This window comes from Lygodium microphyllum, chromosome 26 (genome assembly GCF_053477565.2).
Source record: "Lygodium microphyllum isolate KBCC chromosome 26, Lygodium_microphyllum_v1.1.10, whole genome shotgun sequence".
NCBI classification, from domain to species: Eukaryota; Viridiplantae; Streptophyta; class Polypodiopsida; order Schizaeales; family Lygodiaceae; genus Lygodium; species Lygodium microphyllum.
In genome coordinates this window covers 44,570,591-44,714,769 of record NC_141160.1, presented here as the reverse complement: position 1 = coordinate 44,714,769, position 144,179 = coordinate 44,570,591, and the positions used below count along the sequence as shown (strand labels likewise).

Genomic DNA, 144,179 nt, shown 5'->3' with positions numbered 1-144,179 from the left:
ACTCCTTTGCTTGTATATGCCATATGTTTTCTCATTATTTTTATTTCTCTACTTTGCTCTAATGATCATTGCATGCTCGGCTTTCATAGATTGAGCATCAAATTTTATATGAATTGAATTATCATTGCTATGAAGGTGAAACAAATTATCCAACAAATTTTGTTCAAAGGAGTGGACTCAATTTTTTACTTTTAAATGAATGAATGAAAACGACACAAGCAAGACTAACAAGCATTGATATATGGCATGTGGGGTTAAAACTAAATCAAAATGTTGTAAATTGTCAGTAGTCATTAGACAAGCTAATCTATCATGATCATTCAAATGAGACACTTTCTCTACAAAAATAAGATTCACAAACAATTAATTATTGAATGGACACTAATAGGTGACACGTTTGGTAGCCTAAATTGCTTTGATGCCAAACATCAATGGTGCTCAATGTGGTACCATTACAAAAATAGTCAAATAATATAAGTATTGTGAAATGGTCCATTTAGCCAAAAAATGATATGATCAGCACCAAACAGTCCAACACTTATATTCACTACACATGGTAACTTAATTGATGGCATGCTAAGTACCAAAAGGAAACTTAGCCCCAATAACCAAGCCACTCACTTCTACTATTAGGTGGAAAAAGGACCTATAGATGACATTCCCAATTGCAATTAGTCAAATTGAATAACAAACATTTCATTGTCATATTCTAACTAGTGAGAAACGTTAAATTTTCTTTCTGTAAAACAAAACAACACTGTTTTTGTATCTATTTTTAAGCATGTTAAAAAAGCAGTTTTTAGTTGATAAGAAGCCTAACTAAGCATTATTACACAAAACTTGTAGGGCATAATGATTTTCCTACCACATATCAAGCATGCTAAAAGCATTAAGAGGGCCGTAAAAGACCCTAGCAAGTACACTATGTTTCCAAGAGGTATTTGTGTTATTAGGTTCTCCAAGTTGCTACTTAATCCATCGCCTTATAAATTGGGCTTGTGGGATGGAGACTAGGTTAGCCTCTTAGTGGAAAGCACGATGATGTGATTGAAATCCTACGTGAGAGATGATTAAGAAGATGGCATGTCAAATTATCAAGATTTAATTCTCGATAGAATTGTAACTCTTTAAATTTTGTACTTGGTCAGTCTTATAAGAACAATAATCTAATTCTAAGAGCTTACTTATAAGCTCCACTCCAAGGTCTAAAGTATTCACTTCAACAATGGAAAGTCACATCTTAAGTAGAAGAAAACTAGAAAAGCTTTAATACTAATAAGAAAGGAATGTGTACTTGGAAGAATATGATAGTACAAAGACAATCATGCCTAAAAGATTAGAGATTGTTGGTGACATGGAGATAATTCAAATCAGTAAGAAACATTGGCTTCAAATTTGTGTATCAATGTCATATCAAATCCCATCTCAAGTTGAGAGAGCATCTTGGTTCCTTTTGACAACGAATATTCTTCCTAAGGGATTACTATCAATAAAGCTAGCCTTTTTTTGTAGCGAGACAAAAAGTTGCATTGGTATGTAAAATAAGAATGGTATTCCATGGAAGGTAATCAAACTCATGAGTCATGGAGAGCTTTATGAGCTTCATTTGGACAAATTATGTAAATCCTTTGGTGCCCATAATGTGCTCCAAGGAGTCTCAAAAGTTCCGCCGCTCACAAAACCCGAGGTTTGACGTAAAGTGACTTGCAAAAAATTCAAAAAAAACTTTAAAATATGAATAGCCAGGTTTTAAACCTTGAACCTTTAAAAAGTTTTTAAACTTTGAACATTTAAAAAGCTTGAGTTTTAAAAATAACAAATACACTTAATTTGAGTTAAAAACACCTCCAAAATTTTAAGTTAGAGGCTTTCAATTGTGCTACCAAAAATGATTAGCCGACCAAACAGCTGGTCACCAAAAAACACACGAGCTGTGTATGAATGAATCATGAGGAGATGAGTACGATAACTAGGGTGACTGATCACCGTCGATCGCGGGTGGAGACTGTCCGATCGTAGCTGTTTAGCGGGCGGGGCCGCAACAGGGGCTGAATTGGCAGTAGTCGGGCTCCTCGGCGCGGTAGCTGCGGAGCCTCTGAACGGAGGCGGAGTCCCGGGGCACCTGGGCGGGGTCCTCGTAGATGACGCCATCCAACATGCAGCAGGGCGAGCATATATAGTCGATGTGCACCTCCATATCCATCAGTACCTGATCATGTTCGGCAGCGGCAGCGTCATTACCTGCAGCAGCAACCATTCATTGTAATATCATCGGCCGCAGATATAAGATGTTTGTATCGCACGCATTGGCCAGGTATAATAGTGTTGCGGCGGGCACAGAGAGAGAGAGAGAGAGAGAGAGAGAGAGAGAGAGAGAGAGAGAGAGAGAAAGCGCAACGCAACAATTTCTATGCAGAAACACAAAGCAGTATATGATCAGTATCTTACACATTCGCGTAGCATGCCATATATTCACGTAGAGCACAGAGAGAGAGAGAGAGAGAGAGAGAGAGAGAGAGAGAGCACGCAACGCAACAATTACTATGAAGAAACGCAAAGCAGTATATGATCAGATTCTTACACATTCCCGTAGCATGCCATATATTCACGTATAAGCGCACAGAGAGAGAGAGAGAGAGAGAGAGAGAATATTAACGCGTCATACCTGTAGACGTACTGAAGCTATCATCCTGCCGGGCTGAGACATCCGCCAGATTGCAGATGAAGCAGCTAGTTAAGACCATAATAACAAGGCTCATCCTTAATGCCCATCCTTCCCTACATGACAGAGAGTTCGCCATCTTCCAATGATCAGAGATTCTGTGAGTGAGAGAGATATAGAGAGACAGAGAGACTCTGTGAGAGAGAGAGAGGCAGAGACAGAGACAGAGATGAATGTCAGGAAGGGGAACCTGTTATATAGGTCGACAACGCTACGTATATATAGGCACGTTAGAAGGTGTCCGACCTACGTGCTTCCAAGTACATAAAAATTTTGCATATGAAATGCCAATAAGTTTCAAAGCTAATGTACCCCGCCCCTTTCTAATGCCACATAAAGATTAGATTATAGTATCGTATCTTCACCTCAAATTAAGTTGACATGCCCATCCAGGCTTAGATAATTTGATTATTTGTGTTTTCGATGCAATTTCTTGTTTTCAAATACTTTGGGAGGGTCTCATTTATTTTGCCTTGCTTGAAAATAATATTGGAATAGAACATGCATGTCTTGAAAAGCATGAGTAGTCTAAAAAGCAATTACAATGAAATGAAGGTAACAAATTCAATTCATGGATGTTAAAAAAACAAGCAATTTCATTGAAGCTTATTGCATATTTCACTTATGTTCCGGAAACCATGAATGTACTTAAAATTCAATCTTTTTAAAGTCGTTGATAATCTAGATGTTCAAGAAAATCTATTTACTTATTTGAAGTCGAGAAGTATGCAATACATCTCACTAAATGCTCGTGCAATTTGTTATATATAGCTTGCAATAGTTGCATTCTTTTTTAGGATCATGTCCTACTCCAAGATCCTATCCTTATCTATCTTATCAATTATGGCCTATATGTTGACATCAAATTTATCCTCGTTGTTAATGGTTGATTGGTTTGAATGTCCTTTTTTTGTTATTTTTGTTGGGATAAAGATTGGCCACCCATCTTACTCCCTAACCCTAACTATATACATACACACTTATTCATTAGTCTTTAAGTGATAGGGCAATAAGGTGCTACTCACAAGAGAGCTATTAAGAAACCAAGAACGAAGCATCTTCTCTCTCTCTCTCTCTCTCTCTCTCTCTCTCTCTCTCTCTCTCTCTCTCTCTCTCTCTCTCTCTCTCTCTCTCTCTCTCTCTCTCTCTCTCTCTCTCTCTCTCTCTCTCTGTGTGCAACTCCATCAATTGATATTAGAGCAATTGGAAGTCTCCAGCCAACATTGCCAACAAAAATCTTCACAATCTTTGTTTTTTTAAGATTCGGCGTATGTAAAAGGGTCAAAAAATTCTTGGAATTAGGCCATTAGGGCTTCATTTGCTCCATTTTTTAATTTGAGGCTATTTTTAGGCCTATTTTGTAAGTGCATGTGTCAAACATGCCATTTTATCTTTTTGTGCAATTGTGCACATAGTCAAAACCTATAGATTAGGTCACAAGTTACAGCGTCCACTATGTATAGATATTGCATATGGGTTGCATAATTAAGATAACATGCTACAAGTTACTAGATACAAGAGATATCATATTGCAAAATGATTTATAGAGTTTACATATTTCAAAATTGAAGTTTTGGGTTTACTATCAATTGGTTGTTGTTGTATGCAACAACTATTTATTGGAGGAGAGATTATAATGTACGTACTACTATAGTATATCACTTGCGTATACTATTAGCTATGACATATAGTATCATATGCCTCATTGCTCATCATCAATAGTCATTTAACTTATTCTCAATTTTGGTTATACTAAGCAGTGCTACAAAAACTTAGTTTTAGCTTACTAGTTTCATCATTCTCTATGGACAAGACCTCTATCACATCATGAAATGTAATGGCGCAAATTTTAGTTTGTGGAAAGAGCAAAGCCAAGATGTCCTCATATAGAAGCAATTGAGGCTCATTAGAGATAGATATACAAAACCTTATGACTAGATGAGGGAAAAATCAATTTATTTTACTATTGTGAATAAAATTGAATGAAACCATTATGCACAACTTATGGAAAAGGTTGTGTGATACATATAAGAAGGAGACTACCTCAGTAATGAAGAGATTGTTTGAGTTGTGGATGAAGAAGGGTACTAGTATCGCCTCCCATCTCAATGAATTCAACATAATATTTAGTCCAATACATGCGTAGAAATCAAATTTTGAAAATGAAGTTAAGGCAATCCTTCTTCTATATTCCTAACTTGGCCTACATTATGGGATACCCTTAAGATAGCCATCTGTAATTAAACTCTAGATGGTGAGCTAAAGTTCCATGATATTGTGGGCAATTTATTGGCTAAAAATATATGCAAAAAAACCATAGGCCAAGGCAAAAATGATCAAGCATTTCATTGGCAATTTAGGAAAAAAGGGGCAAACAATAAACCAAGACCATGGGCAGTCATATAGCAAATCCAAGTCCAAGAAATATATTAAATGCTTCCATTGTGGTAAAACAAGCTATATCAAAAAGATTAACTATTATAAATGGACATAATAGCAAAAGAGGAGCAAAAGGACAAGAAAAAGAATGAAAAGGTAAAGTGAAGATTAAGAAAGTGAATGTAGTAACTACATATAAAGATCATGGTAAAGTATTGTCAACTTCTAGTCGTCTTGCATGTGTATTGGTTGCATCAAATCAGGGTATTTGGGACATGCAAATCACATTCTTGGTATGTGCATTATTAGGGATAAGACAAAGAAATTGCCTCATAATCCCAAAAGGATTATATTAGCAAAGTGTGCAACATTTCAATATGGAGAGGGGGAAGGCAGTTAGACTCCATTGTCTCCATATGTGAAACTAAGTGTTGACGATTGTCCCAAATCTAATGAGGAGAGGGCTGAAAGGGCCAAGGTTCTATATTCATCATATATGGTTAGTCTCATGTATGCTATGATTGCCACTCAGTTGGACATTACTTTTAAAATGGCAGGAGTGAGTTAGCATATATCAAATCCCAATAAGAAGCATTGGGAAGCAATGAAAGGCAACTTGAGGCACTTGAATGATATAAGGGATATATATATATATATATATATATATATATAGGGAGGAGAAAATTTAGTATACTTGGGTACATAGCTATAGACTATGCAGGGAATGTTGATAACAAAAAGTCAACCATAGGATATGTCTTTACCTTGTATGACGATGCAATCTCATGGATGTCTCGTATGGAAAATATGTAGCATTATCTATCACTAACATAGAGTATGTACCAACCACAAAGGCATGCAAAGAAGCTATATGGCTTACTCGTCTAGTGAGATATTTAGGCCTTGGAGAAGACATGCCATTGTTACACATTGATATCCAAAGTGTCATTATATTGGAAAAAAATCCTATGTTTCATGCGAAGACCAAGCACATAGAAGTGAACTATCACTTCATTCATCAAAAGTGCTTAAGGATTGTTGAAATATCAGAGTGAGAGCAAGAGAGTGTGCACAAGGGGAAGAGAGAGAGCTCAAGTACAAGAAGAAGATCTTGCGTAATGAATTGTTCACAAGTACAGCTGGTACACTCTCCTCTAAATTGAGACTGACCTCTAGGCTATTTAAATAGCCTCTAGATAACTAACGTTAGGGTTTTCCCTTCCTCTCCAGTTCATTCACACCTAGCTACCCTTATCCACCCTTGCATACATAGGGTTCACATGCCTATGTCTCAACACTCCCCCTCAAGGCTAGAGCGGCATTGGACTACAAGACATGTTAATGCCCCCCTTAAACAAAATGGGATACCTTTATAAATTAGGCTACAAGAGTGCTTATAAGTAGAGGATTTATAGTCTTTAGAAAATTCGATCATCCCATGTTTTGAAGACAAAGTTGCCCTCCAATTCTTTTGGTACTTCAAGGGGTGGTAGGACATTTACTGGTAATATGCCCTGTCTTCTTACATTTGTTGCACTTTATTTTGTCATGATATTTTTTCCAATAGTTACTGATAAAATGTCCCTTCTTTTTGCAAAAGGAGCATCTGGTGGAGACAATATGAACCAAGAGTTCCTCACGGACTATTGAAGTAGATCCTTGACTTCTTTTTTCCTTGTCTAAATAAGATTGGATGGTGCTTTCCAAGGTTGGATTAGAGATATTGGTAAGAGTCATTACAAGGGTTGGGAATACCTTCTTTACAACTTTCAAGAGAATTGCATTGGCATCTTCATCATGAATTAGATGTTGAACTGAGGATAGTTGTGCCATGAGCCCCTTCATGTGAGTAATGAACTTACCTAGGTCTTCTCCTTGCTTACACTCCAGACTAAAAATTTTGACCTTAAGGAAAATTTTAGAGTTCTTTCCTATAACACCATAAAGCTTTTCAAGCGCATCCCATTTCTCCTTGGAAGTGGAGAGCTGGTCAATGTGATGGATTAGGGATTCATCTAGATGAAGCATGATTATGGCTTGGGCTCTTACATCATCTTCTAAATCAAGAGGGTTGATGGATCAATAACCTTGGTCACTTTGATGAAGGGCTAGTAGCTCCATTCCATCATTTTATATTTCACTAGTACCTGCCATGGATAAAAGTCTTTTCCATCAAACTTACGGATCTGAGGTCTAACATCAGCATAAGCCATGTCCATGATAGGAAGTTCTTATCGATTGTTGTAGGCCATGGCAGTGTCTAGTCCTTTACACAATGGCTAGTAAGTGCGGAAGCAAAAAGTGATTATTAATACATAGCAAGCCTAAATTTAATGTGTTATAAGATTATATTTTGCAATGGTCAATGTGTTTATACTAGATTTAACAAATATCTAGCAAGCCAATGATTAGAAGGTTAATCAATAGTGTTTAGAAACACTAATGTCAAGCTTAGTGAGATGCTTGAGTGAAGATCGGTTGAAAGTTGGCTTCCTAGTAAGCTCATTGATGTCCCTCGAGTGTTGGAGCTACTCCTAGATGTACAACATGCTTTAGAGAATATGCTTCAATTATTAGAATCAGTGTTAATGATTCCTTGAGTGAAAAAAATGAAAATAGGAGAGCCTAAAGCTTCCTGGCTATGGCTGCTAGGAAACCCACATCTAGGGTTTTTCTTTATGGAGAAGCATGAATGAATTTTTCCAAACCCTTTTAGGTTAGGATAGCTCCCTTATGGAGCTACAAAATCCCCATGAAGCCCTCCCACGTTTTGCCTTCTATAGTGTGTACAGAAGACTACGGACCATCATGCTATTAGGAATGTTGCCTTTTCTGTGTTTGCTGCAATGCCGGTCTTATGCCTCCAATGTCTAGGTTTGACTTAACGTCCTAATGCGTCTTGAGCTAGAAGTTTCTAGAATAAATTAAGAGCTAATATGGCCTCCTTTGCTCACACCAGCTCCTCCAATGGAGGTATGTTGGCTAGCTATGGAGGTTGAAAGACTAAGATATGGGAAAATGAAGCTTTTCTTTGTGCACTTAGGTTGAGTTGAGGTTTAGGGAACCTGAAGGGATTAGAGATGTCTTTGATACCATGTTGAAATATCAAAGTGAGAGTAAGAGAGTGTGCACAAGAGGGAGAGAGAGGGCTCAAGTACAAGAAGAAGACCTTGCTTAATGAGTTGTTCACAACTACAGCTGGTACACTCTCCTCTACATTGAGAGTGACCTCTAGGCTATTTAAATAGCCTCTAGATGGCTAGGGTTAGGGTTTTCCCTTGCTCTCCAGTTCATTCACACCTAGCTATCCTTATTGCGTACATAGGGTTCACATACATATGCCTTAACAAGGACAAGTGTGTTGGGCTTCTCAAATCTCATACTGATGATAACCCTACAAACTTTCTTACTAAGAGCCTACTCTTTGAAAAGTCTACATATTACAAGATTTGATGGGCATTGGGTAGGGGTGTCTCACATGTATTTACCTTTGAGTTCTTCTATTATTTTGTCTTCCTTAAACACATATTGGCCTCTAAATGGGAGGTTTGTTGGATGAAGTTTGATGTGGCTAACCGACCATCTTATTAGCTAACCCTAACTATACTGTATAGACTCGTTCATTATACTTTGAGTGATAAGGCAATAAGGTGCTACTCACAAGAGAGCTATTGAGGCACCAAGAAAGAAGTACTCTCTCTCTCTCTCTCTCTCTCTCTCTCTCTCTCTCTCTCTCTCTCTCTCTCTCTCTCTCTCTCTCTCTCTCTCTCTCTCTCTCTCTCTCTCTCTCTCTCTCTCTCTCTCTCTCTCTCTCTCATCTTTTTCCATTCTCTGCACTCTAAGTAAACCCATTATTTTTTACAAGCTTTCCTTTATGTTGCTAGACTCTGTTTTCAACATTCATCGTGTGGACTATGTATATCTTACATTCTACTTTCATGTTATATTATAGATTAAGTGCTTGCTTGGTTTTGTTTCTCTACATTGTCTCCTTTGAAGTGGCTCATGAGTGTTGCTTGTAGCTAGCACTATGGATAATGTGGCTACACTTGTGGTAGCATTTGTACTGGGTGAGACTGATACTATGATACTAGTAGAAGTTTGTTTTCTTGTTTTGCTTGTCACTCTTCTACAAAGAACAATAGTATTGTTAAATATAATGTTTTTTTATGTTTAAACATATTCAAGATTAACAAATAAGCATGTTTGATCATTTACATATTACATACGTAGTGGCATTAAATGGATTGGTTTGGCTACTATAGATTTGTTTGTAAATGTTTGTATTGAGTAAGTATGTGACCCTTTCAATTCTTATGATTGGCCTACCATGACTCTGAGTGTAGTGGCTTTCTTCCACATTATTTAATAGTGTACTATTGGGTTCATATTTTGTCACTTTTACTAAGGCCTCGAGCAAGGTATTGAACCTGTAATATAGAATCTCAATTGTACACATGGCAATTAGATTTGTTTTGGTGGCTAGTAATGTCTGAACTGTGATTTTCATAGAAGATTATCAAGTGTATCTTCATACTTTAGTTTGAATCAGCTGAGTATCACTTTTAGGATTCATGTAGATGACATGAGTTTGTGTTAGCCATATTGGATTATAAACAAATTGAGTTTTTGAAGTTTACAACAATGTCTGTACAGTTTGCAATTCTATTATGTTCTCCAAATGGATTATTTTTTGATATATAGTTCAACATGTGCATCAAATTTAAGAGGTCATCATAGTTTATGAAGACATTAATGTATGACAATTTTGTATGTTTGTACAAGGTTACTCATACAAACATACAACATTGTGGTTTATGATGACATTAATGTATGACAATGTTGTATGTTTGTGTGAGGTTACTCGATCTAGACTTGGTTGTTCCTGTGATTTTGAATAATACATCTTCAACATCTTCGTGCAAAGTTTAATGTGGTTATTTGAATTTATAATGTTGTAAATTTATAGATATTAGTTGAAAATTTTGTTGTGCATACGACATTCAGAGTCATTTTTGGATTTCCATGTACTATTTACTTGTAAAAAGGAGATAAAAAATCATATCAATATGTTATCAAGAATTTTTGTACAAAAGTAATCTTTGAAACAAGAAAATTGATTTCTTTTTCTTGGAGATGCATGACACTACAAGGGACATAGTTTCATGATAGTGGATGGGTTTTGTAGGGCACATTGATTGATTGGGGAAGATGTCCACATCCTTAGGAAGCAGGTCCCCTCTATATCCTTAAGTTTCTTTTTCATCTACTACTATAGATGACAGAACCTTGCATTTATATCATTACTCAGTATGGTTGGAGCAAAAGGTAAAATGTATGTGTGACCATTGTTGATGATGCATATATCGGGCATGTAGAATCACAATGAACCATATGTATGGAGAATGGAATTTCCAAAAATGACAAGTAATGTCTTGTTTAATGAAGGGTTAAACAGACTCCCACTTGAATTGAGGAGACATGTTTGTAGTAACTTGGAGGTTTTGCTTGTTGACCATAGTAGAAGGAGGCCAAGCATTTATGAGAGGAGATGGAGGTACCAGAGTCAACAAATATTGGTGACTTTGAGGATGATGAACCCTCGGGGAGTCCACCTTATAGAACATGTAAGATATCATGTGAATTCATTATATTTAGTAAAATTTACAAAATTATATTTACAAAAGGGATTTTTTAATTACAATTTTTAAAAAATCCATAAGTTTAATAAAGTAAAAGGGATCATTTTAAGGCCTTATAGCATTTAAAGAAAGGTTATTTGTTAATATCATTTGAATGTACCTTATATAGATGATTTCTTATAGGTGGACTCCCCGAAGATGAACTTCTATTATTGGCTCATGAGATTTTAGAGGAGGATGTATTGGACAATAATGTGGTTCATAACTTCTTTTCTCATGAGAGAAATGAAAGAGGTGATGTCATGAAGCCATGAACGTACATGTACTTTTGCACGATCTCCATTATATGAAGGATACCCTTACTCGATTTTGCATGCATCACTTGAGTTGCTAAACCTTCAAATAATTTATGGATAGAGCAATTTGAGTTTGAATGCACTACTCAAGTAAGAACTTTTCTTTTAGTATTTAAAGGTAAATGGTTTAGGGTGAAAATGTATGAACATGTGATCCAACCTCATAGGATCAAACAAGGAGATATGTGACTTCTCTTAGAGGGTTAGACAACGCTCACATCCATGCATGCATCAATTATTATTACCTCTTTATAGGTTAAACCAATATTTTTTTAAGAGTGTCCAATCTATGGAGAGACAAGATATAGAGTAGATGTGAAAAATGTGTAGATGCTCACAAGGCTTTGTAGCATTTTCCCATCATTCCCCACATACAACATATGTTCAAGTGTAAATCTATTTTGCAAAGCTCATGAATGACATTCATCTCATGGATCCCTTGATGGTAACTGAAGAATTGCTATTGACATACCAGCACGGAAGTATATAAAGGACGTGGCATTGATCTCATGGATCCACAGATGGTAACTAAATAATTTCTACTGACATACCGACATGGAAGTATATAGAGGACATGCAGCCAATCTTCAAGGAATATCCTAGAAACTTGAGGCTTGATTTGAGAATGGATGAGGAATGGATGGTGTAAATCCATTTGGGATTAAGAGTACATCTTATAATGTATGGCTAGTAGTGTTGGTGACCTATAATATTCCACCCCAATGGCAATAAAGAAAGGGCACATTATGTTGTATATTTTAATTCCTATAAAGCATAAAGTCAAGAATATGGATGTGTATCTAGAGACCTTGACTAAATAATTACAAATGCTTTGGAGAGATATTGAGGTGAGATGACATGTCGACCTCCATCATCACAAGACTTTATATTGATATGTGTCTTGATATGGATGATGCACAATTTTCCTAAATATGGTGGATCTTCAAGTATGGAACTCAATAACCAATTTTCATATATGTATATTGATGTGAATTTTTGGGTTTGGCGTTAATTCCTATGAGCATATGGTTTAGGTCTCTCTACTTTGGCTACTACGCATGTCCCATTTATGGTTCTTCATTGGTTTCTTCATGACCAACTAATATACAGAAGATGATTTATGAGAATCATCATAAGTTTCTCCCTATTGATCATCCTAAGCCTAAGGTACCTTTAAATGGGATTCCATCACAATCATGGTCCATTTGCAACTGGAATGATTTATTGAATTACATAGAACATCCATCTCCACATGGCATGAGACCTAATACTATTGGTTTTAACAACCCAAAACTTTTAAGGCATGTGAAATGTGCATTGTGTACTTCTTGGATCAAATACTCTCTATATTCTTTCAAATACCTTATTGGACCCCCCTAAAGATCAATCACCTTCTAAATCTTATGCATATATTCAAGAATAGGGGATCTAGCACACGGGATCACTTGATTGGGGCATGAGATTTTGAGCATGAAAAAGAGAAACTATGTAGTGTCATTAGGCAAAGGATGCTTGTCCCATAAGAACAAACAAATGGAAATACCATTCTACCACATGCACTATGGAAAATTGATAAATAAGGAGAAAAAGATTGTGAAACAGGCCATAACAAAGTTACGCACACCCACAAGTTGCATGTGTTCTTTAAAGGAGCCCTCCATAAGGACCAAATGAAGAGATGTGGAGCAGTCATTTAGCTTAAACTCTCACAATTGTCATAAGATGCTACAACTAAAAGTCTAGAATTACACACATAACTTATAACTATTGTTCCTTTCAACAAAGTGATTACATGCATATCACGTTAGTCGTTTATACTTCCAACCATCTCGCATTGCACTTCAAAGAAAGTACAAGAGACTACTTAAAAACCTACATACATATGACCTTAGTAGTTTATACTTCCTACAACAATCTCGCATTGTGCTTCAAAGGAAGTACAAGAGACTATTTAAAAGATGGGGAGCTTGGGGGGGGTACTATGAGTACATACCAATAAAAATGTTGGTGCACACAAAATGAGAACCATGTTTCACTTACTTGTGCTAATAAATTATTTATGTATCTTTCTTCATAGATATATTAGCTCAAAGGAAATTGATCCCAAAACACTATAAAGGATTTTGATCCCACAACACTTCAAAATGGTCAAGTGATGGTGATTGGGGCAATGTGTTTCATGGAGGAGACTTTCCCACCAACTACACTCACAAGCCAACTACATATCATAGTAGATTTGGTGGATGAGATGGCTATATGTGGCATATTCATGCTCGATGGAGGTTTCTTCTTGAGCACTTTATGAAGACCTTTAAAGGATTTTGTGAGGCAAAATGCAGAGCCTAAAGGTAAAGGTTGGTTCATGCTTGATAGATGGTTTTTCTTAAGCACTTTATGAAGACCTTGAAGTATTTTGTGAGGAAAAATGCAAAGCCTAAGGGTATCATGGCTAAAGGTTAGTTGGTGTAGGAACCACTTGAGTAAATCTCTAAATTTCTTGTCCAAGTGGATTTCTTTCTCCCATGGTTATGGATTAATGAACAAGACTCAAGGATGACATCCATTATGCCTCAAGGAAGAGGGTGTAGCAAGCTAATGGATATAGAGATGCATTAAAAAATGAACACGTTTGTGTGCTCAATAGTGATGTGATGAGTTGATGGTGGCAATGTATGAGGATGTAAAGGCAAAAAAGAGATAGGGAGAGTAGGATCTTTGTACATGCAATGGGCATAGTGTCTCATATGATATGGATTTAAAATCATTGCCAAAGGACCTTAATATGGGTTGGTTGCATGGGGAGATGCAAAAGAAGAAAGAGATAATGTTGTGGTTATCACAATGACTTAATGGAAATATGCTAGAGGATGCTTGTCAAAAGTAAGTATGTGTAATGTTTCATTTATATAATATTTGTCTTGAGGATGTCTGCCAAAGCTAATTATATCCAATATTTTCCTTATATAATAAGTGTTAATCTAGCAACATCATGGTATATGTATAATTAATCACTCTTGTTTTGATAAACTACACAATGTTCAATGCTATGTGGTGTGAGGGAAAGCATTTTCTGACTCAAAGGATTGACGAAGAAAAAGGCCCAAAATACTAGAGCCCATTGCTAGCTTTGAGAAAGTCAATGGAAACATGGATTATTAGTTTGGTATGATCCAAGATGTATACAAGCTCAATTGTCGAACTTTCTTTGTATATATTATTGATGTTAAGTGGTTTAAGGATGCGGCAAAAACAAAACCTAATGCCCAATCAAGCATCATGCCAATGGATTTATAACCATCAATTCTACAAAGCTATGTCAAGGGAAATATGGGACATTGGTGTTACCACAACAATGTGAGTAGGTGAATGTTCTCCTCATGTTCTCTAGATACAGAGATTTCATATGAACATACATGAGAACTATCCTTGATTTTGTTCATTTTATCAAATCTAATCATAATATGCTTCTAATTTTACTTCAACATGTTGTCTTTCAGTCAATGATGGAGAATAATAGATGGTGGGTGACATGTGATCTCAATCTCCCTACACTTTTAGATGGATGTATCATACTTTTACATCTATTAAGCATATAAAGTATGCTCCTCATACTAGAGATGAAAATGACCATGAATCAAGAGAGATAAAGGATGATCATCATGTAGGAGACATAAATCATAATAATGCCATCATACATAAAGATGATCATGCAGTCATGATTGATAATAACGATGATGAGCATAGCTACAATACTAGTAGCAAGATTAATTTTTTGTAGATCTAGATGTTGAAATGGACCTTGAAGTAAATAGTTTAGTAAGGATTGATTTCATTACATATGAGTTTGAATATCTATCTTGATAAACATTGTACTTTTGTATTTATTTTGCAATTCCATGACTTTTACATATCTTGTGTCTTTCATGTCTAAATTCTTCAATGGAAATATACACATGTAAAGTAATCCCATTAAGAAATATGATATTTAATTGACTTTACATAAAATATACTTACAAGTTTAATGGCATATTATTTATGGATTTTGATATTTGAAGTTGTTTTGTTGTTTTTATTTTCTCAATTTAAGAAATGCAACAGGAAAAAGAGTTTTGAGAAACTCAGTGCTCTTTTTAGCAATAGCTACAGCGTAAATATATGTGTGTAATTTAACCATGCAAAGCCACGGACCCAGTTATATCCATGTTTAACTAACCACTACACATATAACAAGTTTTTTTAATTGATACATTAACATGCATGTAAATATGTATCATGTCTCCATATCTCTACTCCGATTTTGCTATAATGAAGGTGAAGAACTCATTCATCTTGATAGAATGATAAGAAGGTGATAAGTTTCTTTGTGTTACAACCCTTTTGACTTCTTTCTAGTTTACAAGCGCTTTGGTGGTAGCATAGACTTAACATTGCTACTTCCATCACAAGCATGCCTCGCCTACCAATCATAGCTTTGCAATCATGGCATTATTAGTTGCATTTGTTTCTACTACATCAAAATAATATTTAGGGGTCTTGATCCAAACTTCAATATCAATCTTGACATTGGATCCTTTTTTTGTAAACTCAAACAGCTTGATTTGCTTCAAGAGAAATTTCTTTTCTTTGAGCTTAACATTTACGCTTGCAAAGGTGCCTAACAACTAAGATCACATTATTTAGAGCAAGTCCTATGTGATTTATATACTTTTTATCTTTGATTTTATCCTTAAAATCATTAGGTAAATACATTTTCGGGACATTTCATATCTAAAGTGTGAAAACAAACAGGTTCTTCAATGTTATAACAAAGTTTTAATGTGTACCTACGGGATGAGTTATTCAGTGATTTATGTGGCCTATCAAGACACTACAAGATATAGGCCTTATACCGACATTAAAAGCGACGAAAATGTAAATAACAAAATTTGCCCCCGTCATCACAAAAAGCGTCATTATTGGCGATGCCATAGAACAATCGGTATCGTAATAATGACGCAAGTAACAATGCGTGCATGTAAATTTGCGACGCTAATAGCGACGGTAAGGGGAAAAAAAATTGTGTCAAGGCAGAATATAGCACTGTGTGCTTTATTTGGGCCATACGAAATAGTTTTTGCACTATGTACAATGCTCGTGTAAACAAAAACAAAGTGTACTGAAATCATAACACTGATACATGAAATAAATACATGATTGCATAATGAAAGCAACTAATACAATCATGACAAGATATCACTACTACATAGAAAATGTCTACATAGATCAAGCGACCAAAAAAGAAGGGTGTATGAGCTCCAGGGATCCAAGGGCGAGCTACATATCCTCGCCATCTGAAAGCTCGTCCCGCCGCAAAGGAGCATCGAACGGATTCTGCAAAAAAAGAAACAACTACACATCAATCCACCATACAATAATGCATTCTAATAAACATGGTAACTACGGACAAGAAAAATGAGTGACTTACAGGGCCGTCGCGTCTATACAATCGGTTGATCAATTCAGTGAGATCGTGCCTCTCTGCATATCGAGTCTCAAGGCCGATCGGATCGCGATTTGTAATGGAGTGCTGCAAAGAAAACAAAATACTAACTGTTAGAAACATGATTGTCAGTACAAAGGATATTGCAAAAAAATAAGCAAGCAAAACAAAAGAAAAACTTACAAAGTCCTTCAGATATGTCTTGTGGCCGCCACTCCCAAGATGATGGACCACTCCGGCCTCTAGTCGTGCCCTCGCCGCCTCACGCTACTGACTCCAATGTCCTAGAGAATCTATAGTCTCCTCCCTCAGTCGGCACCAGTCGTCCGCATCTAGCCACTTGGGCTTTACAGCCCCACTCTTGAGTGCCTTGCGTGTATCCGATCGTTTGTGTGACATATATGCACACATGCAGTCCATCATCTAGCCCGTAGAAAATCTATCTGATATGGCTGGAACAGGAAACTCCTCATGCAAGGATGCTACTATGTAGTCCTTGCTCCCCTCCAGTATGTTTTTCCAATGATCTAAGACGTTGTGCCAAAAAACTTGTTGGCACAACTCTCTCATGCGAGCCATCACCCTCCTCCCCTCATCATTCATGATGATGGCTCCTGACCTATCATCGACAAGATAGGCATATCCCTCTGGGATATGCCTAAGATGGGTCCTCTCCCACCTATGTCCACGCTCCTGGGCATATCCAGGAGACCCCTGTACATCCAATATACCGACCGAGGCAGTATCTATCGGAGTAGCACCCATAGGGGTGCCACCTGCAGACGGCTGAGCAAAAGCCAGAGTAACTGGAGTAGACGTCCCCACAGGTATGACAAATACTGGAGGTGACACAACTCCAGCAAAACGACGAGACAGAGACACTGCGTCCATGCCTCCACAGCATCCACCTAAGCCACACTCCCCGGAACTGCCACGAGAGCGAGGAGCCGCATCTGTATCCCATGCTGACCGCGGGCTCACTGCCTCCATATCTCTACAGCATCCCCCTGACCCTGAAGCATTCCCTCCGTCTGGCCCAAGTCTGGAGTGTCGACCTCGTCTGCTCAAAGTCGAAGCATCTGATCGCGTCAAAGTAGATCTAGTAGAGCGGCCTGACGATGTCCGAGACAGCTTCTGGTCCACCACGTCTCTGAAACTCGCCATCTGATCTGGAGACATGCGCATGAAGATATCTTGCAACTCCTCATCGCTCATTCCTCGACTCATCCTGAAAATGTCACCTGCACAGACAAAAAAGATGTTAGCATAATCAATTTAAATCATACAAAGCATGGTAATATAAATCCTTAAAAAATGATCTCCTTTAAAATGCATATCTAATGTATCCTTATAAGTGATTAGTCAACGAATTGAGTAAGTGGATGCTCCAAGTATGAAGTATCCTATGGTCCCATGTCAATCTCCTGACACAACTCCGCATGCACTGGAAGGTCGATAGACATGTCACCACAAAAGAATGAGTCCACCTCGTTCTCAAAGAATTCTTGGACTCCTATATTTCCATCATTGTTAGCCAATGATGGCTCCTCTACATGCTCCAAGCTTTCGGTGGCCTCCACCCCTTGCAATATCAACCCCTCTATTTGCATATTGTCCTCATCTATGCTTGAAACATCGCTTTGATCATATACTTTCGCACTTCGGGGAGCTGAAGGTATAACATACTACCATTGAGGTTGTCGGGGGTTTGGATAGAAGATTACATATTCACAAACACGTACAAGAGAGATTAAACTATTGTGGCATGTACCATGTCGTAATACAATTAAGAAACAAATGAGTTCATGCATATGTTCACAATGGGCCGATAACACAAAGGTGTTGCGCAAATCTGTCCATTTTTTTTCGGAATCTATTTCGAGAAATCCAGATGGACCTCGTCGAGCTATTGCTCCAGCTCCTTCAAGTACCACTTTGAACCACTGCACATCGAATAGTATCATGGAGAAGCTATGGTAATCCACCGTAACAATACTTTGCAAGTTTCCAAAATACTACATCTCATCTATAAGTGTATTTGGATATGTTGCTTGTCGTCGGCTCTCCTACTCGAACCTTGCCATGATACCACAGTCCATTGTGGAGTGCATTTTGTCAATACGCTCCACGCAAAAATGTCATCCATACGACCATGCTGCACTATATATTTTGTACTGTACATTGAAACACTCAAATTAGTTATCGCATATAAAATATAGATACGACAAATCCTAAACACATCATCACCTTTGGACTACATCCCCTCAAGAATTCCCACTCCTCCATTGAGACATCCGCCCCTTCGTGAGACGCTGTGGTCAAAGCTGCATGCAACCATCGCGTTGACATAAACCACGGCATCTCCTCCATGCCCTCAGGATATCGAATCGGTCGATGGCGCGTACTATGTTGAAATTCAGATCGCGCTTCCTCTCGATCTTGCCTAGCAATCTAGTATTTGGCTAGCCACGTCTCCATAAAGGCATGGTGTAGTATACAAAAGCGATTCACCTTCTCCTCCATTGCAGCATCCATTCTTTTTTCTACCCTATTTCCAACCACCACATCTCCGGTCAGTCTACCATCGTCCTTCAGTGACCATAGCATTTTGTTGTCTAGATCCACTATTGGTAGCCATTGTGAAATATGCACTAGCGCCTCAGACACCAACCAACCTTCAGTCATGCTACCTTCTGGATGAGCTCATTGTTTCATAAAGCCTTTCAGGGTTTTCATGAAGCGCTCCAAGAAGAACATCCATCGCGTATGGATAGGTCCAGCAATCTCCACTTCATCTACAAGATGCACAAGAAGGTGGATTTGTATCGTGAGCATGCTGGTAGACAGGTATTTCTCAAAGAGACAAACTGTCTCCACTGCTCCCCGCCTCACGGATTCAATAGAGGACGTCTTAATCTCATTCTATGAGATCCATTGCACCAAATTCGACAACCTGTAAATGGCCCCGCGTATTTCTGGAGTAAGGCATCTTGCTATCGCGATCGGTAGTACAAATTGCCACAAATGAGAAAGTATTATGAACAATGGCTACACTCCAAATAGCAAAATGCACACGCCAATTACAATCCATTCGTAGTACAAACCTAACATATCTTATGCTAGTCATGGGATTTTAGCCCTAATAATTGGTCATCTTTAGAAAATGCAGACCTGAGAGAACGCATCATACCCGTCAGAGTGCGGATAGACTTGACTACTTGCTTCACAATGCACTCTTCTTTAGTGGACAAAACCCAAGGAGCGCGAGGTAGCTGCACGCGACCATCAGCACTCGACTGCGGCCAAAGCGCCTCCATCTTGCCTATCTCCTTCAAATCCATTCGTGCCCCTATAGTGTCTCTCTTTCCTGTGATGTGGTCGCATAGCAAGCTGCCCACATTCTTGAAAATATGCATGGGATCCAACAAGTGGTTGATCTATAAGTGGGTCCAATGTAGCAACTTGTAGAAAACTGAGAACCGTCGCATTTCGTTTGGATGTGACTCCGCGTGGACCATTTTTAGCTCGTACCAGCTTGTGACATTTATAAGTATTGGAGGTCGTCCAAGAAAACCTTCTCTGAGTTCATGACCCTCTGGCAAGAAAGCGGCGTGTCCTTGATATACTATCTTCTTCATGGTTTGTGACCTTCGGGAGTCTAACTGTAGCCCTACACAATGGACATGCATGATAACCTGAGGTAACCAAACCCATTCCAACACCTCTATCCAATGAATACAAACTTGAACAAGATAAAATATAGATATTACCAACGAGAACGGAAGCCTATTTACCTGAGCACTCTCCGAATCCCGGAAAGTCATGCATCGTCCACATGAGAATGGCTAGAATATTGGCGGACCATTGACCATCGCGCTTGCTCATATCTTGCACGGTGACCCCCTCCTCCCACAAAATCTTAAGCTCATCGACTAATGGACGAAGATACACGTCCATATTTTTGACTTTCTAGGGGCCAAGGATGAGTAAGCTAAGGGTGAGATGTCCTTTCTTCGTAGAGAGCCATGGAGGGATATTGTAGTTGACAAGGACTATAGGCCACACACTGTAAGAAGTTGAGAGCAGCCCGAATGGGTTCACGCCATCCATTGCAAGACCGAGCCGAAGATTCCTTGGCTCTCGAGCAAAGCCTAGGAAGGTAGAGTCAATGTGGCTCCATGCGCGTGAATCCGTTGATATTCGTTGAACTCCATCTATGGACCTATTCTACGCATGCCACGTTGTCAAGCTTGCCATGCCGGACGTATAAAACATGTGGTTTATGCGGGGGATAAGCAAAAAGTATCTAAGAACTTTTTGAGGGATGGTTTGCCCTTGCAAGTCCTGTCGATACCTATGAGCACGCACCACACTTTGGACATGTCTCCATAGTCTCGTATTCTCCTTGAAACAGTATGTAATCATTGATACATGCATGGATGCTATTGTAGTCCATGCCAAGCTTTCGTAAAACGTGTCGTGCATCATCACAAGACTCGGACATGGTATTTGCATGTGGTAATATATGATATTTTAATAACCTGAAAAAAATCGTAAAACACCTTTAAAAAGCACAAATATTTTTAATAATAGTGTCGAAAAGAAATCAACGAAGCGTATCTACAAGGTACCTGAACAACTCGATCACACTCGCATCGGTCCACCCGTATTTTGCTTGCACATTTAGGAGTGCAAGCAGTGTTTTCAGGCGAGATACTCGGCACCCATCATATAATGGTATGGATGCTTCCTCTCTAATCGGATCAGAAGTCTCGACATCCATGGGAATCAATGCATCGATCATTACCTCCATCTCAAGCTCTAAGATTGTAGGTAGGTCTGCAAGACTGCCTGTCTCCTCTAGTATTGATGGTATAGATTGGGTAGTGCCTTCCAAGTGGCAGATTGGCTCATGCATCCATCCATCACACGCCCATGAACTCTTCTAATTGGCCGCAAAGGGTGCACTCCTCCTTGGGACAAGACGTCACCTCCCTGGATAGAAAATTTGCCAGTCACACCCAATCTTCTTGTATATGGTATTCAATTAGCTTGCAAGTACAATGCATGATTGATATTAACTTTTCTTACCATTTGCTGAAAATATGCAATCGCATAATCAATGATCTCAGATTGAAACTCGCCGAAGCGTCGTATGTGTTCTATAGACAATCGACATTTTCGTCTAATTGCCAGCTTGCATTGAGAGCAAGGACATGGGACACGCTGATTAAGATACACCTCGCGATCTTGAACAACAAGACCTTCATCGTTTTCCATTTTGTCTACGTTACGATTTGTTATCATTATTTTTTTCTTTCTTAAATTATTTTGAGAAGGGATTTCTTCTCTTATAACTCAGCAAAAATTAGCGTATGTAAAGTCTCCACCCACCCACCCACAGATGAACATATATATGTCGGAGTGTTTCCCGTCTCGTGGTGTTACACCGGACCTCGCCACCACTCTCTCTTTGTTTTTATCCATTCATTATCTCCTCTCCTTCCATCTCTCTCTCTTTTTCTCTTTCTTTATTATGATGTATGTTTATTCCCTCTCTCTCGTTCCTTCTTCATTTTTCTCTTCCTCCCTCTCTCTCATTTTCTTTAACGATCACGACTACAACTACGATGAAGACCACGATCATGACCACAACTACGACCACGACCACAATCACGACTACGATTGTGACAACCATGACCACGACCATGACCATGACCACGATCACAATGACCACGACCACGACCACGACAACCACAACCACGACCACGACTATAACTACAACCACGACCACAACTACGACTACGACTATGACTACGACCATGACCACGACCATGACCATGATCATGACCACGACCACTTATATAGAGAGGAAGAGAGAGACAAGAGTTAGGGAGAGAGTAAAGTTAGAGAAGAAGAGGAGAGAAGTGAGAGAGGTAGAAACAGAAAGAGAGAGAGAGAGAGAGAAAAGAGATAGGGGGAGAGAGGACTTAGGGAGAGTATAGAAAGAGAGAAAGAGGGAAGATTGAGGGAGAGAGAAGGGTTGAGAAGAGAGAGGAGAAAGAGAGAGAGATCCAACTAGAGCATTTAACACCCATAGCCAACACACCGTGGAGAACACAAGCACAAATTGACATTGACTTATGGCAAGAAAATCCACCACAAAACAATAGTTATAATACTCGAGGTAGGATTTCAAAGTCTTACTAATTTCAAAGTCTTACTAATTTCAATCGGTCATGGATGCTATACTATGGGTAGGTTGCACTCACTAAGAATAGAATTGTCTTTTCTACCAATGCCCCTTTACCATTTACAACTCACCCACCTTCTCTCCACACTATTGCACACTACAATCTCTATGAGTGCATGAGATTGGGATCTCCAGAGATACCAAAGCATGATCTCTAGCTTGATGGTTGCATATATACTACTATTACTCATGGAAGAAACCTTAAAATAGTTATTATGCTCAAATATATGCTTGTTAGAGCAGAAATTTGTTCCTAAGACTATTCTAAGGATGAAAGAGGGTTAATGATAAAAGAGTATCCTTTCGTGCAAGTGATATTATATTATATTTTTTAATTAAAATTGATAGTTGAAGATGAGTTTCCTAAGAGAACTTGTGGTGATGAACATAAGGGACAATCTAGAAGTTATGTAGAAAAGAACCTTTACTACCTAGGCTACTCATCACCTAATGTATTACCAGGACTAGTAACTTTAAATAATGTAAGATAAATAAAGTACAATGATATACTTGGGATGGAATTGTTTATCTTTAGTACTAGTTATTATTATACTTAACATAACAAGGGTAAGTTATTGTGGATCGCATCTTCTTTTGCGAAGCATATGAATGATGCTATTTTAGTTTTTTGTATTTGTCTTTTTAAGAAGAGATTGATTTTTATGGAATATCCAAAGTTATTTTTGGATTTAAGTTATAAAAAATGAATGTTTTTCTAACTGATAGGCTGATTGCCTTTGTTGTATACTTCTACAAAAGTTCTTGTGCCCTCATAGGTGGATATTTGGTTACACACTAAACCTCCCCCAAGGTTAGTGGGTAGATCCCTTCACCAAGGGGATAGTTTGAGCATGGTGGAGGCTAGGACAAGCCCCATATATGAGAGGTCTCTTTGTAGGAAGGACATTATGCTAGGAGGTGCAAGTGTGCTAGGGTTCTAGCCATATGTCCCTTAGGTTTGTTGAGGATCGGCCTAACCCCTATGAGCCTAGGATGAGCTTATTGTAAGGTCTTATTTCCTTTTCTCTCTTTCTCTCCCTTTCTCATTTCCTCTCCCTCCCTCACCCTCATCCTCTCTTTCTCTCTTTCCCTATTAGGATTAATGATTTTTCTCTCTTTTTCTCTCTCCTCTCCCTCTCTCATTTCTTTTTCTCTCTTCCTCTCCCTCTCTCATTTCCTCTCCCTTCTCCCTCTCTTTCTCTCTTTCCCTATTATGTTTAATATCTTTTCTCTCTTTTTCTCTCTCCTCTCCTTCTCTCATTTTTTTATCTCTCCTCTCCCTCTCTCGTTTCCTTTTGCTCTCTTCCTCTCCCTCTCTCATTTCTTCTCCCTCCCTCACTCTCTCCCTCTCTTTCTCTCTTCCCCTATTATGTTTAATGTTTTTTCTCTCTTTTCCTCTCCCTCCCTCTCTCTTTCTCTCTCCCTCCCTCTCTCCCTCTCTTTCTCTCTTTCAATGTTTCCCTCCCTCTCCCTCTCCCTCTCCCTCTCCCTCTCTCATTTCCCTATTATGTTTAATGTCTCCCTCCCTCTCCCTCTCTCATTTCCTCTCCCTCCCCCTCTTCCTCTCTTTCTCTCTCATTTCCTCTCCCTCCCTCTCCCTCTCTTTCTCTCTCATTTCCTCTCCCTCTCTCAATACACACGGATTATACCAAAAACAAGTAAAAGAGAGAGAGAAAACTCCATCTCCCTCTCTCATTTTCTCTCCCTCCCCCTCTCCGTCTCCCTCTGTTTCTCTCTCCCTCCCTCTCCTTCTCCCTCCCTCTCCCTCTCATTTCCTCTCCCTCTCTCGATACAAACAAATTATACCAAAAACAAGTAAAAGAGAGAGAGAAAACATAAAAGCAAAGGAGGAATGGACAATGCACTCGTCGTAAAGACTCGAAGAAGGGTTTGGCAGCTCCTCTTCGCGACAGCGGCTCCTCCTCACCTTCCGTACACTAGATCCTCCTCTTCTTCGTGAACAGCAACACCAGCGGTGGCGGTGGCGGTGAGAAGCCTTCTTTCTCTCTTTCTCTCCCTCTCAACAAGATGGTCGCTCTCCCTCTCGCTCTCTCTTTCGTGAATGCACGAAAAATTACGCGCTCGGGTTTTAGCCCATGTTTTTTTGCTCTGGGTACCGTCGTTATTTGTCATCGCTAACACATGTCGCTATAGCCTCATATCCTTGTAGTGAGAGTAACTTAGTGAATGATACAACATAAACTGCCAGTTCATGTAATGAATATGTAAGTAACCTAAATTAAATTATTAGAGACCATTACCAATATGCTAAGACTTATTTTGAGTGATACAAGTCTTTCAAGCCAAAAAATATGAAAATGTGATATATTTACAAAAAATAGCATTTTTTGCTATTCTGAAGGGATTTTTACAAGTCCACCCATGCTATCTTATCGATTAGGTTTATTCACTTTGATTTGAGTACCTTGATGACCCTATTCCAAGTTCATTAATGAAACTTATGGTCAAAAAATTTGCATATATGCACAAAAAAAATACAAGAAAAGTAAATAGCAAGAGTTTGAATGGCAAAAAGCATAAAAAGCAACAGCGAAAAGCAAGCTTGAATTGTTATTAATGGTTACAAATGGAGATCTAGGCCATTGTTACAATCTTGGACAAATAAACAAGTGATTTAATCTTATGATTAACAAGGCTAAAGTGAAAGAGAAGTGATTCTATCTCTTTACATGTACCTCTAGCATAGAAAGGCTTGCCCATAAGAGGTTATTTTTTAGGTGAACTTTGCTACCTATGATTTCTTAAGTCTATCCCACTTGGAAAGTTCCACCCTATTCTCACAAGGATCACCATAAAAATAAGGTCCCTAAATAATATTAAAGTCACCTAACAATTTATCTAGCATTATTCCACATGCAACTATTTGTGCAATTTAACCTAAACCAAAGTGGACCTATGTCACACTTGATTCAAAGAAAGTGAGAAAGAAGGGAGAGCTAGTGCATCAACCCCTTTGCCTATAAAGCAAAGTCTCATCCTAGCCCCCTAAAATGACACAAGATGGACCTTAAAATAATCTTCCTATGATAGTAGCATTTTGGCCATTCCTACTTGCTGCTAATCTATCTTTTTGAGAAAAACATCTAGGCATACTGACACCACCCAACCATAGGGCGAATCTACAACCCTTCTACTTCCCTTTCATGGCAGTCGCTTAGTTATCTAATTATCTACGACATTTATTTTAACACATAAAAACAATTAGGGCTTCATCAACCTAAGTCAAAATGAAATTTCCTGGCAACTGTAATATTTACAAATTTCTTTCGCATTCTTCACATGAAACTCCCCTTGTAGGAGGTCATAATTTGAAATTATGGAAAAAAAATTAATTATTCCCTCCTTCCCCGAGCCGACTGTCGTGCTGGGGGAGAGGGAGGGAAAGCAAGATGAATAAGCATCCCTACTGGATGCCATGGAGGGGGCAAGGGCATGCAGGATGCCACGTCGGGGCATGAAGGTCCCCTCCCTCAGCTATAAATGCCATGGGAGGAGTCGTAGGGTAGGGGGAGACTACTGTCGAGAGAGAGGCCGATACACTGATGCAGGCCAACACACTGATGCTGCCGTAGTGGGGAAGGGAAGCTGTGAGATAGAGGAGGACCCATCACGCTGCACCAAGAGTGGAGGGAGGAGCCATAAACGCCACTGAGAGGGAGCTGAAACCAATGTCGCAAGCCGTGAAGCAGTGGAGGCTGTGAACTTGGACGCGATGCCACCATTTTTTCTTCCACGTGGGCTCTCCATGTTGATAATAGCCTTCTGGAAGCTTCTTGAAGCTTCCAAGGGAGCTTCCTAAGCCCCCTTTCATATTGCACCCCCCCCCCCCCCCACACAAAATCTTCATTGTGGGCTTCCTCCTAACCCTTATTCATGTGGGCTTGATAAACCCCCGCCCCCCCGGAATCCAAAGGCCCTATTGTGGTCCTCATACTCCCCTTTCCCCCCCTTCTTTTGTCCACCGTGGGCATTTTTAAAACCTTCCCCTTCCTCGTAATTAAACCCCATTCCCGTGGGTTTCTCCCCTCCCCCACGAAAATCCCTCTAGAAGGCCTTTTACGCCCTTGCCCTTCTTTTCAATCCCTCAAAAATCCATTTAGTACCCCTTTTTTTGTGGAATCCTATCAGAGTCCTTTAAAAAGACTCATTAAGCCCTTTTTTCCCTTGGATTTCCTACAATCTCCCAATTAGCCCGAGTGCTAAACCCCTTCCCTTCCCGTGTAGAGTTTTGGCATGTGAAGGAGACCGCCAACATCATAAATCCGCATCCAAGACGAAAAGGCCGCATTCGCGATAGCTCCTAAGAAAGCACAAGGCGCAACCACAGGAGGATCATCTCCTAACATCCATGTGGACATTTCACCACAAGTCTAGGTTTTTCTTCCTAATTTCGATTTACGTCGTTATAATTCAATCGTGCATGGATCATTTTTGGAGATAGGCTGCATTTTTCGTTTTAAATACTTTGACTAATTTAAAAGAGATAGCTCACAATGGAAGAATTCGGTCATTAGTATTTTTCAATAAAACGAACAAAATAAAGCAAGCATAAGATTTCTATGCATGTCTAGCAAGTGGGTTTTATGCATTAATTAGATTAATTAATGCCCATCTTTACAAAACAGAATTATGATAGTACACTTCGGCATGGAAGGAATAAACCGCATATCACATTATTGAACATATTTTCTTTGAAATGATTCATTATAGAAAGTTGCTAGCAACCGTAGGAAATTGCTAGGGCTGCATGAAGAGGATTTAACTCTAGGCAAGTGGCCTAAAAACTCAAAAATCAACGAAACGTTGTGTAAGTTCTGCATACGACAAATTCATTTGGAAATGAAAGTAGAAAAAGGCTGCATGTTTTAGTATGAATCTTGTTTGCATGTTATAGGATGATCAATTAAAATCAGGCTACAACTTAACCTATGCTTTGACCTTAAACCGAAAAGTTAGGGTTTGTAAATCAACTTACATGTAGACAATGAATCATGTGGTTACGGAAATGGTAGCGTAATTATCTTCAAGAATAGACAGGTTTAATTGGTTTAAACCTAAACACCTAAAACCACAAGGTACTCGTTTAGGAAGGGTTAATTCAATGCAACATATCCCAAGGAGCTACCTAGGATTAGCACGTTGAGGACATTTACCTAGTCGCTCGTATTGCCAAAGCTGAAACTCCTAGACCCTAAAGACTTGCCCACATTCACAGAATGTAGGGACAATAGGACATACTTGCGAGAAAAGATCTAGGGTTTTTACCTTAAGGATCTCTCGCTAAAAAGATGAAACTCGGAACCCTAGGTCTGACAATGTCGGCCTAATGCAATCAAAAACGGATTGTTATATCTAATCATGATACCGTGATTAGAAGACACCGTTGATGGATAGAATAGTCCCATAGTTTGATGCGACACTTGTGTAATAAATTGCAGAGTCGCATGATCTTGTGATTTGATCACAAGGGAATGGCAAATTCCTCGGGATGAGATTGGTAGATTCTTACCAAGTTTATCTTGCAAGAGGATGAATAATTGTCCTGATATAGTACCTTTCTTGGGTAAAGATAATTGCTTGGAAGCAAAAGACCAATCAATAAATTGGAATAACATATGAACTTAAGGTATCGATTAAGTCGGGTTAATAGGGTACGGCCCTAACCCAGGATATAGGGTTAACAAATAAACCCTTGGGATCTTGCCAAGACGCAATTGATCCCGGATCCAGTGCTGGATGCATTCGGAAAGAAGGATTCACTCCTTAGCAGTTGGCCAAAAATAACGACCAATGGTAATGATTGTGCTTGTAACAGTTTTAAGAGCACTATTTTGCTTTGTTTGCTCAAAGAATTAAAGAATAAATGGATATCTAATGCTTCAGGTTGAATGCCTGAAGGGAGAGGCAGCTTCAGTTACCCCCGACTGCCTGCTTGACCCTAACTAAGGGGGTTGTAAACCGCGCCAGGAAGGTAGACCGAACCCGCCGCAAGAGATCTCTCCATTGAGTGCTACTTGGAGCAGGAGGATGCTTGGGTGCCAAAGGGGGCTCTAGCCGTAAATCCCTCGCCTTCCAGGCCCTGCACAAGAGGCCAACGTGACTCAGGATTGGATCTCGAGGCCCACATACTAGTCTACGGGTGGAATCTTGGATTAGTAATCCCTGTGGATTGCTGGATAGCCTTCGGGCGGATTATGGATAAGCCTACGGGCTGGACTTTATGTATTTCAAAGATAAATATGATAACCTAATAAAAAGGTACTTGTTTGACATTGCTTTTCTATGTCAAGTGCTATGATTACATGAAGGAATTAGTGCCTAACAGGCTAGTTAAGGAAGTTGATTATACATGTCCAACTAAATGTGTTAGGTATTTAAATAACTAAAACAACTTGAGGAAAGTGCGGTGGATGTGGCCATGGGTCCGTCCTACAGATGGGTGGTCCCGGTTGGCCGTGAACTTTTCTCAAATCACGTCGGACAACAAGAAGATCGTTTCAAAGGATGCGAACAACAGGGGTGTTGACCTAGAATCTAAGTTATAATAATCCTGATTTACGCTGTTTTAGGGGAACGGAATGGGACTATGCCTTATGGCAGAGAGGTCAAGCCTTGCATCGCTCTCGTTTTCCATTCTCATTGAACCAAGTGCAACGTAAATCTACTTCGAACCTGGTGTTTCTCTGTAAAGTAGTTCGCTCGGGCTCGACGCTAGTTCCTGTTTAGGAAATGGCCAAGAGGAAAAACCCTGATTCAGGTCGGTCCTAAGTGGGAACGGTCAGAATACTTCCGTTACGTGGCAAACACAGAAAGTCCTAGATCGCAAACCCCATAACATTCCATGAGAGTGCCGGGTGGAGCTTTCTAGACATCCTTTCCGATGGACTGCCAAGACGTGTCCTAAAGACAACATGCGATGGACAAGTTATAGTTGGTATCAGAGCGAACCAACAAAGGATTTGTTTTTATGAAATCTTAATAAGATAAAGTAAAGCAAATGTTGCTATTCCAAATATTTCCTTACTTTCGATGCTGTCTTGTAGAATTACGAAGCATGGAACAGGTTTTTAGTGTTCTGAGTCATGTTTATGACTGCGATGCATTCCCCAAACTATCAACAAAGGGTTGGGATGATGAACATCCTAGAGCATATCTATAATCCATCACCTTTGTACATGGAATGAAGATGGATGGGTGCCTCATGAATCTACTATATAGCTACCCACCGGTTTGCATACCTACAAACCAACCTAAAGAGGATCAAGTGGTTGGAAGACCTGAAAGTCTTGAAGTTGTTCATTTTTGTGGAGGCTCACATAAATTCAACTTTACATATTCGAGGTTGGAGGGTTGAGCTGAAGTCATATGTATATGAGGAAGTGACCCGTGTAATCCCCGCCGCAGGATTAAAGTGTTGGGGCGCTATGAGAAGAATGGGTTCCAAAGGAAAGGATACCCTGATCTTCCAATGACTTACTTATTCCTGAAGATCCATGACCCGAAACCATACTATTATCCAGTTTCCGTAGATAAATGTAATACAATATTATTCTCCCCAAACTAAATGTAAATAGTTGGCTTATCATCGCAAGAAATGTTGTATTCCGAAAAGGCTATGCCCATATAAATACAATAAGACTTCTTTTTATCAATGTCTGTTTTGTTCAGGAGAATTGATAATAAGTTAAGTGGCTAGATTGCTTGGTTAATAGCTGAAATGGAGATAAAATATAAATCGTAATGATTAACGAGAAATAACGTTAAGAAACCTTTATCTAGGCACAACCCCAGATACAAATTCCCAGTTTGCCTCCTACATCAAGTACTGCTGTAATCCAGGAGAAGAAGTTTCTTCTCAAGTAGATTAAGGCACCCGAATTTGATGGGAGAGGCAAGTCCGTCCAAGCAGATGCTGAAATTTGGATTGAATCCATGGAGGATTACTTTGAAGCAATCGGTATTGCACCCGCCAACCAAGCTATGCTCACCAAGCTGAAGCTCACCGACGAAGCCAGGCTTTGGTGAAAGCAATGGTGCAGAGATCAAGGGATCACAAAAGGATCCGTTACTTGGGAGAAGTTGAAGAAAGCCGTGCAGGAAAGATACTTACCACCTGCATATCGCACGCAGAAAATGAATGAGTTCTAAGAGCTAAAACAGCTAGGGCTCACTCTTGACGCATACTACTCTAAATTCGTCTCTCTTCTGAAGTATGCGCCATAGATGAACATGACACAGCAGGTGTCAAAATTTTGTGCTGGTTTAAATCCACCAGTGAATACCCATCTCGAATCTATGCGCCCATCAGATCTTCAGGATGTACTCATTCGAGCTACCCCTATAATTCAAGAGGTGCAGGCTAGACCAAGAGGTAACAAAACTTGGTCTTATAATGACCCGAACAGAGGAGCATTCAGGCCTCAAATGAAGAGAGTTGAAGGACAAAATCATGGACAAAGAAAGAAAGCAAGGACTAATAATGTCAACAACTTTGTTTCTACTCAAAGCAATGGCCGAAACCTTCATTGTTTCCACTACAACGAGCCCGGTCATTTCAAAAGGCAATGTCCCAAGCTTGGAGAAGGACATCGCCAAGCACCTTTCCAAGGAACTAGCCATAGTCATGGAGCTGCTACCCGAGGCAGAGAAAGAACCGCCTGTGTTGCCAACAGGGGGATATGCGAAAAAGAAGAAGATCCGACCATGGAAGCAGAGTTTGAAAGGGTGACAGTCCATGCCGCTCTTCACAAGAAAGGGCCAAATCGCCAGTTCTCGATGATTCAAACACCATCAGACTATCAAGGTAAAGGCTTCAAGATCTTGATTGATTGTGGCAGCACACATTCCTTTATCTCACCAGCTTGTGCAAAAAGATTAGGCATAGCCACAGTACATGAACCTATCTTGCTTGTGGAATTGGCAAATGGTCGTGAGGTTACTTATACCAGGCAAACTACTAAGGTGGAATTCTTTCTAGGAGGAAAGACGACTTCGGTCAAATTTAGAGTCATGAATTTAGGTATCCATGAGTGTCTACTTGGAATGGATTGGCTTAAACCTAATGACGCCTACATTCATTGTGGAAAGGGCCAAATTTCCTTTCGAAACTCTGAAGGAGATTTAGTCACAACTCAAGGTGAGGTTGGAGTGCCAAAAATTCAGTTGGCCAAAGCATCTCGGATTATAAAGGGAGTCAGAAAAGGACTACCTGTTTACTTGATTAAGCTCAACAAGTTAGATCACAAGCAAGAGTCTAGTGAAGGACCTTCATGGCTAAAGGAATACACAGACATATATCCTGAAGAGTTGACAGAACTCCCGCCTCAAAGAGAAACGGATCATGAGATCAAGCTAGTGCCAGGAGCTATGCCAATTGCAAAGAGACCTTATAGAATGTCCATACCGGAAGCAATTGAGTTGAAGGAACAACTCAAACAACTGTTAGATCAGGGCTACATCTGTCCTAGCAGTTCACCATGGGAAGCTCTAGTACTATTCCAGAAAAAGAAAGATGGAACGCTTCGACTATGTATTGATTACCGTGGGTTGAATCAATCAACTGTCAAGAACAAGTACCCTATTCCTAGAATAGATGAGCTTCTTGATCATCTTCAGGGTGCGAAGATCTTCTCCAAGATTGATCTCAGGTCTGGTTACTATCAGATAAGAATCAAGGACGAAGATATCCCAAAGACAGCCTTCAACACAAGATATGGGCACTTTGAGTTCCTAGTTATGTCATTTGGGCTTACGAATGCGCCTGCCACCTTCAACAGGTTAATGCAGGATATCTTTAGGCCATATCTTGACGTCTTCGTGCTCGTCTTCTTCTATGACACTTTAGTCTATTCCAAACAGGAGGAAGATCATGAGACCCAACTTCGGATTTCATTGTCCTTGTGACAATGAGGTCACATAAGTTGTACGCTAAGATGAAGAAATGCGCATTCTTCAAGTGTCAAACTGAATATCTGGGATTCATCATATCAACGAAAGGAATCTCAATGGACCCAGCCAAAGTCAGAGATGTGCTGGAATGGCCAATACCAACAACTGTCAAAGAAATATGCAGTTTTCTTGGATTGACAGGATGGTATAGGATCTTCATCAAAAACTATGCTTTAATTGCAGCACCTCTGATGGACTTACTAAAGAAGCAAACATCCATTGTATGGTCAACTCCCGAACAAACTAGCTTCGAGACAAATTGAAGCAAAGTTTGGTATCAGCACCTATCCTAAAGCTTCTAGACCTCAGTAAAGGAGTTCAAGGTAGTAACTGATGCTAGCACACTCGCCTTAGGATGTGTGCTCATGCAGAAAGGTCATCCTGTAGCATACTCTTCAAGGAAACTAAAGAGTCATGAGAAGAATTATGCTACGCATGATCTAGAATTGTTAGCTGTCATCCATGCTCTAAAGCTTTGGAGACACTACCTGTTGGGTAACAAGTTTACTCTAGTGATGACTGATCATAAGAGTCTCAAGTGGATCTTTACCCAGAACGAGCTCAACATGAGGCAACGTCGGTGGATTGAAGGGCTGGAGGAATATGACTTTGAAATCAAGTACCGACCAGGAAAAGAGAATGTAGTTGTCGATGCACTCAGTCGCAAGGCATTCCTTAATTCTCTAATCTTGCAAAATCCATCAACAGCTAGATCTCTAGCCACAAAGGTATCCATGCCAAACAACCCAATACTTGAGTTAGCTAGAGAGGAAGCATGCCATGATCCAGCCTATCAAACGATGCTAAGGGAGATCTCTATCAAGGATCAGGACCAAAAGCTGCAGGCTAAGTATCATGAATTCTCTATCAATTGTGGACTTGTCTACTATAGAATGAGGCTATGTATACCGGCAAGCCAGTCACTTAAGCAGAAGATATTATGGGAAGCTCATGATTCCCCTTTCTCGGGACATCCTAGCTATGCCAAGACTCTCAATGCAGTTAGGAAGAGCTACTATTGGGAGAGGCTTAAAGGTGATATTCTCAAATATGTCACTGAGTGTTTGTCTTGTCAACGTATCAAAGCCAAACATGTCAAGATGCCAGGTAAGTTACAACCACTTGACATTCCCCAAATGAAATGAGAATTCATCAGTATGGACTTTATGGTTGGCCTACCCCAAATTCAAGGAGGATACAACTCCATCATGGTTGTGGTTGATATACTTACTAAGGTTGCACACCTTATTCTAGTAAAGAAAAACTATAAAGCCTCAGACATTGCAAGATTGTTTATCAAGGAGATATTCAAGCTACATGGGCGACCTAGAAGAATCATTAGTGATGGTGATTCTCTTTTCACATCACACTTCTGGAGAGCTATATTTAAAGCCATTGGGACTCAACTCTGTTTTAGCACTGCCTACCATCCCCAAACGGATGGCCAAATAGAGCGAGTCAATCAAGTCATCGAGGATATGCTTAGGACATACTGCTATCATGAGCCAAAAAGGTGGATTTAATACTTGAATTTGCCTACAATGCTTCTTACCAACAGAGCATTCAGATGACCCCTTTTCAAGCATTGTATGGTCATGACTTTCGAAGTCCCCTAAACTTCTCAGATCCAACCTTGAGGGTCGAAGCTTCAAGGCAGATGTTGGAAGAGATGGATGACCAAATAAAGTCAATAAGACAGGACATCCAAGCCACCAAGGATAGACAGAAGGCACACGCGGATTTGAAGTGTCAAGATAGAATCTTCGAGGAAGGAGATATGGTCTTCATTCGCGTACGTCCAAAGAAGAGTTCTCTATCCTTAGGAGATTGCAAAAAGCTAAGTCCAAGGTATTGTGGACCATACAAGGGACCTAATGCTTATAGACTGCAACTCCCTAAGAACCTAAAGGTTCATAATGTATTCCATATCAGCCTATTGAAAAAGTATGTACCTAATCCTAACCATGTACTTGATGACCAACAAGTTGTAATGCCTAATCAAGGAGTCCTTGAACTAAGGCCTGACAAGATCTTAGATGTTAGGGAGAGACAACTGAGATCCAGAACCTTCAGAGAATGCCTCGTCCAGTGGAAAGATTATCCCAAGGAGGATGCCACTTGAATAGATGAAAGCACTCTCAACCATCAATATCCCCAGTTTATCTCAAGATGAGGATATCTCGATTCCTCCAAGGGGGAGAGAATGTAATATTTCCAAATTCCTTTCGCGTTCTTCACATGAAACTACCCTTGTAGGAGGTCATAATTTGAAATTATGGAAATTTTTTTAATTATTCCCTCCTTCCCCCAGCCGACTGTCATGCTGGGGGAGAGGGAGGGAAAGCAGGATGAATAAGCATCCCTGTTGGATGCCATGGAGGGGGCAAGGGCATGCATGATGCCATGTCAGGGCATGAAGGTCCCCTCCCTCAGCTATAAATGCCATGGGAGGAGCCATAGGGTAGGGGGAGACTGCCGTCGAGAGAGAGGCCGACACACTAATGCAGGCCGACACACTAATGCTGCCGTAGTGGGGAAGGGAGGCTGTGAGATAGAGGAGGACCCGTCACGTTGCGCCAAGAGTGGAGGGAGGAGCCATAAACACCGTCGAGAGGGAGCTGAAAGCAGCGCCACGCGCCGTGAAGGAGGGGAGGCTGTGATCTTGGACGCGATGCCACCATTTTTTCTTCCACATGGGCTCTCCACGTTGACAGTAGCTTTCCACATGGGCTCTCCACGTTGACAGTAGCCTTCTGGAAGCTTCTTGAAGCTTCCAAGGGAGCTTCCTAAGCCCCCTTTCATATTGCACCCCCCCCCCCACACAAAATCTTCATTGTGGGCTTCCTCCTAACCCTTATTCATGTGGGCTTGATAAACCCCCGCCCCCCCGGAATCCAAAGGCCCTATTGTGGTCCTCATACTCCCCTTTCCCCCCCTTCTTTTGTCCACCGTGGGCATTTTTAAAACCTTCCCCTTCCCCGTAATTAAACCCCATTCCCGTGGGTTTCTCCCCTCCCCCACGAAAATCCCTCTAGAAGGCCTTTTACGCCCTTGCCCTTCTTTTCAATCCCTCAAAAATCCATTTAGTACCCCTTTTTTTGTGGAATCCTATCAGAGTCCTTTAAAAAGACTCATTAAGCCCTTTTTTCCCTTGGATTTCCTACAATCTCCCAATTAGCCCGAGTGCTAAACCCCTTCCCTTCCCGTGTAGAGTTTTGGCATGTGAAGGAGACCGCCAACATCATAAATCCGCATCCAAGACGAAAAGGCCGCATTCGCGATAGCTCCTAAGAAAGCACAAGGCGCAACCACAGGAGGATCATCTCCTAACATCCATGTGGACATTTCACCACAAGTCCAGGTTTTTCTTCCTAATTTCGATTTACGCGTTATAATTCAATCGTGCATGGATCATTTTTGGAGATAGGATGCATTTTTTATTTTAAATACTTTGACAATGGAAGAATTCAGTCATTAGTATTTTTCAATAAAAAGAACAAAATAAAGCAAGAATAGGATTTCTATTGATGTCTAGCAAGTGGGTTTTATGCATTAATTAGATTAATTAATGCGCACCTTTACAAAATGGAATTATAATAGTACACTTCAGCATGGAAGGAATAAACCGCATATCACATTATTGAACATATTTTCTTTGAAATGATTCATTATAGAAAGTTGTTAGCAATCGTAGGAAATTGCTAGGGCTCACAATGGAAGAATTAAGTCATTAGTATTTTTCAATAAAAAGAACAAAATAAAGCAAGCATAGGATTTCTATTGATGTCTAGCAAGTGGGTTTTATGCATTAATTAGATTAATTAATGCGCACCTTTACAAAATGGAATTATAATAGTACACTTCAGCATGGAAGGAATAAACCGCATATCACATTATTGAACATATTTTCTTTGAAATGATTCATTATAGAAAGTTGTTAGCAATCGTAGGAAATTGCTAGGCCTGCATGAAGAGGATTTAACTCTAGGCAAGTGGCCTAAAAACTCAAAAATCAACAAAACGTTATGTAAGTTCTGCATACGACAAATTCATTCGGAAATGAAAGTAAAAAAAGGCTGCATGTTTTAGCATGAATCTTGTTTGCATGTTATAGGATGATCAATTGGAATTAGGCTATAACTTAACCTATGCTTTGACCTTAAACCGAAAAGTTAGGGTTTGTAAATCAACTTACATGTGGACAATGAATCATGTGGTTACGAAAATGGTAGCGTAATTATCTTCAAGAATAGACAGGTTCAATTGGTTTAAACCTAAACACCTAAAACCGCGAGGTACTCGTTTAGGAAGGGTTAATTCAATGCAACATATCCCAAAGAGCTAACTAGGGTTAGTACGTTGAGGACATTTACCTAGTCGCTCGTATTGCCAAAGCTGAAACTCCTATACCCTAAAGACTTGCCCACATTCACAGAATGTAGGGACAATAGGACATACTTGCAAGAAAAGATCTAGGGTTTTTACCCTAAGGATCTCTCGCTAAAAAGATGAAACTCGGAACCCTAGGTCCGACAATGTCGGCCCAATGCAATCAGAAATGGATTGTTATATCTAATCATGATACCGTGATTAGAAGACACCGTTGATGGATAGAATAGTCCCATAGTTTGATGCGACACTTGTGCAACAAATTGCAGAGTCGCATAATCTTGTGATTTGATCACAAGGGAATGGCCAATTCTTCGGGATGAGATTGGCAGATTCTTACGTAAGTTTATCTTGTAAGAGGATGAATAATTGTCTTGATATAGTATCTTTCTTGGGTAAAGATAATTGCTTGGAAGCAAAAGACCAATCAATAAATTGGAATAACATATGAACTTAAGGTATTGATTAAGTCGGGTTAATAGGGTACGGCCCTAACCCAAGATATAGGGTTAACAAATAAACCCTTGGGATCTTGCCAAGTCGCAATTGATCCCGGATCGAGTGCTAGATGCATTCGGAAAGAAGGATTCGCTCCTTAGCATTTGGCCAAAAATAACGACCAATGGTAATGATTGTGCTTGTAACAGTTTTAAGAGCACTATTTTGCTTTGTTTGCTCAAAGAATTAAAGGATAAATGGATATCTAATGCTTCAAGTTGAAGGCCTGAAGGGAGAGGCAGCTTCAGTTACCCTCGAGTGCCTGCCTGACCCTAACCAAGGGGGTTGTTAACCGCACCGGGAAGGTAGACCAAACCCGCCGCGAGAGGTCTCTCCGTTGAGCGCTACTTAGAGCAGGAGGACGCTTGGGTGCCAAAGGGGGCTCTGGCCATAAATCCCTTGCCTTCCGAGCCCTACAAAAGAGGCCAATGTGACTCGGGATTGGATCTCGAGACCTGCATACTAGTCTATGGGCGGAATCTTGGATTAGTAATCCCTATGGATTGCTCGATAGCCTTCGAGCGGATTATGGATAAGCCTATGGGCTGGACTTTATATATTTCAAAGATAAATATGATAACCTATTGAAAAGGTACTTGTTTGACATTGCTTTTCTATGTCAAGTGCTATGATTATGTGAAGGAACCAATGACTAACGGGCTTATTAAGGAAGCTGGTTGATACATGTCCAACTAAATGTATTAGGTATTTAAATAACTAAAAAAACCTGAGGAAAGTGTGTGGATGTGGCCATGGGTCCATCCTACGGATGGGTGGTCCCGGTTGGTCGAGAACTTTTCTCAAATCACATCAGACAGCAAGAAGATCATTTCAAAGGATGCGAACAACAGGGGCGTTGACCTAGAATCTAAGTTATAATAATCCTGATTTACGCTATTTTAGGGGAATGGAATGGGACTATGCCTTATGGCAGAGAGGTCGAGCCTTGCATCCCTCTCGTTTCCCATTCTCCTTGAACCAAGTGCAACATGAATCCCCTTCGAACCTGGTGTTTCTACATAAAGTAGTTCGCTCGGGTTCGATGCTAGTTGCCATTTAGGAAATGACCAATAGGAAAAACCCTGATTCAGGTCGGTCCTAAGTGGGAACAATCAGAATACTTCCGCTATATGTCAGACGTGGAAAGTCCTAGATCGCAAACCCCGTAACATTCCATAGGAGTGCCGGGCAGAGCTTTCTAGACATCCTTTCCGATGGATTGCCAAGACGTGTCCTAAAGACAACAGGCGGTGGACACGGTACAGCAACTAACACTTAGAGCAAGAGGTCCCCATAATGGAAGGTTCCCTCTTATGGCAATATGAGAACCAATAGGGCTATTTTCATGGGTCTAATCCTTGCATCCAATTCTAGTATAGAAAAGAGATCCATTGTGAGCCCAATGAGAAACATGGATCTTGAGCATGGTTTAGCTATGGAGGATAGAATACATAGACATGAACCATGATGACATAGACAAGAGACAATGACTATTACTCAAGTGAATTAGGTTCCAAAATTAAGTGCTTGGACTCATAAACACAATCTTGAGTAGGACATGACAAGGACACAAATTGAAAATACAAAGTACAATAGCATTTTATTGAAATAAGAACCAAGTACATGCTTATATAGCCTTTGGGTTATTCCACTCTCCTCACTGTGCTTATGGGATACAAAGCATCTCTTTCTAGAGTATACATCATTTATCATAACTTTCAATACCCCCCCTCAAATGATGAGTTCCTACACTTGTTGGCTTTTGCCCCCCTACATGATGACATGGCTCGGGAAATTAGCTCATAAGGAGCCTAGTCAAGTTAAAGCCTGAAACTTTACATATTTGGCAAGGGTTTTTTTTTCAAAGAAAATCCAATAAGCGAAACGGATTCCACTATAGGAAAACACAAGATCCATTATGGGAAAGATACGATGAAAATTTCTTCAAAACAATCTATCAAATTTGTTGTTGATAGTGGAAGCATATTCTTCATTCATGAACTAATTTTGATTGTTACCATTATGTATCTATTATGCTCTTTTTTTGTGGAAACATTCACTGGTCATGTGCCCAGTCTTACCACAATAATGACATGTGACTTTATCCTTGTTGTTGGTGTTGAATCCTTGCCCACGTCCCTTTGCTCCATAAGTTCCCTTGTTGTACAAGAGATTGTCCTTTGAGATAATTTCTTTTGCATCCTTGCTTTTAAGGTTACTTTCTCTATCAAGGAGAGAATACTCAATGTCTTTGAGTGAGAGATTAGGAACATTACTTAGGGTAGACACAAGGTTCTCATATGGTTCTTGATTTGCACTTGCTAGTAGCATAGCTATGGCTTCATCCTCATCTATGTCCTTCTTTAAAGTTGCAAGTTGAGTTTTTAGGCTCTTAAACTTGTTATGTGCATGGTCATAGAAAAACTATCATTTACATCTAGCTTATAGAACTGCATGAGTAATTTTACTTTTGACTTTTTAGCTTGACTTCCAAAAATTCTATCGCTCATCCCATGCCTTTTTTTGCATCTTTGATGTCGGAGATATGGTATAATAAATCATCAGATAGTCCCCAGGAAATGATGCCTAGAGCCTTGTTGTTCTTCTTTTTCCACTCTTTTGTCTTGAGCTGGACTTCTTCAACAAACCCATCTTCATCATCTTCCTTCTTACCATCTGCATCTCTTGTATCATCCTCAAATAGATCCCAAAGGCCTTTCCTCATGAGATAGTACATTGTCTTTTCTTTCAAGGTGTGGAAGCCTTCAACATTAAATTTGGCTATTTGCTCAAGTTCAGACATTTTGAAGAAGGTCTTGCCACGATTATACTCGGGTGGTGTCTATTTGCTCAAGTTTAGACATTTTGAAGAAGATCTTGCCGCAAGTATACTCGAGCAATGTCTATCCTTTTACAATGAGATTGAGGCTTATAAGGGATTTAATAAATTGGGAATTCCATATTAAAAACCTTCATGTTTGTCATTGCAAGAATTGAAGTAAAACCAGCAAATGAATTGTTCTTGGATGTGTCAAGAAGCACTAGATAAGTATCAAGATATACTATCTTGATGTCAGGCTACTTGATGACGCATGATCTTCACGTAGGTTGCTTGATCTTTAGGTGGGTCTCTTCAAATCTTCTTCTTGAATTTTGGACCCACTAACTGATTAGATATGAATGATGGGAACTCCAATTGGCTGAGAGAGGTGAGAAAGTGAAGAGTTTTTTGAGCTTGAAGCTCAAGGCTATGGTGGACTAGGGTTTTAGAAATAGGCGACTGGTTTTTCGTCTACTCTAGCTTGTACGATAGATCATTCAATGAAATATTAGATGACAAGTGATCCTATAGGGTGGGTTTTAAAAGCCCTATGGTCACAGGTTGAATCACACCTCGTGTCAGGAGCTGGGAGCGTACGACTAGCACAAATCTAGACAATGACAATGAATTTATGCAATGTTGGAGTTATAAATCACCAATTTCAAACTGCAATGTGACATAGAGGAGTGTCCTAAGGTGAGAAACAAATCTCAAGAAGAAAGCTTGAAGAGATTTGGCTTATATGAAGAGATATGAGAGCTCCAAGAAGGATAGGTATAGGCTGTCTATGGCTACATGAAGAATGAAAGAGTGGAGTTGGAGTGAGAAATGAGCTCATGAGCTAACAATGAGCTAACCAAAGATGAAGAGGAGTTGAAGGAAGAGTTTGATGAGCTTGGCCATGCTCATTGGCTCTTATACCAAGTTGAGAAACACAGAACTTGAGCATGGTTTAGCTATGTAGGATAGAATACATAGACATGAACCATGATGACATAGACAAGAGACAACGAATGTGACTCAAGTGAATTAGGTTCCAAGATTAAGTGCTTGGACTCATAAACACAACCTTGAGTAGGACATGTGACAAGGACACATATTGGAAGTAAAAAGTACAATAACATTTTATTGAAATAAGAACCAAGTACAAGCTTATATAGCCTTTGGATTGTTCCACTCTCCTCACTGTGATTATGGGATATAGAGCATCTATTCCTAGAGCATACATCATTTGTCATATCATTCAACAAAAGCAAAGTCTCATCCTAGCCCCCTAAAATGACACAAGTCGGATTTTAAAATAATTTTCTTATGATAGTAGCGTTTTGGCCCTTCCTACTTGTTGCTAATCTATCTTTTTGAGAAGAACATCTAGGCTCACTAAGACCAACCAACCATAGGGCAAATCTCCTTTTACTTTCCTTTTATGATGGTTGCTTAGTTTTCTAATTATCTATGACATTTAGTTTAACATATAAAAACAATTACGACTTCATCAGCCTAAGTCAAAATAAAATTTTATAGTGTATTGGCTAACACTTAGAGCAAGAGGTCCCCATCGTGGAAGGTTCCCTCTTATGCTATTGTCGTGGGTGTAATCCTCATGTCCAACTCTATGACAAAAAACAAATCCATTGTGAGTTCAATGTGGTAGACATTGGAAAGCTAGCATGTAGATAAGTGCAAGGTGGATGATATGAAGAGGGTGGGCTTGCTTTGTTTTTATGGCTCCAATGAGAGCAAGTATGTAACCAACTGTAAGTACCTTTTTTTAATAAATATTATTTAAAAGGATTGGTTGCCTCATTTCATGTTTGTGCTTAACAAAGAAGTGTAATGAATCATATTTAAAGTATTAAGTAAAAAAGTTGATTTGATATGTGTCATTGTGTTAGTAGCATGCATATTTAAAAACTAAATATGCCCTAGAGTATATGAGTGGAAAGCAAGACAAAGCTACTCATACATAATTCTACAAATAGTAATTCCGTGGTTTTTTTCTACTCTTCCTACATACTCATTAGGTGTTAGTTTTATGAATTAAATCCATATATTAAGAAAAGAAAAAAGTACACACAATAATATAGATTGAGATAATTAAATATACATGAGAGAAATGACCAAAAGTGGCTTGTATTACTAGAAATATGTAAAATATGTCTACATAATTTTGAATCCACCTATTATGGCTTGTGATTCCTAACATTATATTATATACATCAAAGTTCATACGTTCTTTGAAGAGCTATATCACCACTACCCCCTTCTTCTTCTTCTTCTTCATTATTCTCCTCATCCTCATCACTATCACTCTCCTCATCATTGTGCTCTCTACTCACTGCATTATCCTCTACTCTGCTTCCTCCCTCTCTAATCACCTTATTGCATTGTTACCCCTAGAGATGCAGAAAATTCAAGCTTTGAATAACTAAGAATTTTCAATACATTTGACAAAAGAAACAACTTAACAAATTCTTTGTATCATGATTTCACACCATTGCTACATTGTGATGATGCCTTGCTACCACAAGTGTGCCCATGTATCAAATCTATTATGAGAATGCTTATAAGTCATCTTGCAGCTACTAGGTAATCGACCAACAATCTAAACTAGAAAATGAAATACCACAAGTATTAACTACAATCAATGCCAAATAGTCACATGTAAAAATTAGAAAAGAAAATGGTGTACTTACAAAATCTCCCTCCCATGTATCTATGTCTCTTGACCCAAAATGTGACAAACCAAATCGTTCTATTTAGGTTTTCTTCACTATTTACACACATGTGACACTAGGGCTATAAACATGGGTCACCTTGCATCATTTACTCATTCCTTCATTAATAAAATGTTGGCTATCACATATGAAAAAACACATTTTTAAACATTTTGCTTCATAGACACACGTGTTGTAAATGTGCATTCACAAAGCAAAAAGCTTTTTATACTATAATTGCAATTGAAGTGGTATCATAGTGCTAAACAAGACATTGTTGCAAGTAAAATATTTTAACTATAAATAATGTCAATCATACATTCTTATGCAAAGTCTTTTGCTTATGTTTTCTTATTTTTTAACTTGTGCTTGTGTTTGCTTATGCAACTTCTTCTTCTTCAAGCATACACTAAAATATGCTTTGTCCTCTATTACTTTTTTCTCCATTTACCTTGAACATTACAAAGTACCTTGTAAATGCTTTTTTGGAAATGCATATTTCTTTGTTTACTACTATGTTATAGATGCTCTTGATTTCATCATTTTAGAATTCCAACTAGGAATAGATGATGGCAAAGATGTCGGCTTACTTTTGGCGCACCTCCATCCCCCTTGAGGAGGTGCTTGACTATATGTCATCTAGATCATAGAGTGCCATAGATCCTGAAAGGTCTACATCTCAATCTTTTGGATCACAACCATCCATAGAGACTATGTGTTCTTGTCCTTGACCATCTTGGTTGAGATAGATACACAACCTAAGTTATCTACTTGATGATCTACATCATAAATGGCATCACAAAGTCATGTGGCATATCCTCGTATCATACAAATGCCTATGGTAGGTCCATCTACTAATCAAGGATGTTAAAGGATCAAGGAGAGTGGAGCAGGTGGAGGATTCTTAAGGATAGAAGGGAGTTCGAGCATACGTTCAGAGCGAGTAGATCAAGGTAAGTTATGGTGAAATAAATGAGAAGGGTGGCCTCAGGATGGATGGGCATGGAAGGGATATATATTCTTATCTTCATGGTGTTGTGCATGCCACATACAAATATTTTTTCTTATTTTTCAAGCAACAAAAACCAAGCTTGTTGGTAGAAACAATAAATGCTATGCATAAGAGATTCCCAAATCCATATGACAAAAGGTTTACCAGTAGATGGGCTAGAAGTAGGTTGCCAACCATTATGGCAATAAGAAGATGTTATTGACGCATATATGTGTACCAACAATCAAATGATAGAGCAAAGGCTCCCTCCAATGGGACAACATGGTACTACTCATAGGGGAGAGTGGAGAGAAGCAAAGAGGCAAGCAATGGAAGGGTTTGCTAGTCATCAACACAAAGAGGCATGTTGCATCCCAATGGGACAATACGGGTCCTCACATTTTGGACCAAAAGGATGAGCTTAATGGGAAGTAGATTTTATAAGTATAAACAACACGCTTCATTAAGCTTGTGCATTTCTAAAATTCCTTGTAGATTCTAATGCATGTCTTTATTATCAAGTAGATGGATATTGTGGGCCCGCTTCCAACAAGCAGATGGATATTGTGCATTGCTACTAGTTCTAGAACTATTGTAGGTTTCAGAACTCTTTAACCTTACTAAAAAACAATAGCTCCTAGTTTTTTTAAAAAAACTATATTGTACGTGTTTATTACCGTGTTAAATAATGGATGAAAATTGTAGTAAAACCACATTTATTTATATGTAAAAGTTAAAATTAAAAATTACAAATATAGCATAGTTGCTCAAGTAAATTACTCATGAATATATGTGTGCATCACATGGGTTCAAAATAAGGTATTTTTAAAATAATATTTTTATACATTTTTAACATAAAAAAGGGTGTAATATCAAGGGGTTATTTACATATTGAATAGGAAAATGTTGTCTTTTATTTAGGAAAATTTCACAAATAAGGATAAAATTCACAAATAAGGATATTTATAAATAAGCCTTGAATCCATGTGATATAGAGGATATACATATAGTAACTTCCCTAAGCATAGTTGTAAATGTGAAAAAAGCGCACTTGTTATTGTGTAAATACAAGTGTATTTCAATGTGGGTCTTTTGCTGTGTATTTAAGCATGATTTTAGATGTGCCTAAAAGTTGTTATTGTGTAAATACAAGTGTATTTCAATGTGGGTCTTTTGCTGTGTATTTAAGCATGATTTTAGATGTGCCTGAAATTTCTTATTTTAATATAAAAATGCATCAATTAGGCCATTTGTATGCCTTATCCCTTGTCGTGCTTACTCTAGCTAGGGTTAAGCTTGGAAGGCTATTATTCTTGATTCATAAAACTTCAAAAATATACCCCATTTATGGATACTACTCAATCGGTAGCCAAGTTCTGCCATAGATTGAAACCCCCCATTGGATACTTGATTAGAAACACTATGATCTACAAATCTTTAGGACACCTCCTTAGCGCCTAGTCTAAATAGTGGGCAATGTCTTAAAGATAATCATCTCTCAATATACTCAAAGGAAGACTTGTGATGATCCAAAGGACCATGTAAAGAAGTGCCACGAATATGAAGAGTTAAAGCACATCCTAATGAGATGCCCCGCTCATCAATATTTCCATTGCAATGAGCTAGGGCATATCCAACCCTTAAGTTTACACCGAGATGAGGACACCTCAATTCCTCTAAGGGGAAGAGGATGTGATATCTTAAAAAAAACTATGTGAATGGGGGGCTTGTAAGGGGGGGGTTTAATATAAATATTATTTTAAATCTTAATACCTCAAGACTATAAGCATTTTTTTTCTTTTACAATTGCCATTTTGAAAAAACCAAACAATGTCAAGGATCACAAATCATTATGCCTTGAGCCACAAATCTCATCTATGACTACTACTTCTTTTTTCAACTAATCATAAAGCAATAGGTAATAATGGAAGAGGAAAAGGAACAAGGTAACCATTGAATAACAAAGCTTCATGAATCATTGGTGAAGAGAAGAAAATAAATAAAGAGCACATCTTGTATATCTATTAAAGAAGAAGAGAGAGAGGAAAGAGCAAGGGCTCTTCACACATGTAGACTGAGAAAACTAAATTTTCTCCTCCCCTGTAATCTTCATTTTTTTCTTTTGTTTTGCACTTTGAAACAATGTATTTGAAATGAGTTTATATTCTGTGTTCACAGCCAGTAGAAGGTGTGGGAGCTTTTGCTCAACCGCCAAGACCCACGAACCGCTTATTGCTTCAAGCCTTCCAAGCGAGCTCTCATGGCCATCTCTCACCTAGCCGACGCCCCGTCGATCCTCTTGGGGTGTAGTGAGCTTACCTTGATGCCGAAATGAGTTGTCTCCTCCCTCACACAAGTTGGTAGCTCCACGATCCTAGATGCTAGCTCAAGTATCCTCAAGCCTCCTCCATCTCCAAGCTCCATCCACCATAGCCGCATGTGAGACAAGAGAAGAGAAGAGAAGAGAGAAGAAGAGAGAAGAGGAGATGGTGAAGAGCTTCACCCTCTTGATCCCTCGCTCCCACACACTCACTCACTCCCTCACACTCTTACACTCCCTCCCTCAAGACCACACACATAAGCAAGATGGAAAGAAGAAGAGAAGAAGAGAGGACTCTTGTTAGCCAGGGCCCCCAAGAATGAGCTTCCATTCAATTTTCGAACTTTATATATACAAACCCTAAAACCCCATGGGCACCCATCCCTTTTTACATAACTGGCCATTGTGGCAAGGTCCCTTTTTCTAATTCTCTCTTCTTGCTTCATGCCCTAAGCCTATACCCATCTATTCTTTTACAAGTGGCACAAGAGGGAGCCTAGCGCTCTTTTACAAGAGTTTTTAGAGTTTTTGAGGCGCTTTTCCTTTAAAATTGATCTTTTTGTCTCAATTTAGCTTTAGAGACCACCTTTACACCTTTGCTCTTTTTCCATTCTTTTTTTGCTTTTTCCTTCATTTTTTCGCCATTTCTATTTGAGGTTAACATTATCCCCCTCTAAGGTGGGTGCCAATCCCATGGCACATCGAGCTGTTTGTTGGGGAAGGGTAGGCGTTTGGCAAGTTGTTGGTCGGGCAATGGTAGGGCCACATGTGGGCTGGGCTACCTTGGAAGCATGGGCAATGATGTCACGTGGATGATGGGGCCTCCAAAGTTGATAGTTTGGCACATCTTGTAGTCTCTGAAAGGAGAAAGTGCAGTGCTCTATGTAACATGAGTGTCTGCTTTATTGTGTGGTGCCTTGTACTCGTGCTGGTGGAATGAGGAGCTGAGTCTAACCACAGGTAGGCATGAGTGATGTCCCACACTTGAGGACCCCATTCGTGTGATAGGGAGGTGCGGTGAGTGTAGCATAGGGTGATAGGTCTAACCATAGGCGAGTGTTACCTCCCTAGGTGTGTCCTACCCTTGAGGTGCCCTAAGCATGAAGTGGGGGCAAAAAAGGGCTAGGGGGTTAGGAACGGGGCCGGCCGACCAAGGTCACTAGACACACCTAACTTAAGGACCCCTAGGTGTAGGGATTGTGAGCCATGTGCCACAACTTGCGTGCAAATCTTTTTTTTTTTGGTTTAGTAGTAGGGAATTGTTAGTCCTCGTCCTCAAGAGGGGTTGGTGAAGGAGATTTAATGGAATGGCTCAAAAATCTCCAGCTCCGCATGAAATTCTTAAGGTTCAAGCGACCCTGGAGGGGAGTGGTGGAGAGGAAAGGATGGCTGTAGTGAGTGAACTGGCTATCGCTCATGTCTCAAGAACAATGAGGCAAAAAGAAGGGAGGAGGCTGGCTTGCATCATCAGGCAGGTCATCGCACAACTATCGATTGTGTTAGGATCAAAAAAGAGTGGGGCAAGGCTGCGTTCGACCGGGGTGGGGTCTTGCCTAAGTAGGATTTTTAGGAGCCTAAGAGAGTTACAAGTGGTGATGAAGGAGGGATCCGGGCAGGAGGAGAAATCAGCGATAAAGCGTGTCATGGTGGCATCTAAGCTGTCAAAGGTGACGGTGAGGGCCTGGGCTAAAGTAGTGGTACAACAGTTGTATATTACAAGGAATTTGTAACGGCCATAGGCATTTGCATTGAATTCTACTCCTATTCGTCGAGGATACACCATGTAGGTAGGGTCGTTCCTCTCCAAAGGAAGAGCATTACAGAAGGCCATCCATGCGAATACATTGTCGTCACAGACGCACCTTTGCCACACAGTGGTTGGCACTCGTACCCAGGCATGGACCAAGGCACTTCAAAAACTTTATTCTGCCAGTATTCTGCATCCTCGGTGCCCCAAAGGGTGGGATTCATCTCTCTTTCCTTCAACCACCTGTTGGCTTAGTCGGCTTCCAACGTCGATCACCTCATCCACTATTTTAGTGGGAAGGACTCTGCACAGGGCATTGGGGATGAGAAAGTTGAAGGTAAAGGGTTGTTTCTCCTATTCTTGTCTCTCCCAGAGTATGAGCTCTGCATGAAAACTGGGAGGCATGTCATTTGGGCATGGCGGGAGGGGTACAAATGGCTGGGCCATAGGGTTAGCCCTATCTTTGTCTGGCTTCTTCCACCAGTTTCCTCCTCTCCTCCCTCAGGGTGGTTTTCCTCTCCGCAGATACATCTGCTAGATGCCCTTGTCTTTCAAGATGGGGTGAAGGGGGTTGTGGAACAACTTCTTCTTCAAATCCACCTAGGTCGATGTGCAGTTCTGTCTCACTCCCTGGGTGCTCTTGCTATTGTATCCCTTCTATGAACACCAGAGCATCAATTTCTTGGGGTTTAGGCCGATCGATAGCAGATACCTACGTTGTTCCTCTGGGCTTAGCCCCACTGTAATGGGTTGGGAGGGCATGTGTAGCCCTTCTCGCAGGGCTCTGCGCGTTATGCTCAGTTACTGCCTCCAAGGACTCCCCTTCCTCCTCATGAGTGGCATCGGTATTCAGGAAGATTCGTTGTTGAGTATGGAAGGCCACTTGGGCTGCCTCTACTTTGCCTTCTGCTAGGATTTTCTCTTTCTCCACTAGAGCCAAGCGATGTGCCAAGGTCTTCACTCTTTGCTCATTCTTGCCTGCCCACTCTTTAGCCCTCTTTTTCATTTCTTCCATGCCTTCTCCCTGCCTTTGCACCAAGGCCGTGAGCCTCCACTCTGCTGATCTTCCAACTCTTTGCTCATTCTCTCCTGCTCTTCTCTTTCGAAGCTCAGCCTTTCGGTCATTGTTTCCATTTCTCGGTGGTGGTGCTCGTCTTCTTGTTTCCTCCCTTCCTCCCTTGCAGTAAACTCCTTCATGCCCTGTTGTTCGATCTGCCCTATTTTTGCTGCTAGATCCTCGTGTTGCATGATCAGAAGGTTATATTCTTTTTGCATCTTCTCGAGCTCTTGATTTTCATCAATGAGTTGTCGTCGCCAGCTTGGCTCCTTTTCTTCTTTGGTCTTTAGTTTCCTCTTCAGATTGATAATTTCCTTTTGTTGCGTAGCCATTTGCTTTGTCTTTTCGAGCTGGAAGGCCGCTACCGCTTCCCTTTATGCCTCCAACTCAGCCACCGTGATCCTCCTTTCCTCCCTTGCCCTTTCTAATTGTGAGAGCAATTCATCAACGTATTTGTCACGATTTGCGTGTGGCGTCACAGTGGTGGGGATTGGGGTGGTCGAGGCTTCCATTTTTTGGTGTTTTGGCTCTTGCCTAGATTCAGCATCTGTAGTTGGCCTTTTGTGCCCGATGGCTGTAGCCTCCCCAATCCTTCCTTGTGCTAGCTCCTTATTGATAAAGTATTGCATCCACACCACAAAATTGTTCATGTCGATGTTGGCCGAGATACTTGGGGTGGCAGTGGTGGCTTCGCTGGTAGGTATCAAGGGGGCTGGAATGGGATGGATGGGGGCTTTACCCTTGCCCTCAATGACCATGGATGGCATGGCTTCAGGTACTTGTGCGCTTGAGCCGAGTCTATCTACCCTAGGTGGACTTAAAGTCCCTAGGCCATTGAGTCGGCTCTATTGTTCTATGGGCCGGCGAATTGCTTCGGCCATGTCTTCCTCCTCCTTTCTTCTCAACTCTGCCTCCTCTTCCATAACTCCTCTTTCTCTCTCTTCTTCTATTTTCCTTGCTTCCTCGGCCAACCTTTCAGCTTCTTCCTTCTCCTTCTTTTTCCACTCTATCGCCTCTCTCAGGGATTCCTTTTTTGCTCTTTTCATATCTTCTTCTTCCTTTTTCCTGCCCACCTTCTGTTTCTTCTTCTGAGTTGCCTTCCCAGTGAACTCCTTTGTTTTTATAGAGAGTTTTGTTCATAGACCAGCTCGCTTATTTGACTCGGATGGTCCCTGTGGATGACCACAATGCAGTGTTTGCCATCCGGCTCCTCCTTCTCTATCGTCTCGATTTCTATTCGATCGCTCGATTGCTCATCCTTTTGATGGGTCAGCGACCTGTCTGGGGTCTCATATGCTTCTTTATTTCCTTGTTGGTCCTCTTTCACAGCTTCCTGGATGATGACCGTCAATATGCTTCCATACCCGATGAAGGAGGCTTTCGAGGAAGGTTTCTTACTCTCCATATTCTTAGATGCGGGGGATTCTCCACCTGCCTGTTTGTTGCCTAGGGCTAGTGCTTTGGCCGCTTGGTCTATTGTTTTGTGCACGTAGCCATTCCAATCCACCTCATCCAGGGTGCGGGCTGTCACATTCTCCAGCACAGGTCCACTGATCCGGTGCATGAGGGAATTGTAGCATTGGCTGGAGAAAAGGGCATGCAATAACTTTGCCTACATGCGAATCTCAGCATCGGGGATGTCTTGTATGCTAATGCTGTCGTTTGTCAAAACTTCTTCCCTCTTCATCTTCAGCAGCGCATACACATCCCTCTTACGCTTTTTCTCCACCCTAGGTTCCAATCCTAGTGCTTTCTCCACCAAGGCCTGGTTTAGCGATACTTGCACTTGTCAGGCATTGTCCTCCCTTCCGACTGTCACCATTCTGCATTCTCGGTTGGGGTTGTACATTCTCAAGAACTCTACACACTTCGTGTGGTTAGGTTCCTATGCAAACTTCTCTAGGTACTTGTGGAGATTGCACTATTCCACTATTCTCCTTGCAGCCTGCTCCTTGGCCACCATCTTCTCAAGGTTGTGAATACTGCAGAATTTTAGCTAACTATAAGCTCGATTTTCCAAGTTGATGTTGTACAGCGCTCTCTCTTCCTCCGTGAAGGGAAGTCGGTGGGCACAGTCTTGTTGCAACATCTCTCATTCCTATTATGAACCATACTTCCCATTAGTGCTATAATTAATATATATACAATAATTTTCTAAAAAGAAAGATTTTATGTTTGTTGAATCAAAGCATTAATATCCAATACAGATTCTTCCCTTCAGACTTTCTATTTTTTATTTCAAAGTTTTTGTGACATTCCTCCTACATCACCAGTTTCTTATGTGTTTATTGTGTTTACTTGATCTTGATTGGTTTTAATTTGATTCACCTTCACCCTACCCTCTTACCCTCTCCCCTTTTAGATTGAGAAGAATCCTTCCTAGGATCAAAGGTTAGGAGATCAAGGGCATTCAACGTTCAGATACAAGGGTTACTTGCACATGAGCCAAGTATAGAATTTTGGGTTATATTCCAACTGAGCCTTGGGGTCTAGAGCGAAGGATCGGGTACTTACGTGTGTGATGTAAGTGAGGACATCCGTTAGGAAATAACCAGAATCAATGCGGCTAGCGATGTGGAGCTCTTCTTCAGTCAAGAGATGATCAAGATATGGGTGTCCTTTGACGTGATCTTCCATGGGTCGGCCACAAAGAGTGGTTAACACTCTATATGAGGTGGATGTAACATAGATTGGGTCATACTTTGATGTCTTGATTGCGCGGCGCTACTTAGCGTTGGTCATGATTTGACATCCTTCGAGTTCCCACTGCAATCGTAGAGTGTATGAGTTTCGTAAAAATGGGGAGTCGATGTCAGCTAACGCTTTCAACTCCTCGACTTCTTTGTCAGTGATGAAAGAAGTCACACACTTATCGTAAGACGTAATGAGGCATTGTTTGATGGCTTGTTCTCTTGATATCTCAGTGCATAGCAACTCGGTAGCTGAGTGGGGTGTTTTGACAAATGTGAATTCGAATGTTTCCCAAGAATAAGGAATCGTGCGAACTTCCGTAACTAAAGGCTCTTGCAGCAGGCCTAAGTCCAAGCGGTCATAACTTAGAGCTAGTGACATGAACGTGGCATCTAAGCATCTAAGACAAGCAATAACATCATCCCCTATGTCTTCGGCTAGGTCTGTGGCTAGAGTTAAGAATGATTTCCGCTCATAAGATGGTTTAAGGCCTGCAGGTGGCTAGGGTTTGATGGGGCTAGGAAGCTTGGTGGCAGATGGTGGCAGTCACCCATGAAGCGATGGTTGAGCCTCGTGGATAAGCGTCGGAGTAGTAGCTGCTATGGATGGGCTGCTACACTCGGATTGGGTTTGGAAAGTCTTATTGGCATTAGCAGGGGTTGAAGGGGGTAACATTGTTTGGGGTTTGGGCCGATAGTCTTGCTCAACTCTTCTGAGCTTATGCATGGGTGAGCTGGTAGGAGGCGAGTTCGGGAAGCATTGCGGCTTCTAGTTCTGAGGTTCTACAAGGCTTGGGATGATTAAGCACGAGGGTGGTGTTTGAGTGATGTCGTGGCCTGTTGTGGCCTTAGGAATCCATATCCAGGCATTTCCCTCATAGTAGCCTTCCGCATACAAGAGGGCTTTAGGAACCCATCTTAGCTTGATCATGCTTTGATTTCTATAACTACGTCTTGGTCTCCTGGGTTTAGAGTTTCTTGTGTTACAAAGATGTGGGCATCTACTCCTAGGCGGTGATTGCAGTTGTTTAGGCCTTCATTAAAACTCAAGTTGCTAGGCCTTAACTTTTGCCGCTGTGAGCGATGGCCCATGGGACTTGGTGGATGGTGGTTGAGCACTATCCCCCTCCGTAGACTTGGCTGCGAGTATTTTTATCGATGGCCTTGCGGACTTTAATGGGGTCGCATAGCCCTTGCTGAAGGCTGTAACAACATGGACGTTGCCTATGGCGAGGTGGATGCGCTGCGACTCATAATCGACATTGTAGTGAGTTTGCTTCTTGAAGGTTCGCCCTAGCAGTGACTCTGTGCCTATGTCTTTAGTGTTTGGCAACACATAAAAGATCACTGGTACAGTCTCAGACTCGACAGCAATAGTGGCCCTGCACTTGCTGGCATATGAGAGGCCCCCATATGGGTTTAATCGGGCATTAGTGGGTTGTAGTGGTGGTTTACCAAGTTGGGTCCAATGATCATGAGCTAAGACATTGAAGTTTGCTCCCTTGTCGATCAAGGCATTGAAATTGCATGTTTGCTTGGCAGTGACCGTGATGTGGAGGTATGTAGGTTCTATGGCTTCCTCATCCTCATCATCAATTTCCATGATTGTGGCAACTCGTACCGTAACAGGGGGTTCCAACATTGGTGGCTCATGCAGCGGATGCATGGGAGGGTAGTACTTCTTAATGCGACTACCATTAAAGAAGCCTATGGCCTCGCTGTCTAGAATCTTGAGCTCAACGTTGCCAGTTCGGCTGATTGCACGAACTTTGAAAGACCCAAGACCTCTAAACTTCATTTTCTGCTTGTGTCCTTTAACTCAGTACAGGAGTACTAAGTCACCCCGTTCAAAGTCATGTTGTTTGACATGCTTGTCAAACCAGCTCTTGTGTCATGCCTTCTCACATATGAGCGCATGAGTGGCTAGAAGGCATGTTTCTGATAGGCATTGCGTTCATGCCTCCTTCCCTTCCCACAGTTCTTGAAGTGTTATTCTCAAGCTATGAACAAAGAACTCTACTGGTAGAATTGCCTCCGTCCCATAGGTTAATCTAAAGGGAGTCTAGCCGACAGCCATTTTATAAGCTGTACAGTAAGCCCACAAGGCTACCATCGGCTTGTTATCTCAGTCGTTGCACGAAGCAGAGACTACTTTGGTCATGACATTTACAAGGATCTTATTTGTGGATTATGCCTATTCGTTTTCCTGAGGGTAGTATGGAGAGGATTTTCGATGGATGATCAGAAATGTGGATAGAAGATGCATAATCACTTCATTGATGAAGTTCATGCCTTGGTCTCTGACTAGTTTGATGGGGCAGTCGAATCGTGAGATCACATGTTCCCATAAGAACTTGGCAGTTGTTCTAGCGTCATTTTTCGTGTCGCTCTCACTTCCAGCCATTTCGTTAGGTAGTCCGTGGCCACAATGATATATTTGGCATGCGAGTACTGTGCCATATGATAATGGGTCCTATGAAGTCGATCCCCCACTTTTCGAAGGATTGTTGTGCAATGATTGGGGTTAACTCCATTTGATCCTTGTGAATCAGGACCTTTGTCCACTGACACTCATCACAATGCTTGACGAATCGTGCTGCGTCGTGAAAAAGCATGGGCCACCACAATTGAAACTGTAGCACCTTGCGGGCTGTCGTGCCTCCGTTAAAGTGTCCTCCAGCAATTCCGCTATGCGCCTCTTTATTTTCTAACAATTTTGAATGCTTCAGTTGATGTGTAGAGTAGGTGGCGGTGGCGTTGGGAAGCACTAACAATAGCGTGTATTCAAGTTATTTAGAAGAAATTATCATTTCTGATAGGCGCGCATCTTAAGCATGGTGCCAATATTTATTTTGATGCGCTTATTTATTAAAGCATTTGACATATATTTATTATTTTTTATGCGCATGGGCACACTATTTAAATATTCATTATTGGACATTGTATTTGGGCATTGCTCGACTCTTGGGGCGCCCAACCACTTTATTCTTTATTTGGACAAAAGCAAACACAAAAGCTAAAGCGTGCTAATTGTAAATTTGGGCTATTTTTAGCTTGGAGATGAATAATACATTAAATACATGCCTTGTGGAGCGCTCACAAAAGGCATGGGGGGAGATTGTACCCAATTAGTCTTCTTGCTTCATGTCGTGCAAATTTTCTCTCTTGGTTTTTGAGCAAAAAGTAGAGTTCTTTGTTCTTGGGGATCTTCCGGTGCTCACTACGTACGCATACGACATCCGATTTACACACTAGGGAGGCTATGGCTACCGTGAAGGAGACCAATGGTGTAGGGATTTGAATGAATACTAAAGGAGTCACAAACAAAGTCAGAATGCTCGAATGCTTTGATACCAGTTGAAAGGTGAGAAGGATCGAAGCTTGCTTGGAAGAGCTATGGCAGGAGAGCAAGAGCAAGAAAGAGAGAGAGGCCAATGGGAACTCCAATAGTCACAATGTGTGATTGGGCCTTCCTATATTCAAACTATCACTAAAAGAATAAAGAATAAAGTGACAGTGACAAGTGCCCGCCACCTGTAGTGTGCAATGGTGGGTACTGTCAGTGTAGTAATACACGTGCCTAGGAAAAGGCGCCTTTACCCCCAACACACCTTTATCTCGATCAAAGCCACCTACCCCTGCATCATCATGTCATCTTATGCCATAATTGACTACAATTTTTATCATTATTTTGTGTGTAATATATCACCACCATTGTCATTATTAGGAACCAATCAGGTCGCTACCTGTAACTACAATTAATGACGGCCATTTCCTGTGATAATGTTGCCTTCATTATCTCCTAAACATTAAGTAGGCCGCCATATTTCCATTATCAACCTGCTTTATTATCAACCGCAACTGTATTTGTCCTATGATGGCTGCATCATCCTTCTCTCATCAAGACATCAATAATTTCTATATAGATTGTTGAGTTTGAAGGAGTTCCCATTTGATCCATTTTTGCAAACAATTTTATAGCCTCATGAGGATCGTGGCATGAGTTGTAGCATTCAACAATGCAGTTAACACCCAAGCCCACACCCTAATACCTTGTTCATGCATTCCAATTAGAACCTCCTAGTTGAAAGAAGGATAGTTATCATCTTTACATATGTCTTTAAATCATGTTTGAAGTTTTCTTGACTTCGCAACCACCAAAGGCATCATCCACATCCTCTATATCTTTCACAATTTCTGTGGTCCATTGGTAGTCCATTTTCTACAATCTCTGAGTTGTTTCATATTCCAAGGAGTGAGAAAACTTGCAAATGGACCTTTATCAACCTCCAAAACTTCATATGTATCCTCAAGACTTTCAATTAAATAGTGATATGTCCATGAGAAACTATGATGAGAGCCTGCACATACCACATGACCTGGTGGAAAAGAAAGCCCTATTTCCCACCTTAGGTCCATTACATTCATCCCAGCTGCTATAAATTTACAACCTTTTGTGAATATGGCTCTCGTAAGAACTGTAGCACCAACAGTTCCATCCCCAACAACTTCATTTCCTTTCCAAAATTTTAAGAGTAACCAATCCAAATGGTAATGAAGGTGATGATATAAAGGCGCCAAACAATTAGGACTTGATGTAAATCGAATCATGTCAACAATATGATCTTTGAGAATTTCCTCATAAGTAAAATGAGGAAATGTTAAAATAGAAAAGGCAAGGCTGCTAGATGATGCCTTCGAATATTGAGGGCCTTTCCCTTTTCATAACTCCAACATGATCTATTGAGCTTTCAAAAACCACTTTCTTTCCTTCGAACATACATACTTCATTGCAATGCGATGTGTCCTAGTAAGAAAATGTCCTTTGAAATAGAATTTTGTGTCCAACCATTCATGATTTGAGAAAATATGCAATAATAGATCCATGATATGCAACCAATCAAGCTATGCTTCACATAAAAATAATTTATGCATTGAAGAATCATGCCTAGCATGTCTACATGTGCTCATGCATCATGCAAAATGCAAATAAAGTTCCTTTATTATTTAAATCCTTAACCTCACCTCTCAATGCTCATAAAAAAGAAATGTCAATCTCTGCTCCACCCACCCAAATTCTCACTATCCCTCAAGAAAATGATGGCCCTCAAGATGTTGACTAGGAAAATAACCCATCTCACAACTAACAACATCCTTCACGACCCTCTAACTCCTCCAACCACCTTACCCACTCAACCAAAGGTTCCTAACTTGGTGATGAATATCCCAACTCTCGTGCGGGCAAGAAATGGTGCATGCTCAATGATAGGTGCTCTCTCAAGTACATGTGCAACTAAAAGTTACGAATAGTTGCAGTAGGCCTCATGCCATGCAAGCACTCAACAATGGTGCAAAACGTGCTTCAACCCAACCCATGGCATGGAAGTATTTGAAAAGATTAGGAGATGATCCTTGAGTGCAGTGTAACAAACAAGTGCAATGTGAAGTGTTCATGAACCCATAATCTCTGTGATGTGCAAAAGTCTCGACAAGAAAACAAACGTTCTTCACAATGTTCAACAGCTACTAGCAATCTCTAGCTCCAACCTGTCCAAAGAAATACCAAACTCGACCAAGGCCATCAAGTTTTCACACTCAAAAATCCAAACAAAATGACACAAACAAATCCTAAGCTAGACAAACATAGAAAATCCAATTACGGAAGGACAAAGCAAACAATTACACAAACAACCAAGCTAACAAAAATCAAACCTAACTACAATTTGATTAGGGATTTTCACTTTTCAAAAAAACGCTTGAGAGCATGTTTCATAAAAACATGTTAATTTAATGTACACATTGTTGCAAAAGGACCTCTTTGGAAAGGTTGTAGGCTATGTCACTGTGATTAGATTCCAAAAGAGGGGGCTACCACATTCTCATACTTTGCTAATTTTAGATTGGTCTTTTAAACCTTCTGAAGCATGTCACTACGATATATTGGTTTGTGCTGAGTTGCCAGATAGAGTTAAGTTTCCATCCATATTTGAGACAATTTCAAAATGCAACATTCATGGCCCTTGCAGAGGATTGAGCCCCAAGTCCCTTTATGGAAAAGGGTAGATGTACTAAAGACTACCCACAAAAATTAGTGGGCATGACAACGGTTGATAGTTTTGGCTATCCCATCTATCCAAGATGAGATGATGGAAACTCTGTGGTCATAAATGGTAATGTTATTGATAATGAATGGGTTGTACCATATAATCCTTACTTGAGTAAGAAATACAATGCACACATAAATGTGGAGGTGTGCTTGACAGTAGCAGCCGTTAAGTATTTGTATAAGTATGTGTACAAGGGACATGACCGTCCAACCATCAAATTTTATGTTAGGGTTGATTCAGCACATAATGGTGGCAATGTTCATGAAGTGGACGATATTCAAAGTTATTTGGATGCACGATATATTTCAACCGTTGAGGCATGTTAGCGGATCTATGGTTACTCATTGCACGATATACAATGTTTGTAGGTGCACTTACCTGGTGAGAATTATGCGGTGTTTTGAGATACATATAGTATACTAGATGTTCTGCAAAATAAAGACCTCCAAAAAACTACTCTTACTAAATGGTTTGTGTGCAATTGCATTCATCTAGAGGCTAAGACTATTCGTTATGAAGAATTTCCGGTGTATTGGGTGTGGAATGCACGACATAAGATATGGACTAAGAGGAAGCATGGGAATACATGTGGTTGGATGTATTTTGTGATGCCTCCCAGTGGTGAGCTATACTATTTGCAAATGCTTTTAACAGAGTGTTGAGGATGTACTTCTTTTGAAGATTTGTGTATTGTTGATAATGTGATCTATGATACTTTTAGGGATGCTTGCATTGCAAGGGGTATGTTGGAGAGTGATGATGAGTACGTTGTGTACTTGGAATAAGCCGCCTCTATGCAAATAGGTGCCCAAATCCATGCTTTGTTTATTGCAATTTTGGTCTTTTGTGAGCCAGCTCGGCTTCGCCATCTATGGGAAAGATTTTTGGTACCAATGGTAGAGGATATCATGTATAGATTGCAGCTACAGCACGTGCATGCCTCTCTTGGTGTTCTATAGCATGAGGGATCTAACATGGCTTTGTTACATCTGCAAGACCTTTTATGCCATATAGGGTGAAGACTCTTTGATTTTGATGGGTTGCTTGAACCTCATCAACCAAACTCTCAACTACATACTAACCCCCTTTTGCAAGATGAATATGCATACAACACATTGGAACAACATAGGGTTTTTGGATCCATGGAGGGAATGTTGAATGAGAGACAAAGAATCACCTTTAGTACAATTATCAATGCTATAGATGCAAATACTAGGATATATTCTTTTTGGATGGACCTAGTGGATCTGGGAAGACTTTCATGTATAAGTATTTGCTTGCGAAGGTACGAAGTGGTGGTAGTATAGCATTGGCAACAGCATCATTGCTGTCTTGCTTCTACCAAGTGGTTGTACAACTCACTCATGGCTTAAAATCCTAGTAGAATTAAATAATCAATCCACCTGTAACATCCATGTTCAAAGTGATCTTGCTCAGTTATTGAGACAATTGAGCCTTATTTTGTGGGATGAGGCTCCTATGATCCATTGACATGGCTTTGAAGCAATTGATAGAACTTTGAGAGACGTTTTGGGTTGTGATAAGCCATTTGGTGGAAAGGTTGTTTTATTTGGAGGGGATTTTAGGTAGGACTTGCTAGTTGTGGCAAAGGGAACACGTGAGGATATTGTTAATGCTACATTGTGTTACTCTGATTTGTGGCATTACATAAGGGTGCTAAGTTTATCTAGGAATATGTGAGTATCAATAGCTGGTAGTGTAGTGGACAATGGATTCATTTGTTGGATTCAAGGAATAAGAGATGGAGTGGGTATTACTAAAAATTGTGATAAGTTGCGTGTTTCACCTGGCATGGTGTTGAAAGGGCAGTCTATCGAAAAAACCTTGATTGGTAGTGTCTATAGTGATGTGTCTGATGTAGGTGACTACACAATGTATTTTACTGAGCGGGCTATACTTGCCTCATGGAATATAGAGGTGGCTACTTTGAATGATCATGATGCTAAGATAATAACAGGGACAAATGTGAGCGAACGAGTTTTTATTCCTCGGATTACTTTTATTTCCAATGCTACACAGTTGCCATTTACTATGAAACAGAGGCAATTTTCCATTTGATTGGCATTCCCTATGACAATCAACAAGTCATAGGGATAGACTCTGTCCATTGTTGGGCTTTATCTAAAGATGCTAGTATTTACACATGGTCAACTATATGTTACATTTTCAAGGGTAAAGTATTTACATGGTGTGAAAGTCCTACTGGGTGATGACCATGTAGGAACACTGGTTTGGCATATATGTGAATTGCTCTTCATGCCATATTTGGTTATCATATATTCTTTTGAAAGTGAATTATTTTTCATATTTCACTATTTATTTGAATTTTGCAGATGCCTAACCTAGAGTGTCACTATTGCCCAGCTTTTGACTATCAAAAGGAGCTATAGTGCACGTTGTGTGCATTGTAATGAGTGATGATATCATATACATTGTGGATACACGTAATGTTTTCAGGGGCATATGTACAAGGTTGACCATAAGAAGAGGTTTCAACGCTCCCATACTAATAAGTACTGAGGCATTGGTTTAAGTACGGGTTCAAGGATTTGGGTTTTTTTGTGATACTACATCCACATTTGTCAATACCTACTGAGTGGTTCACAAATGTTCGACCATGTAGTATTATTATTTGAGTGAAATGGTCTTTGTTAGTTGTTCCACATACTTATATTGTGATTTTTGTTCCAATGCAAGTGCTAAAGAGAGAGGTAAGACTATCGCATCACCCATGCGATTACTATTAGAAATTGTGGGATTATTCCTTGCTTCGCCTTTGCATGTTTCACTCGAGGATGAAGATTTTGCTAATGATTCCTCAAAGAAGAGGAAGCTTTGTTTCTATTAGGCATCTTGGAGACATTGTCTTTTTACTTATGGTGCTTGGGTGTCTTACACTTGGCCTTCGTGGCTTGCTAATGGAAAGTAGGATATCTTATACCTTCCCATCATGGCATGATCGGTGGAGAGATCCCAAAGAAATTAGCGTCTCGCTCTACTTCACCTATGAATGTCCTGCTTGGAGTTAATAATGATTTCTCAAAAAAGGAGAGATATTCGTTTTGACTAGGACTCTTAGAGAAATTATTTCTGTGGTGCTTGGTCTTTGTTTCAATTATGATCCATTTTATTATAACATTGTTGTTTCTAAATATTGCACAAAGCAAGCATGTGATTCCCTACATTCATGTAAAGATTGTTTCTATGTTTGGCATTTTGTATTACAAATTGAATAAAATACTTCTAGTTTTAAGTTTGATGAGAGAGAGAGAGAGAGAGAGAGAGAGAGAGAGAGAGAGAGAGAGAGAGAGAGAGAGAGAGAGAGGGAGGGAGGGAGGGAGGGAGGGAGGGAGGGAGGGAGGGAGGGAGGGAGAGGAAACCATTCTAAATACTATATGATGAAGCAAGCATAGGTCTTCTTGAGATCGTGTATAGGTGAGATTGTATGTATATCTAGCACTCTCTATTTTATAATGAGAGAGAGAGAGAGAGAGAGAGAGAGAGAGAGAGAGAGAGAGAGAGAGAGAGAGAGAGAGAGAGAGAGAGAGAGAGAGAGAGAGAGAGAGAGAGAGAGATGAGAAAAAAAAAACAAAACAAAAGGTAGAGATGTAGAGAGGGAGAAATAGGATATATAGAGAAAACTAGGGAAAAGAGAAAGAGAGAGTGATAGAAATAAAACATCTTAGAAATGGAGAGGGGAAAGATGAGAGCGAAAGAGAAGAAATGGATTATTGAGCGAAGTTGCCATGCAATAGCAGACCTTGCCGCTTCACATGCGAAGTTACTGCAAAGTAGCCTAGCATTCGACGTGCACGAAGTGCGCATAGAACGCTTGTCATTATAAGTGATTATGCCCTAAAAAGAAAGAATCGTGTAGGCCATAAGGCCATACATGTAGAGGGGAGAGGATAAAACACAATGCAAAAAAGAAGGGGGTCCTTCACATAGTTGGACCCCAAAAAACCATGGTGAGGGATTCAAGACTTGCTAGAGCTTTTCACCATTCAAGAGCTCATCGCAATGCATAGCTCCTTAAAAGGGTTTTGTAGCATAACCAATTGTTGATACAAAGTTAGATGATGCCTTTGCAATCAAATGTGATGACTTGCATAAACAAAGGAAATGCCAGTTAGTCCAATGAGTGGGGAAAAGAGAAGCACAATAAAAAACATGTATAGAGACTTGCATAAAAGACAAAGACACGTAATGTAGTACTACCATAAGCGATAAACAATGATTGTAATATCAAGGTTTCACGAACAAAATCTCATCTAGGGCTCCATAACTTTGTCTTCGCATAGCTCAACATACACCAAAATATATTTCTATTAATATGTGTTTACTTTTGTTAAAGTGTTTGCAATGTGTCAAATAATAGAGTCTCTAAAATTTTAAATAACGGCAAGAGCTTTGTTTGTCAATCCAATGTTTTAGACCTTTGCTATTAGAGTCATTGTATAGGGATGGTTTTTTGGCAACAATAATAATGACGAAGTGAGCATTTTATATTCTAACCAATTGCATTGCTATAGATGTTGTTATTGTCCATATATGTTGTAGTGTATGATACATCTATTATATTCACAGAAACATGCAATTCTTGCATAATGTGACCACTAAATGTAGCTTTTAGTATGCACAAATCATCTTCTTAAACCAAAAAGGACAAAAGGTTTAATATAATTCCTTTTAAGCTTTGGGATCACCTTATATACTCCACCTAGGAATGATATTACATATGGGTTTTCCTTACATCATATATAATAGACAAACATGTGTGAGATGAGAGTAGGGGGATGAGACACATCATATTTGCCTATCTCAATATGTAAAATGGAGCATTTTCATATACTACAATGTATCCATTGAATTCACAAAAAACAACCAATTCAGTGCATGATGGAGCTATCAAATGCAACTTGCTGGCATGTGCAATTCATGCAATTGCTTATTATAAAGAGCAAAAAGGAAAAATGTTACTTGTAAACTTTGAGATCACCTTGCATGCACCATCTAAGATGGCATATTAGATTCTAGGCATAAAGAATGCCAATCTAATGAACCATAATCACTATAGGGCACCTAATTTACAATGCAAAAGCAATCATTAGAATATCAAGTCAACCAATGAATTTGATTTTTTGAACTTCTTAAGAAAATGAATTTCCTTTCACTTTTAGGAAAAAATAGCATCACACAAGATGAACAAAATGGACCTTTAGTAGGTCCAAAAAGCAATTGTTATAAGGTAGATTGTAATAAGTATTAATCTACAATTGACAAAAGTAAGTTTGGTATCATAATTACTAGGAACTCTCTAACTCAAATTATTGAGTCTAAAAGACTTGTCACTAAAAGATTTGTCATTCAATGAGATGAGGTGATCACATAGTCCAATGGAGAAATACATTATGCTCTCAACATGCTAGTTTAGTAGGGAAAGCACAAATCGCCTTCACTTGGTCTCTCTTAATAAGTACGAAAGGTTGCACCAAGAGCTCCTTCATTTAAAATGAAAGGAGATTCTTTAGCTTATGCCCAATGTTATAGCAATTCAGCATTGCATGATGTAGCATAAACAAAACTGCCATCTATGATCAATGCTAGCATGTGCACTTCTCTAGAAGGTCAATGCCAAGTAACACCTTATTCTCATGTTACAAAAAAATTATCAATAAACATTATGTAGTTTAGTAATTGTGAGTGGTCTCCTTGATGTGATCCCTCAAAGAAACTTATCAAACATTAATAAATAGTGTCCTATATGTGTACTGATCTTGTTAATGTTGCAATAGGTAAACCATGCAATTTCATTAATGCCACAATGCTCCTAGGTAAGGAAGACCACAGGGGATTCACTAGTAGTAATAAGGAGACATCACCTGTGTGCAAGAAATATATGAAAATACCCCTTATCTACCCCCTATTTATGGGACCTTACCTTATAAAATGTGCCTTCCTTCCCTTAAATAACCCCCCTCCCTTACACTCACATGGCACCATATGGTAAACCCTAGTGGACCCCCAGGAGGAAGACAAGCAATGGACAACCCAACCTTGAGCCATAATTGAAGCATGCATAAGTCTCATATATCAAAGTTGATTAAATTACTCTCAATATAAACTTTAAATGTGGAAGATGGTGAAGTAAATGGGCCTCTAGTGATAGTGGTCAATTACATTATCTATTGCGAAAACATTTTTAAGGCATATACAATTGTTTGAGTGCAATGTGGCTAGTGTGAAAAATAGAAACATTAGGTTTGTGTACTCTTTTGAATAATGCATATAGATAAGAAAGTAGATGCTTTAGTTTTATAATTTCTTTGGTTTGTGGATAAAGGATTGTAAGTGAAGAAATGGTTTATAGTGATGATCCATCAAGAAGATTATCCCACGAAGTTTCCTTACAAATATTGTTTAGGTCACATCATACTTATGGTTTGAATTTACATCACTATTGAGGATTTTGAAGTTACAATTTGCATTGCCATAGTTATTTGGTTCCTATAGACTCTCTTGTCATTTGGCAAATAATGGTAGCCTATCCATTAAGTTTAAAGCATGGGGTTATAACAATACGTGTGTGCATTGGAGAGTGATCATTTATGTTGTTACAATAACTAATACCCAAATGGACCAATAAAGAGTGTTAAGGTTCAAATTAGCATGATTTGATCATATGATCTTTGAAGCATGCAAGAAGGCATGGCATCATAAATCTCTCTCTATTTGTGTCTCTCTGTCTGTCTATCTCTCTCTCTCCTTGCATGTACATGTTAATCCACAACACATCCTACAAACAAGAAGACAATGAGGGCAATCTATGCTATCTCACCATTGAATTGCTATATGTTCTTAGTTACAAAGCATAGCTACATCTAACAACAAATGCAATCTCTTTCTCTTGAGGCATTGTTCCATATGAAAACATAAGATTAGTGATGAGATCTAATTGAACAAGAAGGTGCCAAAACAAGATATTTGCAAAACCTCCCTCTTTTCTCATTTTTTGAAAAAGATCCCCACTCGTTATTCCCATCTCTTATACAAGAGAATTGGAAGGCGTATCTTGTACAGAGAGATTTGGAACTTGCATATACATGTTTTTGTTTGGCATGTATAGATGATGAACATTCTTTGTAGTTGAAACTCATTTAGAAATTGAAGTAATTGTTTGGCAAGTGCTTTACGCACGTATTGTCATTTCACTCTTCAATCTTATTTGTACGTGAAGTACTTGTTAAAACCTTGTCTTTTCTAATGGAATAACGAACATGGCTTCCATACATTTAAGCCTTTTTTAAAAGGCTTTCAACATGGATATTCTTCTTCTTCTTCTTCCTCTCTCTCTCTCTCTCCATTCAGCTAAAAGGCTAGCTATTTATTACTTATGTAAAACCTGAAGATCGAGAGACACACCCAAGTCCCTCAACTTGCACGTTTGACTTATCATCGTGTAGGAAAACTATCCTCACATAGGTCAAAAAAAGGTTCAATGCACAACTTACTTGAAAGAGGCATGAGAGAGAGAGAGAGAGAGAGAGAGAGAGAGAGAGAGAGAGAGAGAGAGAGAGAGAGAGAGAGAGAGAGAGAGAGAGAGAGAGAGAGAGAGAGAGAGAGAGAGAGAGAGAGAGAGAGAGAGAACCTAAATCCAGGGAGAAAGAAAGTTGATCCGAGGAGAGAGAACGTGTAGTAGAGTAAAGGGACCGATAGAGTGTCATCTAATGATCCTTCATTTTAACTTTTTTTCCCAAGTGAATTACATAAGTGTTTTTGAATAGTCCAACTATATATCTAATATGGAGCTCACAAAAAAAACTTTGGGACATTTTTATGTTTTTATTAGAGATAGCTCTAGTTATAAATGAAGGGCTCATAAAAGAGTGACAATGAGGGGCCAATAGAGTGATACTCAAGGATGCATTGTTTTTGAGGTCCTACAAAATTCAGATTATGAAAATTTTTATACGATTCAATTGCTTAACTCACATTAAACTTATGTGTGATATGAAAAAAATCGTATCATAATATCGAATGACCAAAAAAGTTTCATCTTTTTTGCAAAATGGTCATTGAATTGGGGTGGGGTGTGTTTGTTTTGGGGGGAGGGGGGCTGGAGGGGTAGTCACGTTATTGGCCCCTTTACTCTAAAAGACAAACATGAAAACCTGCCAATCCTAGCATGCAATGTAGCATCTACTGGAGATAACGAATGGACGACTGTCATTTTTGGAGGGTACTCCATCGACCAGGCAAAGCCCCCAAAGTAAAGTTATTGGAGTTTGAGTTGGCATGCATGGTTTAGAATCCAGATGCTCTCAACTTTAACTCTATTGACTCGCGCAAGTCGATTCGACCTGCGCGTGACATGGCTCTTATCCTTAGCCGACCCTTTCAAATACGTTGCGTTGCTTGCTTCTGTTCTTTCCTGAAAATAGAACAGGATAAAAATATTAAAGATTAAGAATGTGTGCAATTACGCAGCAGACTGCGCATTGATCGCTTGAATCCGGAGGTCGCCATGGGCTGCTCTGCGTCATCGCCAGGTAAACACCTCGGCTGCCTTCTAATCCCCTTCTTCTGTGTCTTCTGACGATCTGGCACTTGCGCACGCTTGTATGGCCCTCCTCCAACAGAATCTCAGCTGCGGCTGGCGCAAATGGAGGACAAAGGATCAATAGCCAGATTTGCGCTGGATTGAATTGAAGCAATTCCTTGTGTGGTCAAGGATGTTCACAAGCTCTCAGATGACATGGTTACATGCTGTGTGACCTAGGCCTATATTGCCTACGTGCCACATGTGTGATACTTCGAAACAGTCCGATAGCATGGTTCTATGGAAGAGAAGACGGAATATCTGTGAATTCTGACACTAGAAAATTGTAATTTGTCACTGCGTATGACCTGACAGACTCCATGAGCGTCCAGCTGGAATGTTTCTGATCCCATATAGGAGAGCTTCTTTTTGAAGGACCTGTTAACTTTCAGCTGCAAACAAGTTAAGATCATGCTAGACTCCCAAATGTTGACTATCACATTTTGGTTTTGTTTCATGAGAGGGACTTATTGAGGGACGTTTGCACGACTGTAGGTGAACTTATAGGTGTTCAGTATGTGCAAAAAAAGGTTAAATTGAATGATTCTTAAATCTATGAGCCATTTCTTTTCTTTGGCATTTTTCATTATGGAGGAATAAGGTCATCGATTTCAACTGCACACTTCCCTCTCTTTTGTCATTGTTCAAAGAGTTTCTTTATTTTCAAGTCACAACATATCATGAAGAATTGTCAGCCTATGCATGATAGAGGTTGATGTTCTTGAATTGTTGTGCTTGGGGACAAGATATGGTACGGGCAATAACTTGTGTGAGTTCTTGTAAAAGAGGACTTGAAAGTTCCTCAAACATTTTAATGAGGATTTCCTTGAGATGTTGGCTGTTAATAGATATGGAAAATGATAGTCGAACTTACAAGCACAATTGAGTTAGCATGAACTTGGTCAAAAGTAGAATGTGCTCTAGTTACTAAGATTTTGCCCTTCGTGCGGATTTTCAATGGTGGAGTCAAGCTTTGAGTACTTCATCTATGCCCAAATCTTGGAAATATTGTTTGAAAACAATGTGAAGTGCAATGCTCACTCTCACTTGGAGCTTCTACAAATCAATCATCATGGCTTGGAGATTGTCTCCAAGATTAGTGCTAGTATCCATTAGATATAGTCATGGCATTATCTCCAATTGTGGTTGAAGTGTTGACAAGAGATATCAAAGCTCAAGACCAACCCCTTTGGAAAACCTGGAAACTATGAAGTATTATTGTTTCCACACCTTTGAAAGACATGGAGAAATGAAGTGCCATTGATGCTTAGAACTCCCTCACAACACACGTGTCGATGAGGGCACAACTAGAACTCCAAACCTTTGAAAACACTAACTCAAGATTACATTTGCCACTTTTCATCAATTCAACAATGTTTGAACAGGGACTAAAACAAATCAAAGATGGAGAAGTAAGAGAATATATATAAATCTTGGATTGCTTACAACTAATCATACATCAACATGAATATATGGTGAACCCTTTGTGAGGATAGAGTAGTATTTGTAGAGAAAACATAGAGTGTACAAACATGACTAACACACAGTGAACTCAAACGAGAACGCAAATGAGAATGAAGATGAATGAATGCTGTGATGAATGATGGATGGATGGTGAATGAGGTTAGAGATACAATCGAGTGTGCTTAAGAAGTGGAGGCTGTCCAAAAGCCACACTCTGTGGGAGTGGGCCAAGGGAGAGTATTGAAAGCGCTGTTCTCCGGGAATGGACCCTGAGTGCAGAAAACCACTGACATTGATCACGAAGGAGGAAGAATTGATGCAGAGGCTACAAATGTAACAGTAGATCCTGAAAACACAGCAGTTCCTGAATGGAGGGTAGCGTCTGAGGCAAGAAGAGCAATAACATGATGATCACCAGCAGTAGATGGGCTGTCTGGGACAGCGAGCACACCCTTGTGACAGCTTTCAGAAGCAAAACAGCCATGAGCAGTAGTAAATGCAGAATGTGGTAGGTATGGGCAGCAGGTTGGCACCACCAGCAGGTAAGATGGCCGCTGCCAGGTAATGGGCGGCAGCCAGGAGGGCTGGGTGGTAGCCTCCAAGGTTGGGTGGCAGCTTCCAAGTGTAGGCAAGCAGCTTGAAGAGGAGAAGGTGATGCAGATGATCAAGATGATGATAGAGGGGGACGCTAGCATTGACTGAGGGATTAATAGATGGATACGGCAGTGCAACTCGGTCAGAATATGTACAATGGGTTGTACGAGTATGAACAGCTGAGATCTCTCAATCTGCATGAAAAACAAGTGAAAATGACTGGGGGCAGGCTTGCTGTAAATAGATGAACAAAATATTGCAGCAGGTTGCTAGTTAAAAGCGGACTGATTGCAGCGAAAAAGTGGCCGATAGCTGCATTAAATGTGTAGACTGCCACATGGCACCTGTCTAATCTGCAAACCATCTGCTGTTGCGCCTCCCTGCCCATCCAGCCTATTGCCCAGATTGCTGCCCATTGGCCTGGCAATTGCCCCATCGGCTGTCTGAACTGCTCTTGTACATGGTGAAGCGATCTAAACTGGCCAAAACTGCCTTGACCAAGCTTATGCCCATCTTGGAGGCAATCAAATCTCTTAACACCCTCTTAGATCTTGGATGTAGCGTAAGGTGAAGGGATCTAGAACCTTGAAAGGTGTCCTCTTGTTGTCCTTGCTTGCTAAGGCCCCTAGATGGTTGTCTTCTGCAGCAAATTGCTGTTCTCTGATCAGAAAATGGATCAGGAGCTTTCTTTCTCTCTCTCCCAGGTTGTAAATTAACTGAATGATCAAGACGCAACTCCCATAAATGTTTTCTCAGTTTGCATGGGCATTTTTGCCAAGTGACAGCCTTTTAAACCCATTTTTTAGCATTATCTAGTCATTTAATTAGTTTTCAAAATAAAATAATCTCAAAAATTAATTTAAGTCATTTTGACCTTGCCCAAAATTAAATGTGCCTATCCATAATTAAATTGGCTAGGCCATTTGTAACTTGGAGTGGTCTCCAACCTCTGTTGACCTTTAAACCGGTATTAATTAATTAATTAATGTTAGTCCCTAGTGTTACCACTAACACTTATTGGCTAAACAATTGTCCTAGGCTCGAAACTGATACCAATTGACCGCCAAAACCCAGTTGGCATAACTTATCACAACTTTTGTCTTTGACGTACTGCATCCTCGGGGTCCTTGGCTTGTTACCATGAAATAACTGCCATGTCCATCACATGTGCTAAACAACCTTGTACATTTGATTAGTAACTTAATTAAAATTAAATGTTATCGACAAGATTAAAGCATCACAAAATTTCACGTCTCCTTGATAGACTTCTCCCTTGAAATCCCTGCAATCATCATCGATTGCAATGCATTGTGTCAAAAGCATATTGCACTAGAATTTCCATAAGGCATCATAGTCATAATATTGGCCATTGTTGTTTAACCATGCCACATACCCCAAACTTGCTGAAAATTTTTAATCAGCATAAACATGATACACATATGAAAAACAGACCAAAGCTATTGTTAGAAACCCATTGGATGCATCTATAACTCATGTTTCTCAATAGTTCTGATGTCACAACCATAATAAAACATGAACCCAGCATAAACCATGGCTGAAACTGTTAATGCCATTCATTAACATGCTGCTGTCCATGGAACTAGCCGTAAAGAATTGGAAATTGAGCATAAACTAATCATAAACTGATCACTTGTTGATTTGAGAACTGATCACAAACTGTTGCAAAAGTGATCAGCAATTGATGTAGAGATTGATGGTCCCAAAGTGACCATAAATGGTTCTCAAATTGATCAAAATTGAACTCAAACATATCATAATTTGATCTCAAAATTGAGGCAAAAGCTCATGCCCAATTGATCATGAATTGGTCCCAAACTAATGCAGAAGTATAGTTTTAGAGCATAGTACCTTGGATGCATGCTGAATACATTCGAGATCCACTACATACGAGAGTTGTTCACAATTGGCGGAGTAAAAGTGCTATTGCCCCCTTGAGCATTAGGCAACACTCCAGACCCTTGCTCTACTGAACCTGACGGAGCCCGAATTGAAGTCGATTGTAATTGAAAGGCATCTAGGTAAAGCTACAACAACTGAGGATAGTCTCCCAAGTCATCCTCTTCCATCCATTTTGTATCCATTGGTGAATAATTCTAAAACTTCACCAAATTTCTTGTGGAAATCTCATCTATGTGCCAAGATCCACTCAGGTACCAAAATCTCATCTAGCTCCTCAATCTCAAGTTGAATTTGCACATCACCACGAAAAGGCCTCGACCATAGTTGTCTTCGTATGTTGTATAATATTGATCATACTGTCCTCCCGCGTTCTGTTGCCTTTAATTTGGCGCGTTCCGCCTGCATGGCACTTCTTGGGGGGCTGGGGAAGCCTTGGATACCTCATCTCACCCCCTTTTCCAGCTGTGCAATCCTCCACCAAGTGTGACGGTGCATACCTAGTTCCATGGGTTCGCGTGCGAGACCCGCACAAGCAACATGGTCCGCGGGCACGCAACACTGTGTTGTGTCCTGAGCATGCAGCAGAAGCCAACTCGCAAGACTTGTCAAGGCGATACGCTGTTGTGTCACAGCATGACCCCGTTACGTCATGGGGCGTTATGCCCTTGATATCCCTCCCGCGTCATGGCTTGCTCACAGCACACGTAATGTGTTTGTCTAACTCGCATAAGGGTAACATGGCGCTTGGAGTCATCGGATCGTGCCATGGAAGAGTTCCGGGCTCACAAGGATCCACAATCAACCATCTTGGCACATGGTGCCACGGGGGTGACATAGTCCATAACCCACCTCTCCTCATAAGTAGTCATGGTGACTTGAACTCGAAGTAGGAGGCCCGGTTGCCTCGCTCAAAATGAGAACCTTGCATGCTGGGAGGCAAAAATGATGGTTGCTCCATGAGGCATGGCCTACATGGAGGAGGTAGGGAGACATGGGTTGCCCAAGCCTCACACTCCCTTCCCTCATAAAGCCCTCCTTGGATTCCATCCAGATGGAAGCCCTCTTTGACTGTTTGAACTTTGACGCTTCTTTCATCTACAAAAGGTGCTCCTCTCCTCCATGCTTCCACACCAATTCAGCAAGCATTTACCATTCTCATTTTCCGCTCTTGGATCTTCAATGGACTTGTGATTTGTCATTCTCATCTCCCATCCCCTCTTTTCCGCACCCTATCAAAGCATTTGCCATTCTCAAATCTCATCTCCCATTCCCTCTATCCCGCACCCTATCAAAGCATTTGCCATTCTCATCTCCTATCCCCTCTCTCTTACTCTTGCTCTTTCAACTTTACCCCAACCCTCGGGCCTCTCCCTCTCTTTTAACTTTCAAGTTTCAAGAGTTGAGACTTTAGCATCTCACTCTACCTCTCCCTCTCTCTCTCTCTCACTCTTCCCCAGGCCTCTTTTATCCGTTATCGACACCATGACTCGTGAGAAGCATGAGGCCTTCAATTTGCACGCGATCCATGTGGAGAGGGACACAAAGAAGTCCAATTCCCACCATTGGACATGCAAGCATTGCGGGAAGCGTTATACAAGTGGTGCAACTTGTTAGAGTGCAGCGGTGCGGAAGCGTAGGACTGTGAGAGAGAGAACGCAGAGAGAGAGAAGAGAGAGAAAGAGACAGTGGAAGATGAAGATCTGCTGTATACAAAGATATGCAAATATATACACGGGCGCAGTGCGCTGGACTGCGTGTCTCCACCTTGACAATGCAACCTGCTGGTCACCTTGAAGTCCGCTGCAGTCTGCACGATCTCCTGACTGAAATCTGCGAACAGAGACGGAATCTGCGCGAGCCTCCAGCGTGTAATTTGCGAGCAGAAGAATGTGGGAGACTGCTGGAAAAATCGGCTATAAATAGCCAAAAAACTGGGCGCCAAAATATGCAGGTCGGCTGCATTAAATGCAGCCGACTGTACTGCAGCAGGTCGGACTGCCACGTGGCAGTCCGACTGTACAGTCCGACTGGACTGTGAACTGTGCAGTCCGACCAGGCAACTGATCTCTAACACCCCCTCTCAGAGCCTGGGCGGGGCAGAAGTCTGAGGGATCTGGAATGTCTCTGAAGTAGAGCCTGGGGAAGTGCCTTCGTAAACAAATGTCACAACTCTATAGAAACAGAATTTGTATCCTTTTTCATTAATTTGTCTATATAATGATTTATTAAATTTATTTCCTTTGCACTAGTTAGATATAAAGAAAAGTGCATTAGAGCTGGCCACTGATGAGTGGTCATAGGTTATGGTGGACCTACGCGGCGGGTTAGAGAAAAGATAGTTCACACTTCCACCTATATGGCCCGATTGGGCGCTTGTGACCAAAACTCACGCATATCAGGGTTAGACTCACACACAGAAAGGATTGATGCCTTGAAGTGTGGGCTAGATCCACCGGAACAGACAGTTACAATCAACAAGATGGCATGATCATGAAATGCTTGTATAATGTGCATGTGTGGGCTGAAAGCTTGAAATGCACATTTCTTTGCATAGGAAAGTCACATGAAGATTTTGATACCGTTTTTGCGATGTACACGGAAAAAGCTTTCATATGACACCCATCCTGGGGGGGTTCCTAAATTTTAGGAGCCTCGAATTAGCCTAAAAATGCTAGTCCTAAAAAATAGGGATGTTATTCTAAAAATAGTAAGTTCTGTACTCTGATTGTGCTTACTAAATTTGATTGTTTCTATTCTTGACAGTATTCAGCCCAAAAAGGAAGGCCATAGATAAGAGACAAGTGTTAAGACACTTGTCACACAAGTTTCCAAGTGTCCCACCACTTGTCACATCTCATGACATGTGGCTGGACACTTGTCTTGTGCTACTCCACTTTCCCCTTTTGTACTAGCTCTTCCCTCTCCTATAAATAAGAGCTCGTTTTTCTTCATTCAGCATCATTTTTCTTTGCTGTAAACTCATGTACATCACCCACAGATAGCCAGAAACTGGTCCTATCCATCCCCATCATCATCCCCCACTTCTCCATTATCAAATTCCTCCATATTCCCTCTTCCATCATTGCTGTTTTACAGGACAGGAAGCCTGTAAATTCATTACAGCACCTCCTTCTCAAGCTCTTTCTTCCATTTTAGCAACAAGAAGCAAGCCCTATCCATGTACTACTGTTCAACGATGGAGAAAGGCTGATTTCCCCTCTTTCTTCTCTCATACTGTAAAGAAATCAGTTCTTATCATTGCATAATAGATAATGCATGTGTGTTTGTACATCTTTTGCATGATCTTGTGAGAGTGAGAATTACTTCTCCTCACTCTCAGGTTGATTGTAACTGAGCTCTTCCCTAAGGGACTTGGGTTGAGCAGAAATACATTCCTTCGGGGGGGGGTTGCCCATCTTCAACCCTCAATCTTGTCTCCATTACTTTTACATTTTCATGGCTGTAATTTTGTGAGTAATTTTCATTTTCAGCTTTAAGTGTTTATTCTCTTTTATATTAAATCTCGAAAACAAGCAAATATCATAATTGTTAAGCATACTACGTTGTTCGGGGCGTTTACAACAAATCTGCAAGATTGTCCTCCGTCTTGCAGTACTCCACGGTGATGGTCTCATCCAGAAGCTTCTCTCTGATAAAATGGTATTGGATCTCTATGAGCTTCGTCCGGGCATGAAAAACAGGATTCCGTGCCAAGGCAATGCAACTCTCATTGTCGCATTACAGCAAAGTAGGACGAGTCTGGGGGCAGCCAAGCTCCTCCAACAATCTCCGAAGCCACACAACCTCATATGTGGTGGAAGACGCGGCCCGATACTCCGCCTCAGTAGACGAAAGGGCTACCGTGGGCTGCTTCTTGCTACCCCATGAGATAACACCTGCACCCAAGGTAAAACAGTAACCTGTAGTAGACCGCCTGTGGTCCACATCACCGGCCCAATCGGAGTCGCTCCAACCTGCAAGAACAAGATCTAAACCACCTGTGCCTGCGGGATAATGAATCCCTAAATCAGACGTCCCCCTCAAATACCGAAGTATCCTCTGATCAGCCTGCCAATGCACTGTCTGAGGTTCACTCATAAACCCTGCCAAGAGCCCAACAACAAAACAAAGATCAATACGAGTGTTGAGGAGCCAAATCAATGAGCCAATCAATTGACGATAGCGGGAAGCATCCGCCATGGAAGAAGTTGAATGGGAAGTGGCCTTCCAGTTCGGATCCATAGGAGTAGAAAGGGTCCGATAATCCTCCATCACAAAAGAAACCAAGAGCTCCTGTACATATCTCTGCTGAGAGATGAAGATTCCCCTCTGAGACTGATAAATCTCATGGCCCAAAAAGAAATGGAGTAGACCCAAGTCCGTCATCTCGAATGTCCGATGTAAAGCTGCCTTCGTCTCTTGGACCTTCTGTGTATGATCACCTGTGACAATCAAATCATCAACATATAACACAAAAAGCACACAACTAGCCTCGGAAGTGTGTACATAAAGCTGCGGATCGGCCTTAGAACGCCGATATCCCAACTGTGACTGAAGGAACGAATCAATCTTCTCGTTCCATGCATGCGGAGCGTGCTTGAGGCCATACAAGGCCTTCTTCAACCTGTAGACTCTCCCATTTGAAGATCCAAAGCTAGGAGGCTGCTCTACGTAGATCTCCTCCTTCAGATCACCATTGAGGAAGGCCGACTTCACATCCAATTGGTAGACAGGCCATCTCCTATGGCCAACCAAGGCAAGAACAACGTGAATAGTCGCCATACGAGCAGTGGGGGCAAAAGTATCATGACAATCAATCCTTGGGCGCTGTGCAAAACCTTTAGCAACAAGGCGAGCCTTGTGCTTGTCCAAAGAACCATCGCTAAGGTACTTGGTCTTGAAAACCCATTTGACGCCAATCACCTTCTTATTCGGGGGGCGTGGCACGAGTGACCACGTGCCATTCCTCTCAATAGCCTCCAACTCGGTTTCCATAGCTTTCTTCCATGGTGCGGACTGTAAAGTCTCCTTCACGGAGGTGGGCTCTCGATCCTGCATAACATGGGTCATCAAACAATAGTTAGAGCAAACAAGCTCCGTAGAATGTGCCTGGTGCCGCCGTGACCGCCGCGGACCATCCTACGGTCCCCACTCCTCAGGAACCCCCTCGATCCCTGAATCACGGAGTGTGTCACGGGCCCAACGAGGAGGAGGCCGAACCTCTCCTCGTCTCTCTCCAGCAGCTGAAGACTTTGGGATATCCACCGGTGGTAACTCCTCGGGGGTGACCGGTGGAACAGTAGACTCTGTGTCAGAAACAGAATCAGAAGCAAAAGGCGCGGGCTCCAAAGGAACTGTAGCGGGAGCCCAACTCTCCCCTGGATTTCCAAGAACGGGATGCTCCTCACCCGCTGGTATGGCCGGAACCTCCACAAACCGCACATCTCGACTGGTGTACACATCCCACTTGACGGGATCATACAAACGATAGCCTTGGGACAGGGAGCTGTAGCCAACAAATACTTGTCTTCGGGAAGCTGCTTCAAATTTATCACGATGAGCCTTGGGAATGTGAACATAGGCATCACACCTAAAGACCCTAAAATAAGAAACATCGGGCTTAGTCCCAAAGTAAGCCTCAAAAGGTGTCATCCCATCAACGGCCGAAGTGGGGGATCGGTTAAGGATGTGGACTGCAGTAGCCACAGCCTCGGCCCACAGAAACTGAGGTGTCTGTCGGTGCTCCATCATGGTGCGCGCCATCTCGATCACACTTCGGTTCTTCCGTTCAAGAATGCCATTTTCTTGAGGATTGTTGGTATTAGCAAACTCATGGTGAATACCTTTATCTGCACAAAAACGAGCAAACTCATTAGAAACAAATTCGCCACCTTTGTCGGATCGCAAGGTCTTCAATCTCTGGCCCGATCGGTTCTCCTTAAAGAGAAGCCAATCCTTGAAGTGGGAGAAAGCTTCTGACTTCAATGCCAAAAAATAGGCCCATGTCATCTTGCTGTAGTCATCTACGATCAACATGAAGTACGAGCTCCCTCGCAAGGACTCGTTCCTCATAGGGCCACAAAGATCCGTAGATACAAGCTCCATCGGTGAAGTAGACCGCCGCGAAGCTTTGTGGGGAATGGCATCCCTATGCTGCTTCCCACGAATGCAGGAGACACATGGCTACTGGCTCACCACCATGTTCGGCAACCCTCGAACAAGCTGTCCACGTGACGCCCTCCAAAGATAATCATAGTTGAGGTGACCAAACCGAGCATGCCATAGCTCTGATTGTGTCTGAGAGGTAAGAAGAAGAGTAGAGAGGGCGGTGGAAGACTTCAATTTGTAGATGCCGTTCTCCTCATATCCAGATGAGAGAACCTTCCTAGACGCATGATCAAGGACTCGCACCGAATCACTGTCAAACTCCACCAAAAGTCCAAGGGAACAAATCTTATGAACTGACAGAAGATGATACCCTAAACCTGGTACATGCAAGACCTCTGAGGTATGGGTACCACCGCGTCCATCTGGAATAAGCTGCATCTCACCCCGTCCTGCAATAGACACTGAAGAGCTATCTCCAATGAGAATCTGCCCACGCGAAGGTCGCAACTAGGCAACACCATCTGATGAAGGAGTCATGTGCTGGGAGGCACCACTGTCAACGATCCACTCTCGAGCTTGGGGAGCCGTCATCGCAGCATCAGAAGTATTCGGTGTAGAGTCCTCAATGACAGCTAGATGAAGAAATGCAGCTGATGAGGGTGCAGCCACCGCTCCAGAATCCTTTGTGTCCTTCTTGTTGGTGTCCTTCTTGTCTTTGTCAGGGCAATCCTTCTTCCAATGGCCAGTCTTTCCACAAATATGGCATGTGGATTCTTTGTCATTGTCATTGTCCTTCTTTGACTTGTTATCCCCCTTCTTCTTCTTTTGATCCTTCCCCTTCTTCTGAGAGGCTTGACCTGTCAGTGCTTTTGACTTGGAAGCATTCTGTCCCTTTAGTTGTTCCTCTTGGTCCAAGACCATAGGAACCAACTCTTCCCATCGAAGAGTGGACTCCCGTCCCGAAGCAATAAGGGCGGAGTAGAAAGCACCGAATCGTGGCGGCAACAACCGGGACAAGAGTATGATCGCCATGTCTTCGGAGGAAATCGGCTTCCTCGCATTTTGAACCTGCATTTGAAGCTGTCTAAGCTTGTTGATGTGCTCCCGCAACGAAGAAGACTTGTTCACGGACAAGGTCCGCATTTGTACCTCCAAAGAAACCCGCTTCATAAGGGTCATCCGGTCATACATCTGATCAAGCTCCAGCCATATCTCTTGAGCCACCGTCAAGTGCTCGATGTGAGCTATCACGGCTGTAGTATAAGACAGAAAAAGAAAGGAACGAATCCTAGCATTCAGTTTGTCCCAGTGAGACTCTGCCTTAGCCAACTCCGCACGAGCATTGGAAGAGTTTGGACTCATCTCTCACCGAGGGCCGGTCGATCTCCTCCTGTACAAGCTCCGCCAAATCGTAGGACTCAAGGATGGCCAACATCATCACACACCAGATGCGGTAGTTGTCGCCATCGAGCTTCTGATCTGCGGGAAGAGCCGGTAAGACAGGCACCTTCCGGTCCATAATCGTCTGGAACTCCAAGTCAATCTCTGTAGACATCTTCACCTGTAATGCCTTCACAAACGCAAAAGCAGCCCCCTCTGACTGTGAAAACGCAGCCTGCTAGGGCTCTTCCGCGTCCCGAAACTTCTTCACCCGCCGGAGGCGATGAAATAGCAAAACCTGCACTTGAAAGCTGAAAATTCAAACTTTCTCCTCGTCAAAACAGCAGAAAACAGCAGCAAATCCACCACTTGGCTCCTTTCCCGCGTGCCCACGCTCGCTTCAGCCTTGTTCCAAGGCGCAGCCCTCCTGCCTGCCCTCAAACGCTGAAAACTCAGCCTTGTGTCGCGATAGAACCTCCTCTTCAGGTTGGTTTTGCACTCAGTCAGCCCTTCAACACTGCTCTAATACCATGTTAGAGTGCAGCGGTGCGGAAGCGTAGGACTGAGAGAGAGAACGCAGAGAGAGAGAAGAGAGAGAAGGAGACAGTGGAAGATGAAGATCTGCTGTATAAAGTGTGCTGTATACAAAGATATGCAGATATATACACGGGCGTAGTGCGCTGAACTGCGTGTCTCCACCTCGACAATGCAGCCTGTTGTTCACCTCGAAGTCCGCTGCAGTCTGCACGATCTCCTGACTGAAATCTGCGAACAGAGACGGAATCTGCGCGAGCCTCCAGCATGTAATCTGCGAGCAGAAGAATGTGGGAGACTGCTGGAAAAATCGGCTATAAATAGCCAAAAAATTGGGCGCCAAAATATGCAGGTCGGCTGCATTAAATGCAGCCGACTGTACTGCAGCAGGTCGGACTGCTACGTGGCAGTCCGACTGGACTGTGAACTGTGCAGTCTGACCAGGCAACTGATCTCTAACACAACTTGGCTTCTCCAACATCTTTTTAAGATGGGGGGCTTGGGGCAAGTTTCTCCATGCAAGGAGATCCCTCAAAACATTGCGGAGAAGATTCTCTCCAAGATGAGAGGGGGATCCACAAGAGGAGGAGGAATGGCTTATGGGCACCAACTCCTATGCCTACTAACAAGGAAGAATCGAATGTGGGTGTATCTTTAATCTGTGCGGGAGAGGTCTCTACCATTGGTGGAGGGGGCTCCACATCTGCATCCGGCTCCGGTACAAGACAGAGTGGAGGCTTATGCAATGCCAGAGAGACAATCCTCTCTCTCTCTCAAGCTCCCCGTCATATGCATGGATCTTAGAGAAAGGCAATGCCTTGTAGACATTGAAATTGCATGCACGGTGATTGTGTGCAATCTTGCATTCAATATCCTAAAGCAAGAGCAATGGAAAATGATGGTAAAAGCCATTGCCAATGTGGGTCCATGTGAAGGATAGACCGATGTCATATGCAATGACATGAGGACGAAAAAGATTAATGAAGAGGAGAGGATTGATAGAGCCCTTGATCCTATTCGGGCCGCATGGATAAAATATTGTTGCTCCATTTTCACCGATGGATGGAGTGATCGTAAGAAGCGGGGCATCATCAACATACTCGTTTCATGTCCACTCGGCACTTACATTTTGTGGATTGTAGATACCGGCAAGAGGGGGAGGAAAACGACGGGTGCATTTATCTACCGCCACATTCAGCAAGCTATCATTGAGGTATATATTTGTGAAACCAACCTTCCTTCTGTGGATGGGTGGTAAATCCTTGATTATAGCTTAATTACTTCAGTAAATAATAAATGCAAATCTGAAAATACAAATTTACCTACTGATCTTGGACAATGCACACCCGATTGGTAAATCGAATTCTTCTTCAATAAAGCTAAAGAAATACCGAAAGGGGCGCCAATATTGAAGAAAAAGTTGATTTACCAATCGGGTGTGCATTGTCCAAGATCAGCAGGTAAATTTGTATTTTCAGATTTGCATTTATTGTTTGCTGCTGCAATTAAGTTGTAATTAGGGATTTACCTGTCAAGATTGTGGGAGAGAAGGAAGGAGTCTCACTTGTAGCTTTCTTGCTTGCACAATGGGGAAATACACACAGAGGTGGAGGCTGAAAACAGTTTTCATCTTCTTAGTTGTGTAAGCCAAAAAGAACTCTCATACAAAGAAATAGAAGAACCCTATATATGGGTCTCAAACCAAACTCAACTAACTAAGGTGGCATACTAACTGAGCCACGAACTAGAGTAGATAAGGATAGCTATCATGTAGCTATTATTCATGGGCGGTGTACCAACCGCGTCTGCAACTGACAAGTCGGTGACATAAATACACAACGGTCACCCTGGCGTATCACAAGTGGAGCTCGATATCTCAACACTCCCCCTCGAGCTCAATCCCAATTCCTGCACACCAAGCAGGTCTCTGAACTTGCGCAGCTTCTCTGCGCCCAATGCCTTCGTGAATATGTCAGCTACCTGATCCTCTGTGCTGACATAAACTAGATCAATAAGACCTAGTAAAACCCTCTCTCGCACATAGTGATAATGCACCTCAATGTGCTTTGTTCTAGCATGATAGACTGGGTTATTTGCCAAGTGTATACTACTCATGTTGTCACAATAAATGACAACTGGCCCATCTGTAGGCTGATGCATATCATAAAGTAGCTTATGCAACCAAGCTACCTCACATGCAGCCATTGCTGCGCCCCTGTACTCAGCCTCTGTGCTGGATAAGGCAAGTGTAGGCTGTTTCTTGCTGCTCCAAGTGACTGCAGCACTCCCAAAAGAGAACACATATCCACTGGTAGATCGTCTATCAGAAATGCTACCAGCCCAATCAGCATCAGTGTATCCATGCAATTGTATCTGAACCCCAGTCTCATAAAATAGTCCATACTGCAATGTGGACTTCACATACTTGAGTATGCGTCTAGCCGCATCCAAATGTGGTTTCCTTGGAGCCTGCATAAACTGACTTACCAATCCAACAGCATAGCTCAAATCTGGCCTGGTAATAGTCATATAAATCAAACTTCCTACTATGCGTCTGTATATAGTAGGGTCTTCTAGAAGCTCACCTGCATCTGTGCTCAGCTTCACATTCTGCTCCAAAGGAACTGAAATAGGCTTACAGCCTGTCATCCCATATTTGGACAGCATGTCCAATCCATACTGCCTCTGCAAGAGCTGTATTCCACTTGGTGATCTAATCACCTTAATGCCCAAGAAATAACGCAGCTCTTCCAAATCCTTCATCTCAAACTTCTGCTTCAATAGCATTTTCACATGAAGGATATCTTCATCATTGTCGCCTGTCATAATCAAATCATCAACATAAATGACAAGTAGCATAATACATTTCTCTGTTTTTCTCACATAAAGTGAGAAATTTGCCTTGGAAATCTGAAAGCCAATAGTGACAAGATACTGTCCTATCTTGTCAGACCATGCTCTAGGTGCTTGCTTCAAGCCATACAAGGCTTTCTTCAACCTGCAAACAAACTCAGGATGAACAGCATGCACATAACCTGGTGGCTGCTCCATATAGACCTCTTCTTGCAAATCACCATGCAAGAAGGCATTCTTTACATCCATCTGATGTAAAGACAATCCCTTTGATGCAGCCATAGCAATGATTGCTCTTACGGTTGCCATCCTTGCAACCGGACTGAATGTTTTTTCATAGTCAATGCCATATGTTTGTGCATACCCCTTGACTACTAATCTTGCCTTGTATCTGTTCACAGAACCATCTGCATTGTGCTTCACCTTATAAACCCACTTACAGCCAATTGCATTTTTACCTTTAGGCAAAGGTACCAATTCCCATGTAGCATTTGCTTCCAAGGCATCCATTTCTTCATCCATGGCTTTCTCCCATTTTTCTTTTCCCATGGCTTCCTCAAAAGAAGTGGGTTTTGGTTCCTGTATCACCTTGATCATATATGCATAGTGAATGGCTGTAAATCCATCATATTTCAGTCTATCTACAGGATACCTAACTCTGGTAGACCTGCGCAAACTAGGTTCACTCCCAGGTGCTCTCAAAACATCCCTGGTCTTCCTTACTCCAGGTGTAACAATAGAATGAATACCCAACTCATCATCAATGCTCTGTTCTGAGCCATTGGATTCACCATCCACATAAGAGTGACCTGCATTCACATCAAACATGGGCTGATCTACCTTCTCTTTTCCTTTTCGTGATACCTGCATACCACTATCTGCATTGCTTTGAGAAGATTTTCCTGATCTCAATCTGCCTGTCCATGGCGAAGAATATGAACCACTGCTAGAGGACGCTCCAGGTCCACTAATATTTTGTGACTGCTGCTGTGAATTCTGTGCAGCATTACCACTTTGTGCATCTACATCATCAATCACATTTACTGGTTTATACCAGCTACTCATCTCATCAAAAACAACATCTCTGCTCACTGTAAACTTACGAGTAGAAGGGTTATAGCATCTATACCCTTTTTGCTGCAGAGAATAACCAATAAAGATGCACTTCTCAGCTTTTGGATCCAACTTGGATCTCAACTCATCTGGCACATGTACATAGGCAATGCGACAAAAAATCTTCAAATGAGAAATATTTGGTTTCCTACCAGTATATCTCTCCTCTGGAGTCATCCCATGTATTGCTGCAGTGGGAGTCCTGTTCATTATGTAGACTGCTGTAGCAACTGCTTTAGCCCAATAAAAATCTGGCAGGTCTTTTTCGTTGAGCATGGCACAAGATACCTCTCCAATATGCCTGTTTTTCCTTTCTGCAATTCCATTTTGTTGTGGGGTATGACTGCATGAATATTGCTGCTTTATGCCATGCTCCTGCAGGAACCTTGCAAACTCATTTGAGAGGTATTCTCCCCCTCCATCTGACCTTAGGCATTTTATTTGTAGGCCTGTTTCCTTTTCAACCATAGCTTTAAGAGTTTTGAAATGCCCAAAAACTTCACTTTTCTTTTTCATAAAATACACCCAAACTTTCCTGCTATAGTCATCAATAAAAGTGACAAAATAATGACAGCCTCCAAGAGATGCAGCTTTAGTAGTCCACATATCAGAGTTGATTAATTCCAATGGCTTCTTACTCTCTTGAACATGTCTAGGAAATGGTTTCCTTGCTTGTTTTCCAAACTGACAGGCTTCACATACCTTATGCATTTCTGCAACCTTGAATTTAGGCAATCCTTCAACAATATTTTGGGCCTGCATTGATTTAAGTCGCTGTACATTAACATGGCCAATGCGTTTATGCCAGATATCAATATCTGCAACTACACCGGTCCCATGTGCAAACATTGCTACACTCAATTCAGACATGTCTGCATCCAATGTAAACATTCTGCCCTTCTTCTTTCCTTTTGCTATCAAGCGACCTTTATTTTTCATATCCTCAACAAAGCATCCATGAGGATTAAATCTGACCTGCAAGCCCTGTTCAACCATTTGACCAACAGAAACGAGATTCTTGGTGATATTCGGGACATGAAATACATCGGACAGGTATTTCTTTTTCCCATCCTGCATAGACAAATGAATTTTTCCAATCTGCACAATAGGATGTGCAGTATCATCACCAGTCTCCACAAATCCTGGTTTTTTCATTTTCCTTGCATCCTCCATCCATTCTGCATGACCTGTCATGTGGTTTGATGCACCTGAGTCAACATACCACACATCGTTGCTTTCCTCTGCACTTGTCACAGAATTGTTCATGTGCTGTACCATAAACAAATGCTCATTTCTGTCATCACCCTGTTTACTAGAAGATGCATAATTTCCTTGTTGCAGTTTTCCATTCATGATGTCATTCTGCTTTTTATAGCAATCTTTAGCCATATGACCCATTTTACCACAATAGTAGCATTCAACATTACTGTTTGCATTTTGGCCTCTTTGCCATCCACCACGACCTCTTTGGCTCCCCTTGCCTCTAGAGTTACCGCGTCCTCCTCCATAGGACTGGTTTTCTTGAGTTTGCTGCATATTCTGATTTCTACCACGGCCTCCAAATCGGCCTCCTCTACCTCTGCCTCTACCTCTTCCAGCATTTGAGTAGAAGACAGCTTCTTTTGAAGTTCCTCCTGAAGAAGATGCACCACCATTTCTCTGCTCCTCAGAAATTAGAAGAGCAATCAATTCTCAAAATCAAGAAATCTTTCACGGACGGAAATGGATGTTCGGAACTGTGCATAATCCTTTCCTAGACCATTCAAGGTCACTGAGACTAAATCATCATCTTCCACTGGCGACCCAATGGAAGCAAGTGCATCTGCAATCTTCTTCACCTTCATGTGGTAGTCATTGATGCTCATACTTTCTCTTTGCACATTGTGCAACTCTTGCTTGAGCTGCATTTTCCTGGCTTGCGTATTTGTGCTATACATTTTTGACAAAGTATCCCATACCTCCTTTGGCGTACTTGCATCTTGAATATGCACAATCATAGAGTCTGAAATGCTGATAGATAGCCAGTACATAACTTTCCTGGCTCTCTCATGCCATGCTTTAAATGCCTGCATTTGCTGTTGATTGGGAACATCAGGAAGAATTGGTTCTTCTTCATTTCCTGCAACAAATTCCCAATATCCTTTTCCCATAAGGAAATTCGTCATTCTAAACTTCCATGCTTGGAAGTTGTTCTTGTCAAGCTTTTCAGTGACAATCTGTGAGAGAGAATCAGACGCCATTACAGAACACTGCAAAAAATTCTGTCACTGCAAAGAACACAGCTTCAGCCTCACAAAGGCAAATCTGCAAAACTGACGAAGGTAGTATTTGACCACACAGTCACTTCCTAGTGACGATTTTGCATCAACAGGCAACAGGGATGATTCTGTAACTCCCAATGTCTCTGTGCACAAGCATACGATGCAATTTCTACAGTAACTTTTCACCGACCTGTAGAACAGTGGCTGCACAGCATAAAACTGGGCCTTTTCCTGAGTGCGTGCAGAAAACTTCCGTCTCCAAAACAGGCCCCGAAATGGCCTCAAATAAAAAAAACAGGGTCGCCTAGGGCTAAAGCCCTATCCCGCAGCATATATTGCCCTCTTGCTTCACCGCGAAGGGTGTCTCAACCTGAGACAATGCACTCTTGCAATTTCCGGCTGTGCTACCTGCAGAGATCTGCTCCCAAAACAGAAAATGAAAGCAACACTGCTCCTCTTACCAGAACACCGCGAGCTTGGCTTGCTTTCTTGAGCTCCTTACCACGAACAAGGCTCTGATACCATGTCAAGATTGTGGGAGAGAAGGAAGGAGTCTCACTTGTAGCTTTCTTGCTTGCACAATGGGGGAATACACACAGAGGTGGAGGCTGAAAACAGTTTTCCTCTTCTTAGTTGTGTAAGCCAAAAAGAACTCTCATACAAAGAAATAGAAGAACCCTATATATGGGTCTCAAACCAAACTCAACTAACTAAGGTGGCATACTAACTGAGCCACGAACTAGAGTAGATAAGGATAGCTATCATGTAGCTATTATTCATGGGCGGTGTACCAACCGCGTCTGCAATTGACAAGTCGGTGACATAAATACACAACGGTCACCCTGGCGTATCACAAGTGGAGCTCGATATCTCAACATTACCAACCATCCACGGAAGGAAGGATGGTTTCATTTGTCATTGCCTTTTAAATTTGTTTCACTTTCTTTCATTATTATAATTGATTTATGCATAACTATCTATCTCTTTATTCTAATTTCTAAATTCTCTAGGAATGCGTTTTTAAAAAAATGAAAGTTTCGGTAATTATTTGTTTTGGGGCTGTTTAAAAGAGCTAATCAATTTGTAGTGCTATTTTAGCTCAACACCCCCTCTTAGGTCCAAAAGTGGAACCAGAAAGGGACTGTAAGAAAAGCTCAAGCCCATTTTTACCCCAAGGCATCCCACCTCAAAGGAGCGGGGGCATTAAACAAAGGATGCATGTTGGTTGCCCATGTTAGAGAGTCATTTCTTAGACAGCAAAGGAGCCACGTCTGTAGTATGGACAGCTCAGAGGAGCCACATCAGTAGGCAGTACAATCGGACAAGTGCCATGTCAGCACAGTCAGACAGGGACAGGAGCACTCGGATTGTTTTATGCAGCCGACCTGTTTTTTGATCATTTTCGTGGCATTTTTCCACTTCTATTTATAGCAGTTCCAGTCCAGCATTTTGATCATATTCTGATCTTGAGATCTAACAGAGATAGCTTGCTGTGACTGATGGCACGTGGGCTGACGGAGATCGAGGTCCTCAAGGTGGAGACAAACGCATATATTTTCTTTGCACCCGTGTATATTTTTGCACTCCTATACAACATACTACACTGCAGATTTTTTGCGTTTTAGTGTCTCTCTCTCTCTCTCTCTCTCTCTCTCTCCTCTCTGTGTTCACTCTCTCAGTCTTTGTCCTACGCTTCCGCATCGTTTCACTCTGACATGGTATCAGAGCAGTGAAATTTGACTGATTGATTGAAAAACCTACCTGAAGAGGAGATTTTAGCGCAACACAAGGCTGCGTTTTCAGCATTCGAGGGTGAGCGGGAGGGCTGCGTATCGGAACAAGGCTGAAGCGAGTGTGGGTGTGCGAGAAAGGATTCCAGCTGGTGAATTTGCTGCAGGTTATTGCTGCTCGAAGGGGAGGAAGACTGTGTTTTAGGCTTTCCACTGCAGATTTTACCTTTTCATCGCCTCCGGCGACTGAAGAAGGTTCGGGAAACGAAGGAAACAGCCCTAGCAGGCTGCATTTACACAGTCAGAGGGGGCTGATTTTTGCGCTTGTGCTGGCATTGCAGGTGAATATGTTTATAGAGACTGATTTGGAGTTCCATGCGATCATGGACAGGAAGGTGTTTGTTCTACCGGCTCTTTCATCAGATCAGAAGCTTGATGGTGACAATTACCGCATTTGGTGGGTGATGATGTTGGCCATTCTGGAGTCTTATGATTTGGCGGAGCTTGTGATGGAGGAGATTAACAAGCCCTCGGTAAGAGAGGAGTCCAAACTCTCTTCCATTGCTTGTGCGGAGTTGACCAAGGCCCAGTCTCATTGGGACAAACTGAATGCTAGGATTCATTCTTTTCTTTTTTTGTCTTGCACTACAGCCGTGATAGCTCACATCCAGCACTTGACGGTGGCTCAAGAGATATGGCTGGAGCTCGACCAGATGTATAACCGGATGACCCTGATGAAGAGGGTTTCTTTGGAGGTGCAGATGCGGACCTTGTCCGTGAATAAAAATTCCTCGCTTCGGGAACACATCGACAAGCTTCGGCAGCTTTAGATGCAGGTTCAAAATGTGGAAAAGCCTATTCCCTCCGAAGACATGGCAATCACTTTGTTGTCCCAGTTACCGCCATGATTCGGTACCTTTTATTTTGCTCTTATTGCATTAGGGTGGGAGTCGACTCTTCGGTGGGAAGAGTTGGTTCCTATGGTCTTGGACCAAGAGGAACAATTGAAGGGACAGAATGCTTCCAAATCGGAGGCGTTGGTTGGTCAAGCCTCTCAGAAGAAGGGGAAGTCTGAAGGACCAAAAGAAGAAGGAGGAGGACAACAAATCCAAGAAGGACAAGGAGAAGGAATCGACTTGCCATATTTGTGGTAAGTTGCCTTGACAAAGACAAGAAGAACACCAAGAAGAAGGACATGAAGGAATCTGGAGCGGTGGTCGCACCCTCATCAACTGCTTTTCTACACCTAGCAGTCATTGAGGACTCTACATCGAAGACTTTTGATGCTACGATGACAGCTCTCCAGGCTCGAGAGTGGATCGTGGACAGTGGTGCCTCACAGCACATGACTTCTTCTTTTGTTGGTGTTACCCATTTGCGACCTTCGCGTGGGTAGGTTCTCATTGGAGAGAGCTCTTCTGTGCCTATTGCTGTGCGGGGTGAGATGCAGCTGATTCCAGATGGGCGTAGTGGTACCCACACTTTCGAAGTGTTGCATGTGCTAGGCTTAGGGTATCATTTGCTTTTGGTCCATTAGATTTGTTCTCTTGGCCTCTTGGTGGAGTTTGACAGTGATGCTATTCGAGTCCTTGATCGTGGATCGAGGAAGGTTCTCTCTACAGGTTATGAGGAGAATGGCATCTATAAATTGAAGTCTTCTACAGCTCTTACCTCTCTTCTTCTTACTTCTTAGACACAGTCCGAGCTATGGCATGTTGGTTTGGCCACCTGAACTATGAGTACCTTTGGAAGGCGTCGCGGGGATCGTTTGTCCGAGGGACATAGTGGTGAGCCATCAGCCATGTGTCTCCTGCATTCGTGGGAAACTGCATTGGAATGCGATTCCCAACAAAGCTTCGAGGTGGTCTACTTCATCTATGGAGCTTGCATCTACGGATCTTTGTGGCCCGATGAGAACCAAGTCCTCGAAGGGGAGCTTGTATTTCATGTTGATCATAGATGACTACAGCAGGATGACATGGGCCTATTTCTTGACATTGAAGTTGGAGGCTTTCTTCCATGTCAAGGATTGGCTTCTCTTTGAGGAGAACCGATCTGACCGGCGACTGAAAACCTTGTGCTCAGACAAGGGTGGTGAATTTGTGTCTAATGAGTTTGCTTGTTTTTGTGTAGATAGGGGCATTCACCAGGAGTTTGCTAACACCAACACTCCTTAAGAGAATGGCATTTTGGAGCGAAAGAACTGAAGTGTGATCGAGATGGTGCGCACCATGATGGAGCACCGACAGACACCTCAGTTTCTGTGGGCCGAGGCAGTGGCTATCACAGTTCACATCCTCAATCGATCTCCCACTTTGGCCGTTGATAGGATGATACCTTTTGAGGCTTACTTTGGGACTAAGCTTGATATCTCTTATTTCAGGATCTTTGGGTGTGACGCCTATGTGCACATCCCAAAGATGCAGTGTGATAAGTTCGAGGCAGCTTTCCGACGACAGGTTTTTGTTGGCTACAGCTCCCAGTCCCAAGGTTATCGTTTGTTTGATCCCGTCAAGAGAGATGTCTACACGAGCCAAGATGTACGGTTTGTGGAAGTTCCGGCCACAGAGGGGGGTGAGGAGCACCCCGTCCTTGGAAATCTAGGGGAGAGTTGGGCTCCCGAGATAGTTCCTTTGGAGCCAGAGCCTTTTGATGGAGATTCTTCTTGTGATTCAGAGTCTTCCCTTCCCCCGATCACCTCAGTGGAGCTTCTACCCGGTGGATGTACCTGAGTCTTCAGCAAATGGAGAGCGACGGGAGAGGTCCGGCCTCCTCCTTATTGGGCCGGTGACACACTTCGAGATTCAAGAATCAAGGGGGTCCCTGAGGAGTGGGAACCACAAGATGGACCGCGGAGGTCACGGAGGAATCAGGCCCATTCTATGGAGCTTGTTTGCTCTAACTATTGTTTGATGACCCGTGTTATGCAGGATCAAGAGCCCACTTCAGTAAAGGAGGCTTTGCAGTTTGATCATTGGTAGAAGGCTATAGAAGCCGAATTGGAGCCTATTGAGAGGAATGACACTTGGTCCCTTGTGCCTCGTCCCTCTCACAAGACGGTGATTGACGTCAAGTGGGTCTTCAAGACCAAGTACCTTAGCGATGGTTCTTTGGACAAGCACAAGGCTCGCCTTGTCGCTAAAGGTTTTGCTCAGCGCCCAGGCATTGACTTCCATGATACTTTTGCCCCCATTGCTCGTATGGCGACTATTTGAGTTGTTCTTGCCTTGGCTGGCCATAGGAGATGGCCTGTCTATCAGTTGGATGTGAAGTCAGCCTTTCTTAATGGTGATTTGCAGGAGGAGATCTATGTAGAGCAGCCTCGTGGCTTTGGGTTCTCGGATGGGAAGGTTTACAGGTTGAAGAAGGCCTTGTATGGCCTCAAGCAGGCTCCGCGTGCATGGAATGAGAAGATTAACTCGTTTCTTCAGTCCAAATTGGAATATTGGCGCTCCACGGCCGATTCACAGCTTTATGTTCACACTTCCGAGGGTGGTCATGTGTTGTTTGTGTTGTATGTTGATGTTTTGATTTTGACAAGGGATCATGCACAAAAGGTCCAAGAGACCAAGACAGCTTTACATCAGACGTTCGAGATGATGGATTTAGGGCTTCTTCATTTTTCTTGGGTCATGAGATTTATCAGTCTCAGAGGGAGATTTTTATCTCTCAGCAGAGATATATTCAAGAGCTCTTGGTGACTTTTGAGATGGAGACTTATGGGACCATTTCTACTCCTATGGATCCGAACTGGAAGGCCACTTCACACTCAGATTCTCCCTTGATGGATGCTTCCCGCTACCATTAGTTGATTGGATCATTGATTTGGCTACTCAACACTTGTGTTGATCTTTGTTTTGCTGTGGGTCTTTTGGCGAGGTTTATGAGTGAACCCAAACAGGTTTATTGGTAGGCTGCCCTGAGGATTCTTTGGTATTTGAGGGGAATCTTTGACTTAGGGATTTCGTATCGCGCAGGTACAGATGCTTCAGCTCTTGTTCTTGCAGGTTGGAGTGACTCGGATTGGGCTGGCGATGTGGATCACCGGCCATCTACTACAGGCTACTGTTTTATCTTGGGTACAGGTGTTATCTCTTGGAGTAGCAAGAAGCAGCCCACGGTAGCCCTTTCTTCTATTGAGGCTGAGTATCGAGCCACGTCTTCCACCACATGCGAGGTTGTGTGGCTTTGGATATTGTTGGAAGAGCTTGGGTGCCCCTAGACTTGTCCTACTTTTCTGCAGTGCAACAATGAGAGTTGCATTGCCTTGGTACGGAATCCTGTATTCCATGCCCAAATGAAGTACGTTGAGATCCAATATCACTTCATTCGGGAGAAGCTTTTGGATGGGACCATTGATGTGGAGTACTGCAAGACGGAGGATAATCTTATAGATTTGTTCACGAAGGCGCTTTCCCAGGCTCTTCTTCAGAGACATGCTAGATCCCTTAGTCTTTTTGACCTACCCACGATCTAAGAGGGGGTGTTAGAGAGTCATTTTCTGGACAGCAGAGGAGCCACGTCAGCAGTACAAATAGTGCGCAGGAGCCTTGTCAGTAGGCAGTATAGTCGGATAGGTGCCACGTCAGCACAGTCGGACAGGGATAAGAGCAGTTGAACTGTTTTATGCATTCGGACCTATTGTTTGATCATTTTCGTGGCATTTTTCCATTGCTATTTATAGCAGTTTCAGTCCAGCATTTTGATCATATTCTGATCTTGAGATTTGACAGAGATAGCCTGCTGTGACTGACGGCATGTGGGCTGACGGAGATCAAGGTCCTCAAGGCGGAGACAAACACATATATTTTCTTTGCACCCGTATATATTTCTGCACTCCTATACAGTATACTACACTGCATATTTTTTGTATTTCACTGTCTCCTCTCTCTCTCTCTCTCTCTTTTCTCTCTGTGTTCACTCTCTTTGAGTCTTTGTTCTACACTTCCGCATCGCTGCACTCTGACAGCCCAATGGTTTACCAAGACTATAGAGGCGATGGTTATCTTACCAAGGGGGTCCAAGTGGTCATCCTAGAGAGGCCAAGGTATTAGACAAAAGGTGCTCCTTGGTTGCCCATGTTGAGAAACCCTTCACCCTTCACCCGCAGTTTGCGTTTTTGCGCTTCTGCATTTTGCATTTAGGGTTTGCATTTAGGGTTTGCAGCCCCAAAAAGGGGCGCCATCCTAGACTAACTGTGTAACTATCTAATGCATAAGGCCAATAACTCCTCTCGATTCAACTCCTCCTCCCAAGGTAGCAGATTCCATGTGATTGTCATCTCTTCTATTGGCATGATAGGTTTTTGACCATACATCAATTCTGCAGGCATACATCCTATAACAACACTATGAGTTGTTCTGTCCGCCACTGCCCTCACACTCCTTTAGGAGGACATTTCGATTCATGGTTCGTGGCTGTCTTCATCATCTTCCTTGTGCTATGGCACCCTTGGTCCCTTGTATAACATTCACTCCATGATTCGGAACTTCATCATTCCATTCATTAGAGTTTCTTCTCTCTTCTCTTCTCTTCTCCATGTTTGCCGAGTTTACTTCGTGTTCCTCCCCGCAAACCCTATTGTCTCACTGGTACGTAATCTTTTGACATGGTATCAGAGCTGGATCTGCTCACCTAGCAGCGAAGATCCTCCACTTCAGTGAAGGCAAAGACCGGTGGCGAGTTCAGCATCCACTTCTCTTCTTCTTCCGCTGCATCAACATCTCGTTTTTGCAGGTTTCACGTGTTTTCAGCTTATTGCCCACACCCCTTTCGCAAAGGACATTGTAGTCTCAGCTGTCCCTTGCTGTCATCTATAGTCTGGCACATGTTTCCAGCCTTCCACCTGCAGTTTGCAGCTGTTTACAGTAGAGCGGTTGTTGCTGATCAATTTCCATTCAGAAAATAATCTCGTTTTTGCAAATTTCAGGTATTTCAGCTTGCTGCCCACACCCCAGACGCGGAGGACATTGTGGTCCAAGCTGGCCATTGGTGTCTACAACAGTCTGGTGTCTGTTTCCGGCCTATCACACATTGTTTGGAGTTGATTTTAGCATGCTGATTGCTACTGCTGGTTTTTCCTACGTTTTTAGTCTTTCTCTCACCTGCTGTTTGCGTTTTTAGTCTTTCTCTCTCCTCACTTGCGTTTTTCTACTGGTTGCAACCTCTTACTGCTGGTTACATCCTCCTCCCACTGGCAGCTCACTTCCAGCCCTTCCACTACCCTCCCACCCCTTGAGGCAGACATTGCGGTTTGTGCTTCACAGTGCCCTCACATCCCTTGAGGCGGACATTGCGGTTTGTGGTTCATGGTGGTTGACCTCTTCCTTCTTTAGCAAGGCACATTGGTATCCATGGCTTCTTTACCAACAGATGTCCAGACTACTGGGTGCTCCTATTGTGGCATCACCGGACACACCACCAATGCTTGCCGACTTCGACCTTTGCTCCCCACCCCCCCGGAGTATATGCGTCTTCCACCAGGCACTCCTTGTGCCACCTCTCCTTTCTAGGCCACAGAGATCATTCTACATCGGCTAGCAGAGTACTATGCTTAAGGCAATAAGACGCATCCGATGCGCACTAAGTCCTTTCGAGCACATGGAGGATCGATTGGTGCTACGACATCCTGGAGATCGTCGCAATGCTAGCAGCAATCTTCTTCCACTTATTTTCAGGTACAGTGGCTTCCACAACCTACGGCTCTGCAGTCCGCTCCATCGAGAGACAGTGATTGTTTGATACCGTCTCCTCGTCAGTTTGCTCCTTCGAGAGATAGTGGTTGCTCAACTCCTTCCTCTTCTTCAGCTACCTAGTCTGCTCCATTGAGAGATGGCGACTGTTGCCCACCTCTTGCTCATTTTGAGCCCCACCCTTTCCCACCCTTGACTACTCAGGTTCAAGAGGCTACCTCTGGGAGCTCTTCGACACCCCAGATACCTTCTTCGGCCCGATCAACGGCACTTCCTTCGTCATCAGGCATTTCGAAGTCCGTGATCCATGAGTTTTTGGATTCCCTATCTACTTTAGAGGGGGATTCAGAGAGGGGTGCTATTTCTTTGCCCTCAGAGGGGACATCTACTTCTTCTTCGACTTTAGCGGGGGCCTCTCCACCTCCCATCTCAGAGAGGAAACCTACTTTACATGAAGCTCTTCATCTATTCTCTACTTTCTTGGGGTGACTATCTTCGATTAGTCATCTTTTCTACTGATACCCAGGATCTTTAGGTACCACCTAGATCGGGACCTCGGAGGTTCAACCGCAACTTGGTGACGAGCATATTCCTTCTAGCATGGATGCACGGAGCTATTGGCTTCTCTCCCGAGGTTGAGTTTCGGGTTCTCTAGTTCACTCTGTCTACTGTTCTTTACTGTAGGTTTCCGTTCCGGTGGAAATCTTGGATCTTAGGAGTCCTCTACATCTTCTTGCCTTGGTTACTTGGTTAGCATGGAGCCACCTCCCGAGATCGAGTACGGGCATCTCCTTATGGCTCTTGGCACTACACAAAGTCCGACATTCCTCCTATGCATTGCATGTTTTCATCATCTTTGTACTAGGGCGCTTGGGCAAGTGAACAATTTCCCTACGAGGGACACTGTCCAAGTGGCACTTGCTGCATGAGCATTCTTCAGCATGTAGCATTGCATCTCCACCTCACTCTTCTCTTGTTCTCCTTTTTGGGCCTGAGAGGGGGTGTTGAGAAACCCTTCACCCGCAGTTTGCGTTTTTTGCGCGTTTAGGGTTTGCAGCCCCAAAAAGGGGTGCCATCCTAGACTGACTGTGTCTATTTATAGGCCACTCTCTCATTGATTTCTTACGGTTGATTTATTCAGTCCGTCACCTCTTCTCTCCAGCTTCTCCACTACCCTCACACCCCTTCAGGAGGACATTGCGGTTCGTAGTTCGTGGCTGTTTTCATCATCTTCCTTGTGCTACGGTACCCTTGGTTCCTTGTATCACATTCACTCTGTGATTCGGAACTTCATCATTCCATTCATTAAAGTTTCTTCTCTCTTCTATTCTCTTCTCCATATTTGTCGAGTTCACTTCGTATTCCTCCACATTGGACATTTTTTTCTCTCTTGGGAATGGCTTTGAAAAATGTTTTTGTTCTATCAAGTAACAGTGTCAAGGAAAAGAACGAAAAGGGATCGTTAAATCCACCACATCACAAAATAGACAAACTTTTCCAATTACCTGTGGATGTCGATGATGAAGGTAGATAGTTGAAGAGGTAAAGGGGTGAAGAATTATGGATGTGTGATAGTAAGGTGGTGAAAGAATCATTGGTGGAGATGGCTTAGTATCCGCTTAAGGTACTTTGCACAATGAGATGCATATAGTAATGCTACATTCTTAGAATGCGCATGCAACAAGTGACACTTGGACAGTGTTCCTCATGGGAAAATTATTCACTTTCCCAAGTGTCCTTTTATAAAGATAACGGTGATTATGCAATGCAAAGGGGAGGTACAATAGGAAATGAAGACTGATGTGGAGGATAAATGTTGAAACTTGTAGAGTACCAAGAAAGGGTAGAAACCCCATCTCAACCATGGATGTTGATGCTGAAGGAGAAAGAGGAACTTGATGTTGGTCTCTACGTGGCTATTTTTTTCTCTCCTGTAGCGTGCATTCATTTTCTCTCTCCTCATTTGCGTTTAGTCTTTCTCTCCCCTCATCTGCATTGTCTTTCTCTCTCCTTACCTGCGTTTTTAGTCTTTCTCTTTCTTGCATTGTTGTCTGCATTGGATCTAGCCTTCCTTGGCAACGTTTACTGGTGTTTGATATCAAGAGGCTGCCTTGTTGTGATTCGGGATCCGTTTGGAGTACGACACAGTGCACACTCTCTAGCTCATTATCCCTGCCTTGGTCCTTGAGATACAGGAGTTCGAGGTACAATATTCATTCACTGCATAGTGTGTTTGCTACATGAGCATTGTATATTCAATAGTTATATCACTTCATTTATTCTCTGTGTTCATTGTCTTTGAGTTACCCTAACCCTAACTGTGTCCTTCTATCAGTCTGTGCTTTGTCATACAGTGTTATTTGTGTTTCTGTATTAGGGTATTTTCTTCACACCTAGTACTTATCAAACATAATTTATTAGAACTTTTGCCTTTGACACCCACTGCATCCTTCGGGTCTTTGGATTGTTACCATGAAATAACTGCCATGTGCATCACATGTGCTAAACAACCTTGCATATTTGATTAATAACTTAATCAAATGTTATCGACTAATTAAAGCATCTTAAAATTTTACGTTCTCGTGATACATGAACTTGGGAAGAGAAAGATTGCAATGAAAGAAGAAAATCTGCACTCAACTTCAAAAGAATGGGAAGCACGGGCACTTGAACAGAAGGTGCCATCGTGGCTATGCGAGGACTTGTAGTACAGGCCCTTTTTGATGCCGTCAGAGGGGGGGGGGGGGGGGTGGGGCGCTTCGATCTTCATCTATTAGAGCAAGAACGATACTCTGAATGTTGATCTTCATGTCACTCTTCGCGATGGTTTGACTAATGGGACCGCCTAATGAAGGAAGACTCAATGGTCTCCTGCCTCCTTATCTAAGTCATCAAACCTATTAAACTACTATTCATTAACTCTTCAAATAGACCTGCAAACACAAAAACTCTTGTGTTTTGGTGTCGGGCTGCTTGAAAGAGGGAAAATCAGCTACACCTTGCAAAGAGAAGTTGTAGATGCTTTGCACACTTTGTAGAAGGCCCGAACAAGGCAGAAAATGTTCATTCTTTGCGACAGAGATCTGCTCCAAATAGCAAGTTGAGTGTGGTCTTCTCTTCATAGAACCTTGGAGTCCTTACTTTTCGTGATGATACCATGTGAGAGTGTGCAATGGAAGAGGAACACGAACATGGAGAGAGAAGGGAAGAGAAAGGTTGCAATGAAAGAAGAGAATGGAAGAAGAAAATCTGCACTGAACTCCAAAAGAATGCTGAATACAAAGAGGACTGATCAGCCCTTGCATACAAACCAAGGTGTTAGTGAGGGCTCCGGACTAGGCTGATGAGATACAGAAGGTAGCATTGAAAGATGGGAGGAGAGCTGCTCAATGTCGGTGTGCTGAAACCTACAAGAATGATGATGGCTGCCACTGAAGGTAGGCTATATATAGCCAAATCTGCCCAAAACCGGCTGATTGCATCAATCTGGGCCCAAAAATGCTGGCCGACCTGATAATCAGTAAAATAATATTAAGGAAATGCTGGTTGCCAATATATAACTGGTCGGCCTCATCCTGGTCAGTATGGACACAGTCCAAATCCACTGAAAAAGAAATGCACAAACTGGAAAATAACCAGCCAGTGTGAATACACCTTAAACCAACTAAAAAAGAAATGCATGCTCTAAACAGGGCTGCCTCTTCTGTCGAAACACATGACAGACTGAGTATAAGAGCTCTTAATGTTCCCATTTGACTTAGACCAAGGCTTGCAGGCAGGAGATGACTGTGCATGACACACATGACTGTAAACATACTTTTGATGGAGCCTAAAACACAGTAGCAGGAGCCCTAGGAGTTTGAGATGTCCCGCTGACAGGTGGCAGCAAAACGCAAGTTAGGCTGCCCAAAACACAGGTGTAGATGAGGTCAACAATGTCAGCAGCAGGTGGTACAGCTCCAATGATGAGATCAGCAGCTAGGCGGTCAGGTAGACAGCAAAACACAGAAACAGAATCTCTCCAGGCAGTTCAAAAACAGGTTGCCTGATGTGTGGCAGCAGGGGGCCTTTTCCTTCCTGAAAACCAGCAGCAGGGCCTCTGTGATGACATGGCAGGATGGGCATGTCATTGCAGAGGCCTTGCTGGATAGGTAGAAGTGGGAGCAGCTTCCTCCACAGATGGTGATGTTGTCCAGCTGGGCAGCAGCAGCTGATGTAGGTGACAGCAGCTCCAGAATGGGGTGTGGGCAGCAGTGTGAGGAGAGTGGATGCAAGGTAATGGTGTTTGATGAGAATGGGATAAAGGGAGGCCCATAATTGACTCTATTTATGGAGGAGTTTGGTGCATTTGTTCTATTGTTCGAAAATAAAACCATTCATTGTTGGTAATTAGCATTACTTGCTTTTTAGGGCTGTTTTAAGGATACATAATTAGGGATAATGCACAATAATTTAGGATTAGTGCAAACCCCTGATTTTAGTGGCTCAACAATGTCATGTTCTTAGGCCCTACACCAGTAATCATGGCTGCCAGATTTGGGAATTGGCATGTCCTATGGGGGAACTGTGTAATGTGATGTGCATGTCTGGCAGGGTTTTTTTTGGGAGTTTGTGTATGGTGTCCAGTTTGGAAGTCTCTTTTAGTTCCTTTGTCCTGTTCTCACGGATGGTTGTTGAAAGTATAGAAGGCTCAATCTTGCTTCATTTTTCTGGCTTCAGGCAAAAGACATGGAAGTCTGGACGACACAGGATCTGCTGATGCAAAGAATATGCGTGTAAAGGTGGGTTAATTTTGAGATGTTGGGATGACAGCTGTGTTGATCTGTGAGGTCTGAATTCTTTGTGCTTTCTGTGCTTTGTGAAGTAAGATATAGCACACTTCTGCACCTCTATGTCCTGAGGTGCTTCAGACCCATTCTTTATTTTTTGATGGTTGGCTTGGTACTGTGTTACCTTGTCACTCTATTTGATAAATATACAGTACCACCCATGAGAAAAAGCAGTAACACTAATCAATAGCTGTCATTTTGTAACACATATGTACTTTTATGGAAGCTTATAACCAGTCTTGCCCATGAGAAAAAGCAGTAATACTAAGCAATAGATACCACTTTCTGACATAGATATGCTGGTATGTAAGCTTACATGAGAGGGAAGCTCTTAGTTCTAGTACATACAGTAATTGTTGCCATCTCAAAGTTCCTTTCTTGTTCCTTTTTTTTGGGGGGGGGACCAAGTAAGTATGCAACCGGGAAATCTACCAGTTCTTAGCTGAATATTTAGTTCATTCCAGTTGGTTCTTCTTGGAGACTCTGGCGTTGGGAAGAGCTGTATAGTGTTGAGGTTTGTACGTGGACAGTTCGACCCAGCCTCTAAGGTTCTTTTTGTATCTTCTCTATTGGCTTTCTGTTGATGTTGTTTTCAGTCAATACTTGTAGATGCTGCACTTTCTCAACTGTAGAGTGTTTGCAGGTGACAGTTGGAGCATCATTTTTGTCTCAAACAATTGCGCTGCAAGATTCCACTACTGTCAAGTTTGAGATCTGGGACACTGCTGGCCAAGAGAGGTTGAAGCATCTGGACTAACTTTTAGGCCCACCTGTGTGGTTGCTGCTTGTATCTAAGCAGGCTATGTGCTGCGAGTGAGTATTTCTGACTTTTCAAGCTGTTTATAGATATGCATCATTAGCACCCCTTTACTATAGAGGAGCGTCAGCTGCAGTTGTAGTTTATGATATTACAAACCAGGAAACATATCAGAAAGCTCAATATTGGGTCAAGGTACGGTTTTGTTTTGCAGAGTTTTGCTTCATAACTTCGTACTTTGGATATGTGTTTAACATTGTGGATTTGTTATCTCACTAATGTGGCCTACTTATTACACATTTTTGTAAAATCAGGAACTTCAGAAACATGGAAGTCCAAACATTGTCATGGCACTTGTGGGAAATAAAACAGATTTGAATGCTTCAAGAGAAGTTGCTGTAGAAGTAAGCCTGTTCATATATTGATGATTCCAAGTTTTCATCATATGTGTGATGGTACTGTGTTTTTGTAAGATGTTGATCATGCATTTACAGACTGCTCAAGAATATGCTGAGAGCAATGGTATGTTCTTTATAGAGACATCTGCAAAAACAGCCGAGAATGTGAACCGTTTATTTGAGGTCAGCTAAATTGTTATTAATGCTGCTTATGTTACTCTTTGGCATTGGGAAAGCATTTCTTAGAACGACAAATATTTTAATCATGCATGCACATGTTATGATGTAATACCAGTAAAAGAAACTCAGGACTTCCACAATAGTCTTTACCTTGCTAGGTTCATGATAGATCAAGCTGATACTTCTTTGGGAAGTCCTCTCTATCTCTTTATAATGGATAATACCAAAAAGGCATCACTAGAACAGGCAAACCTGCCTAGAGAATATTCAATGCCTTGACTCTTTCCAGAAAATTAATCAATTGTAATTCACTTCATGTGTTCAATTTATGATGTTCCATCGTATTGAAATTAGAGGGTCTCCTTGTTCTTCAAGTAGCTTCTTCTGTTTTCATACGTCCATTTTTTTTTCTTATCTTTTCCCCTTTTAGGAGCAAAGCTTTGTCTTCTAAACCATGAAGGTGGGCCTCTTACATGCTACCACCATACTTGTCATTAGGAATAACCACCTATAATAAGCCAGACAATGGGCTCAAGTGTTTCAGTTGTCTCACTTTATCGGCATGTGCTATGATGTAGGCTCCGTACAGGTTGGGCCCAAGGTCCATCCTTGTATGTGTGTGTAAAAACCTAACGGGGCAGCAAACAAATACAAAGCTTAGAACATAAAACGATTGGAACCTGCCAATTGTAGAATGTTTTTGGATCATCCTCGTGCTTTAGGCTGGCAATCTTTATTGGGCATTAGCTTGCAAGCTCAAGAATTGCCATACCATATCCTTGGGTTTATGTGCTGGACTATTTTCATGTGTACACCTAGGCAATTTAAGGTATAGTGTCCAAAACATCCAACTCAAAAGATCTAAGAGAATTCAAAGATCTAAGATTCTTGTATTTTATTCTTATTTAACATATTAACACACAACCATTTTTTTAAATAAAGAAAAAGATATAAATATGAACACCTGTATTTAACTCTTACAACTACTTCAGAAAAAAAAAAATCGTGCATTTTTCAATAAAAACATTTTCTTTCTATTTTTGTATTAAAAAAGTTATCTTTATTGTAAGCATTTAGACCTCTTCTTGTATAGAAATTACTACTTCAAAGTACTTATCTGTTTATCTATGATAAAATTTCCATCACATCAATGATTTGTAGCCTTTGCACATATTAAACTTAACATGCCTTTCATATAAAATACCTACTCCAAAAGGACTTAGATTCATACTCATATAAAAAATCTGCTGATCAGGCCATCCTGATTGCCACGTCATCACTCTAGCTGCCAATTGCTGCCATTTCAGTTTTCCAGCACTTTTCAGTATCAAGCTAATCTGCATTTTTAACCATAGCAGGCCGTTTTTGCGTTTTGAGCACTTTCTTCATCAACCTTTGCTGCAATTGTTGGTGGTTATTGTGCTCAAGATTTGTCTCTGGTGGATGGCACACTCCGATATCCTCCTCAGCCCAACTCCTGCGAGAGTCATCGGCTGTTGGACTACTCTTCCTTTGAGCATTGTGTATAGACATTCATTTACATTCAACATTCGCTTAGCTCCATCGGATTCTTTTCTATCCTATTTTGCATTTTTGTGTTTTTGTCTAAATAATTGTGTTTTAGTCGTGTTCTACATTCTATGTTTTCTTAGTGCAAACCCTTGCATATTCTCACAATGGCTACTCCCCTTGAGCTAGGGGTCTCCCTAGCTATCTATGCTTGTGGTTGGTATGTAGACTCCCATCGATATGTAGATACTACTAGAATCTTGCTATCCTAGCGTTCGTGGGAAGTACCATTAGGTTAGGGTTCAGCAGCATGCACACATATATTCACTCATAGTGAACAACGAGAAGAGAGCGTTGGAAGGTCATATCCAGTATGTGAGAAGTAAATGCAAGTACAATCCTAGGTACTAAGTACTGTACCCACTAATAGGTGTTCACACACGGGAAAAAACCTTCTCCAGCTAGAAGGTAAAAAGTGCTTATGGATAAGGGAGCATTCACACTAGAACTAAGGAGGGACACGATAAGTGTAACAAAACCCCCTCGAGTGAATGATATGAACATATACAGGGAGTAGGTAGATTAATCTTCAAATGGTATCAAGCCTAGAGGCTTGTGAAAGGCTTCAAACTTCTCTCTAGAGAGAGCTTTCATAAACACATCTGCCAAGTTGTCATGTGTAGGGACATAAACCAAGCTAATCTCCCTTGCATGGAGCCTCTCTTTGACATAATGATAATGCACCTCAATATGCTTAGTGCGAGCATGAAAAAGTGGGTTCCTTGCAATTATCATGGCACTTTTAACTGTTGGTAAGGCCACAATCAATAATGTCTCCACACATAATTGTGCATTAGTTCTCATGAGACCATTATAAAATTTAAATATTTGGGTGGCAACTTGTTAAGCACCAAGGTGACTCATCATTATATAGTACAAGGGTTTGGTGATAGCAACTTCGGCAAGAAATCGCCAATATTTAGCCACCTTACCCTTAAGGTCATCCCAATTAGGTATTTTGAACTCTTGGAGCTCATGGTCAAGGTTGATTTGACAAGTCCTATCACGAGCCACATAGCGGTTAATCATGTGCACCTATTGGTTAGATCCAAGGTAAGAAATGTGGGAATTGAGAGTGATATTTAACTAATTGACCTTGCATGAGCTCGGCAATGGCTGTAGTATTTCTGGTTTTTCCAAGGATAGGCTACCTCATATGAGGACTATCAAGGGTGTGGTTGAGGTTCTAGCCCTTGAACAAGGTCCCACAAGTCTTGTAAATTCAATACATGCCACATAAGATTTGACCAAGTGGTGAAGTCCGACCCATTAAAACGAATTGTGTCATTGAATGCATTTTTAGCCATAGCGGAAGGATGGAATGAGCGAGGTATCATGTGGGTGGATTGTGGTGGGAAGGTATATGTTTACTTGATGCTACATGTGGCCCCAAGCTGCTTGGCATGGGTGACTCTTGGTGCTTGACCTTAGAAGGCAATAATGCTTAATAGAAGGCTAATGGCCCATCAAACACAGGCATGTGAGTGAACTGTGTGGCCTTCTTGGGCATATTTGGGGCTTGATACACTATGGATGGATGCACATGTGTAGGTCCTTACGGTTGCTTGGTTTGGGGATGTATTGCTCAAATGAAGAATGAAGGAATATGATATGATAGGTGTCTCAAACCTCTGTTTTTCGAGGACCAAGGATGAGGTGAGCTGAGAGTGGCATTGGAGATGTGAAGGACAGTTCGAAGAGTGTTGTGCTCATCATGACGGATCCCAAAACTCAGCAGCTGCAGTCCACCAAGGCAACCTTTGTGTCTTTAGGACTAGGGATGAGGTGAGCTGAGAGTGGCATCAGAGATGTTGAGAATATTTGCAAGAGTGTCATACTTCTGACAGATCCCAAAACGCAGCAGCTGCAGTCCATGGAGGCAGATGATGATGGCATGTGGGTGGTAGCAAATGGAGCAAAACAGAGTCCTTCAGATGAAGCCTCATGTTGAGGGTGCTGTCAATCTGCAAAATGTAGATCAACAGGCTGAAAGCACAGCTCTTGTGTATGCAGGCAGCAGGTCGAAACGATGATGACTGTAGTATGGATGATGATGCCAGCAGGGTGGCCTGTCTGGAGCAGAAAACAAAGCAGCAGCTGGTTGAGTGATGACTGGCTGACTGATGACTGCTCCTGGATGATGGTGACTGGCTGGGTGGCCGCAAGATGAGGTCCTCCAGCAAGGCAGCTGCTAATGGTGACATCCGAGAAACATGGTGGCAGCAGCTCTGGATGGGGTATGGGGAGCAGTGGAGAGGATAGGTGGCTGTCAGCTGAAGGCCTGATGATGAATGATCAGGGATTGAATGTGGATACCCACAACATGCTCCATTTGTAGAGGATTTTTGGGTATTGGCATTATTATTCTTTGGTTAATCAGCAGTAATTACTTTTTTGGGCCTGTTTTAAGGAGAATAAAATTGGATTAATGCACAGTATGTTTTAATTAACTTGCCTTAATTTTAGTGGCCCAACACCACATACTAATGGTCACCTTGGCATTTCACTCCATTAACAATCTTGGTTATTGTTTTCACCACCATTCATCAAGAAAAGATCTAAAGAAATATTTAAAGCAAAGTAAGAACAACTGGAAGTGCTATGTGATATCATCGAAACTCTTGAAAGTTGCCTAATGAGTTCATGCAGTTCCTAAAAAGTAAGAATTCCATGATGTAATCCAAACAATTGCTATACATTTTTGGTACTAAAGGGTCCTTGAAGACTTTCTACCAGACTTTTGAATTGTAAGGTGCAAGTCTGAAGTGGTTGCATTTATTATGTTCATGGCTTCTATCAATGGACATAGATACTACGCTAGATCACTTCAAAAATGTGCTTAAATGATAGGCTTGTCCCAAAGTTGCTGTTTTAGACAAAACTCAATAGACAGTCCAACCTGTTTTATTCTAGTGCATTAGCGTCATAGAATGCACAGATAGAAATCGTCCACCCTCTTGATAGGTCAATCTATACTCGTATTTCCTCATGGCATTGAAAAAGGTAGAACATTGACAATTGCCCAGTACAAACGGAGTTCGAATTAATTGCTAGCATGCATCTTGTAGTTCCTTCTCACCACTAACTTGAGTAGCATCATGGAATGTACTGATCCAAATGGGCCAACCTCTTAGTAGGTCAATCTATACTCGCTTCTCTTGAGAGTGAAGAAGGTAGAGCATCAACCAGTGCACAGGTCAAATGTAGTTTGTGTTGGGTGTTAAGTCCCTTCGTTTCCGTGTAAATAGACTTATGGGTGTGAACACACCCTTAATGTACCCTAACATATAAATACATTCTTTTCATTCTTTGTGTACCATCACAAACGATACACCTATCTTTGCGTTCGCTCTCTCGAACTCTCAACTCTGCTCCTCATGCCTGTCTCGCACTTCATTGCGTACACTCTCCTCTTCAAATTGGTATCAGAGCATTGGTAACGGTGTTTGCATTTCTCAAGAAGTGCGAATCAGGTATGCACAAGAGAAGAAGCTTGCTTCTGCACATCAGTCCGACAGTGGAGGCGACGTGTACAAGCATCAGGTCCAAGACTGGTAGGTCGTGATAGACGATAGGTCCAAGCGTCAGGTCCAAGACTGGCAGTGTGTGACAGACGATAGCTTTGCGATAAGGCTCAGGCGAGTGGACGTGCTACAGGCATGCTATAGTCAATAGGCGTGTCACAGTTGATAGGCGTGCCACCGTAGACTGCTGCGTAACGGGCGACCCGGGGGGGGGGGGCCTGCACGAGGGACAATCCGTCACACGACGTGATTGCACGGGCCGAAGGACAGGTCGTGGGTGACTGGCAAGTCAACGGACCTGTCACGTCATTTTTTTTCAAAGGACCACAAATTCTTTTTTTTTTCCTCTTCAAAATTCTCCCTGAATTTCCCTTTGGCCCAATGGGGTTCGTGTGCATAAGCACAAAATTCAGATTTGTGCATATTTATGCCCAGAAAATTGGGGCTTTTCAGGTTGAGTGCTGCTCATGCAAAATTGAGGCATCTGCGTCAGAAATTGCAGACATTGTGCATGTTTGGATTGGGGATTTCGGCAAATTTACTGAAATTTTACTCATTTGAGTGAAATTCCTCAACATTAGGCCCATAAAATTTGGGGATTTTACTATATTGGTGAAATTTTTGTTCAGCTGAGTCAGATTGGCTGACATTGGTGCACATTTGAACCCGAGAAATTTGGGGCTTTTGCAAAATTTTGTGAAATTTTGCTAATTTTGCATGTTTTATGCTTTCGGAAACATGTATTAATGCAATTGGGGCAGATTGGTCAGTGGAATTTTGGGGCTTTTGCTGAAATCTGTGGATTTTGGCAAAGTTAATGCGTGAAATGCACTTTGGGAATATTGCTGAAGCAATCTTGTGGTTATAAGCAGAGTGATTTGAGCTTTTTTATCTCCCGCTTGTGCGATTTTGGAGAAATTGCAGAGAATTCTTGGTGTTTTGGGGTATCACAAGTTAATACGAGCACATATGTATGCAGTACACATGTTGGGTAGCTCCCATTGAGTTGATGTATTGCTGATTATTCATGTTGCAGCAGTCTTAGTGATCATTTGCAGATTTGGGATTGGTGCAGATGTATTTATGGTGGTATTGCTGAAGTGGGAGTTATCTGGCAGTGATGTATGCATTTATTGTATGTTGAAATTGCAGTCATACTACTGAAAGTCATTCATTCTACCGCTATACATGTACTTGGACTGAATCTTGCTATTATTTGCTGAAAAACAATTGGGCTAAAATCAGCTGAATATTCAGCTCATTTTTGCTGTCATAAATTGCAGCATTGAATTTCTGGTGTATTGTTGAAAAATGGATGCAAATGCTTCTAGCAGCAGTGATACAAAATCCCTCTTTGAAATCAAGAGGTTTGATGGCATTGGTTTTGACTTGTGGAAGGATAGGATGCAAGGCATTTTGTTTCTCAAGGACTGTGAAGATGCTCTCTTGGAGACTAAGCCTGCAACTATGATGGATGTGGATTGGGCTAGACTTAATAAGAAGGCCATTGTATACATTAAGATGGCAGTGTCTGATGATGTACTTACAGACATCAAGCGTCTTGATACAGGTTATCCTATATGGAAAAAGCTTAAGGACACTTATGAAAATACAACTCCTGTGAATCAAGTGTATCTTATGCGTAAACTGGTGAACATGGAGTTGGATGAGTCTAAGCCAGCTTCTGAGCATTTGAGTACTTTCACAGGGGTTTTGAGTTAGTTGCAGGACTCTGGTTTGACGGCTTTTGATGATAAATTGAAAGCTATTTTCTTGTTGATGACTTTGTGTGACAGTTAGGAATCTTTGGTTGTGTCACTTAGCAACAACCGCGCTTTGACTTTTGATGGTGTTAGAGGTTCAATCCTCAATGAAGAAATCAGAAGAAAGTCTAGTGGTGAAAGCAGTGGCTCAGCTTACCATGTAAGAGGCAGGTCTAAAAAGAGGGGTAATGCATCCAATAAAGGTAAAAGCAGAAGCAAAAGCAAGGGCAAACATCAGGATGTCACATGCTATCAATGTGGGTGTAAAGGGCATAAAAAGCCCGATTGCCGGTACTTCAAGAAAGAGCAAGAAAGAAAGAAACAACAGGGTAAGAAAAAAAAAGATGATGACAGCTCTTCCTCAAAAGAAGTTGCAAAGGCAAATGTTGCATCCAGTGTGGTCATTGAAGAGCTTCCTGATATCGAAGAGATACTTGTTGTAGCCTAATTTAATGATATAGATATTATGACAACAATAGGTGATATGCTCATCACAAAAAATGAGGTAATTGATGCCTTACTTTCAGCTCATGATGGGCTGTCACAATCATGGATGGTGGACAGGGGTGCTTCTTTTCATGTTACCCCCTCTTTGGAGTCATTTTCTGAATACACTGCACGTTGCCTAGGCAAGGTTTACTTGGGTAATAACTATGCATGTGAGATAGAGGGTGTTGGCACCATTCACTTGGCTCTGCTCTTGAAAATGGCCAAGAGCTGATTTTGCAGGATGTTAGATTTGTACCTGGCATAAAGAAGAGTCTACTATTAGTTGGGCAGCTTGATGCTAAAGGGTACTTTACTACATTTGGTGGTGGATCTTGGAAGGTCCATAAGGGCTCTATACTGATTGTTAAAGGTAGCAAAAATGAGACTTTATATTACTTGCATTATAAAGCATTACCTGGCAAGCTCTTGGCTGTGGCTGAAGTCCATTCACAGATGGAGCTTTGGCACAAAAGACTTGGTCATATGAGCTAGAAAGGCCTTCAGGTTCTCTCCTCTTTAGGGAGATTTGATGTAAAAGGCTCTAGTCTCGAATTTTGTAATGATTGCTTATATGCATCAACCACTTATAATCCTGCATCAAATGGCGTGGTTGAAAGATTTAACTGCACACTTTGTGAGAGAGTCAGATGCATGCTGTCCACAGCTAATCTCCCGCAACAGTTTTGAGGAGAGGCTCTTAAATTTGCAGTTCGTGTATGCAATCGCTCTCCCAATCGTGCATTGGAAAATGGCATTCTTGAAGAGGTTTGGTTTGGCAAACCTGCTTCGTATGACCATTTGCGTGTCTTTGGCTGTAATGCCTTTGTGCATGTACCTGTAGAACAGAGGACCAAACTAGACATGAAATCCATCAAGGGCATCTGCATGGGATATGGAGATGAGGAAGAGATGGGTTATAGAGTTTGGCTTCCTCATGACAGGAAGATAATACGTAGCCGAGATGTAGTATTCAATGAGGCAAAGTTGCTGAAAAATGCTACACATTGTGATCTTGATTAAAAGAAGGTCAAATTTCAGCATGAACAGCCAGCCATTCAGCAGCCATTAGCTGAAAATTCTGTCCCTTTTGATATTGAAAATGAGCAGCAACCTATTGTGCTACAGCCAGAAGATGATGGACAACAAATAGATGCACAAGATGAAATAGGACAGCAAGAAGAACATGCTGAAAACAGATTACAGCAGCAAGAAAATGCTGAAAATCGGCCACCTGGTGATGGTGTGCACATTCCTTAGGATGTAGGCCCACTACTCGATAATACAGATCATTGGGTAAGACGGTCTACACGTGTCAGAAGGCAGCCACAGAGGTTTCAGCCATCTTTGGACTGCATTTTGTTGACTGATGAGGGTGAGCCTCTGACATTTAAAGAGGCACAGTCATGTGAAAACAAGAGAAAGTGGGAGCTTGCTATGCAAGAAGAGATGAAGTCTCTATATGCAAATAACACATGGGAGCTTGTGCCTTTACCCAAGGATAGCAAAGCTATTCCTAATAAATGGGTTTACAAAGTGAAATGTATTGATGGGAAGCCCAAGTATAAGGCATGGCTGGTTCCTAAGGGCTATACACAAAAGGAAGGCATAGACTTCCAGGTCTTTTCACCAGTGGTGAAGATGATTACGCTCCGTGTTTTGTTTGCTCTCATTGCATCCTTGGATTTAGAGTTGGATGAGATGGATGTGAAGACTGCTTTTCTTCATAGTGACTTGGATGAAGAGCTATACATGAAACAGTCAGAAGGATTTGCTATTCCAGGAAAGGAGCATTTGGTTTGTAAGCTGAAACACAGCTTATATGGGCTGAAACAAGCCCTTAGACAATGATACAAAAAATTTGATACCTTTATGCTCAGCCATGGATTTAAACGCAGTCATGCAGATCATTGCTTATACACTAAAAAGGCTGATGATGGCAGCCTTATTGTGCTGGTTTTATATGTGGATGACATGTTGATTGCAGGACAGCATCAAAGTACTTTGAATGCTCTTAAAAGGCAGCTGAGTTCAGCCTTCTCTATAAAAGATTTGGGGGCAGCTGAACACATTTTGGGCATGTGCATCAAAAGAGATAGAGGGTAGCATTTGTTGTTTCTCTCACAGGACAAGTACATCAGTAAAGTACTTGACAGGTTTAATATGGTTGATGCTAAGCCTCTTGGTGTGCCTTTACCGCCACATACAAAGCTTAGCAAAGCTGATTGCCCTAAGGATGATGCAGCTTTCAAGATTTGTAGAAAATTGTGGCACTGAGTACTACAGAGGTTGAATATATTTCAGCCACAGAAGCTTCAAAGGAAGCTATTTGGCTTGGCCGTGTGGTCAAGGATTTTGGTCTTTCTTCATGTACTCCAGTGCTTGGTTGTGATAGCCAGAGTGCTGTATGTCTAGCTAAGAATACCATGTTCCATGCACGTACCAAACACATAGATGTTCGGTATCACTTTATTCGATAGGTCTTGGATGATGGTCTTGTCACACTGACCAAGGTCAAAACCCAAGATAACCCTGCAGATGTTCTCACTAAGTCTCTTGCAAAGGCTTAGCATGAGCATTGCATTCGTTTAGTGGGAGTTGGTTAGCTTAAAGGTACCACTTTGGGCCTTTAAGTGGGAGGTTGTTGGGTGTAAAGTCCCTTTGTCTCCGTGTAAATAGACTTACGGGTGTGAACACACCCTTAATGTACCCTAACATATAAATACATTCTTTTCATTCTTTGTGTACCATCACAAACGATACACCTATCTTTGTGTTCGCTCTCTCGAACTCTCAACTCTGCTCCTCACACCTCTGTCTCGCACTTCATTGCGCGCACTCTCCCATTCAGTTTGAATTAATTGCTAACATGTGTATTGCAGTTCCTCCTCACCACCAACTAGAGACATGCGTGTGAAAATGAGAGAAGTTATCACTTTTGGGTCAAAACATACTTTACATACAAATTTGGATAGATGTTAATGCATCTATTAAGTATGATAGCAGGATCTGTATCCCTAGTGTTTGAATTTGGTAATTTTGGGCACCCAATGTATTTCGTGTGGTGGGGACCCTTATACAAGTGTCAATATAGTGTGTGTACCTAGTGTCTTTAGACATTTAGTTAGTGACACTAGGAACTAGAGTAAGTTAGCCTAGGCATGTTAGGTCAGCTCATGACCTAAACTAGGTTGTACTTTCACTCTCTCAGTTCAGTTAAGCAAGTACACTCTATTCTCTTGTTGCAGCTCACTCACCTTCACTGTCTCATTTCTCTCCCCTCCATTGTTGGTCCTGTTCTCTCACACCTAGGTGATGAAGCTGGGGTGCCTACTACCTTCTAGGCTGAATACTTTGCTGCCTATCTGGTCAGCATTATCTCTAGTACTGTGTTAACTGCGCTTGGGCCTTGCCATGACCATCTTAATTCACCAAAGTTAAGTAGAGTACCAAGCAGAGTACAGGCACTCTATTTGGGGTGCTCAAGGTCAAGCTTAACCAACCTGGAGCCTACTGGCTGCCTTTATGGGGGTGCTACTGTTCCCTCTTTGCTGCTGTACTTGGCACAGCCCTCCTGACCGGCCTGATCAGCTCCCAAAATGGATCTGGTCATTATTATCTCTAGTACTGTGTTAACTGCGCTTGGGCCTTGCCATGACTATCTTAATTCACCAAAGTTAAGTAGAGTGCCAAGCAGAGTACAGGCACTCTATTTGGGGTGCTCAAGGTCAAGCTTAACCAACCTGGAGCCTACTGGCTGCCCTTATGGGGTGCTACTGTTCCTTGTTGCTGCTGTACTTGGCACAGCCCTCCTGACCAGCCTGATCAGCTTCCAAAATGGCTTTGCCTCCTGCCTTGAATGCTAGTACCACCCTACCGCAGTGCCTTCAGGGGCTGGATGGTGGCCCTTGGTGGGATGGCCATGTGGCCTGGCACCAACTCTAGTAAACTGTCCTGAATAGGCTAACCTTGTGGGCTAGTTGCCACCATGCCCAAACTGCCTTGTTGGGCCGGTAACCACCCTTTCAAGGTACCCCATGGGGCAGGATAAGTAAACTATTTACAGCAGCTGCTGGGGGTTGTGGTGTCAGCCATTAAGGCTACCTCTTTGGGCTTACAGCTATTCCTGTTGCAAGCACCCAATCAATCCCTCTTTCACAGCAAAAACCTGCCACATCGATGATTGTGGGCTCATGTCTAGGGCTGCAAACTGCTGTCTCATAGTGCAGGCCGATCTTGAGGTGCCATTGCCTTGCACCTGTGTAATGGATGGTTAACTGCTGCATTGCTAAATCTGTCTAACAAATTACCATGAAGCCCAATAAATAAAAGGCTTTTTAAGCCTAGAGGCATTGGCTGGCCTGCCTTCATGTAGTCTGAAATTCCTTGATTGAGGCACTGTGAATGCTTTCCTTCTTTTGCCTAAGCGCCCTTCTGATGCTCCTGTTCAAGGCAGTCCAAAGCAGACTGGAAAGTGTCTATACCAATGGTACCTTTTTATAGCCAAATTTTTGATTACAACTTGAGGTGGCTACTGAAAAAGTTTCCATGTCTGATGTAAGGATCATGGCACTTAACTGGTGTCTGCTTAGAGTTGCAGTATTTCCTAGAAACCATGTTTTTTGTCACAAAATCAATGTTCAGTGGTGGAAATTACCCTTGCAAGCTTTGGAGTGAGGCCTTTCTACCCCAAGATCTTGGTTTTTGGTTGGTGCATATTTAATCAAGCTGACAATTTCTTGTAATAGACTCTGCAGAAAGTCTTTGCAGACCAAAGTCTAGATTTTTCTGTGTTATGGTCTTTAAAAAAAATAAAATTAATAACCTTTTTTATCGATAGAATGTAAATTCTTTTTTAATTTGGACAGGAAATTGGCAAAAGGCTGCCTCGACCTTCTTTGCAAAAGACATGAAAGTGTCATCTGTACTCGCCAACATTCAAGGGGATGAGATCTTCTTGACAAGTCACACATCAGTTTGTAATTCTCAGATTCCGTATTGTACATAAGAATGAAGCGAAGCAAAACAAATCTTCTATGCCACTTGGATGGATTTGTTCATTGTGATGAAAGTGTGGACATGTATTTGGAGAGCTTTAAAAAAAGAAAACGATTCGTTACTCAATTTTAGGAGAAATCATGGCAAGGTAATATCACATGGAGTGGCTCCTTGTATCTATTGATTGTTGTTTGGGTTGGTTATGGTCCAAATCAAGAAAACCTATCAATCTATTTTGATGACCTCATTGGTCAACACACAACTCCTTGAGTAGAGCTTTGAGATCAAAACTTTATGCTATAGGTATCAAATTGGAAGGATCAAAATTAATGAGTCAAAACTAGAGTCTTGTGCAATTTTGGTCTTAAATTTGTATATTTTTACAGCTCCCTTACATGTGTGAATGAGAATAGTACACCTCAAAACATTGGTCAACCATAGTCGGTCGGAACTTAATGAGAAAAGTCCTAAAATATGCAAGGTGAAGAATGCCTAGTTGGAAGGTTCCCATTCTCACATAGGTGCACATGCAAACTTGAATTGACTCGAGGCTAATTTTACAATATCATATTCAATCACTAGTATGACATCTCAAGTGCACTCTTTACTTATGTATCCCCCTTAACCACCCCCCCCACCCAAAAAAAAAAAAAAACCCTTGCCTGTCCTTTAAAATAACACACACACACACACACACACACACATGTTCTCTCTCTCATAGGCTTTTAGACATCATGCATCATATTTATTTCATTTATTCAATTATGGCATGCACATTGCCTACTTGTATTGGCATCTTTGTAGGAATTTACACTCTTTAGAATGTAGCCACGCTAAGAAAAAGAGATCACTTAATGGATGTACTCCAAAGTTGTTATTGGGAAAGGCTTGATAGTATTGGAATAACCTCCCATCCACAAACACATTTAAAGGAGAGTCTCGATCTGCCTTTGATACACAAGTTGAGACGTTAGTCATAGTTCTTAGCTACACACATGTAAACAATTGTGGATGGAATGGATGCACATCTTGTTGTGGCTATGGAGGCTGTAAGGGCAATAGAAATAAGTGTTGTTGAGGATGTTGTAGTTTTTGGTTTTCAATGCAAAGAAGCTTGGTGGAATGGTAGAGAGGTATAGGGTCATGCCTTGATTGCATTATCTATTGAAAGTACCATGAATATATATCTTGACTCATGCAAGACAACTAAGATGCTTGGAATACACTTGCATAACTCAAGAAAGAAATGAGACTCATGTTGCTTGCTTATGTGGGCAATTAAAGAGTGAATAGATCGATAAAGGCGGCTTATAAATTTTTGACAGAGAGAAGATCTTAAGAAGTTAATAATTGGAGATGAGATTTTCCTAAACAACTCTTTTATAAATTGTTCTTAATATTCATCTTAATTCTTAATAGAGCTTTGTATCTACTCTTCATTTGATGATGAAAGAAAATCCCAATGCTTTATCATATGAGAAGTTGGTTTCTATTTGTTGCGATAAGAAAAGAACTATCTTAAATTGGCTAGGAAAGAGACTAAGAAGAAAGTAGCTAGTATATCTATTGCAGATGCCTCTCTTAATTCAGAATACACAAATGTTATGCAAGATATAGGATAGATCTTTGTTGCACAATGTAGTTATGACCCTCTCTCATATGATTTATACATGTTTATTGTGGACTCAAATATGTGATACTTTGATAGTGGTGTCGCTAATTAGATAACTTCGTAATGTCGCTTGTTCACTTCTTGAGTTTGCACTTAGGGATAGTATTGCCACATGTACCAATAACTACAATCTTGTCAAAGAAGACAATAAAATTGTATTGACTATAGCTATTAATAATACTTTCACACTTTGATATGATCTATATGTATCATAGACAAAATAGAATCTTTACTCTTGCCAAGATTAGCTTGATTGTCAACTTTATATGCAAGAGATGTGCTATTGTTTATGATCTCTTGTATGATAACACAATTGCTTCATTTGGTTTAATATATCATGGGTTATACAAGCTTAATAATGATGAGAAATATGTAGAAGATATGACATGCACAGTTGTAGATTAGTGGCTAGATGCATTTGCCCATTTTGGTCGTATGAATAATGCTAGTTTGATACATCTTTAGAAATTTGACATGGTGTCCTTGTTGCTTTTGAGGCACTTGGTTAAATACATTTGTGAGGGATGAATATTGGTATAAAATGTAATCTTTTCAAAAGCTAATTTAGTGAGTTATTTACAAATTACAGCTTTTACACAATGATCTTTATGATCCAATGTATATCATCGGTCATGATTACCTATACTTTTGTGATTTCTATTGATCACTCTAGGCATGCATGGATGTATCCTTTGAAAGCTAAGTTCAAAGTGCTCATATGCTTCAAATAGTTTGTATGTATGGCTAAAATTTCAATAGGATCTAAAGTGGACACCCTCCATTTCGATCCAAGGGAAAGTATATATCCAAAGAGTTTATTACATTTCCAAGTGAATGTGAGATAAAACACCAATGTACGATGCTATATACATCTCAAAGAATATTGTACTTGAGAGAAAGTATAGCTCTTTTAGGAGATGACACAATGTATGATTAAAAGTCGAGCTTTGTCACATGGTTTGGCGTGAGGCTATTATGTGTACAAATTATGTGCTAAATCAGTGTTCCAACAAAGCATTGCAATTTGTTACTCCATTTGGAACTTTGCATGGCAAAAGCCACTCCTTGCTTGCTTGCATGTTTTGGCTTCTTAGCTTATGTAGTGGTATCTATGCAACATTGCAAAAATTTGGATGACAAGGCTTTGAGACGTATCTTTGTTTGTGACAATTATGAAATCAATGGTTACATATTACTACAATTTTGAAATTAAGTGTGTTATGGTCAATTATGATGTAGTCTTTGTGGAAAATGATACATAGGCTTTACTTTCATGTATTGGGGAGATAGATATATGCTCATAAGACATTGAAGGTTTCTAATGAGCCCAAAAGTCACCCAAGTTTTGATGCAAATGTAAATGATACACTTATTGATGAGAGAGGAAAGATTGTGAAGTCTAGGACAATGCCAAAATGGTTGGTGCAAGCATAACAAGATAGTAAATTGGATGTCTCTTGCCTAACCATACTCATTTTGGCTCTCATAGTACATCTTGTGTATTAGATTGCTATGCATTGATTGTTTGTAGTACATGTGATGAGGATGAGCTTTCTTCTTTGAAGAGGCAAAAAATTTAGATAATTGGATGGATACTATGCAATGTGAGAATGTCGCTATTGTCAAGAATGACACTCGATTCTTATGTGACTTGTCTCTTAGAAAAGACCATTGGTACTAAGTGGCTTTATAAGTTGAAACATGAACTAAATGGTGATGTTGATTGTTATAAGGCTTAACTTATGGCAAAGGGTATGCTCAACAAAATTTCATTCACTTTGATGAGATCTTTGTACTTCCACTTGTTATATATTGAGACACAGACACTGTAGAGATTTGATCTTGAGGACTATAGGCCAAATTGTTACACATGTTTGAAGCTTCATGATGTTGGCATCTGTGTTGATATCTTTCTTTGGTAGTACAATGTTGGATTGTATGCATTACAAGGCTTAAATTTTGCTTTTAGCCTCACATTAGAAAATTTATGCATAGCCTATGTATCAAGCATCTTGAGACAATGAAGCACAACTTTTGCTATGAGTAGTAGTTGACACCTTAGGTTGTTTTATCCCAAAGGGGGATCATTCACGTCAGATTTACATACCTTTTTGGATTCAAATTAGGCTAGTTGTTACAATACTATGTATCCATATGTGGTTTTTCCTTCATGCTTGACAACTCATACCTAATGCTGCCGTTTTTAGTTGTGCAAGTGTGTATAGGATAGCTTTCACAAGTACAATTGAGAGAGTTTGGCTCATTTGGGATTTGTGGACAATCATTTTCCACTACCATCTTCACTAATAGCTAGAACACATTGGTAGTTGCATGCTAACATACGATAACCTTCCAGTTCTTTTCACAAAGTCCTTACCTCGAAAGAAGTTTAAATCTTTTTGAAAAGCTTTGGGCTTACTCCCCTTTGTGGATTGACCATAGTCCCAACCATAGTCCAACACCGAGATTGGTGAGCACACTTGGACCACCTGGGCATGTTAAAACATGGATTTAGAACATGGCTTGAGGCGGCGGAAGCTATGGAGGTTGGAAGAGAAAGAGTGAGTTCATGAAGACACTGACATGACTGACTGTTACACAAGTGAACTAGGTTCCAAGATGGAAGCTTGGACTCATAAACACAATCTTGTTTATAGACTGCCAATGACATAGAGACTTTACTGAAGGACAAAAGTACTATGACATTGCATTAGAAAAGAGAGCAAGTACAATGCTTTATAGGAAACTGGATGGTAGAACTTCTCCTACTATGCTTATGGGATTCTAGTCTTGAGCCCACACTGCTCCATACAAAGAAGCTAAGTAGGTGTGATTGCAGAAATCTCAACACCCCTCCTCAATCACAACCAAAAGTACAAAGTGTGTAGAGCAACACCTGCAAAGTGTGGGCACACCATAAACATGGCAAAACACTAGAGGCTGTCGCAGAAAAGGCTAAGTGTGGATAACACAAACATGGTGGACGTCCAGAGGCTGTAACAAGGGCCTCACAAAGTGTACAGAGGTTGTAGTACAAGGCTACATAAGGATTTTACAAGTGTAGGATAGAGGCATTTTGGGCTAGGTAGTGCAAACATAAAAAATTCTTTCAGAATAGTGAGAATAGAAGGGCTGGTGAGGCTTGTCCATCTTATCTTGGTGGTCTTATTCTTCTTCTTCCTCCTTTGCTCCATGGTCTTCTTCTTCTTTCGCTATAGCAAGATATGCCTTCTAGGACCTCTTTCTGGCGTGGCAGAACTTTTCAGTGTGTTTGGTCCTTTTGCAAAAATCATAGAATGGTTGGTTCTTCTTGCCTTTGTACCTGTTGCCAACATATAACATTTGTTCATCTCTAGAGGTGCTTGGTTTTTCTTTAGATATCAGCTTCTTTTCCTCCTCTAGCAGTGATGCCTGGACATCAACAAGCTTAGGATTTGGCATATTGATTAAGGTTGTTGATACATTATTATATTCAAAAGGAGGAAAAATTTTAAGTAGAACACTAATAATAATATCGTCATCCATTTTCCTGCAAGCTAGGTTAGAAGTCCTTCCATGTAATTTAAATGTGTAGCAAGAGATGTGCTGAAATTCATGTCAAGCCTGAAGAATTCAATCAAGAGACCATACTTTGATGACTTAGACTATGCACCAAACAAAGTGTCAAGTCTCTTCCATGTATAATGTGAAGTATCACAAATATCCATATGATGGATATAGCTGTCATCTAGCTCTAGTTTGATAATTGGCATGCGCATTATCATCATTCTTTTGCCAAGTGACTGCAAGGTCCGCATCATGAGGCTTCTTCTCTTTGCCACTAGTGATGGCCCAAAGACCCTTCTTCATTAGGATGAGCTTGATGCGAGTCTGCCAGGTGTGAACTCGACCCCTTTGAAGCGAGCTGTCGGAGAGTCCTTGCCCATGCTGGAGTTGGAGGATCAACAGCAAATCAACTTCAAAATTCTCAGATTTCAACAGCAGAAGACTTGATCTTGAGTGTACTTGATAAGAACAAGTGCCAAAAGACACTAGATGAATAGTATCAAGAGATACATATGCTTGTGGCTCGAAGCTTGAGACCTTCAGAATCTCCCCTCCTTGATTTGATGCTGAAAAAAGTGCTGGACAACTTCAGATTCAGTGGATCAGAGTGGTAGAGTCTTGATTTGAGTGTCAGGAGAGAGAAAATAATGGAAAGATGAAGCTTTGAGTTCTTAGCTATGGCAATCATAGTTAGGGTTTGTAGGGCAGCCTAGTTTTTCACAGATTGCAAGATCTGTAGTGCATCATTTCCAAAACTTTTTTTTATACAAATGAAGCTTACTTCATGGGCTATTAGTGCCCTATGATGATGCCTTGAATCGCAGCTTGTACAGAGAACGAGATGAGTACAAACAGGGTGGGTGCAGTTTTGAGCAGGAGGTCAAAAATTCACAATGCTGGGCCATATACAGCCTAATGTCGAGGTCGCAAGTGATAGGAAGAAGTGCCTTGATGTGGGAAACAAGTCCTCAGAAGGAAGCGTGAGGAGATATTGCCTAGATGTGGAGACATAAGAGCTCCAAGCAAGGTTGGTACTGCTTGACTATGGTTGCCATGGAAGGTTGGTGAAGATAGAGTAAGAAAATTAACTCATTGGTTGTGGACTTGAGATGAGCAGAGTCGGAGAGAGGCTGGAAGGGGGGCTTACTAATCTGAACTAATGTATGCCATGTTCACCATGGCTCTGATACCAAGTTAAAACATGGATCTAGAACATGTCTTGAGACGGAAGCTATGGAGGTTGGAAGAGAAAGAGTGAGTTCATGAAGACACTGATATGACTGACTGTTACACAAATGAATTAGGTTCCAAGATGGAAGCTTGAACTCATAAACACAATATTGTGTATAGACTGACAATGACACAGAGACTTTAATGAAGAACAGAGGTACTATGACATTGCATTAGAAAAGCGAGCAAGTACAATGCTTTATAGAAAACTGGATGGTGGCACTTCTCCTACTGTGCTTATGGGATTCTAGTCCTAAGCCCACACTGCTCCATACAAAGAGGCTAAGTAGGTGCGATTGCAGAAATCTCAATAGGGGGCAATTTTTTCCCTCACTAAGAGGTGTTTTCTCGTCGGCCTTGTATATGTCTATTCACTCAAGCTTCTACATTGGTACTTCTCAATACATATATTGTGACATCTCAAGCTTCTTCCCTAAGTTGTATGTGTGCATTTCTTCAACCTTTAATCCAATAGATGTATGGATGTAAAATGAGTCTACAATATTTATTTTTAGCTATTCATGATATTTGAGTGTCCTCGTTCTATATTATAGACAATTGTAAGTTTGTCATGCATATAACTATAGAGGCAATCAATCGCCAAGACCCATGGACCACTTATTGTTTCAAGCGTTCCAAGCCGAGCACTAATGGATACCTCTCACATAGTCGACGCGCCATCCATCTTTACGAGTGTAGTGAGTTTATCTCCATGCCTGATTGAGTTACCTTCTCTCCCGAGCACTCCGGTAGCTCCATGATCCAAGTGCAAGCTTCAAGCGAGCTCTATCCTCAAGCTCCATGCTCCAAGCTCCATTGCTGCAAGCAAGAGAAGAGAAGAGAAGATGGAGAGTTTCTCCATCACGGTCCCTCACCCTCACACACTCACTCCCTCACGCTCTCATACTCCCTCTCTTAAGCACAAGCTCAAGCAAGCAAGCAAGAAAAAGAAGAAGAAGAAGAGAGCTACTTTTGGCCACACACAAGAATGAGCTTCTCATTCACTTTTCAACTTTATATACAAAACCCTAAATCCCTTTTGGGAGGTCATCCCCTTATCCCTTTTTTTAATGGCCGGTTGTGGCTTACTAGGCCCTTTTTACCATTGTCCTCCTATTTTCCTAGCTTCCTTCCTACTGCCCACCTACCTTTACAATTTGCACGAGTGAGAGCTCAATGCTCTTAAAATAAATCATGGTGCACCTTGTGCTCTTTTACAAAAGTATCAACTTGTGCTTTTTCTTGTGCGCCTTTCTCCTTGATTTAGGACTTTTCTACACTTCTTTATGTTTCCATATTTTTCTTAGCGCACCTTCGTCTTTCATTTCACTTTTGCCTTGGCCGCTTCTTCTGCTTTAGATTTTCTGGATTTTCCACCTTGTTCGTCTGAGGGTTAACATTACCCCCCTCCTAGACGAGTGCGAGTCCCATGGCACTCTCCATCGTAGGTAGCAAGCTTTGGCATGCACCGAAGACGTGATTGAAAGGGAATGTTGTGGTTTGCCGTGGAAGCGTTTTGGTGGTGGTGTGGATGAAGGTCGTTGGGGACATATTGTTGGCCTAATTGGCGGGTGATAGGGTTGTTGAAGTTGGTGATAGGACTAGTTTTTGTTGGGAGTTATACTCATGGCCGGCACAGGTGTTGATGTTCTGGGGATTTGGCGGGCAATGATTCTTTGGTGGGCTTGCAGGATGATAAAGGATAAGAATTCAGAGTTGAGTGTTGATGAAGAGCTAATGGTACTTTCGTTGGAGTCTTCAATACCTACAATTGAAGACCTCTTATATGTGGTCTCTCCCTGGAGGTAGTGCTAGTCTTCTCATCATGCACAAGACGTAGTTTGATTAGTTTGGGAGACATGTCGAACTCTAAGCAAGCTGAGAGTATTGTCCTGCACTTGAGGACCCAAACAGTGTATAGATTGTGGTGCATATATTATGTGAGTGCACGTGCATACTTAGATAGTACGTAGTTAGGAGATTGCTGGTCGGGTTCCTCGTAGAATTATGTGGATTAAGTGAAGGTTCAATGGGATGAAAAAGATTGTTGATGTTGAGGAGAAGTACACTTGAAGGCTTCTTGAGACATTATTTGTGCTTTTGTCAATAGGATGTAGAATAATTGAGCTCATTGATGCCGAGATTAGATTTGATCGGGTAGTGGGGGCCTTCAATGTCGGTGGTGGATTGCCATTGTTGAGTCTACTTGAAAAAAGAAAAAGGAAGTGCACTACATGGGGGTGTGTCTACCTCACTATGCAGTGTTGCATGGTTTTCGTGCTAGTGAAACTGGGAGTTGAGTTGAACCTCAAGAGCTAAAAATCGAATAGTACTATGTTTCATCCATCTTTTCCAACTATTGTAAGTATATTTTTGTGGCCAAAAACCTTTGGGAAGGTATGGATTGTAACAAGCTGGGAAGAATATATATTTAAGTGTGAAATTATTAATAATGCCTTGTTACACTAACATAGATATATAAAGGATGAGACATCTAAATTTTGACAACTTTGGAACATTAATACGTTTACCATCCCTTACTTCACCTTCTTGTTCATAGCTTCTATGGATTTCTCTCTCCTTGTCACTCTTTTCTCTCTCTTCTATTCTTCTCTCACCTTTGGGTGTACAGGGGAGGTGCTGTGGGTGTCACTTAGAGAGACAGATCCTAACAACACAAATTCCCTCGGTGTGTCCTGTCCTTGATGTGTCTTAAGTGTGAAGAGGGGGGGGGGACAGGAAGGTCTAGAGGGTTAGGCATGGAGCCAATTGACCAAGGCCACCAGATATGCCTAACCTGAGGACCCCTAGGTGTAGTGTTTGTGGCACTCTGATATATATGGAAAAGCTCATTATTCGTTTCCTTTTTCTTTGCATGGGTGTTTGTTTGTTTTGTCTATTCTTTTTCTTTTTTCTTCTTTTTTAAAATTTTGGAGATGCATTGGGAGGGGGCACACTAGACATCATCTTGATGCTCTACAATAGTTACATTCGGAGGAGACCTAATAGATTTACCAAGGAATGCATGGCTTGGTATGGAGCCATTTTCTCCTCTGATTGTACTTGTTGTGGCTACGGAGGGCGCTTGGTTTTTGCACTTATTCTTTCTTTCGTTGATTCGATTTAGAGTTACTCCCTTATTCATGGACCAACTCCAGTGGCTCCTGTTGAGGCGACTGCATTTGCTATTTTGGCTCTCCAAACCCCTAGCAAGGAGGGTTCTTGTGAGGTTTAGCTAGTTGAGATTAGGGGAGCACATTGCTTCTCTACTCCTAAGCCAGTGTTAGGCTTAGGTGTTATGGCATGGAGTCCATGTTGCAGTGATGCTAGCTTATAGGCTAAATCTTTGATTCCATCTTCATTAGAGTAATCTCCTCCTCCCTTTTTGCCTTAGTCATTCTTCCTCCTCTTTTGGTGTTTGCTTACACTCTTCTTCTAATCTCTTCGATTCCTCCTCAACCCTTTGCAACTCTCTATTTCTTTGGAGGTGGATTGAGTTCTTCTTATGGGGATTTTGAGAGTGTGATCTTTCCTTTCCTCTTGACTTGACAATTTTTTAGCCTTGCTGCTCATAGATTGTCCTCTTTCTCTCTTGCTGTTGAGATGGTTGGTCATTCTCCTTTTATTAGTAGCTCTCTCCATGTTGTCCTGCTATTCCTTGTGGACTTTGTCTTCCTCTTGTTCTTGGATTAGCGACGGCTCACCCCCAGCATATTATACACATCCCTCCTTGGACGTTTCTCAGTCTTGCTACTACTAGCTAATAAACCCAGGTCCTTCTCCACCATCGCAGGGCTCAACTCACCTCTGCTTGACGAGCTTCTTCTCCTCTTCTTACCGTCACCATGCCATAGTTTCTTTCGGCAATGAAGCTCCTCAGAAATTCTGCGCACTTGCTGTAATCAATAGCCTGCCTGGGTGTATTGATGGGAAGCATAGAGATCTAAGATTCCAGGGTATTGAGTGAGGCAGAAGACATACGCGCTAACATCAAGTATCATGCTCCCTACTCCTAGCTTGCTAGCCACGTGTAGATCTTCTTCTAGAAGCAGTTTATCGTACAAGGGATGTTTTTGGATAGTGGCAGAAAGCTAGACCTCATGGACCATTGCCAACACTCTTAATGAGGTCGGGGTAACATATGTGGGATCATGTATTGATGTCCAAAGGGCTTTCCTTTACTCACTAAGTATCATTAGTCGGTGGCCAATTTTGGATACCAAACTTTGGTTGGAGTACCGTTTCTGCACAAAGTCACATTGTCCTTTTCCTTTTCGTTCGATTGCTTCAAGATTTTCCTTGTTTGTCACACATTGAGTAGTATAGAGTGAGGGTATCAAGCACAATTCTCTAGCTGTGGCTTTTGTGATATCCTTTATGACTTCCTCAACAACAACTACATAGCGAGAGCAAACATGTTGTTTCTCGTCCCAAGTCAGGGGTTCGGCTATGAGCTTTGTGTACTCTGGTGTTGGCCTTTCTATGTCCACATGGACATACGCACGTGTGATGGCTATCAGCTTGTGATCAAGCTTCATCGGGCACTTCATCTCTAGTTCATTGGTCAGATACACCATCTCCTTGGCCAAATCTTTGAGAGATTTCTCCTCAATCCTAGGCTTTAGGTGCTTTGAAAGTGCTGGAAGTGTCAAGGATGTTGGTTGTGACATCTCTTCTGTAGGTGAATTGCTGACACATTCTGCAAGGGGCATCGTTACGGCCAAAGGTTGTGATTGTTGTGATTCTTGATTGGAAGTAGTAGTAGCTAGTTCATTGGACTGGCTACTGTTGGTGGATTACGGTGTCAAGTCCTTAGGCAGATTGAAAGTGGTCATGTCTTTTGTTGGCCTTTGAGCATTCACTTGTGCAGATTGTTAGTTGAGCTAGCCACGGTGGATTATTGCACATGCATATCCCTAGGTTGAGAATTAGGGGTGCTGTCATGTCCCACACCTTCATTTGGAAGCTCAGATGGAGATAGACATTGAGATTGAGCAGCTGCACTTAATGACTGTTGTTGTGCTTCCTGTGTTCTAGGGAAAGAGGGTGTAGGAGATTTGGGACTTCTAGGTGGACTTGGCACTGGCCGAAATATTTGCTCATGGCTATTAGACGATTCTTCCATTTGCTTTGTTGAGTAATCAGTCTTACCATGAGTAACATTACACATGTGGTCCTCATTATCCTCTTGGTGGGAAGTCAAAGGCTCCTTGGGCACTAGTGGTCTTTGTGCACACTCAACGATTACATTCGATATCCTCTTGTTGAGCACCCTAGGCTGAGGATCTACCTTTTGAACATTCATGTTTGGTCTCTTGATTTCAATCGTAAGGGGCTCAGTCACTCCAACCTTGTTAAGTGAAGACTTGGATTTTCGTTTAGATTTCCTTCTACGCTTCTTTGCTTTTGATATGATCTGTCCTTCGACAGAATAGAGATGGTTTAGTAGGGGACTTTGGCACCCAAATCCATCGGTTATCTATGTAATACTATTGAGCACATTGCAACGCTTTGGATATCCATTGCGCCGTTGTGCTAGCTCTCCACCATTGATATCTTCGTCTATAAGGCTTGGGATTCTTTTGTGGTCTTCTACGATATTTGTAAGTCCAAAGCCTATCCTTGGCATTGTCTCTTGACCTTCTTGTTTTAAGCATGGCCTCTCTCATTGGTTCTCTTTGTTCAACATACGCTTGTATCAACTCTTCCAACAAGTCCTTGTTCTCATTACTAGGCTTGCTTGGTATGTCAGAATGTTCCTTATCTTTCCCTTGAGGTTTGATGAGGTCACCCTTACTAAAGGTTGTGATTATCCTCACATCCGGTAGTGACAAGTGTATCCTCTGTGCTAGATAGTCGGCCTCACACTTCGTTGCCCTTTTGAAGGGTCACCCTAGGAGGGTTTCCTTTCCACAATTAGCACTATTTGAAGGAACATGGAATATGATAGGCAAGCTTTCAGTTTCAATATTTACAAAGATTTTGCACTTTTCTATAAGTGCTTGTGGGTGTTCCCCATAAGGATTAAGAGCTGCATCAGTTGGTGTGAGTTTTGGTTGGCCTAGTAGGGTCCATGCTTCATAGGTCAAGATATTAAAATTAGCTCCTTCATCGATGAGAGTGTTGACACAATGCTTCCTTTTTGTGGTGAGTTTGAGCATAAGATAAGCAAGCGGTACTATGTCTTCATCTTCCGGGTCTTGGCTTGTAAATTTAAGCCTTTTAATACATGTCTTTAAGTCCCCAATTGCACAACCAGATGTGGATTCTCCACTGATGTCTTGGGTGGTCTGTGTGGTGCCATTCAAGATATGCTGCTCGAATGCAATCTTTACATGTTTGTGTGGTGTGGCTTTTTTGCCCTTGTTGGATAGATTGACCCATTGAGGTTTTAGGGTCTTTGTTTGTCCTTGTTCGGGTATGGGCTTTCAGTTGCTGTTTTGCAAGTGAGAGTCTATGCTTGTGTAGAGCCATTACTACACTAGGATCTAATTTGGAGGACTTGTCATGGCGCGTGTTTTCTCTCCAACCTACTTGAGGGAGATGTGGAGGGGGCAAAGCCCCATGTGTGGGGGTCCCATGGGGGGGAGGGACAGTCCCCCTGGCCTGCAAGGCCGTTACGCTAAATACCATGAACGATTTGAAGGACCGTGTGTAGCCAAATTTTGAACTACTTGCTCTAGATTTTAGCCCAATGATAGATCTATGATGTGCTTTCAGCTCTATATGGTCTCTGGGTTGGTTTTAAGGTCTACAGGTTAAAGTTTCGAAAAAAATTCAAATTTGGCCTAGCAGGTCCAAATTGCAGGGGCTGAACGTCCGATTTGGCCTGTTTGAATGGCTGAGGGCCGAATGAGAAAGGGCCAAATGTCAAATTCGGCCAGTCTGAATGTGATTGTTCGAGGGCCGAATGGCTGAACGGCCGAGGGCCGACCAGTTAGATGGGTCGAATGATAAATTTGAAAGGGCCGAAAGTAGGGTTAGGTCGAGTTGGTAGGGCCAAGGGCCGAATTGTGTGGGCCAAATGTCTGATTGGGTCCGAATGGTCAATTCGGACGACGGGCCGAGCGATGGCTGTCCGAGTGGTAGTGGGTCGAATGATCGAATACAGGAGGGCCGAGGGCTGATTTTGGGACTCGGTCCGGAATCGCCGTCACTCGAATGGGCCGAATGCAGCGCGATTTTGATCGACACAACAATAAATACCTCGAATCACACGATTTAGGTCACGGAATACTGCATGCACCTCTAGATCAAAACTATGGATAGAGGGGAAGAGTTTTATATACCTGGAATAGCAAATAAACTCCAAAATGCAAATCGAAAAACAAATCAAACCCTCTTACCTTGTTATAATAGCAGAAACCCCAATGCTTGTTTTTCTCTTTTTTCTTTGTCTTTTCCTACTCTAATGCATCCAAATCACAAAACAAATACCTACACTACTCCAACATGCTTTTCCAAATTCAAAAAACCAAAAACTTACTTGCTAAGGAGATTGAATGCCTCTTTGAACTCCCTTGCTTTCTACCTATCTAGCTCAAGCACCGGTTTGGGGATGAAACCCTTACTTTGATGCTTGATTTGAAGCGTGCAAGCGCTCAAGCTTGAATCCGTTGGTCTAAAAAATGGAGCCAAAATGTAGAGGCAATCAACTACTAAGACCCACAGATCGCTTATTGTTTCAAGCGTTCCAAGCCGAGCACTAATGGCTACCTCTCACATAGCCAATGTGCCATCCATCTTTACGAGTGTAGTGAGCTTACCTCCATGCATGATCGAGTTGTCTCCTCTCTCGAGCACTCCGGTTGCTCCACGATCCAAGTGCAAGCTTCAAGCGAGCTCCATCCTCAAGCTTCACGCTCCAAGCTCCATTGCCATGAGCAAGAGAAGAGAAGAGAAGAAGAGGGGAGAAGATGGAGAGCTTCTCCACCACAGTCCCTCGCCCTCACACACTCACTCTCTCACGCTCTCACACTCCCTCTCTCAAGCACATGCTCAAGCAAGCAAGAAGAAGAAGAAGAAGAAGAAGAAGAAGAAGAATAAGAAGAAGAAGAAGGAGAGAGCTACTTTTGGCCACACACAAGAATGAGCTTCTCATTCACTTTTCAACTTTGTATACAAAACCCTAAATCCCTATTGGGTGGTCATCCCCTTATCCCCTTTTTTACATGGCCGACCGTGGCCTACTAGGCCCTTTTTCCCATTGTCCTCCTATCTTCCTAGCTTCCTTCCTACCGCCCACCTACATTTACAATTTGTATGGGTGAGAGCCGATGCTCTTAAAATAAATCATGGTGCGCCTTGCACTCTTTTACAAAAGTATTGACTTGCACTTTTTCTTGTGCGCCTTTCTCCTTGATTTAGGAATTTTGAGAACTTCTTGTATTCCCATATTTTTCTTGGCGCGCCTTCATCTTTCGTTTCACTTTTGCCTTGGCCTCTTCTTCTGCTTTAGATTTTTTGGATTTTCCACCTTGTTCCTCTAAGGGTTAACAATAACATATGAGGTTGAAATTGAAGGAACCTCCTCTTCTTTTGAGAGAACTGGTGCCTTGACTTAAATACATTAGCTTAATATCATTGTTGATATAGTCACCTATTTTACACACACACACACACACACACACACACACACACACACACACACACACACACACATCATGCACATGGTAGAGCTTTATTAAAGTGATTCATGGCTACTCATTAATAACAATATGCTATTTCTTCATGCTTGTCGATTTTTTGATTCTATAGTTCTACCTAGTAAGCTTTATATCTAGGCAAATGATTTCAATATGGCTTGTACTAAGATTGATTTTGAGAGGGTGTATTCATTGATCATCCACTCAAAACATCTTTGATAATATAGCAAGCTATATATTGATTGAGGTATCATTAATAGTGTTGATCATAGACATGCACATGTGTATTATTATGTGGATGAAGAAATGGTTCAAGAATAACTAGCGTACTTGGCACACGTAGATGCAATTGTAAGCATGCACAACATAAGTGAAGGCAAGAGATAGAATGCATAAACAATGACACAATGAACAAAGAACAAGAAAAACAAGACAGCGGGCAATGGAATCTGTAGATGAAAGCATGAAAATGTAGGTACAATACCACTAGTAGTGCCTCCAATCTCCCTTGCTTAGGATGTTGCAATATGATACAAGACTGGAGTGGGGCATATATAGGCAATAGTGGAGTAAGGCCTAAGAGGATCAGTGGAACAAGACTAGAGAGTTCTTAGTGAAAAATAAGTCACTCATGGTCTAACAATGTGCCTATTAATGCTTTCGAAGATTGCCCTAGCTACCCATGATGTGTGCACTGCTAGATCATGGGTGCTCAATACAATAAAATATGAAATCATGATAATTTAAATGCATAATAACCACCACCATCTCTTGTAGCACAATAGTAACTTATCAATAGTCTTATATAGCATCATAGTACATACAATAAAGACACCAAAAGTACCATTAATACTCTAGCACTATCCAAATGCATATAAAAGAACAATATTCATATTGATAATCACTCAAACCATGATTTTAGAAAGTGAGACTAGTTGAATCTTGTTAGTTGTCATGAATAGCCTTACAAAAACACATTGTGACATAGATTCCTCGCCTTTACTAGTCGAATCTCATAGCTTGTCATGAATAGCCTTGCAAAAGCACATTATGACCATGGATTCCTCACCTTTAGCTATCTTGTCAAAGGGGTCCCCCATGTAAGAACCAAAAAGGAGCAAAGCTAGCTCATTATCCTATCTCCCATCACATTAGCCTCAATAGTGATGCCTATAAAACAAACTTAGGGGGTCCACCACATCATATAGATGTCTATCAAACATAATCATGTCCAACCTCCACTCTTTCACATTCCCACTTTGGCTTGTTGACACATGAGGAGTGCCACTATGCTACTATACAACAAGAGCATCCCTAATCCATGTGAAAGCATGCACCAAAAGAGAATCAAATTCAATGTAAGGAGATTGTGAAAGTCTAACACTCACAATAGCACCAAATGCCCTAGGAGATGGACTTTCCTAAACATGCTATAGAAGACTTAAGCATCCCTCTTTGCTAGAGCGACCTCCACGAAAGAAAGTACTAATAAGAAATTGGCATCCAAGTCAGATCAAGGAGTCAAAGTTCAATGGCATTGCCATTTATCCACCTTCAAATATAATGAGCCATGGCACTAGAGAACTTGATGATCCTCTTTTCATCAATTGCCACACTTGATAAGGCCACACGCTAACGACCTACAAAACATGCCACCATCACATCCATGGAGTGTAGGAATATTTTCACCAATGACACCAGGGAGTAGTCATTGAGGAACCTTGATGATTAAGATCAATGGAAACTACTCCTCTAGGGAAGCCTTAAGAAGCATCAAAGACATTGATTGGGTGTGCGAAGCTGGAAACGTGGTCCAAGCATAAGGTGAAAAACTTGTAGTTGATGAGTATCACATCCTAAGCATGCTCTTATCTCCAAGCATAAGACTTAGAGAAACAAGGCTAAACCATGGTAATAGAATCACAACCCAATAATATAGAGAAGCCATAGTGAAAATTTTCATATGGTATTGAGGAGAGGGCTAAGAGGTGAGAGAAAGAAGAGCCTAAGAGAGAGAAAAGAAGAGAGAGAATGAGTGATGAGGAGAAAGGCAAACTAGAAAGATAGGAAAGAAGAGAAGAAAGCCTTGAAAGCTGAGTACAAGTAAGTGATATGAGAGACATTAATTGTATTATGGTAAAAAGATGTCAAAAATTACACGTTTCATACCTTTTATATCTATGTCAGTGTGACAAGGTATTATTAATAATTCTCTCACTAATACATGTCTTCCCAGCTTCTTACAATCCATCCCTGCCCAAAGGTTTTGCAATGACAAGAAGGATGGATGAAATAGAGTACTACTTTGATTTCAGCTATACAAACAACAATAAGTGAATCAAGTAATGTAAGGAATATTTGTTGAAATGAAGACATAAAGGAAAGCCTCTATCATATATATAATCTAGATGTCTTCAAAAGTAATTGGAGCCTTCAAATCATCACTTCAAGAAACATATTTTGTAAAGAATAGACAGCTTGGTGTAAAAAAATAGGCCTTGTTGAATAAAAAGTACCATAACTTATGATAGAAGTATCAAAATAGAGTGTACCACATGTCAAAGTGGATGATGAAAAGTACTTTGATCTATGTAGGTGGAATATTTCTAAAAATTAGATAGAGCAATATTTGTTCTAAAATAGGATGTTGTCTAGGCCTTGTTTATACCACAACTAGCTCCCATGTTGACTATGTCTTAGCCATTAATGCATCTCATAGATAGGAAAACTCATCCAAAATAGAATTTGGTCTCTGTGAAGCTTCCTTAAGTGGTAAACCCTTCCACTTGTTCAAATACTCAATGATAGAGTAAGAGTGAAGATTCTTTTTATGTTGATCTATAATCTCCTCACAGAAATGTATTAAATAAGTCCTCCTTCATCCATAAGAGACTGTTTATCAACCATTTCCACTTGGGTACAATAAAAGGGTTTGAAGTGACTAACATGAAATACATTATGAATCTTAGTGGAAGAGGGAAGTTTCAATCTATATGCCAAGTCTCCAATATGCTTTTGCCGTTGTTTTTGTCCTTCATTTGGGGCTGAATACTCCTCATCGTCAGCTACTCTCTTGTTATCATTCTTTTGGAATGATTTGTTGCCATTGTGCTCCATTTCCCATGTCTCAGCATGGTCAATGAGTTCCCTGAGACTAGAACAATGATAATGATTAAGAGCAGTATGAAGTTTAAAATGCAAACCTCCTTGAAACTTCCTAAGCTTTTCCGAACTGCTGATCTTCTTGAAATGTTGGACCTTCAAAAGTAGCTCCCAAAATCTCTTGGTATAGTCGCCAAGTGACTCATTTTTCCTTTGCCAAAGCGGATCCCATTCCATTTTTACATCTCTTTTGAAATGAACAGGAAGAAATTGGCTTTGTATCATGCAAACAAAGGACCGCCATGATTTTGGGGCAACATGATCATATTCCAACCCCGTCCACCAAGTATGGGCTAAGTCGGTTAAATGTAAAGCTGCAAACTTAATCTTTTCTTTTTCTTTATACTTGTCACAACCATACAAAATTTGAAATTGACGAATAAACTTCAGAAGAAGATCAGGATTTTGAAAACCATCATACATACTGAACTTGATCTTCTTTTCAAGTTGAGATAGTGACTTAGTCTTCTTCTTCTTCGTATGCCTTCGTCCATGCTCGGATCTTGAGGTTGAAGATGATGAAGTGCTTGATGGGGATGAAGATGGAGATGAGGGTGAAGAATGTCGACGCCTTTGACGATGATAAGGTCTTCCACGAGAAGGGTGTGACTCTTCGTTACTAGAAGAGGATCCATCAGAATAGGCACCAGATGACTTTGAAGAAGAGGATGAGCTTCGACGCGATCTCTTTCTTTGTCTTGAAGTAGAATGGGACTGCCTCTTAGAAGTAGTTGGACTTCTTGATCGGCTCCTTTCATTGGTATGGCTTTGTCTCCTTGAAGTAGATGGGCTTCTTTCCTTGAATTCTTTGGGATTCTCAACTTTTTCTAGTTTGAGAAGTTGCTCACGAATTTGCTGATTCTCCTCTCTAAGACTTTGAATGGCTTGAAGGATAGCACTCGACTGATCCATTGAGACTCTTAAGAAAAAAAAATATGCTCAAGCACTCAATGCAGGGGCTGAAAACAAACAAACTTATAATTGTAAGCACTACCAGTGTTGGGGGTGAGGACCGAGCCAAAGCTCTGATACCAGTGTAAACGACCCGAACAACATAGTATGCTTAACAATTATGATATTCGCTTGTTTTCGAGATTTAATATAAAAGAGAATGAACACTTAAAGCTGAAAATGAAAATTACTCACAAAATTACAGCCATGAAAATGTAAAAGTAATGGAGACAAGATTGAGGGTTGAAGATGGGCAACCCCCCCCGAAGGAATGTATTTCTGCTCAACCCAAGTCCCTTAGGGAAGAGCTCAGTTACAATCAACCTGAGAGTGAGAAGAAGTAATTCTCACTCTCACAAGATCATGCAAAGATGTACAAACACACATGCATTATTTATTATGCAATGATAAGAACTGATTTCTTTACAGTATGAGAGAAGAAAAAGGGGAAATCAGCCTTTCTCCATCGTTGATCAGCAGTACATGGATAGGGCTTGCTTCTTGTTGCTAAAATGGAAGAAAGAGCTCGAGAAGGAGGTGCTGTAATGAATTTACAGGCTTGTTGTCATGTAAAACAGCAGTGATAGAAGAGGGAATATGGAGGAATTTGATAATGGAGAAGTGGGGAATGATGATGGGGATGGATGGGGCCAGTTTTTGGCTATCTGTGGGTGCTGTACATGAGTTTACAGCAAAGAAAAATGATGTTGAATGAAGAAAAACGAGCTCTTATTTATAGAAGAGAGGAGAGCTAGTACAAAAGGGAAAGTGGAGTAGCACAAGACAAGTGTCCAGCCACATTTCATGAGATGTGACAAGTGGTGGGACACTTGGAAACTTGTGTGACAAGTGTCTTGACACTTGTCTCTTCTCTATGGCCTTCCTTTTTGGGTTGAATACTGTCAAGAATAGAAACAACCAAATTTAGTAAGCACAGTCAGAGTACAAAACTTACTATTTTTAGAATGACATCCCTATTTTTTAGGACTAACATTTTTAGGCTAATTTGAGGCTCCTAAAATTTAGGGATCTCCTAAAATTTAGGGACCCCCCAATATGGGTGTCATATGAAAGCTTTTTCCGTGTACATCGCAAAAATGGTATCCGAATCTTCATGTGACTTTCCTATGCAAAGAAATGTGCATTTCAAGCTTTCAGCCCACACATGCACATTATACAAGCATTTCATGATCATGCCATCTTGTTGATTGTAACTGTCTGTTCTGGTGGATCTAGCCCACACTTCAAGGCATCAATCCTTTTTGTGTGCGAGTCTAACCCTGATATGCGTGAGTTCTAGTGAACAGAGGAGCAGAAGTAAAATAATCAAATGGCAAAGGTTTTGAAGGCTATGACACACAAAAATGGAGGAAGTGGTTATCATTAATGTGCTCTTAATAAATGGCATCATCTTTTTTCACACTTGATACAAAGACTTACAATATGCTGATCCAAAACTGCCACATCTACATTGGCAATATTCTGAAGATCATGGCACAAAAAATGAAACGCAAATGTGTAAGCCTCAAAAGCATCGCAAACAAATGTGGAAAGGTGGCAACTTCAGTGTTTTCCAAAACAAAGAGGAAGAACAATAAATGAAAAGATTAAATGTTTTGAAAAGTTTATAAAAGATATAAAGCTTAATGTTTTTTTCTCAACATTTAAGTTTTTAAAACCTTTAGAAAGCAAAAGCTTTCAAAAAGCTCAATGTGTGTGTAGAGATCTATTTAAGGAGGAGTAAGTGCTGCTACTAAAGGACGAACTGTCCTAAAGCCTAATCTATGTGTTTATAGTTTTATAGTCCAACGTTTCCCTTTCTATAAACTCCACACAGGGAGAACCCTTACACATTGGCAATAAATATCACGATAATCACATACATGGGAGACAACCTCTCGGTAGAAATACCGCGGCCCCACTATAGCTCTCCTACATCGCAGGGATAAGTCCCTTGATGCGCTGCTCAACATATAAAACAAACGAAAAAACTCCACTCTTTCACTTCGAAAGTACTCTAGGAGATACCATGTGTCCCCCAAGAGATGAACATCTATCCTACGACTTAGAATGCCTTTTCACACTCTCTACGTGGGCTTGGCACTGACTAGAGAATTTGCTCGTGATTGTTAGGCGATTCTGTCATTAGCTTTGTTGAGCAATCAGCCTTATCTTGAGCAATGTTGTGCCTATGGTGCTCATTATCCCCTTGGGAAGTCAAAGGATCCTTGGGCACTAGTGGACCTTGTGCACGCTCGACAGTTACCTCCGATCTCTGCTTGCTACGCACGCCAGGCTGGGGATCTACTTTTTGATAGGTCATGTTTGGTTCCTTGATTTCAATAGTGAGGGGCTCAATCACTCCAACATTTTTGGTTCGAGACTTGGATTTTCGTTTAGGTTTCCTCCTTTGCCTCTTTGCTTTTGACATAATTTGGGCTTCTGAAAGACGTGGTTTAGCAGGAGGTTTTGGTACCCAAATCCATTGATTGCCTACATAATACCCTTGAGCACGAAGCAACGCCTTGGATATCCATCGTGGCGTTGTGCTAGCTCTCCATCGATGCCTTCGTCTATAAGGCTTGGGCTTCTTTCGTGGTCTTCTACAATATTTGTAAGTCCAAACCCTATCCTTGGCCTTGTCTCCTAACCTTTTTGTTTCAAGCATGGCCTCACTCACTGGTTCTCATTGTTCGACATGTGCTTGTATCAACTCTTCCAACAAGCCCTTGCTCTCGTTAATAGGCTTGACTGTTATGTCAGCACCTTTCTTGCCTTTCCCTCGAGGTTCGCTGAGGTCACCTTTGCTAAAGGTTGTGACTATCCTAACACCCGGTAGTGTCAGGTGTATCCTCTATTCTACATAGTCAGCCTCACATTTGGTCGCTCTTTAGAAGAGTCTTCCCAGGAGGGTTTCCTTACCATATTCAGCACCATTTGGAGGAACATGAAATAGGATAGGCAAGCTTTCAGTTTCAATTGTTGCAAGGATATTGCATTTCCCTATGAGTGCTTGTGGAGGTCCCCCATAAGGGCTAAGAGTTGCATTAGTCGGTGTTAGCTCTGGTTGGCCTAGCAGGGTCCATGCCTCATAGGTCAAGACATTAAAATCTGCTCCTTCATCAATCAGAGCATCGATAGTATGTTCTCTTTTCGCAGTGAGTTTGACCCTAAGATAAGCAAGTGGTACTACGTCTTCATTTTCTGGGTCTTGGCTTGTAAATTTAAGCCTTCTGACAAATGCCCTTGAGTCCCTAACTACACGGCCAGATGTGGATTCTCCAAACTGATGTCTTGGCTCGTCAGTGCAGAGCTATTCAAGGAGCATCTATTGTCAGGACTGTCATATCTAGTCATTTCTGCATTGGTAGCTTGACGATGTTGCATTCCGCTTTGACTAAACGTAGTTTGAACACAATGCACTTGTGTCCTTGTAGTGCGGCCTCTTTGCCCTTGATGGCTAGATCAGCCAGTTAAGGTTCTAGGGTCTCTGTTGGCCTCTATTCGAGTGCGGGCTTCTAGTTGCTCCTCTGCAAGAGAGCCTCCATGCTCGCGTAGGGCCATTATTGCCTGAGGGTCCAAGTTGGAGGGCCTGTCACAGCGCGCGTTCTCTCTCCAACCTACTTGGGGTGGAAAAGGAGGGGGTAAGCCTCCCTTTGCGGGGGTCCTGGAGGCAGTCCCCTCCTTGACCCGTAGGGTCGTTGCGGTAGGCACCATCCACAGCTTGGAGGATCGTTCCGCCAAATCTCAAACCACTTACTCGAGGGTTCGGCCCAGTCATGGGTCTGCAGTGTGCCTTTTGTTCTATGTAGCCTATGGGGTCAATTCCGGGGCTCGGCGCTCTTTTTCCACCTCGTTGCATCATTTGTTTTTGGGTCTAATCAGGCTTTCCCCCTCAGTGGATTGCACCTGAGTCCCTAGTCTTGTAATTGTCTGCCTCTAGCTCCCAAGCGGTTGCGCCCTACGATTTTGCCTATTCCGTGAGTCAGAATAGCGTTCTGAGTGTCCTACGGGCTTCCGACAGTTCGCTTTGCTATGTTTTAGCCGGGTCAGGTCAAATTTCAAAAAATTTGATAAAAATTTGCACTCGAACGAGCTGAGGCACAGGGCCGAGGCCCGAATTTCACGGTTTGACTCAGTCGGTTTTGATTCGGACGGCCGAATGGCAAATTCGGACGAGGTGATTCGGACTGGCCGAGGCCCGAATTTCAGGGTTTGACTCAGCCGATTTTGATTTGGATGGCCGAATGGCAAATTCGGATGAGGTGATTCGGACGGGCCAATGCACTTGGGCCAAGGGCCAAATTTGAGACGTGGTCGAGGGCCAAATTTGAGGCTCGGACGGGTCGTTCGGGCGGGCCGAGGCCAAATGTGCCATGTGGCAAGAAGTTTTGACTCGGACGGCCGAATGGGTTGACTCAGACGGCGAGGGCCGACTAGGGTTTGGCCGAGTGGGCCGGGTGGTCCGAGGGCCGAGTCTGGGCCTCGGACCAGAGTCGACGTGACTCAGAAGCGCCGAACGCCGCGTGTGTTTTCGCCAAAGCTCGCAAAATTCGTCGTGCAGGGCACTGGGGGCCTTCCCCCTTGTCGAGCAACTCCAGATTGGTCCTACTACTGTAGGGGGAGGTGTAGAATTACCTGGGCTAGCCGAAGAACTCCCTGATGTCAAGATTGAAGCAAATTTCCTCGCCAAGCTTTCCTCTTCTCTCCTGCTCTCTGGAAACCCTGCAATGCAATGTGGCCTTTCTTGCCACTTTTGGCCCTTATACCCTCTTCCAAGTATGGTATTGGCACCCCCAATAACTCGCTTACCGACCTTAGGCATCACAAGTAAGTTTTTTACCACTTTTGCATGATTCTTGCCCTGTTTCTGCCCTATTTTGCAACAGTAACCCTAATGCTTATTTTCTTTGTTTTCTCCTACTCTAATGCATACAACTCACAAAGTAAATACCTACTCTACTCCATCTCACTACATAACTCTCAAAAAGTAAAAAACCTACTTTCCAAGGAGATCGAATACCATCTTCAACCCCCTCACTACCTATCTATCTCAAGCACCGGTTCGGGGAAACCCTTACTTTGATGCTTGATTTGAAGCGTGCAAGCGCTCAAGGCTTGAATCCGTTGGTCCCAGCAACGGAACCAAAATGTGGGAGCTTTCAGCTCAACCGCCAAGACCCTCGGACCGCTTATTGTTTCAAGCGTTCCAAGCCGAGCACTAATGGCTACCTCTCACATAGCCGACGCGCCATCCATATCTACGGGTGTAGTGAGCTTACCTCCATGCCGTTCGAGTTACCTCCTCTCCCGCGCACTCCGATAGCTCCACGATCCAAGTGCAAGCTTCAAGCAAGCTCCATCCTCAAGCTCCACGCTCCAAGCTCCATCACCGCGAGCAAGAGAAGAGAAGAGAAGAGAAAAGAAGAAGAGAGGAGAAGATGGAGAGCTTCTCCTCCTCGGTCCCTCACCCTCACACACTCACTCCCTTACACTCTCACACTCCCTCTCTCAAGCACAAGCTCAAGCAAGCAAGAACAACGAAGAAGAAGGAGAAGAGGAGAGCCACTTTTTACCACACACAAGAATGAGCTTCTCATTCACTTTTCAACTTTATATACAAAACCCTAAATCCCTTTTGGGCGGTCATCCCCTTTTTCCCTTTCTTACATGGCCGACCGTACCCTAGGCCCTTTTTCCCATTGTCATTCTCTCTCCCTGGCTTCCTTTCCACCGCCCGTCTATATTTACAAATTGCACGGGTGAGAGCCCGGTGCTCCTTGATTTAAACCATGATGCGCTTGCGCTATTTTACAATAGTTTTAACTTGCGCTTTTCCTTGTGCGCCATTGTCTTCCATTCTAGCTTTCCGGATTTTCCACCGCCTGGCACTCTTTTACAAGATTTCAGAGTGTGCCTTTGTATTTTAAAATGCACCTTTCCCCTTTTGCATTTGCCTTGGACTTTTTAAGGTTGCTCTTGTGCTTTTGACATTTTCTCCTCTTCTTTCTTCAGTCGAGATACCTTTTTTCCGCCTTTGCCCTACGTCTTTTTTATTTCCTTTTGCTTTCTTCGTGTTGGAGTTAACAATTTGCTCCTTCTCTCCTCCTCTTGGAACTTGATTTCAACAGGGCTTCCATAGCATTTGCACCTTCTCTCCTCCTCTTGGAACTTGATTTCAGCAGGGCTTCCTTCTCCTCTTGGATGCATGCAAAGTGATGCTTCATTCACCTCCCCCACACCCAAGGAGAGCCTCCTCTTTTATAGGCTTTCAAGAGCTTCTCTTCTTGGAGAGAGACTTGAGTGCCAAGATTGAAAAGGTTGATCTTCATTCAAGATGTGGATGTTCCAAGACCTACTCTGCAGCACCAATTTCGAGATATCTCTTTGTGCGTTGCTCGGATGAAAAAACGTCCAACACAAAAGTTGTAGATCTCGTTGTTTTCGATAACCTTGACAAGCCATTTTTAGAGATCATCTTTCTATCGGGAGATATTTTAAAAATGGATTCACCATGTCTATTTTATAAAAAAATAGGTTTTTTAAACTGTACTCTTAACTTGTGGTCCATGCAACTACCTTGAGCCATAGATAAGGAGAGTTCATTAGATTACCTTGGGCCTCAACCTTAAGATTGAATTCCACACAAAAGCTTATGTCATTTTAGACCTTAGAAAGAGAAAATCACTTCTCTCCTCACTTCTAGAGGATCACGTCTCTTGTTTTTCTTAGTGAGAGAATTACCTCTCTCGTCTTTCTTAATGAAAGAAAAGACCTTAAACCTTGACTTGCAAGGGAGAGGATGACCCCAAATGAATGCAATTCTCATTACACACAAGTAAACGTTCCCAGGTGTCCGCGGATGCACACATAAATACATATACATAATGCTAATGCACTTCCTCTTCTTAGAAGTCAATCCATCTTCATTTATGTATAACTCCTTGGTTCTTGTGTACACTCTTACACTTGGCGGACACTTCTTTCCCCTTTCATAACTTGTACTACCTGTATAAGATATCCCCGTCATAGTACTCTGATCACCCCATTAAGTGATGCACTAGTAATACTGGTCTCTAAATGGTCTCATGGCCATGCTAAATCATCATCAACACTTAAAGAAAAGCGAGTCATTAATTTATTGACATACATTTATTAAATAGAGAATGTGTAATAAGCAATCAATTTAGTGGCATCCCTCTGGCTTCTAAATAGTTGACCTCAATTGTAGAGGGGATACATAGTACTTAAGATTTGGAAAGTCTTGTAGTTCTCTCTCAGTCATAAACTAAGTGTCCAATGGGGGATAATTCTTAAACTTAACCATATACTTCCATAATACCTTACCTGACCTTAAAGTATCGTCCTAATGGTGTAAAATTCTTTCAGGCACAAGGAACTCTTCTATTTCTTCTATGTCAAGTAAATCTTCCTTGATTGGTTCCATTGGAGGTTCTCCAATATAGGGACATAGCAAACTTATATGGAAAGCATTATGAATGTTTCAATGACTTGGTAGATCCAAACAAAAAGTCACATCGTTTATCTTATATGTGATCTTGAAAGGGCCATAATAGCGATTAGAAACCTTAACCACTTTACCCTTTTGACCTTTCTACTTCTTCAAGTGAGCCTTCTCAAACTTAAGAAGAACATACTGTCCCAACTTGAGATCTAACTTACAACAATGCTTATCAACTTCACATTTATCCTTCTCTTGTGTCCTTTGGATAACAGCTTTTACTTGAGTGAAAGCTATATCAATGTCTCTAACAAACTCATTTGCTGCAAAGATCTTATCCTTCGTAAGAAGAATGGGTGGTAAATGAGGCTTATCATAGATGATCTCAAAGGGTGCCTTAGCAGTACTCGAGTGCACCGTATTATTGTATGTAAACTCTACTAAAGGCAAATTATTTTCCCATTCTCTTTGATTATCAGAGACAGGATTTTAAAAGGTCTAGAACAGTAGAATTAGCACTTTCACTTTGTCCATCCGTTTGAGGATGATAAGAGGATGAAAACTTTAACCGAGTCTCAAGGTTCTCGAAGAGAGCTTGCCAAAAGAGGCTTGTCATGCGGGGATCTCGATCACTTATAATGGACTTAGGCATGCCATGATGCTTGAAAATATGAGCAATGAATAGCTTAGCCATATAATCAGCTTTGATTGTCTTTCGCACAGGTATAAAGTGAGGTTGCTTTTACTGAACCTATCAATGATAGTCCAGATTGCATCGTTGCCTGCTTGTATGCAAGGAAGCTCCATGATAAAGTCCATGGCTATACTTTCCCAAGGCTCATTGGGAATAAGTAATGGCTTCAATAGACCAGGTGGTTTATACCTGTCATACTTTACTTTTTGGCATATCTTGCACTCACGGACATATCTTTCAATGCCAGCTCTAAGAGTGGGCCAAAAGAAATATCTTTCCAATGCTTGAGTAGTGGGTAGAATACCCCTATGTCCAACATATGGAGATGCATGTGCTTCATCCATTACCTTGTGTTGCAATGGCAATGCTACACAAATTGCTTGATGATGATTCAAATAATCATCTCGAATCGAGTAAGGTGTAATAGACTAACTTAAGTTAAGCTGATCCCATATGGTTGAGAAGTCGGAATCAGTTGCATACATTTTGGGTAAATCCATGAACTCGTTATGGTAAATAGTTGTGATTGGATTCACTCGAGGTCATCGTGATAGAGCATCTCCTACCACATTTTTAGTTCCAGATGTGTGAAGGATTTGAAAATGAAACATAGATAAGAAATTTACCCAACACATCTGTTTCTCTAAGAGCTTTTTCTGAGTGAGGAATTATCTTAGACTTTGGTGATCTGTTTTAATAACAAAATCTGCACCAAGTAAATAGTGTTTCCATACTTGAAGAGCATGTACCACTACCATAAGCTCTTTCTCATATACTGGAGCATGTAGCTCATGGTCCTTGAGGCCTCGGCTCTCAAATGCTACTCCATGATGCTCTTGGTTAAGCATAGCTCCAATGCAATCCCTAGAAGCATCGCAGTGAACTTCAAAAGGTTTTTGAAGATCCGGAACTATGAGAACTGGTTCTTGAGTCACAAGAAACTAAATTCTTTCAAAGGCTTGTAGTTGCCTTGATCTCCAATGAAAAGGCATTCGCTTCTTAGTAAGGTCATGTAGAGGAGATGCAACATATGCAAAACCTCATATATGAACCTCCTGTAGTATGAACATAGGCCCAAGAAACTTCCAACTTCATGTACAGAACTAGGTGTAAGCCATTCAACAATGGCTCGAACCTTCTTGGAATCCATTCTCACCAAATTGTGAGAAACAATATGGCCCAAGTAATGAATTTCTGAAAGAAAAAAATTCACTCTTTTTAGTATTGACATGTAGTCTATGCTTGCGAAGCTCTTGAAAAACAATACATATATGTTTTCTATGCTCTTCTTCAGACTGTGAAAATATTAGAATCTCATCAAAGAAGACACCTCTGAACTTTGATTGAGGTATGAAAATTCTCTCCATCATTCCATTGAATGTGGCGGGTGCATTAGTCAAACCAAATGGCATGACTAAAAACTTGTATAGTCCAAACGTTGTACAAAAAGCTATGTTATGAACATCTTCAGGTGCTATCCGTATCTGGTGATAGCCACTCTTGAGATCAATGCAACTAAAGATACTAGCCCCTTGCAACTTATCCAAGATATCATCTATCCTTGGGATAGGAAAACAATTCTTGATTGTGATCTTGTTCAAAGATCTATAGTCTATGCACATACGGAAATAACCATTTTTCTTTTGAACAAGCAAGACTGGAGAGCAATATGGAGAAGAGCTAGGCTAAACTAACCCTCTTTCCAACAGTTCGTTTACTTGTTTTAGGATCTCCTCTTGTTGACTTGCACTTACTTAATAAAGGGGTTGGTTAGGTGGTGAACTGCCTGGGATAAGATAAATTGTGTGATCTTTCGGGTGCTTAGGAGGTAACTTTCCTGGGAGTGAATCACTAAAGCAATATTCATATTGTTTAACAAAATCATGTCTGGCTTGATCAATTAAAGAGAGGGGTTCTTTTAAAGTTTGAGACTTAGAAGCATTAGTTGGTATTGTGTGTTCATTAGAGGCATCAAGTGCCCTTGAATCATTAGCTTCTTTTGACTCTCTCACAAAAATCATGTATGAAGAAATAGCTTTCTTCATTTATTTAGAAATGCTAATATGACTAACCATTGGCACATGCCAATCTCTAGCATCAGCAATGCATACTATGTTCTAACCCTTGAATTGAAATGCAAAGGTCTTCTTAACAAAATCAGGAAGAGGTCTAATCTTGTAATGCCAAGGCATGCCTAAGATAATATCACAATTACCAATGGGTGCAAGTAGAAAAGATTCTTGGTCATGGTAATCCCCAATTCTAAGATTCAACTTCCCTTGGATAGGAGTAGAATTGGTTGTAAGTCCTTCAAATGCCGAACCTGATCCAATTGGTGTTCCCAATCTATCCGATTGAATTTGTAGCCCTTCAGCAGTATCTGCTAACACAAAATTATATGTGCACCGTGGATCAGAGAGTATCAAAACTCGTTGATTTTTGAGTGCCCCCCAACCCTTTAAGAGTTGTCTCTTCTTCTCATTTTAATGAGTGTTAGCTTGCACATCAAGAATAGAATTTGAGGATGGTAGAGAAGGATCTTTAATCACATTTGCTTCCTTCCTTTTGTGAGGACAATCAAGCTTCATATGCCCTAACTTACCACAAAGAAAGCACCTTCCTTCCTCTTTGTACTTTTGTATCTCAGAGGGTGAGAGATACTTGCGCTTCTTCTTGTTACCCTCTAGCTTTGAATATTGGTCATGGGTAGATGTAGGTCTTCTTCGATTAGTCCTATCTCTTGGTTGATCATAGAACTCCTCTTGTCTAGCTCTATAAGAACTCATCTCCAACTTTCGAGATGTAACATGTGTATTCAAACTTTCAACTATGATGGCAAACTCCATCATGCGAGAAATGGTTTCATGTGGATACACCTTCATGGTTATGTGTAAATGAGGAAGTAGGCCAACTTCAAACTTCCTTTTCTTCTCTTCATCGCTGATCTCCATGAAAGGAGTAACCTTGAGAAGAGTAGACCAAAACTTGTCCACATAACTAGTGACCTTCTCATGCTCTTTTTGGCCTAGCCAATCCCACTCCTTCTTGACATCATTCTCAAAATCAGGAGGCAAGAACTAAGCATAAAACTTCTTCTTGAACTTTTCCCAAGTCGTAGGTTTCCTTCCCTCCAAAATGAGAGTCAACCACCAATTGCTAGCGGTGTCTTTCAAGTGCATGCCTACATGCCTGAGCTTGGACTTTTCTAAGGAATTACCATAAGAAAAAGAAACTTCAAATTGCCTGACAAAGGCTAATGCCTTAGCATGATCTCTCTTACCAGAGTAAGAGTCAAACTTTATGTCCTTATTCCCAGACTTGAAAGTCTTAGGCTTCTTAATCTTACTCCTCTTATGGTCCCTTTTTGTCCATTTGTGGATTGCATGAGACTTAGAACCAAGAGAGTAGGAACTAGAAGTTGATGAGGAGGAGGAGGAACTTAAGTAATCAGGGGAGTAGCTGGTTGCTGAGGGAGATGACTCCCTCCTTATCCACCTCACTCGAGGTGAGGTCTTTTTACTCTTCTTGACCCGAGATTCCTTCTTCCTTGTAGGAAGCTTATCAGTAATTGGATGCTTTGCACCTTCACCATCAATTGGTGCAATGGTGTTTCCTCCAATATCACCATCTTTTGGAAGATTCGGTCCTTCATAAGTAGCTTCTTCCCTTGCCCTTAAGCTGTCAATTAATTGACGTACTTCGGGAATCTCCAATAAGCTATGATCCTCTATCAATTGAGCTTGTAATTGCTCACTTGTAGGTGCTTCATCAGTTGCCATCTTTACATTATTCTTCCAAGTATTGCCTTTACTTTGAGAAAAGCAAAGAGACCTGCTCTAATACCACTGTTATAAGATCTGAGATACACGCTCGACTTTCTTATATACTTAAAAGATATATAGTAAATATTATGCTGGGACACAAAGAGAACATATGAGAGAAAAGAAAGGTGTAGAGAAAGAGAGAGATAGAGAGATTGACAACATACTAGGGATTGGAAGATGGGCCAGTCCCCCCCCTTGTGGAGTTATATTATTGACAAGGAGCAAGCTCCTCCATTACACATAAACCAGTTCTTACTTGTAGATCTTGGGAATGAGATCACGGTTCCTTGTACGGTTTACAACTAGCTAACACTTGCACAACTTGGAAATTGGCACCTTTTGATCCTTCTTGAGTCTCTTCTTCTCTCCTACACAATATGTGTAGGGATCTCCCCTTGGAGCTGGATTTCAGCAGAGCTTCCATAGCACTTACACCTTCTCTCCTACACAATATGTGTAGGGATTTCCTCTTGGAACTTGATTTCAGTAGGGCTTCCATAGCATTTGCACCTTCTCTCCTCCTCTTGGAACTTGATTTCAGTAGGGCTTTCGCAGCACTTGCTCCCTCTCTTCTCCTCTTAGATGTATGCAAAGTGATGCTTCCTTCACCTCCCCCACACCCAAGGAGAGGCTCCTCTTTTATAGGCTTTCAAGAGCTTCTCTTCTTGGAGAGAGACTTGAGTGCCAAGATTGGAAAGGTTGATCTTCATTCAAGATGTGGCTGTTCCAGGACCTACTCTGTAGCACCAATTTCGAGATATCTCTTTGTGCATTGCTCGGATGAAAAAATGTCCAACACAAAAGTTGTAGATCTTGTTGTTTTCGATAATCCTATTGGGCTGTTTTTGGAGATCGTCTTTCTATCGGGATTCACCATGTCTATTTTTTAAAAAATAGTTTTTTAAACTGTACTCTTAACTTGTGGTCTATGCAACCACCTTGAGACATAGATAAGGAGAATTCATTAGATAGCCTTAGGCCTCAACCTTAAAATTGAATTCCACACAAAAGCTTATGTCATTTTAGACCTTAGAAAGAGAAAATCACTTCTCTCCTCACTTCTAGAGGATCATGTCTCTTGTC

The 144,179-nt window shown here is 41.5% G+C and overlaps 1 protein-coding gene across 1 annotated transcript; it reads left to right on the top strand.

Moving 5' to 3' along the window:
• The first annotated feature begins 66,553 nt into the window (after window positions 1-66,553).
• Window positions 66,554-112,141, top strand: ARA6 (Ras-related small GTP-binding family protein). Its single transcript, XM_087667498.1, has 8 exons — window positions 66,554-66,707; window positions 98,126-98,187; window positions 98,700-98,783; window positions 98,879-98,973; window positions 99,082-99,187; window positions 99,307-99,396; window positions 99,487-99,573; window positions 111,781-112,141. The coding sequence occupies exons 1-8, from the start codon at window positions 66,683-66,685 to the stop codon at window positions 111,823-111,825; spliced, it is 594 nt and encodes a 197-aa protein (XP_087523624.1). The 5' UTR covers window positions 66,554-66,682; the 3' UTR covers window positions 111,826-112,141.
• Window positions 112,142-144,179: the final 32,038 nt, after the last annotated feature.

Coding starts and splice junctions, on each gene's coding strand:
- ARA6 (XM_087667498.1), top strand. CDS start 66,683: ATGGGCTGCTCTGCGTCATCGCCAG. Junction 66,708..98,125: donor CTGCTCTGCGTCATCGCCAG/GTAAACACCTCG, acceptor TTCTGGCTTCAG/GCAAAAGACATGGAAGTCTG. Junction 98,784..98,878: donor AGTTCGACCCAGCCTCTAAG/GTTCTTTTTGTA, acceptor GAGTGTTTGCAG/GTGACAGTTGGAGCATCATT.